Here is a 138,648-nt window from a genome sequence, read left to right as displayed (position 1 = left end):
GACTAACACCTAGCAACAAGTTCCTTTCTCTCCTGAATATAATAACAAGTTACTATGTGAAAATGCATTGAAAGTGCTTGACAGGAGGTGGTTTGACATTAAAGTAAGTCTGGTTCCAGCATGGTCTGCAATCATTGTATTAGTCACAGAGTGCATTACCGAAATTAAGTTGAAATATTTCTTTGAAAGAAAGTTCAATTAAAAGTCATCCACCGAAGATCGTTAACCACTGGTATACCGAAATAAAGCACTGAAAAAATGACACTTCAGAAAGCACTTTGGTTGATTTTTTTCTTTAAAAGGAGTTTGCACCACTAATATTTAGATGTACTATCTGTACCACTGTTGCTGACATCTCTAAGTCTGACAAAGCTGTTATGCCAGTTGATTTGACTGCAGCAGGATGCCTTTTGCGTCACTGGAGTGTTTTTAGAAACACGCAATGCAGATGGTAACATGCTAGTTGTCAGTCACCTATCAGGAGGAAACAAAAACATATCGTGTCATAAACACTGACAAAGAGCATTTGTTTGATGTTGGACGCGTCCCAAAGCTCAAAAAAAAAACACGGATGAATCAAAGATATTGACATGCAGAATGTCATGTAACTGCTAATGGATACAGTGAGTTTCACAAACCCAAGATTCATCTCTTACACAGCATGAGGAATGATTTTTTTTTTCTTCTTTTTTTCTGTAGGATGATTTGGCAGTCACAGCATACAGAAGGTACAACAGGTTTATGAAGTGTTGGAAATCTGGAACAACATCCTAGAGATATCAGAGCTCAGTAGAGCAATGTGGTGTCTGTCTTTTTTTTTTCTTTTTAATATTGACATGTTCAGTCAAGCAATTTGTATGCCATCATCCCTCAATGAAAGGGAAAATTCTCCAACTTTGCTTCCTCTCTAATGACCTGTAAGCATGTCAGGACTTCAGACGTTTGAAAGACAGCATTTCTGCGTGCTCTGTACAAGCTGACGAGATCAAATATCTCTTAATGCTTGTAATTCACTGTAAATCATGGTGACAAACGACTATTATCATGGATTTTGGGAAATGTGAAAACTCAGCATGCCAGGGGGAGCTGAGTCACTTTAACTCAAATAAACATACAGTTTATAGTGAGGGTGTTTCAAGTCCAAACTTGAATTACGTAGCCCTTCATCAGCAAAGAACAGACTGTTTACCCAGTAATGTTTAAATGAAAAACTCCTCAATGTCAGGTGTTTCAGTGGATGTCAGAGTGTTGTCACCTGAGACACCGCAGTGTGTCTCGTCTTGCTTGAGGCCTAATCATTTTACTCTAGACTGCTCATTTGTCAGATTAGTTTAAATAAAATACTGCATCCTTGAGTGATTTTCATGTTACATTCACAAGTATATTTCAGAAATGTCTTCTTGGTTGCGATGATGCATTTCATAACATATTCGGAGTTGCAGATAGTTATGATGACATAGCAATGTTACTACTGCTATTTATAATTGTCAGCAATTTACAGAGCATAATATGATTTTGTAATTAGGGCTGGCAACTAAGAATTGGTTCGCAAACACCATTATTCAGTCTACAGGGTGAAGCATTTGTTGTTTAGTATTGTTTGCTTAATATATTTAAAGGAATAGTTCGCCCAAAAATTTAAATTTGCTCACCTTCAGGCCATCCAATATCTAGATGAGTTTCTTTCTTCATCTGAAAAGATTTTGATAAATTATAGCAAGAAACAAATCCATCAAGGCGTATTTCCAAAATATGAGACCTCTGTCTAAAATATAAAATGTTTCAACTGCATCAGGAGAGAAATATGCACAGATCAAACAGTTTCAAACGAAACAGTTTCAAAACCGTTCCAAACAAATATGTGGGTGGATTTTGATGTGAGACGACAACAGAAGATGGACTTTTTCACTGGAGGAAGCATTATTATACATTATGAACTCAAATTTTATTCAGAAGTGACGGTTTAAATGATGGATTTGTTTATTACAAACATGAAGATTTTAATTTCACAAGATGTTAACTGATGGACTGGAGTGGTGTGGATTTCTTGTGGATTTTTGTGAGGTTTTTATCAGCTGTTTGGACTCTCATTCTGACGGCACCCATTCACTGCAGAGGATCCATTGGTGAGCAAGAGATGTAATGCTACATTTCTCCAAATCTGTTCTGATGAAGAAATAAACTCATCTACATCTTGGATGGCCTGAGGGTGAGAACATTTAAAGCAAATTTTCACTTTCAGTGAACTATCCCTTTACGGGAATACTCCACCCCAAAATGAAAATTTTGTCATTAATCACTTACCCCCATGTTGTTCCAAGCCCGTAAAAGCTCCGTTTGTCTTCGGAACACAATTTAAGATATTTTGGATGAAAACCGGGAGGTCTGTGACTGTCCCATAGACTGCTGAATAAATAACAGTGTCAAGGTCCAGGAAAGGTATGAAAGTCGTCGTCAGAATACTCCATCTGCCATCAGATGTGCAATCTTGGTTATATGAAGCGATGGGAACACTTTTTGTAAGCGAAGAAAACAAAAATAACAACTTTATTCAACAATTCCTTTGTCAACAGTCTCCTCTGTGTCTCTTCATATCACCTTATGCTACGTATGCTCTTCTGTATCATCCATGCCACAAGGATGTGCTGTTTCTACATGTATTTAGCTTTGATTTGAAAGAAAACAGTGCATCCTTTTGGAGCGAAAATTTTCAAAATTTTCATTTTGGGGTAGAGTATTCCTTTAAAGCACCTTAATGATGGATTTGTTTATTACGAACATTAAGATTTTAATTTCACAAGATGTTAATTGATGGACTGGAGTGGTGTGGATTATTGTGATGTTTTTATCAGCTGTTTGGACTCTCATTCTGACGGCACCCATTCACTACAGAGGATCCATTGGTGAGCAAGTGATGTAATGCTACATTTCTCCAAATCTGATGAAGAAACAAACTTATCTACATCTTGGATGGCCTGAGGGTGAGGACATTTAAAGCAAATTTTCACTTTCAGGGTTTTTTAGACCTATTTTTACCTTACTCAATCTTAGGTTACTCATCTATTATTTTCAGACAGGTGATGGGCAGAGCCCAGACATACGGGTTTATAGATTATAAATGTAACTGTATAATTAGACTTGAAAGAATCATTCAGTCTGTGCCTGAAGGGACACTGATGAGAAATTAATAGAATGCCATGTCTCTCACTCAAAGAACCCAGGTATATGTCACAACAGATAGACACTGCAAATTATCAAGAGACAAAAAGCCTTGGCCACATACCAAACTTTTTATGTAAAAAGCTTAAGCCACGCCTGTCAGTATCACAGAAACAGACAGGAAGTGGAAAATGACATGAAACATTTCCAGAACTCACAACTAATTTTTCTGATTTAACTTGCAGAGCATCTGTAGAAACTAACTGACATGCTGCTAAAACGTCATTTAGTGTCAGAGCAGTTTTCAGTGTTGTTCGGCTTTGGTAACAAACCACAACGCTAGTGAGTTACAGAGACTAATAACACCTCAATTTGTGGTTGCTTCTCTGGCTTCGTTGGAAACAGTGGCTGTGAGCGAAAACTCACCCCAAACAGCCACACGGGAAAACGGTTGAAGGATTAAGGCATCATTAAAGCATGTGAAAACTGACGCTGCCTTAAATAAAAGCCGTTCTGTCATCTCCCTTCACAAGAGTACACGTCAAATCCTCTGCTCAAGAACACAAAGAAAAAAAACTCCCTTGTTTTCTGAGCACCAAAAAAGAAAGTTCATGCACACTGAACAATAAGAGGGGTAGCTTGAAAATCAAATGTATGAATACGGTTAAATTCCCAATGGGTGGGGAGTGAGGTGAAGGCTTGAGTCAAAGTAAAGCCTTTGGCCGTTGGAGGTGAAGAAATGTTAATCCTGAATTAAACGATCTGGCACTTTACAAAATACGAGACAATTACACGGATAATTATACCAAGCCTTCACACAGTGCCTGTGGGTCACAATTAGCATAATTCAGGCTTCACACAAGGAGCACTCGAGCGTCTCCAGGTGTGCCTGCTACAGTGCACAGACCTACTGGGGAGGTGAGGAGTGTGTGTGTGTGTGTGTGTGTGTGTGTACAGGTGTGTGTGTGTGTGTGTGTGTGTGTGTGTGTGTGTGTGTGTGTGTGTGTGTGTGTGTGTGTGTTTGTAATGGGGGTGGGTTTGCATAAAGACTTATTTGCAGCAAGACAGATGACTGGCATTGTGATTTATGTCTTCATCATTATTAAATTTATCAGAATCAAAAATGTTCTGTCTTCCTGTGTTCTGTCTTATTATGCATGCTTCCATAAGTGCATGTAAAAAAAAGTATAATAATCAGTGTTGGGGTAAAGCATTAAAAGTAATGTAGTTACATAATTAGATTATTTCAAGTAACTAATTACGTTTTAATCAACAAGAAAATATCAGAGTTAATTTTTCAAATAAGTAATGCCAGTTACTTTGTTTTCCCATGTACTGACTGACAGCTCTGCTGTCCTCATGTTGAGAGAAATAGTAAGTGCAGAGGCGTTGTGTGCGCTGTGTCAATGTTACAGTAGTTACAGACTAAATGTGAACATGCATTTGCTCATCTCTCTTACACAAAAACAGATTCAATATTCCTTAAAGTGTCTGAAAACACTGAAATGCAAACTGCAGTAATTAAATTTTAAGTAACAGAAATATCCTTTATGTATTTAATACCATTTTACCTTTGCTGCTGACCTTCAGTGATCCAATTCAATCATATTAATAAGCAAAAATGACTTTAAATTTATATTTTCTTCAACCTGAGGCGCAATCTTTTTATTTTTGGTGTGACAGGGATATTACATTTGTCAAAAATAGAACTTTTCTTTTATTAAAAACAAACAAGCAGGCAAGCCCAACCCAGATGAAAAAAGCAACACAAAAGTAATGAAATGCATTACATTTTATAAAATTAACTAAGCAACAAAATTTGTTACTTTTTAGGGAGTAACACAATAGTGTAATGCACTACTTTTAAAATAACTTTCCCAACACTGATAATAACAAATGTAATTTAAATTAATTCATTTATTCATTCATTCATTCTAAACTTGAGATGATATTATCATTAATTTTCTAATATCAAATTTAATATTTTATTAAAATAGAATTACTTGAAATAAACCTACTTTTTCACTGATGTCAATTAGATGTTCACTGATGGATTATATTATTATCTTAGCTGTTCTGTGCCTTATTATGCACATTTGTTTAGTGCATGTTAAAACAAAAACCTTGAGTGAGCTGATGGATAATGTTAACCAATAATGTAAGCAGCAAATTCTGGTTTGTAACGCCCAGTTCTCAAGGTCCAATTCATTCCTGATGGATAAAATCAAGTCCTGACCTACATTTGTTCTCAATAACGTGTTGCACTTCATCACAGAGGCAAAATAGGTTGCAAACTGCAACTGACATGGACTTTAGTCATTTCTAAATTGTACTTCACAGTAAACACACTCATTATTTTTTTGCTTGGTCAGGAGGAGATTTGGTTATTAAATTAGAGCTCCACTAGGAAACCGATTCGTCTTCTGAGACACATTAGAATTGCAATAATGAACATCATTTGAATTGCCTTTAGATAATCTAAATGTACTAATTATGCAGTATTTTAGCATCATTTATTGGTGTTTAACTGCCACACTGTGTATACATATGTACCAGTGAGTTTCTAAATGGCGTTTAATTGTCTGATTCTTCTAATAGGGGCCTTGGAGGCAGATCTTATGACATCTTTCTTACTGGATGTTATAGCCACCTCAGGACGGCCATCTGTACAGCCAGCTTGGCTTCTCTCATTAGATCACCGTCATCTATTGTGGACGACGTGTTCACAGCCAAAACATCTGTCTTTACTGTACACCATGTTTGTTGGGGAACTATAATCCAAGCTGGTCTGTGGACACAAATAGAGTAAATTCACCAATACGGGAACTCGTTTGAAGTTGTATCCTCACCATTTAAAGGGATAGTTCACCATTTCACTCCAAACAATAAACTGATCCACCATTTTTAAAGCCATATAAATAGACTTACAAGACACTTAATATGTTAAGCAAACTATGGTATCTTTGTACTTTGAAAGTACAATCATCCTACTAAATGTTATATATAATGTTAACACCACAACAAAAAAACACACAAACATAAAAACAGTGCCAATCAGTAAGGGCAAAAAGATGAGTTCTTAGCATCACAACACAACAAATAACTAATAATAAATATATGTTGTAAGTGGTGAAGCTCATTGAAATATATTTTTTACATATTTAATTAAATATATTTAGTTTAAACCTTCATAAGCCAAAATATATTTCAGAATGTATTTCAGGAGCAAGAAAATACATTTCCAGTCTTACAGTAGACTGCTTTTAGGCTAAATGCAAATGTGGATGGAATAGCCTACTAGAGATCAAAATTAGATTCATAATGTTTAACAATGTTTAATTTTTAATATATTGTAATATATATATATATATATATTTAATATTGTTAAGCATTTTCAAATAAAGTTTTTTTTTAACTGTATGTGCATGTATTATCTTGGATTTAAATATATAGGTCAAATATATATTTTTAAATGTTTTTTTTTAAATATATATTTTTTAAAATATATAAATATATTTTAAAAAATATATATTTCCAAAAAAAAAATATTTATTTGAAAATATATTTGCATAAATATATTTTGAAACATTTTAGCAAATAATTTTTTTTGTCATTTTTAGTGTGAGTGAATATGTGTGTGTGTGTGTGTGTGTGCGTGCGTGTGTGCGTGCGTGTGTGTGTGTGCGTGTGTGTGTGTGTGTGTGTGTGTGTGTGTGTGTGTGCGTGTGCGTGCGTGTGTGCGTGCGTGTGTGTGTGTGCGTGCGTGCGTGCGTGCGTGTGTGTCTCAGTGGTAGAGCATTGCATTAGCAGCGCAAAAGGTCATATATAAAAGAAAAAAAAATGTTTTTTTGGCTGGATGGGAGCATTTGTGACTCATAAGTTTTTGTAAACTGTAAAGTATGTATTTGCTTTCTTTCAGTGCAGAAGAAAGTCAGTCATACAGGTTTGTAACGACATGTAGGTGAGTAGTTATTTTTGGGTGAAGTATTCCTTCAACACCTTCCATGCAAATCTAATCTAAAAGTTAGATTCTAGAAGATATCAACCTGCTTTAACTTTATCTGCCCTCTATGGCGTCTTCCCTCCACAGCTGACCCCTTCAGTGATTTAAGGTTGTAATTTAAGTACTGTGAAGTCATTGGTCCATCTGAGTGCTTGTCATTATGGACTCTCTGGCTCCAGTCCAGGCCCTGAGGGCTGCTGTCACGGACATCATCAGGACTTCCTCTTCTTGTGCAGCAGGGCCCCCTGCCAACACTACAGCCACAACAGGGGGGTTAAACCAACTAAAGACTACTCAGCTTGTCAGCTTTGAGCTTACAGACTCCTTCGGCATGACATTATGCAACCCTGCAATCATTAGAAATCTTCAAACTGACTCCATAGCATGTTTTCTGTGCGTCGCCAAAGCAATCAAGCTAATAAATCAAATCACCCGCTGCAATCACGCACACAATTCACTTCCATTGTTATGTCAAATAATTGCGCATGGACAACACAAAGTCCTGTGTAGGCATAAAAACAAGGCAGAGCAGTCTTTCTGCAGATAATAAACAATAGCAGCTCACATTTGTCTCACCAAACTGCCAGGCGTGATGCTGCGCCTCCTCGCTGTAATTTATGCAGGGCTGAAATCCATTCCAGCGTGGATCAGGCCTTCTGCTGGTTTCACTCATCCTGGTGCCCAGACCTACTCTCTTGTTCTTCCAAACAACTGTGACTGTTTTAATTCTGTTCACTGATTAGCCCGAATCAATTAAAATCACCATGCTGGGCCCAACAGCAGCACAGCATGGGGCACTTAGAAACACATTCATCAGCCCCGGCCTCTTAATCATGCTTTAATTACAGCGCGGCTCTAGAGAGATGAAGGGCTACATTAGTGCAGCGCTGCTTGTTCCCGCTACGCCAACGGTAAAGTTACCTCACTTGAGCAAAATAGTTCACTTCTAATGGCTGTAATTGGCAAATCGTAATTTTTCAGCCAGGTGATAAAGTTTGAAGTAGGAGCCATTAGACGAAACAACCTGGCATTTTCGCAAAACGCTACTTTGGATGTTGAACTAATTTCAGATACACGTACATGGATTTTGCTAAACACAATCAACCTTGTTTGACTAAACATGAGAAACTCAGGATCGCTTTCAGAACATGAATACAACACACTTTGTTTTCTCTGGATCTAAAGCTAGACGTTTATGTAGGGTATCAGCGAAGATAACGTTATTTGAAGGCAAATCGATAATGATTGTGGTTTGTCAATTAAAGCTGCTTTTACTCTAATCCCCCCCTCACTGTGGAAAGACTCCAGCATAAAGGGGAAAAAAGTGAATCGCTTTAATGCTATCTAATGACGTTACCTCCAAAATAGCCCCATACTGCTGGGAACAAGCTAATCCATGCCTGCTCCTTTTCTAGTGGTGGTTTTCAAACTAGCCGCCACTCCTCCCACTCCTAAACCTCTCCTGGAGAGCCAACACAATAGACACCTGCAGGAGCCGCCGTCATCCCAGGTTCCCAAAACAAGTCCCTCATTACGAGCGGCAGGACCGGAGCTCGCTGTATTATCAGCAGTGATTAGCACAGCGCTCACGATCGCTTCCTAGCCTTCAGCTCTGTAGCGAGGGGGAATTCTGGCGTTTGCGTGACCTTTCATCTGGTCATCGCTTTCATTGCATGGGGTGTGATATGAAAACATGCCTGCCCTGAAAGGCTAGTTAAAGGTGCACTTCATATGTATTGGGAAACGGATGTATCATCCTAAATTTAACACGTAAATAAATGAATGGTACTTTCTACAACTATTTTAAAATAATGTACATATGAGATCAACAATTCAGTCTTTGTAGCATAAGAAAACTTTATTTAATATAGATCGGGTTGCCTCCAGTGCTATCATATAATACTTTTATAGTTTTATTCATATTTTGAATCGATTGTAATTTTAGCGAGATTTTTTGTGATTTTGTTGTGTTTTTCATTTTTGGTAGTTTTAGTTTTACATATATACATACACATATATATTTACTTTTTTATTTTTTATTTGAGTTTTAGTTAAACAAAATAAAAATGAGAAATTAAAAATGTTTTTCATACTTTATTTCACTTAACAATTATTTTATTTTAAGCAGTGAAATTTTTTATGGTTTTAATTTTAGTTTTAATTTTAGTTTTAGTTGTAAAACTGTAATAACCCTGGTCACCTCATGACAGCGTTGTTATTGTTAATTAACACTAAAACTGCTAAAAATACATTTCAGGAACTAAAATAAGGTTGAAATAGAATAAAATAAACTGAAATAAAGTAAGCTGAAGTATTACATATTACTAAAATAGTACTAAAAAAACCCTAATAGAAAAGACAAAAGCACATTCAATTAAAATGACTGAAACAAACTAAAATGAAAAATAAAAATTTAAAATATAAAACTAAAATTAATATTCTTTTACTTTAAATAATACTAAAATAACACTTTCTCATGCCGAGATCACATGACCAGACAAATACGGCTCGCTTAATCTTTCTATTCTACACTATTGCTGAATAAATGAATCGTGGCTGACTGCTAATAGCTCATTACTTTTTTATTTACATTTTTTTCGAATTTTCAAAATGTCTAATTACCCAGAGAAACGGGTCAGTTTTTGACCATCCAATCCAATCTCATTCATGCATCCTATTGCCACAGGCCTCTTTAGCTCTCAACCATTCAGGACCTGAAAAGAAGACAGATTAAAGCTTTCCTTTAGTTGTCCCTACATAAGCCTGTCTTCCTCTGAAAGCCCCAGGGCTTTGATGACTCACTTTTGTGACAGGTGGAACAGACATAAAGGATTCAGGAAATGAAGATATTCTTAGAATTTTCTTCCTTTTTTTGCATCAAAAGCTGAAACAGATTGGGAGTTAATTGGTCACATGAATTTATGCCTGAGAAAATATTTACTTCAAGTCATATGTTGGCAGTTCACTTTGTGTGACATTTAGTGTGAGATCTATGCTTCTCCAAATACTTTCAGCGGATTCACACACACAGAACGTCCAATCACAGCCCATATCCCACCACTATTGGGAGTTGTCTGGAGAGAGTTATTTCAGAGTGTCGGCGGTGGAGGTAGAGCATCCCTGTGTGCCAAAAAAGCCCTCGCAAGGGAAGAGCGGAGGACAGATGGCCCTTCCATTTCAAAACAGTGTTTGGTGTGCTGCAAGAGAGACTCTGGAGATAGTTTGGACTTTTCAGCAAGTTAAGAGTCAGAGAAAGCAGATGCTTCTGCATATGGTTTCATTCAAATGATTTGTTTCATTAGTGGCATTAATGCCCTAAAAGTTATTAGGATTTATTTATTTACTTGATTAGCTCTTCCTGCCCTTCTCTCAGGGTGCGAGGATGTGTTTATCAATCAGAAAATCACACCACTAGTTAGTTGGCTAGCTAGCTGATTAGTCATGTGTGTTTACAATCATATCACTAGTTAGTATAGGGAAGTTAGCTTTGCACTGTTTTGATCTTTCTGTCAGGGCCATTATGTTTTAGCATGTTTTTATCAGTACACTTATGTATTTATTTAGTTAGTTAATTCATTTTTTTCTCTTTCTACACTTTTGTGAGGGTCCTTATATATGTTTTTTTGTATAGAATTGATATAATTTGTCTTTTTAGTTTTTTTTTTATATGGGTTTGCTCTGTTTTAATCCTTCTGTAGCTGATTAGTTCATTTTTTTTAGCTAGGTTGAAGAAAAAAAAGTGTGGTATCGGTGCATCCCTAGTTTTCAACACATTATACAGACAATCGTGTTACTACAAAACTTCAAGAAGCAGTTTCCTCCGTCTCATTAGCACGCCATTGGCACTATCTAAATCAACGAGATTAATAGGGGTAATTCGTACAGCAGCTGTTTTGCGGTCACACATTGGCTATTGTGAAAGTACTGACGTAATCATATAGCCATCATCATCCCGATTTAAATCCTAAATGTCAAACATGTTTGATATGATCGGGGCGGCCTCGATTTGTGTGCATCACATCAGGAGGTGCAAGATTCGATCGGTGAACGCCTCACATTACCAGATAATCCACGCCGAACATCGGGACCGATCGAGTTGCTCGACAAGACTTTTGCTCCGATTCTCGGGAGGGGAAAATCTGGCTAAAAATCCTGTAATGTGAGCCCGGCTTTAGTTAGTTGAGTTGTTTTTACACTTTTGTGAGGTTGGTTATGTGTTCATCATCTCACATATAGTGATTTAGTTATTTGCTTCTTATAGTGATTTAGTTATTTGATCTATGCTTCTTTAGTTAGTTTTTATAGTTAATTAGTTAGTAAGTTAATCTTTTCTCTTTCTGCCAGGGTCCATAAATGTTCACCTAATATCAGATTACTAGTTAATTATATAATTAGCTAGTTAAGTTAGCTCTGCTCTCTTTTAATCCTTCTGTCAGTGCCATCATGTTGTTATCAGGAATTGACCTCAGTACACTAATTTAGTTAGTTTTTGTCCTGTTGAGAGGTTGCTTAGCTATATGTTTATTGAGCACAGACATCATCTTAGAAGTTAGTTATTTAGCTATTTAGTCTCTGTTTTAATCCTTCTGTCAAGGTCTAGTTTTTATACTTAATTAGTTAGCTAGTTAGTCTTTCCTGTTTCTACCCTTCAGCCAGTCAGTATGTGTTTGCCTATGATCAGATCACTATTTAGTTAGTTAGTTAGTTAGCTGTGCTCTTGTACTCTTGTTTTAATTACTATGTATTTAATTACACTGAGAAAAAAAAATGGTGTAAAATTACATTGAAACAATTTTCACACAGAAACTGCAAGTACATTTCACAAATAATTACAAAGAAACAGCAAGTATCACACTAGATTAAAAATGGAATTATTATTTATTTATTTGTTGTTTTACTTATTTACTTTGTAAATCTACAATAATCTTTGTTTTACTTTTCCATTTCAAGACTATCAAGCAAAGATATCATCTCACTATTTGAAATCTTCTGTCATAGTCTATATATGTTTTATTAGTTTGATTTTAGAGTTAGTTAGTTTATAAAGTTAATTAGTTTCTATCCATCTGTAAGGATCATTATGCATTTAGAGAGCATAAAGATCAGATCACTTTGATCTGGATTGGCAGATTATACAGAATACAGCAAGTCAGAGACAAAGAGCACAATATCAGAGACAAGCAGGTAATGAATATGGCATTTAGTGCAGAGGAAGTGGGCGTCCCTCATCAAGTGGGCAAACTCTCATTAGAGGCAAATCCTTGACAGATTTCACAAAGCCCCCTTTTGAAGTCTTGGCTGACTCAGATACTGCCATTCAGAGGCTTCAGCTCTAAAGCTCCGCAGAGAGAGCGAGAAACCCCACATGAAACCATTTCAGAGTAAATCTAAATCTGCGACGGGAAAAAGAAATTAGTTTGATTTTACACACTCTTCAAAGTAAAATCTTTTGTGTGTGTGTGTGCTTACAGTTTATTAACACTGAGAGAGACCGAAAAACACGTGCGCTTCTACAAAATACACAGTCATTAGGCAAAATATTATCATTCAGAGTTAACATGGCTGCTCTGGGCAAGGAGTGCGGAAAGTTGCACGCCGGGTAAAAATACCTTCCTCTCCCCGGCAGAGGTGCCAAGCCCCGAGGCAGAGGGGGCGTGGAGTTTGGTGGAGCTCGCCGGCACCTCGGAAAGCCCAGAGCAAACAATCTGTCGTGACAAAAAGATGGTACCTTCATTATCGACTTCATCGCCCCACACATTCTCCTCATCAGCAGAGCGGGCTGACAGCTGAGGTGCCAAAGCTAGGCGGGCACTGCTGCGCGGCACTCTGGGAAAGAGACCGTTCCTGGAGTGCCTGATGTCCCAGGTGCTGCAGATCACACATGCGTGCGAAAAAAAAAAAAAAAAAAGTTAGCATGATCATACGCACACACACAAACAGACCAGTAGCTACAGATACTGTTATTCCAAAAACAACAATTAATCCCGTATAACCATCAAGCTCATTTGATACGGAGTGCAAAAACACTAAGGCGTTCATTGGGATTGTAGACTAAACATCATTCCCTTATTTTAAGTGTGGCACTGTAAATTAAATTCCTGCCAATTTGACTTGTTGATAATTGCCTGGAGATGACAGGTTTGGTTGGTGTTTAGATGGAGCGGTGGAACTGCAGCGACAGTGTTTTGTTACGGCCGGGTAATAACTCCACACTCTGTGATCTCTGAAAGGTTCCTCATGTCTAATTGTTCCTCGTTTCCTCGAAGTTAAGTGCGTCAGGGGTGTGGGGTCTGAGCCGCGCTCTTCCCCTGGGGCGCTGCAGGTGTGTAAGCCGGACAGACAGCGCTAGCAGATTCCTGACATGAAGAAAGAGGAAAATAAACAAAATATGACGCAAGAATGTCACATTAAAATGCTATGAAAGCCGAAGCTGTCAGGCCTCTTTGAGAAGCGAGGGCCCTGTAAATCCACATAGTGCTGATTCAGTGACTTTAGACGGAGTGAGAGATGCTTGGGGGAATATGTGTGAATCAGAAAGAATTCCCTTAAGCATGGCATCCGGTAAGAGAGGGCTGGGCCTCCTTGACTAATGCGCCCAGCTTCTCACAGCCCATATAACACCTTCACCAACGACACCTGAACTGGCAGCTGAACTGCGTGAGTAATAAGAGAAGCTCAAAGTGCATTGTGTGAATATTGAGTTTTAAGGAAATATGAATTCGCTCTAATACAAACAGAAGCCTCCTGACAGTCGCTTATGTGCAAGTGTGTGTCGTCACTGCCATAAAAACAGCTTGCGAAAGCAGCACGTGCACGAATGCTAATACATGCTGAGATGCATAAACAGGGCACATCACATTGTGTTTGTCATCCAAATCACATTCTCACACTGCAAGTTACCCATAAACCTCTGAGATATGTTGATAGGCCTGTCATCATCTTCGCACAATTTTCTTCGCAACTCCATGCAACCTAATTAGAGACCCAAATGTGCCATTGACAAATGCAGAGCGTCTCGCAATATTTGAGTACATGAACAATAAATTACCATAAACAATACACTAATAAAACACATTAAAGTATGCCATAATCTCAAGCTAATTATGTACAGTCAAAACTAAATAATCACATCAGCCTTTATGAATTCTGAAAAGATAAATAAATTACTTCTATTCCCACTAACAAGGCAGACATGCCACTCGCCGAACACAGGCTGTAAAAATCAAATGCATTCAAAGGTATGCGGGGAAAAAGACATTTCAGAATGTTAGTGTTCAATAGTTTGTGTAAATCTGACTAGTTTTAAAAAATGCCTAAGATGAGAATATTTTTTGTTTGTTTGTTTTTGTTTTTTTGTAAAAATTTAAAGATTCTGGCTATAATTTTTATGGGGCTCATAAATTAAAATAAATAAATAATTAAACATTTTATACAAAACGGCCACATTATACATTTAATATTTTAATAATATTATATTTTAATATATTGTTTTAATTATTAAGGCTTGTTGTTTACATATATTTTACTACATTTCTAACATATAATATATATTTGGCATATATTTGTAATATATTTTGGCCAGAAAAAAAAAAAGCCAAGTGTGAAATGTGCTCTCTAAAGACATCTATAAAAGTAAAATAAGTTATAAGATGTATACATTCATAAAAATTACATAACATATTGTTTTTATATATAATATGAAATATTAAGATGTTAATAAAAAGGTTGCTCAGTAGAGGTTTTCAAGGGTGTATAATAATCTCTCTAAATCCAACCGCAGAAAATGCCTATTTCTGACTATAATTTTGTGTGGGTTTGGGAAATGTTATCTGTGGATTAAACATTTAGTTCTTATTGAAAAAAAAAATAAAAAGATTAATATGATTAAGATGAATAAGAATTACGGTATTGAAGGTAATCCTCCTTTTAGCTCCTCAAAGTAAACTGTTTTGTAATTAAGTGTATCAAAAGTATCACGAGCCGGAATCAAAGCTGCGTGTCTTGACATCCCTCATAGGAGAAGGACAATAAGTCTGAAGGAAAAGACTTGTCTTTGCATGCCATCTGTCCTCAGCTCTGACGCTTGCTCTAATTACTGCTTCTCCCTTGGCTAATGCTCCCTCATTAGGCATCGGGAGCATGTGCAATCCACACAAGCACTGAGAAATTTGCACTAAAAATGCTAGCTGGAGCCATAATGGGATCAGAAAATCTGTCTGGTGCGAAAGGCAATTCACACTCGCGGCTAAACGCTCATTTTGCTTTTCTGTCTCTCTTAAATTTGTGCATCATCCACTACAACAACACTGCTCCAGTCTCAGATTTTTGCTCCAGCATTGAAGTTTCACTCATGTCCTCCCGGACAGCACAGTGCTTCCAAAGACATGAATATCGCATTGAAAGATAGAAAAGAGTTGGCAGATCTTATTTCTGGGGGGATTCTTTTTGTTTATTCACCATGCAACAGTGTTAATTGATCACTGCTTAAAACATCTGAGAAGTTCTCAATGGTTTATGAGAGCAATTATGAGTTTTATCTGGAAAGCAATCTGTGTTATTATCTTTAGGGTAGTAGGTGAGTTCTTGCAGTACTTTCTTGTCTTGTTTTTCTTATTGTGTTATATTTTTGTGGTTAATTTCTCCTGTTTTGAGTAACCAACAAAAACACACATACTGAATGTGTTGAAGTAATTAAAACAGATGCAAAGGCTGCCGTTGTTATGTAAAGCTCACGTTTGTCATTTCTGCACAGCAGGAATCTCAGTGCTGTTATCTTTATAGCAATCAACGCAATGGGAACGGTAACCGCACACGGCTTTAGTACTTTAATATCAATTGTCATCACTAAATCATTGCAACATCATCCTGTAATGTGAGCATGGCTCAAGGGTTTTCACTGCATTCCTCACAAAGCACTGTTGGCATCAGCTGCCAAGAAAAGTGTGATTTATATTCTATCAAAAAAGATATAGTAACCACAGATATGAAATCTCTCTACATAGTATTTCTGTATTGTGATGGATGTTGTATAGCATAAAACACAGGTTGCATCAATGAGGTTAAACACATCTGTCATTTTCACTTCAAGGTCATGAGGCCTATTTAAGTAACATCACATCATTTCACCAAAACATTCAAACAGAGGTATCATTTCATAATGCTAACACATATTAGCTTAGTGCAGCTCAATATTTAAACTCTGTTAGGTATATAAAATACTTCCTCTGGTATTTCTGCTGTAATTGCGGCAAAGAGGCTTGTTTTCAATTTGTATTAACAGAAACTGGGAGTGTTGAAATATAAAATTAATTAATCAGTGCTGCAGGGATGACATATTTTTGGAGGCTAAAAGACGGAAATGCATAAGCATTTTGATATATCCAGTTCCACTGTCCTGTGTTTTTTTAGGCTAAATGCCTGAAATGAAGTCAGTGGTTAACACAAACTTCATTTTACCACATGAAACCCAGCAGTAATAGCCCACTCATGATTTTCAAATCTTTTACATGTCTTGAAAAAGGGTTGCTCACAAGTGTCTAAATGGGACTATACAGAGGTCTTTACAGTGTTTATAATCATGCTACTGCAGTGCAAACTATTCTATTCGAAATATTTAAAACATGTAGATTTGAAATGAACACTGAATGAGTCTTTAGAAGCTAGTGACAGTGATGTTGAAGTTATGTGATCGTTGTAGGTGGGGGGGTGGGGTCGGAATGATTTCAATCTTGATTTTGTGTGTATTTAGCATTTTAATTAAGTTAAACTATTTTAATACGATTAATTTAATTACTGGAATTTTTCCTGCAGCACCCATGCAAATTTACTGAGGTTCCTTGTTGAGAACTACTGTAATAAAAGCAAAAATGCCAAATATTATGACAATTTCTGACTGAAATTGAGTGATACTACTAAAATTAAAATTATATTTCAAACATATTGTGTTGGGGTTGACATACTGAAACATTTTATGGTTAGTAAAATTAATATTTGTACTTTGCAAGCCCATAACCACACATTTAGTTGAGAGTTGGTGGTATAGAACCAGCTATTGGATAATGACACTAATTTTGCAACATTGACTGAGTTGAATCAACTGAATTGAGCTAAATAATGACACTATTGTCTTCTGTGGAGCTGCTTTGCAGCTGAAATTGACTTTGTTTCATAATTGATGAACTTTGGAACATTGACAGAGTTATTGAACTGAATTAACCCTTAGCAAAGACCCACCCCCCTTTGTAACTGTTGCTATGTCCATCAAGCCAAGGAGCTCTCACGCCACACATCATATTCTCGCCCAGTGAAAAATACTTTGTGGAGCAAAGAGGAAACTGACAACTAGCCCACACATAACACAGAGCAGGTTACTTTTGGTATGAAACAGTCTCAGCTTTCAAATTTTGTAATTTTTTAAGAAATTCAAACAATAAATAGCATTTTGTGCCTCTAATGTGTCATGACAGATTGCTATAGCGGCTCAGTTCAAGCGGCATGTGAAGTTACTAGTTATAGCACAAAATAAACATGAATGAACATCAGAAGGCATCTTGTTTCAACCGCGTTGAGGCGTCAATACACACCATTTTCCAAGTTCAAGCCCACTGACAGTAATCTACTCTCGTCTGGTTTGTGTGTCGGACAAAAATGCCAGATTCTGCTTTATGATTGGTCAGATCATCTGTCAATCAAACTCCCTGCGAAGGGTCTACTGAAACAACATTAAATTAAACTGACCAGAGAATGACACTATAGAGCTGCTTTACAGCTGAAATTGAATTGTTTCATCATTGATGAATTCTGCTACATTAAGACTGTAATTTCCCTAAGGTGAAACTGCTTTGATCTGTATTGCATAAAAGTGCTATATAAATAGGCTAAATGCAACTTGATTGAAAACTCATTTTGGTTTACCACTAATGGTATATTGGAACAGCCATGTCTTGCTAGGTTGGCCCCTCAATGTTTATGTTGGTAACCACTCTGGTACTTGGTGTCTGACTCGTGGGAAAATATGATTTCCTGAAAGTTAAACAAAATCTTTCATACGATTTGGGCTGTTATTTCCCAACACAGTGGTTTGCTCTTCCTTCAGAGGCACAGAGAAATCTTGAGAGTTGATCGAGGACTGAAGCACGTCTCCAGTTCTGTCCTGTTCCCAGCTCTCCTCTCTCCCACACAGAGACCCACACCCAGCCCCTGTCCATCTGCACCGGCAGGCACCTCAGCTGGGAGAGTCACACGCACCAGCCTCCCTCTTCTGTTCAGGTCAGAGTCCTTCACACGCAATGACATCATCATTGTCTGTCAGTCACAGAAAGCTGTGGGCCTCCTGTCTCAACACAGACTTCACCCATGCCAACAAAGTGCCTGCTGCACTTAAAGCCGAAGCATTACAGATGAACGCGGATCCGCCGTAGTGACACTGTGCATCAAGAGACCCGCTTTACGTGGGCTCCGTTTGTTCGCTGCATGGTGATGTGCTGAGTAGCTGGCTGTCTTTAACGTGTGCAGACGGCGATAGAGAGATGTGAGCCAATCCAGCCATCTTGTACTGAGGATTCAGGGCTGGACAAGCATTTGCCATCTGTAGCTGCGGCAAAGCGTGAGTCTGCAGCCAGCCCACATTGTGTCAGCAGCAGCCCCGGTACTGAGGGCTTTTGAAGAGAGCGTTTGAGATGTCGCAGCCCTTTCTGTTGTACACTATCACCCACTAATGGAGCATGAACTTTTAGGGGGTGACATCAATTACTTCAAAAGATTTAATGAGTGTAAATGATTTATCTTAAGTGCAAAAGGGGAACTGGGAAGGAGCTCATTATGTAGTCAGTGATTATCACCTGCATATTAAGTGTTGTTAATAGTTATGGAAATCCTTGTGTTACACTGCACTGGAAGTATCATAAATGGGGGCTCAGGATACTTAAACTTAAACAAGGCATTTACAAATTACGTTTCTAAAATTGCATGTTTAACATTGTATGTTTAACACCAAAACTGAAGAATGCAGTTTTGGACAAAATATGTAGAATTAATTAAGTATTAATATAAATACTAACTCTACAAGCCATTTATTTATTCTTAATTCCCTAAGAAATGTAACACTTTGTTTTAGCATTATAAAGAGCCTAACAAAGCAACATTGGCAGTCGAGTATCAGTTGCACGGGAAGCAGAACTCGGACATCTTTAGCCCTTTGCACACTTTTTTTCCTCGGTTTTGTTATTTTCTGTTTAAGGGGTCATATGATGTTGCTAAAAAGAACATTATTTTTTGTATTTGGTGTAATGAAATGTGTTTATGCGGTTTAAGGTTCAAAAAGCACATTATTTTCAACATTCTGTACATTATTGTTTCTCCTCTATGCCCCGCCTTTCTGAAACGCGTCGTTTTTTACAAAGCTCATAGTTCTGAAAAGTGAGGTGTGCTCTGACTGGCCAGCTCAAGCCTCAAGCGTGTGATGGAAATGTTACGCCTCTTACTATACTGTGATGCGTGTCCTGGTCAGAACACCGATGTGACAAGGCGAAAACAATAAAACCCATTTAAAACGAGCCATTTGTTGCATCCAGTGAGGACATAATTATGGATTATAATGACTTATACTGTCTTTTTACGCGTTTCATTGCGCCGCATAAACATAAAACCATGTCTGCATTTATAATCGGAGAAACGAGAAACAACAAGCGCTACTCTACACTGCTAAAAACTTGTGTTTGAATCATCAGTGGCAAATCCTTTACATATGTAAACAGACTTACAGGCTGTGAGTCAAAACAGCCATCACTGTAGTCTACTCCCACGATCAGGAAACAGTCCTCCATTTAATGTGCTGCACACATCTGAATATTTAGGTTGAATTGTTCTGGAACAGTGTTGTAAATACAGATTAACCACTGATTTCTAGTTGTGTCCTCTTTTGGAAGCCCGAACAAAGAATTTTCGCTTTCACAACAAAACAGCGACTCTACAACGTGGCGCTGGCGGCAACAGAGAGAATCAAACTTATACCTTCTTTCTTTGCGTGAACATTTGGGCAGCGTTATGCAAATCTTCCCACATCGTGACATAGACGTGGGGGCGTGTTTAAACCAGGCGTTTTAGGAGGGCGTGGATGAGGCTAAACTTTTATTAAGAATATCTCTTTGGTTTTGAGACTTTAGTCTTTGCAACTTTAGCGATCTTATCTATTCACGAACAGCTCTTAACACTTCAAAGATAAAGGAAAACATGAAATTGCATCATATGACCCTTTAATAAAAGCCTCTCCGAGGCCTGTGCCATAGAGAAACACTGGAAGATCCAAAACTCGCATTGATTTAATGGAGTTTATGATTCAAAAATGGAAAAACGATGTGCCTGGTGTACTTGTAACACTGATTCCATTGTTATATCGATAGGTAGCATTGGTTTAGTGGACGCGTGCAGCCACCGGACTCCGCCCCTTACCTGGACCCTTCCTTCCTGAAAACTGCCCCACCTTCTCGAACCCCGCAGCATGAGGAGGACACCAAATCCCCTGTTTATTTTGAATACCCCTTTTTTTTACACTTTTATTCTGTGTTTTTGTTATTTTCTGTAAATAAAAGTCTCTCTGAGGCCTGACGCCACACCCACTGTGTCTGTCATTTGCTCCTCCCGCCACAAGGGCAAAAACACATAAACAAAGGTCTACATTTTAGTATCGCTACATATTAAACTGGTTACATGTAAATTAATATAATCATACCCTGCGATACATGAACAGTGTTGATCCAGGATTTTTTCTTCTGCAATTGTGACAACGGTAATATGAGACTTCTCCCGCTTGCATTGTGATCTGTAAACCCTCGCTTCCAAATGAATACCCACAATATTTATTTTAAAATCTTTTATATATCCCTCAATGGCATATTTTAGTACCACTTGAAGGGTGTTCCTTCTGTGTCCAAAATTTACAAAAAAATATTATTTTTTACTGCCATTATTCACATACCCTACTACACAGCACAAATGATGGAGTCATAAAGAGCAGGTGTTTTACTGGCCGTTGTTTTAATTTATTTACGTCTAATGCAAAACACGTTTGTATGGCTGTATTCCATGCTTTTTCGGTGCCATAGAAATGGCATTCAATTCACATGGACCGACCATCACTCAGAGAACATGTGATCATGCTGGATAAAAATACACACTTACATGACTAAGTTTGCAAGGTTTGTGAAATTAAATGTTCATTAGTCATTCAAAGATTTGTTTAAATTATATAATGCTTATTTGCTTAATGCTGACGGCAAACGAGAAAGTATTATAATGTTTGCCTTTCTAATAATATAAAAGCAATCGTTATAATACTTTCTGTATACATTAATTCCTTTGTTTAACTGTTCTATATGATTATTAGACGGACTTCTATCCGTATTAAACAGAACTGTTAACAACGACAGTAAACAAGACGGAGAGTGTGAGCACTGTGTGCTCTGGCGCTGCCGCTCTCAGCGCCGTCAAAATAAAAGTCCTGCCTCGAACACATCGGCCAAGCAGAAAAATGTATCTTCCAATGCCGATATTTGAAAAATGCCGAATATCGGTCAACCACTACTAATCAGTTGCTCTGCAAGTTGGTAGCGCTGGCCCAGGCCACTATTTCACAGTAGAAATGAAAATAAACTTACAGAAAAACAACAACAACAAAATAGAGATGACTGCAATGACAACAGATGCCTGCTTTGACTAGTATTTGTGTGAGGAGGTTATGAGAGAGCAGCAACTTACATTTAAAAAAGTACAAAGACATTTTTATCAGTCATAACTTCAAGAGAAAAGCAGACGCTGGACATAGATGAAGCTTTCTTGAGCGCCTACATCGACCGCCTGAGCAACTGACGCTGTAGGTCACATGCCAACAACTACATGACGAATGTTTGGATTAAATTCATATTAAAGCCTGCAAACTATACCGCAGAACTTACACACTATAGGTGCTTTCCGATTGACAGGGTCCTTGGGAGTGTTCAATGCTCCCTACTCCCTAAGCACGGGATATCTATTGAAGTGGACTTCACTGACAATAAACACTCATTTGGAACACCCTGGAACATCGTCAAAGAAAGACAATGATGGGGTCACACAGATTATTATGAAACATAGATAAATATTGTAATTTATTTGATTTAAGACTTAAATACATATAAAATACATTTACAATTATGTATCTAATAAATATAGTCAAAATGTATATGTTTAGACTGTTAACAGAATGTGGTGGTCTCATCTCGTGCACTTTCTTTCCCACACACAGCCTCAAAGTTACCTCTCCTGAGGTAAATAAAGTAAAATAAAAAATTTCAGAGCCTGGGCTGTTTCTCGTCGGTTTTACTTAGTTTCACCAATTCATACAATACAATATGCAAATGTAACATTCATCGACATAACCATTCATAAATACTCCAATTTGTATAATAAAATCATTTATTACAACCGTTCCATTGCGTGAGTAAAGTGATGTATCGATGTTCCCTTATTCCATATGCTGTTAGCAGTGCCCTTCAAACTGAACATTTGGCGGAATACCCTGTAAAGTCAACTTCGCAGTCTACTTACAGTAGAATACAATGCACCTTATATAGATGCTTGTTTAACGGTCGTTTAAGTAATTATTTATTCAGAAGAAGTCGTACATTTAAACACCCTTTGTGCAAATCAAACAGATACAAGAATTCCTTTGTACCTGCTGCAATAATGTTTTTAAATGACTTATTATAAATGTGTTTTATATTTGTAGTGTTGCTGCTGAATGTGCATGTATACTGTTGTCTACATAAAAATTGCCTTTTAAGGACAATAAAGTTAAGTAAAGTGTTCGACCTCAGGTGTGGCTGGCCTTATCAATGAGATTTCAGGATCATCTGCTCAAGAACAAGTCCGCAGGTGTTACCATAGCGACCCAAACCTCCGTTCCTTTCCTCAGCGTTACCCTCAGGGTCTTCCAGCTGACAGTAAGGTGCCTTAAATCACAGCTCAGGCGAGAGAAACACATGCTAAACTTCTGAAGTTTACTCCTCTGAGTCATTCAGAGCATTCATTTCTGTTCCTCACCTAACAGTTCTGTCATGTCACATCATATCACAGCGACCGCCTCTGATCCACAAGACTTTTGCATGTTAAGCCTTATTTAGGATTGGAATGAAGTCTTCATATGATGACTAAATGCTCATTACGTGAGTTTGAGAAAATAGCTTTGAAGTATAAAAACATAGTAACTTTCAGAATTCAAAACTTCCTTTCCAGTCCAAGAAGTGCATTTACTGAAACTAAACAGCTAAAATGACTTACTCTATGATATGATATTGGCAGTGTCATTTTATTAGTAGTATTTTAGTAATATTTATTATTAGTATTTCTATACTAATTAATATTATATTTTCTGTTTTTATTTAAATTTTTATTTACTAATTTTATACTAATTAATATTATATTTTCTGTTTTTATTTAATTGAATTTATTTTTATTTCAGTTTTAGTTTTTATTTATTCGTAATTTTAGTTATTCAGCTTAAACTTATTTCAGTTAGCTGCCTAGGTAACATTCCTAATTTTCCTATAATTAACTCAATATTCAATTTTACATTTCAGTTTAATTTCAATGATTAGCAATGTTTTTAATCATACTTTTATTTATTTATAATAACCTTAGTTACTGGTTCATGAGAAACGTCCTTTAGTAGCATCTAAACTGAATACAGTGATTATGTTAATGTGATTATGCTCATAATTAAAGGTAGCAAACCTATTAAGCTCATTGACCGGTTTGAAAACATGACAGAACAGAATAAATCATATTTCTGGAGCTCATGCAACAGCTTTAAATAGACGTAGACATTAGGCATTATGTTTTTATTTTTATATATGTATAGAGGCGCATACTACCCACTGAGCCACATTTATTAATTTATTTATGCTTATTTATGCATTCATTCAGCATTCATGGAATTTATGCACAATGTCCAAGCAGTATAAATCTGTAAACGCCAATAAAACGAATCATACATGTACCAGCAATCCAATTCAAGTACTACACAACTCTTCCTGAATAACTAAAATAATAGCAGGTAGCATGTAAAACAGATTGAAGAGGTTTGTCCATATCATGCATACATCTTAATTTGCTGAATCCTTAAGCTGGTTATTAACAATAATCAGATGTATGCGTAAATGTATCCAGTGATCATTTCAATCTGATATTAACAGTTTGTGCAGCACATTTCAGCCTGGATTGTTTTATGAATCTGTCACAAATTTAATACAGGCTCTGCAAAGAGGGTGTTATTAAAGGATGGGGAGGTAAAATTGATATTTAACACGGAAGCAAACCCACAGTCATCGTGTGAGTGGAGCTGGAAGAAGGCGCTCGGCGCTGCTGCTCTTTATACATGCAAAGAGAGTGTCATAAAGACGTACAAGCAAAAAATGGTCTGTTTAACGACAGATGGTTGAAAATAAAAACTAAAATATATTCATTTTGATGTCATCTCATGGGACTGTACGTTTTTTTAATGAGGAAAACTGACTAAACTATGAATGTTCTTTCGCATCAAAGATGCATTTTAAGAAATCAGCAAGGCCTCAGTAAAAAGTTCTGTTCTTTGTCTCATCTTTGTTTTGAACCCAGTTTGTAATTGTAAGACACCTACCAAAATGGAAAGTGCCACAAACACGCAAGAAACAAAGACACATCAACACAAGCATTCGCACACAAAAGAAAGTCGACATCCTTCCCACACCTGAGGTGGTGAAGCTCTCACCTCCTGATTGCATACAGGTGTAAAAGCAAATACAATGGATCTTTATTCAGGTTGAATAACGTGAAGTCTCATCAAGCCCTAAGCAGGTGTGCAACAGACTTTCGGATCATCAGACACTTTAGAAGGTGGATATTTGATCTAATCACTCCATCAAGCAGCATGAGAAGGAAGATCCTAATCGTTCACTTCCAGAGAGCATCAACAAGGGTACACATCTGTAAGAGGCCTGTGAATTTGTGTCATTTCATTAGGGAAATCAGCGCCGTATTTAACCCCGCTTGGCGTGATGGAAAGAAGGCAGCAACACAAGCCGCTATATACGAGCCGCACAACCCCTACGTCTCATTTTATGCAGTGCTGCATCATAAGGGAAAAAGAGGATAGAGTGATGTTTACCTATTCACACCTCTGATGAGTGCAGGAGAATTGAATTCATGCTGAGAGTGGAATAATTGATTTGGACGGCAGCCGCGGCATGAACATCTGGGGTCGTTCTCACCCCGGCACACCTTCTGATGACATAATAAAAGAAGGATGAACTGCGAAGCGCAGTCATTTACACCAATATTTCCCCGCAAATGCATTAAAAGTGTTCCCCAATGAAGCGAATTAGCCTTTCTTTACAGTTGTGGTGTGACTTTGATAATCAGATCTTCAGATATATTATTTAAGTCATCTTTAATTATCCGACTACACCAAAGATCAGAGTCAACATCACATTTATTGGGATTATCACTTGAATGGAAGTGAACGCGATGTAAAACATCTAAACGGGGTGCACCGGCCGACGTTTGCACCCTAACTTGGGGCTCTTTCCTTTCTGGCATCTGGTTCACTGAGTAAATTGGCTGTACAGACACCCTTCCTCGCTCTGCTCGGTTCTGTGGCGCTCCCATTTAAAAAGTGAGAAATTATAATTATCAGAATTATGCTTTTAATGATGCGTTAATTAGACTCCTACAGTGAGATTAGCAAGTGCTTATGCATTATTAACTGTGAAGTCTTTCCAGAATTTTAACAGGCAGGACGCACTAAATTTGCTTTTTGGTGATTAGCGTGCTGGAAAATAACACAACAGACTGTGGTGCATATGCTTATGGTTACAACTTTAAGTGCATTTATTTAACTCTATCACACACCGGCAGTTTCGTGCCAAGATTCTGTGCAACCAACTTCTCGGGCAAAGAGCCTCGCGGATTCCTACATTCTCATTAACAGAAACATATGATGAATCATTCTCTGCCAAAAGTCTTTTTTAGCACGCGGCTGATATATATAGCACGCGCTCTTTCTGTTTGGTGTTTTCGCTTTGATGCTTTGACAAGGTCACTGTAATGATGTATGTGCTTTCTTTGCTAATGCAGTCGTCAAATCTTCTGCTCCACTCTGTCAACAGCAGTGAAAACAATGAGGATCGGTAGCACACCTTACCGAACCCCCTTCGAGCGAGCGCGGAAGACGTTAAATAAACAAGCCTCCCTGCAGCCAATCCCGGCCGGTGTTACATGAGCCAAACCTAACAGAGCATGGTAAAACTATTTGGGTAATCCCTAGTTGTAATAACTAAGTCAACTGTTTTGAATTGCGAGAGCAGACTCAGCCCCAACCGCAGTGGTCATGGCCGCCCTCTTTAGGCCCGCTTGCTACGCTTGGTCTGAGCTGTCCAAACTTTCCGATGGAAATAATTCTGCTAATTTGCAGGACATGGGTACCACACCCCACTTGGCATGCATGAGTGCACCGTGCACCCAGGAGACGTCGCACAAAAGACAATTTAAGGGGAAGGAAGAAGCCTGCTCTTTGCCCACAGTCCATTTTAAACAAATAACCAATAAATAACCCATGTCCAAATGGCCAATTTAGACAGCGCCAGTACCAATTGGTCTGAGGACTATTACAGTGAACAAAGGAGACGCCTGATTGATGCCTCAATCTGTGAAGCCATAGGGAATGATTGAGTTTTTGGACAGAGATGAACAAAAGAGATCTTACTCTTGTTAGTAATGCATAGGAGATTATCAGACTGCCAATTATTATGGCAAAATAAACCCAACACATGGGTCTTGTATCATTCTGAAAGGAGTTTTTACACCTGAAAAATAAGTAAATAAACTGACATGAAATATTGATTTGAGTGAACACTGAAGAAGATTGGTTGCCTGAGACAGTCGGCAAAAATAAATAGTTGTGAAATAATTTGCAATAAAATTAGTAATGAATCAGTGAATGGGCTTTTCAATTTTTTTAGCAACACAAACCAGCAGTCAGTCATCTACTGCTTTTTCAAGATCCTGGTTGTTGTTTTTTGGTAACAATTTCAATTTTGCATTGTTAAACATAAAATAATTAATAATATATTATGATGTAATAATAGTAATAATATAATAATATTATAAAATGAATAGTTATTATTTTGTAAAATATATAAATATTATTAAATATAATATATAAATATATATATATATATATATATATATAATGCTAAATATTTATTAGAAATAAAATATTTAATATTTATATAGTATTTAATATAGTTTTAAATATATTTTTATATTTATTTTTATAACTTTTTTTCATTCTATGAGTGGGTGGGTGTGTATGAGTGTAAAATTTAAACAATATATAACAATAATAAACAATAATCTTTTATGTAAATATAAATATCTAGAGTGGGTGGGTGTGTATGAGTGTAAAATTTAAACAATATATAACAATAATAAACAATAACCACGTAAAATTTAAACAATATATAACAATAATAAACAATAATATTTTGTTTTGGTATATGTTTCTTTTATTTTATGTTTTTAATTTTTTTTGTGTAAATATTTTTTCAGATTCCTGTAATTCAGACTCAGAGTCACCAGTAACATGCCTGTGGCAATAACGGATTAACGGCTTGTTGTGTGGTTATTAAGTACCTCCAAACATAATGCAGTGGATCACTGACAGTGCTCAAAAAAAAAAGGGGGTTCATCATATCAATTTCCTCTCTGACAAGGTGTGACTTATGAAGCGCATTTTAATGAACCATTGTTTCTTTGATATTTCCTGCTATGGGTGTTTGCTTGGTTTTTCTCCACATGGCATCGGTAAACGCAAAGTGGTCATATATCCAGTTAATGAAAGTCGGTAAAGAGGTACACGTTAGGGAAACCGCGTTAGTGGGCCAGGGGTATTCACAAAACTGAAAATAACACAATGTGATGTATTTTATGAAGAGACCTCCGACAATCGCACTGAGCAAATACTCATCGGCAGGTTTTGTTTTTGCACAGGTTATGCAAATCAGTCCTCGTTGACTCACTGACTCGTTATAACATTAATTAACACAGTGCTACCTTGCTCAATATTTGGTAACAGAGCCACCGTCTGCGGATGTAAAAATTTACAGGATTCCAATTTTAATGAGGGAGCAGAGCACAGGTGTGCTAATGAAGGGATTGGCTCATTTGAATAAAACCATCCTGTTTGGCTCTAAGAAAATTAATTAGCAACACTGGAGTAAACGCTGACACCTTTGAACAGAGATGGTGAAATTATACCATAATGCAAATTTGCCTTTGATGACAAAGGTGCTCCTGCCTTATTATATCTGTTTAGTAAAAGTTTGTTAATCAGCATTAATCACTGTGTTATTGTCTACATTAGAGAGGTTAGTTACTTCAGACGTTTCTAACTGTGGGGCTGAATTGCGCTAATAGTCACAAAGTCGAGTTCAAAAACCAACAGCTTTCCCTCTTCATGTTTAGTCTCCATTTGAGGCTAAATTTATGTGATGCGTGTCTCAATTTTCCTTCCTGGATTACCATGTTTAAGCCTTATTTTCAGCAGACAAGACAAGCTAACTGCAGCTTATTAAAACCTATGAGGTGGAATTTTACAGCGACATTCAAGACGGAGCAGATAACAGGGAAATACCGTGTGTTTTTATGAAGTGTAGAGGAACGTAGTCTTAACCCGAGGCCTGATATTAAACGTTCTTCTGCGCTTAAAGCAGCAATTAAGGAGCGTTGTGAAACAAGTGTTAGATACTCAAAAGTCTCTCACACGATACCTCCTAGTTTAACACTTTGAATACCCACTTGAGGCTAATGCTTTTCATAGCTGCTGTTTCATCCGCTCTATCTTGATGGGACCACACAGTTTCCACATCTACTGAAAACTGTAGAGCGGGCCTTTAGCCTCTGGCTAAATAGATATCATCCTGCACAACCTAAAATATATCAGTGACTGGGCTTTTCCGTACTTTTTGGCGACAAAGAAGAGCATTATTTAGTCTTCTTTTTTTTGATGATGGTTGTTGTTTTTTATTTTGAAGATTTTTATTTTTGTTGTTTTAAATATAGTGTTTTTTAATATAATAAATTAAATAGTATTATTTGTAAATAAATAAATATTGTATTATATCTATATTATAATTCTATTCTACATTCGCCATGTGGCATGATTAATGGTATTGATATTTCTCATACTAAACCCAACTGCAAAAAAAAAAAAAAAAAGGACTTGGTTATTGTTAATAATTTAACCTACATGGAGCAATGTTCTTGGTACTTATAGCACTTCCAATATATAGCTTTATTTAAAAAAAACATATAGCTAAAAATGAAAAAGTGAAAAAGTGAAAAATTTAAGCTAAAAATCTGTAAGATTATATATATATTGTATATATGTATATATATATATATTATATATATATATATATATATATATATAGATAGATAGATAGATAGATAGATAGATACATACATACATACAATATATATATACATACATATATATACATATACATACATATAATACTATATATACATATATATACATATACATACATATATATATATATATATATCTTACAGATTTTTAGCTTTCAGATCCTGTGACATAATGAGATAGGACAAAGGTTCTATCATGAATACTAGGTCTCTGGACAACTTATTCAACTGACATACTGATTTTTGCATACTTTATCATATGGAAATATGTATAGGCCTATTCAGAGACTGAAAATGTAATAGGAACGTCAAGTGTGAAACACATTTTTCAATACATTTAAATCAATATCACTTGTCACAGAACGCGCTCTGTAGTGCTCTGTTTTTATATTAATTTTTTAATAAAATGACTTGAATAATAGTAGCCTAGTGACTATAATAATATTAAAGCTACTAGACTTTTGGCCAAAAAATAACGACATTCTATTGTTGTGGAAGTTCAAAACATAGTGCTCAAATTTGTCAGATTTACTACGGTACATCTATTCATTTAAATATGGGTCTGTTGGGTCGGATTTCGCGGGACTTCCATGCCTACGTCATTCGTCTGGTCTTCAGGTCACGTCCATAAACACAGAAGTTTGGCGACTAGACTGTTGCTACAATAAACAGTTGTTTGAACTAGTCAACAGGACAGCCATTAACACGGACAGTCCTTAACGGCAGCTCTCGCGGATGACCTCTTGACAATCACCCTTTCAAAACAAACAAACAAACCTCGAACAGCGGAAAGCCTGTATTTAAAGAAAAATGGAAAGCTAAACCTGTGCCAAAAAATAAAACATGAACCACAACTACAGATATGATTGCCAACTTACTTGCTCTGATGAGGTCTTTTTTGTTTTATACGATTTATTGGAACATTTTCGCACAGTCTGGTGACAGATCCGCGCTGATATGGCGATTACTGGTAACTATGGAAACTCCGCAAACTATCGCAGAAACACAACTGACGTAAAATAACGTATTTTTATGTTTCAACCACAGATGGTGATAGAGGAAGTTTAAGTAGGCTATAACGCTAAATGCTAAATATCAAAGGTAATATTGATAACCAACGGTTAAAATGAGTGCTGCATTCCAAATTCAAAATTTTGGAAAGCATTGTTTCCCGCCCCCGCCCCCTCCTCCGCAGACTCGACGTTTACGCGGGTTGCCAGATTGAGGACAAGCACAAGAAGCAACTGGATTGAGGACAAGCAACTGGGACAAACCCAACTGACAAATAATGATTATTTATCTGCCTTATCTGGTCATAAAGCCTTTTAGAAATAAGCTTTTTTTATTGGTCGAGTAGAATATGAGGTCGTTTGCTGGATTTCATGGCTGCAATTTGCTGTATTTTCCACCGACTGGCAACCCGGGTGTTGAAATACTATTGGGTAAATTGGAAGTGGAAGGAAAGACATGGACAAAAACAGATATTCCGACACGGGAGGCACATTTCAAAGTGGAATTAATGGCTGTAAAAATGTTTTTTGAAGAACAAGTATGTGAACTAAGCATTTTTCCTAAATATTTGCAAACATATTGCGGTATTTTTATGCTTTAGTTAAGTCAAAAAGAAGAAAAAAATACATAAAACACCTTGAAGTTATAATAATTATAATAATCATCATCATCATCAAAAAAAAAATGAATTTACAGTATGTTTTCAGGGCCTTACATATGGCCCTGTGGGGGCACACAGCACATAATGAAATTTTTTTTTTATCTCACTAAATTTTTCAGCATATGATGACCTTCAGAGAGAAGTGTAAGCTGCTGACGTGGTGTAAATTTCTCATCTCACTCAGTCTGATGTGACTGTCAGTGGTCAGTCTCCTTACTGTCATCTGTAAATATGATAAATATAGTCACAGCAACCGGATGCCCGTGATGCTGATGCACCGCTTTTCATCATAATTCTGCTCCCAGAACCAGACTGGGCCCCTTAAATAGTTATGTGCTAGAACACAAATAGGGGATGCGTGATCACATTGGAGAAAACCTGCTGTCGGGTGTTGATTCGCGCTGTCTGGTGAGTGCCAATGGGGACGCGCGTCAGTTTTATAGCTGAGACGGGAGGAGAGGCGTTGGCAGGGAAAGAAATGCGCTCATCAATGTTTATTAATCATCGGCGTGATATAGCCTAATACTGTAGAATTGCGGTATTTTTACACACGTTGAGCATGCACAATCATCTTTGGCTACAAGTCGATTAACTTAATTAGTCACAGGTCTGTGTGAAAGCCATGCAAAACTGTTTCTGGTACAAGCAAAAAGCCGTAAGTGTCATTCTATCAGCTGTCAGTCAAAGTCATCTGCTGGGCCTGCTTTTTCTGTTTTTAACACACACGTCGGAGTGTCTCAAGCTGTTTGCAAGGAATCAAGCGTCAAATTTTCTACATGAACCGCATGAAACAAAGGAGCAACAGCTCACACATCAGAAAAACCCACTGTGTATCTATGAAAAGGACAAAAAAATGCAAGACGAGAGTGATGGGGCCAGGAAAAGCTATATAGCGTTATGAATAACTTGCTCACCAATGGATCCTCTGCAGTGAATGGGTGCCGTCCAAACAGCTGATAAAAACATCACAATAATGCACAAGTAATCCACACCACTCCAGTCAATCAGTTAACATCTTGTAAAGCAAAAATTTGCATGTTTAACAAATCCATCATGAAGATGTTTTAACATTAAACCATCACATCTGTGAAAAATATCATTCATATCGTTCATATCCCTCATAATGCTTTCTCCAATAAAAAAAGTCCATCCCTTGTTTTCCTCTCACATGAAAATCCACCAACATATTTGTTTAGAACTGATTTGGATTGTTTTCACTTTGATTAATTTGTGCATATTTCTCTCCTGATTCAGATGAGATGACTAAGACTCTTAGCCATATTTGAGCAGGAAGCAATCATTTTAAGTTAGAAGCCTTTTGTCAGCTGTATGGACTCTAATTCTCCCGGCACCCATTCACTGCAAAGGGATGCATTAGTGAACAAGTGATGTAATGCTACATTACTCCAAATCTGTTCTGATGAAGAAAAAAAACTCATCTACATCTTGGATGCCCTGAGGGTGAGTACGATTTCAGCATATTCTGGTTTAACTATTCTTTTAAACTACGTCTTGATTTAATATTACTTTTATACAATCTTTAATATACAGTTAATATTAAATGTTAAATAACACAAACAAGAGCTTTGAGTGATGAACAAAGGTGCTGCATGTGTCATCAGCTCTGACGTGAAAGACAAGGTAGATTTCTATCTGCAAAGAGGTATTGCACATGAATGATTGTTATGATTCTTTTAACTCCCTCGCTGTCTTTGTCCACTCAACATGCTATTAACTGATGTTTCTGTGTAATTACTCTGTCTGTGTGTTTTACAAACACGCAGACACTCACAAAAGAGGCTGGTATGTTTTCAAAGAAGCTAAGCGGCATGTCTGCAATAATTTAAATATTTGTAATCAAAACAGAAAACTCTCACTGACTGTTTTGGGTACACAAAAAAGCCTCGCCAATCAAAATATTGTTGCGAAAGCACAATGTCAAAAGCAATTTACTTTCGAAAGATCGATGGAACCGCTGATGTGCGTCTTCGGTTTAGCTCATGGATTTTGGATCGGCAACAGTCATTGTGTATTAATTAGAGCTGCTAACACTGATTCACAAAAACCAATCAATTACCTTCTAGACTTGACTGGCAGTACCCTATAATTGGGTGGCTGCTTTCCTTTTCTCAAGTGCCCCGCAGCCAATTGGTGCAGACCAAACAGGTGGCAGCAGAGGAAACAAGCTCTTCCAGTCCATAAAACTGGCTCCTGAAAGTTGCCAGCCTGCAATTATCATATCATTTGTGTTGTAAATCACACTGCTTCTTGTCATGGTTTCGTCACATGCAGCACATATAACCCCCCACCACCCAAAAAAGTTTGAGAAAAAAAGAGTAAACGCCATTTACAAAAAGTAGTTTGATGAAAAGTTTCATCACAAATATACCTAAGTAGCTGTGAAAACTGTTCATAAATCATACATATGTGTGACTTTGTCCCTCCCTACTGTACGTTGCACAATAGATTCAAACGCAGCTAGTATGTACTTCCTCCTTCTCAAGTCCAAACATCCCCAATTGACCCACCCACATACCAAATTATTATCTAGACACAAGGATGTACAACATTTTTATAATGCCTTTTGTCCATCATATCCCACATAATTCTGCTTTGGAAAAGTATAAAACCTTCCATCTGGTTTTTGTTTTTGATTTTATGTTATTGTCATGACATAAAATAATATATTAGTTGTGTTTAGTTTAGTCATTTGCGCAGTTATTGGATAATATTAGGAATACTTGTAATTAAAACACATACAACAGTGAACAGTGACACTGTTTATAGCCTCGCTGAGGTATGGTATGTTCTCACCCTCTAAACGCATGATAATTGCTCAGCTGCAGTTGAGGCAAATGAGTCACCAATAAAAAGCTGAGAAAACTTAAAAGTTAAAGGCAACCAGCTTCAGCAGATTTTTGAGTTTTCTCAACTCTTTGTTGTATAAACTGAAAACAACAAGTTGAGATGCAAGATTTTTTTAAATAAATAAATAAATAATACATTTTACCGTATAGATAAGTTTATTTTTTTTAACCAATGAAGATCATGATTTATATAAAACACCAACTTGAATAGAAATTGTTAAAAAATCAATAACATATTAAGTAAATGTCTATCAATTTTTATCTTTCACTCTGGAAAATAAAAAAGGGTGTAGAATCAGTTTTCGCTTAGAAATCGCTAGTGAATTTCACAAACATTTACAAAGAAACATCAAGTAACACACTGAATTAAATATGAAATTTTAAAGCAGAAAGACATAAAGCATACTCCAGTAATCTTTGTTTTATTCACAACTTTGAAAACTATTGTTATAAATACACTTTTTTAAATATTTTTGATTAATTTGTTTAGTATTATTTAATTAGCCTATTATTTAATGTCAATTTTTATATATTTATTTAATTTATTTGGTAATTTAAATAAGTATCACCAAACTGGAATAAAAATAAATTTCACTAAGAAATTGCTAGTAAATTTCCAAAAGAAATACAAAGTAACTGAATTATATGTTAAATTTTGAAGTATTAAAATTTAAATAGTATTTTTGTTGTAAAATGTACAATAATCTTTGGTTTATTTTGAAAAATATATTTTTTACAGTATATGAAGTATAAAACATCAAAATTAATAGACGTGCTGCAAAGTTAATAAAATATACCTGCTGTATATTTATTTCTCAAATGTATTATTTTAGTAATTGCACTCAATGACCAATTTTGCATTCAAAATGAATAGGAAAGAGAATTAAACACAATGACCAAAGTTTCAACAATGCATGTTTTTTCAAAGTTGTAAATAAATAAATAAAAATATTGAATTGTGTTTTTAAAGTAATTACTATTTCAGTCTTCGAACCTCAAAATTTCATGTTTAATTCAATACATTACTTGCCATTTCTTTCTAACTGTAAAAATTTGCAAGCATTTTCTGAATGAAAATTGTTTCTAGAAGACAAAGACCAATTATGCGAAAAGAATTGAGTTATCTCTATCATGGACAGACTCGGTTTGCTGGAGAAATAAGCGGCAGCACTAGTTTTGATTAACTCGATGAAGCCAAATCGGTGGCCCACTCCACGCTTGGCATCGTTCCAGATCAAATTACTGTAAGTTAGATGAATTATTTCACTTAACATAGTTGGGAAACATCACAGACTGCTCTCTACACCTACATGCTTTCAACCATCTGTTCTTTTGTTTACACCTCTTCATATCCATGGCAACAACATGGGGGCAGGTAGCTACTCGGAAATAATTGTAAGTATAGCCCTCATAAGATTAATGAGCGTTTGTGCGCTTTGACACAGAGGAATATTCTGAGACAGAATCGCTGATATACAGTGACTCCAGCATATTAGTCAGTCTAAACTATTTTACACACTTCATTTCTTCTTGCACTAGGTATTAGGCCATATGTTGCATCATATCGGTGTTGAAATCACTCTTGCTGTCTTCAAAGTTATCTCAAGCTACTATTTATCATCATGTGTTTTACAGCGATAACGTCCTGTCTATGCCATCATTACTCATGCAGACAGAGAGTGGTCATTTTGCATACACAAAATACTGTTTTTGTTCGTTTGTTTTGTTTAATTTGTGTTGTTTGAGTATGACTATTATTATTGTTTCATTGTCATTTAATTTATTTTTTTTTTTTTAATTTCGTTTCGCAGAACTAAATACCTGGCTATCTGAAACATAATGGGTATGATAGAAACAGCCTTTGTTTATACTAGAATGTTCAAGCGAGTGATGTTTTTCATGTAGTGGGTGTTTGAGTTTAAATTAAGCTTATTATATCTGTTTGAAGTGTTGCGGCGTATGTTTTTTACCCTGTGTCTTTCAGAAGTGTTGTTTCCTGGGGACTTTTCCATTAATTAAAGAGAATATGAATAGATTGTTCTTATATTACCTTTCACAGTTTATAGGCATTGCGATTGATAATGAGGCTTGTATTAACGTCTGTGTGTACCGAGGTGAAGCAGAGAAGCAAATTTAATTCATTTCTGTCACTATGGGCCTTAAGGATTAGCAGGTGTAAATTACAGCACATAAAGGTGACATGGATGCATTTCCAGCTGACTGAAATATATATGTGTATATATATGTACATTTAAATGAGCATGCAGAGAAGTTACATGATCAGATGCACATAAGTGAACAGTTAAATCTACATGCATATTAAATCAAAACACTTCAGAAACATGTTCAGAAGTGAAGGTGATGGTGCTTGATACTGTACTGTTTTGCTCCAGTTTCTGCGTGACGCTGACTGTTTGCACATGGAAATCCAAAGGTGGAGATGTTTGTGTTCACGTTCAAGCGCTTATAAGTTGTGTGAGCATGTAAATACATTATTATTGGGAGTAATTCTGAGTGACGAAACCCGTCTGCTTTATGTAACTGAACTAATTAAGCTGTGGTTGCTCAGGAATGCAAAAGCAACTTATTAAAACAAAAACACTTCTAAATAAAGCTCATGCACAAATCAGATCCATTCAATGTAATAAAATAGAAATAAAACAATAATGGAACAAAGGAATAAATCATTTCCAAACAGACATTAAGTTAAAGTTTTATTATCTATTCTTGTATTCTGCAGAAAAAAGTTTTAAAAAAAAAATTACAAAAAAGAGAATATTGTGTGTGCAATGAAGACAAACAGATGGGATTACAGTGCTTTTCACCTTAAAGGAAACCCAATAAAGAAACAATCTGCAATGAAGTGCTACAAACCATTCTGGGTCTTGGAGGTTAGACTGAGATTTATTTAATTTGTTCTATTTTAATTAAGCAAAGAAAGAAATTCAAGCATTTTCTAAGCTTCTCTAGTTCAAGAGCCATTAAAAAAGGAAAGAAAAATCATTCTCACGCAATACACGTCAAATCTTTTGTAAGCTTTAACCCGGATGTAAAACGCAAAATAAAATTTTGGGTTTGGAGCTCAAATGCATAGAAAAGTCAAATAAATAGAACCATTTCAGATGTGAAACTGCACTAGTGATTTTCTAGAAAGACCATGAGCGTATTTCACCACTTTAAATTTGCCCAATTCATAAAATAATGACATTTTGTCAAATACAAACATCCAGTTTTTCAGAAGTACATCTATGAGTGATACTTGATTCACACACTGGATCGACCTATGTGGCCGTTGAATGTCTAAAGCAATTTTAACACTACAAACATTTATCAATCTATTCATTAAGGTGGTTTTGCCCGTCCGATATACTACTCTATAATGGAAATGTTCTGACTGATAACAAAGGAGCAAGAGAGAAGTGTAACAAAAGAAAGCATACAAAAAGTCTTCATTGCTCTGAGATGGAACGCCATCCAAAACCAAGAGGTCCATGTGTATTGCATACAGAAGTCTTCCAGTCGAGTCTTTGTTCAGCTGTACACGATCAGCCGACTGTTCAATTTATGACAAAGTCTGAAGAATGTCTTGCTTTTTTTTCTGTGGCAGGGATCCATCAGCATGACTGATGTTTATTAGCATATCAGTCTTCTGAAATGACGTCAATGTCCTCGGGGCTGCCCTGCTGAGTGGCCACCCTCCAGCGGCTCACATGCTGAGTACCTTTCCTCTTCTGCTGCGAGTCCGGTGACTCTTCCTCCAGCTTCTGTCTCTTGTGTTTGGTCCTTCTGTTCTGGAACCAGACTTTCACTTAACAAGAATCACAAAGTGAGGCCATGTTAATATATCAGCTTAAAACAGTTACTTAGCAATATTTTTTAAATGCATGTTTTTAGTCTTTTCTGATTACAAAAAGATGCAATCCTATAGGCCTAGGCCTGATGAAGGTCAGTGGACCGAAACGTTGCTTGTGATAATAAACTGTGCGGGATTGCATCTCTACTGCACTATATGTGAAAATTATAGTGGTCAAAATTATAGATTTTTCTTTTAAAAATCATTAAGATATTAAGTAAAGATCATGTTCCATTAAGATATTTTGTAAATTTCCTACCATAAATATATCAAAACTTAATTTTTGATTAGTGATATGCATTGCTAAAGACTTCATTTGCACAACTTCAAAGGCGATTTCTCAATATTTAGATTTTTTTTTGCACCCTCAGATTCCAGATATTCAAATAGTTGTATCTCAAGGAAAAGCTTATTTATTCAGCTTTGTGATGTATTGAAAAATTGACACTTAAGACTGTTTTTGTGGTCCAGGGTCACATATATATTATGTGAGCTTTTAAAAGAGTATGTTAAAAAGCATTCAAACTAAAAGTTTCATTAAAAATGAACATTCTTAATTTAAAAGATGTATCAGAATACAGATAAAACTGTTAAAATCATCTAAAATAAGTAGATGTAAAAACAAAATAGCTCATTTAAAAGATTCACAGCAAAGTCTGAAACTACTAGTGAAGATTCTTTACAGTTTTGTAATTAAATAAAAATAATTACAGATTATATTATCAGCATGAAAATTTGAATGTAATGGTAAATTATAAATAATTTAAAAATGTAGCAAAATATAGATAAAACAGTATTTAAAAAAAAAATCCAAAATAAAAGAAGCTGTTGTGGTTGTTAAGATTTCTTTAAAGAAAGATTTTTATTTTTTTATTATTTAAAACCCCACTATAAAATCGCCCACTTCCTAATTAACATGTACTCTTTCTTTTTTTTTTTAAAGAAAATGTTTTTATTTAATTGTTAATAAGTTTTTATTTCAATGATTCACAACAGGTGTCCGAAACTCTAAAACCACCAGTACAGAATCTGACATATTTCTTATTTTATGTCATAACATTTATTTAGGTTTTTTTTTTTTTTTTTTTCATTTATTTCCAGGTTCAGATTTTAAATCCCAGGTTTCAAAAGTGACTCGGACGTTTGGACCCAGGGTATTGCTCAAGCCTAACAATCCAAATTTGTATGTACAGACGATTGTGTAAAATAGCCAATTTTGAGTGTTGTATACATGCTTTGGAATTTATATGGCCTATCCCAAGGCAAGGAATGATGAATTACTTCCGTCCTGTGAGGAAACTAGATGAGTAAATGTGTGTTCACGTCCCATGTGTGTGTTTGTGGTGGAATGCAGCCGTGTGCGCCGGAGGGATCGACCCTGACGCCTCTGCCTGCTCACCTGTGTCTCTGTCAGGCACAGCCCATTGGCTAACTGCTTCCGCTCAGCTCCCACCACGTAATGGTTCTTCTCAAAGGCACGTTCCAGCCGGAGCAGCTGAGAGGGGGGGAGAGAAGGCCTGTGCGGATGCGCTTGGCTTGCGAGAGAAAGGTCCGTGTAGCAGCAGGTTTTCCGGGCTACTGTCGTCACCTGGAGACAAACAATAAAGAGTACATGTTAATTAGGAAGTCGACAATTTTATAGTTGTATTTTAAACAAATAAATTAAAATCTAAAACTTTCTTTTAAAATAATCTAAAGAAATCCTAAAAAAAATAGCAAAAGTATTAGTAATAGTAAGAAGTAGAGAGTGCAAGTTAATTAGGAATTGGAATATTTCATAGTGTGTTTTTAAATAAATAAATAGACACAAATCTAAAAATAAAGAGAGCATGTTAATTAGGAAGTAGACAGTTTAATAGCAATTGTGAATAAATAAATAAACATTTAATGTGTTCTTTAAAAAAGAGAGAAATAAAGAGTATGAGTTAACTGGGATGTGTACAATTTTATAAAGTGGGATTTTAAATAAATATATAAAAAACTAAAAATGTCTTTAAAAATTAAAAATAGAAATAGAAAAAAAAGGCACATGTTGGAAGTGGACAATTTTATAGTGGGATTTTAAATAAATAATCATTTAAAATGTACTTTACAAAAAATACTTTAAAACTGAAAATATAATATAAAACAACTCTGAAAAAAAGAGAAATAGAGAAATCAATTATATGTAATAATTAGGAAGTGGACAAGTAGTGGGGTTTTGAAAAAACAGAATATGTAAAAAAAAAAAAAATTAAATAAATCTACAAAAAATAAGGATATTTATACATGCATACCTTTTAAAGATTTTTAATAGTGAATTAAGTGTCAAAATATGTTTTTTATATGTCTTCTGCTGACATCACTATGACATCATTGTATTGCTTTTGGAAAGTAACTATTTGAATTCCACACGTGTATGGCATTACATGCGCATTCATATAAATTATATTTTTAGAGTTAATTAGAATATGAACAGTATCTGTCTTACGGCGACCATTACACTGACATGTCTTCATTTAGCAGATGTATTATCCAAAGACTCTGTATGCTTTTATACAAAATGAGTGCTTTACATTTACATTTACAGTAGGCGCAGGATTGCATGTCTTAATTGAGCCACATGAGCCAATTTGAATGATTTCAGGTCTGTTCCAGACACGGCTGATGTAAAGTGTGTTCACACCGCATCATTCATACCAACCCAACGTCTCCGTGCATTCAGAGACGAGACTTTTTAACCTTCGGCCCTAATAAGGTGGCATTATCCTGATTTTTCATACAAATGCAAGGCTTTGAAATATTGCCTGCTAAAATATAAATAGACATCCCGTGGCTGTGAAACTATGTAAAGCAATTGTGATGAATATGTAATTGTCAGTTAAGCAAATCTAAATTCCTTACATTGGGGTTGATTATATTCAACATGAGGGGGAATAGTCAAAATTAGTCCCATCAGCGTCAGGGCAAGCGTGATGATTTTGCGCGACCCCAGACAACATCTGGAGGGCAGAGTCCCAATGCCGTTTATTGGCCCAAAACACACAAAGAGAGAAAAAACATTTTTCATACAACAAATGGATGTGTAATTTACGTGACCACTTTAGTGTTTGGAGAGCTATGCTTGAAAGAATTTTCAGAAAGACGATGACCGCAATCACGTATAAACAAAATATTCTCGCGGAGCGGTTACTGGGAGGATTGTGAAGCGCGCAGAAGTGACAGACCATGATCTTTTGTCAATGATAAAATAACCAAAATGTTTCAACGTTCGCAAGCAGGTGTGCAACCGCAAATGTACATCGGTAACCATGCAAAACGTCTCAAAAAAGATGTTTGCTCACAATAACGACTGTTTCTGAGCATCGGCTGGAGTCATGAATGCGGGTTGGGTAGGCCACAAAGGCCGTCAACAGCAATTGCTAGAAGTATATTAACATATCAAATGGAAGTTTTGAAATATATGGCAGTCATCCAGAAATACTTTCACAATTCCAAAAGGCGACCTAAATCCTCTAACCACAAATTTAGATTGATTCGATTTTAATTTAACCCAAATCTAAATAGTAAGCCATAAGAGTTAAGTTACACAGAAGCCATTCAATTTTAACATTGATCATCAAAGAATGCAGAGCCATGTACCAATTCTGAGCACAAAAGCTGACTAATGGCATCACCAGAAGATGAAAAGCGGATTAGCATGAGGCTGTTCAGACTTTAAGTCTCTTTAAAAACTCCGAAACCAACCCTTTATCTGCAGACAATAGCTTTGAACTGACTCCTTTCAGAGGAGCGCTAAGCCATCACACAGAAGCAACTTCAACTCTCAGCCTCAAACACAGCAGCTCCTGCTTTTAAGAGGACCCTTTATCTGCAGACAATAGCTTCAGCTGTACACGATTCAGCAGAATGGTCAATTCATGACAACTATGAAGAATGTCTTGCTTTTTTTCTGTGGCAGGGATCCATCAGCATGACTGATGTTTAATTAGCATATCAGTCTTCTGAAAATGACGTCAATGTCCTCGGGGGTCTGCCCTGCTGAGTGGGCCACCCTCCAGCGGCTCACATGCTGAGTACCTTTCCATCTTCTGCTGCGAGTCCGGTGACCGGTCTTCCTCCAGCTTCTGTCTCTTGTGTTGCGGGCCTTCTGTTCTGGAACCAGACTTTCAACACTTAACAAGAATCACACAAGTGAGGCCATGTTAATATATCAGCTTAAAAACAGGAGTTACCTTAGCAATATAGTTTTAAATGCATGTTTTTTAGGGTCTTTTCTGATTACAAAAAGATGCAATCCTATAGGCCTTAAGGGCTGAGAAGGTCAGTTGGACCGAAACGTTGCTTGTGATAATAAACTGTGCGGGAGTTGCATCTCTACTGCACTATATATGTAAAAACTAATAGTGGTCAAAATTATAGATTTTTCTTGGATTAAACATCATCTAAAGATCTTTAAGTAAAGCTCAGTTCCATTAAGATATTTTGTAAATTTCCTACCATAAATATATCAAAACTTAATTTTTGATTAGTGATATGCATTGCTAAAGACTTCATTTGCACAACTTCAAAGGCGATTTCTCAATATTTAGATTTTTTTGCACCCTCAGATTCCAGATATTCAAATAGTTGTATCTCAAGGAAAAGCTTATTTATTCAGCTTTGTGATGTATTGAAAAATTGACACTTTTGCACAAAAGAATAAAACTGGCCACTTAAGACTGTTTTTTGTGGTCCAGGGTCACATATTTATATAGTTATGTGAGCTTTTAAAAGAGTATGTTAAAAACCATTCAAACTAAAAGTTTCATTAAAAATGAACATTCTTAATTTAAAAGATGTATCAGAATACAGATAAAACTGTTAAAATCATCTAAAATAAGTAGATGTAAAAACAAAATAGCTCATTTAAAAGATTCACAGGAAAGTCTGAAACTACTAGTGAAGATTCTTTACAGTTTTGTAATTAAATAAAAATAATACAGATTATTTATCAGCATGAAAATTTGAATGTAATGGTAAATTATAAATAATTAAAAAATGTAGCACAATATAGATAAAAACAGTATTTAAAAAAAAAAAAAAATCCCGAAATAAAAGAAGCTGTTGGGTGGTTGTTAAGATTTCTTTAAAGAAAGATTTTTATTTTTTTATTATTTAAAACCCCCATTAAATCGCCCACTTCCTAATTAACATGTACTCTTTCTTTTTTTTTTTAAAGAAAATGTTTTTATTTAATTGTTAATAAGTTTTGATTTCAATTGATTCACGAACAGGTTTGGTCCGAAAACTCTAAAACCACCAGTACAGAATCTGACATATTTCTTATTTTATGTCATAACATTTATTTAGGTTTTTTTTTTTTTTTTCATTTATTTCCAGGTTCAGATTTTAAATCCCAGGTTTTCAAAAGTGACTCGGACGTTTGGACCCCAGGTATTGCTCAAGCCTAACAATCCAAATTTGTATGTACAGACGATTGTGTAAATAGCCAATTATTGAGTGTTGTATACATGCTTTGGAATTTATATGGCCTATCCCAAGGCAAGGAATGATGAATTACTTCCGTCCTGTGAGGAAACTAGATGAGTAAATGTGTGTTCACGTCCCATGTGTGTGGTTGTGTGGTGGAATGCAGCCGTGTGCGCCGGAGGGATCGACCCTGACGCCTCTGCCTGCTCACCTGTGTCTCTGTCAGGCACAGCCCATTGGCTAACTGCTTCCGCTCAGCTCCCACCACGTAATGGTTCTTCTCAAAGGCACGTTCCAGCCGGAGCAGCTGCGAGGGGGAGAAGGCCGTGCGGATGCGCTTGGGCTTGCGAGAGAAAGGTCCGTGTAGCAGCAGGTTTTCCGGGCTACTGTCGTCACCTGGAGACAAACAATAAAGAGTACATGTTAATTAGGAAGTCGACAATTTTTATAGTTGTATTTTAAAAACAAATAAATTAAAATCTAAAACTTTCTTTTAAAATAATCTAAAGAAATCCTAAAAAAAATAGCAAAAGTATTAGTAATAGTAAGAAGTAGAGAGTGCAAGTTAATTAGGAATTGGAATATTTCATAGTGTGTTTTTAAATAAATAATATAGACACAATCTAAAAATAAAGAGAGCATGTTAATTAGGAAGTAGACAGTTTAATAGCAATTGTGAATAAATAAATAAACATTTAATGTGTTCTTTAAAAAAGAGAGAAATAAAGAGTATGAGTTAACTGGGATGTGTACAATTTTATAAAGTGGGGATTTTAAATAAATATATAAAAAACTAAAAAATGTCTTTAAAAATTAAAAATATAAATAAAAAAAAAAAGCACATGTTGGAAGTGGACAATTTTATAGTGGGATTTTAAATAAATAATCAATTTAAAATGTACTTTACAAAAAATACTTTAAAAACTGAAAATAATAATATAAAACAACTCTGAAAAAAAGAGAAATAGAGAAATCAATTATATGTAATAATTAGGAAGTGGACAAGTAGTGGGTTTTTTTTTGAAAAATAAAATTTAAATGTAAAAAAAAAAATTATTTATATATATAAAAATAATGATGTTTTTTATTGATTAATTTTTTTTGATTTTTTTTAGTGGTTTATTTGTTGTAATATGTTTTTTATATGTCTTCTGCTGACATCACTATGACATCATTGTATTGCTTTTGGAAAGTAACTATTTGAATTCCACACGTGTATGGCATTACATGCGCATTCATAAAATGATTTTAGAGTTAATTAGAATATTGAAATATCTGTCTTACGGCGACCATTACACTGACATGTCTTCATTTAGCAGATGTATTATCCAAAGACTCTGTATGCTTTTATACAAAATGAGTGCTTTACATTTACATTTACAGTAGGTGCAGGATTGCATGTCTTAATTGAGCCACATGAGCCAATTTGAATAATTTCAGGTCTGTTCCAGACACGGCTGATGTAAAGTGTGTTCACACCACATCATTCATACCAACCCAACGTCTCCGTGCATTCAGAGACGAGACTTTAACCTTCGGCCCTCATAATGTGGCATTATCCTGATTTTCATACAAATGCAAGGCTTTGAAATATTGCTGCTAAAATATAAATAGACATCCGTGGCTGAAACTATGTAAAGCAATTGTGATGAATATGTTAATTGTCAGTTAAGCAAATCTAAATCCCTTACATTTGGGTTGATTATATTCAACATGAGGGAATAGTAAAATTTAGTCTCCATCAGCGTCAGGGCAAGCGTGATGTTTGCGCGACCCCAGACAACATCTGGAGGGCAGAGTCCCAATGCCGTTTATTGCAAACAGACAAAGAGAGAAAAACATTTTTCATAAACAAATGGATGTGTAATTTACGTGACCACTTTAGTGTTTGGAGAGCTATGCTTGAAAGAATTTTCAGAAAGACGATGACCGCAATCACGTATAAACAAAATATTCTCGCGGAGCGGTTACTGGGAGGATTGTGAAGCGCGCAGAAGTGACAGACCATGATCTTTTGTCAATGATAAAATAACCAAAATGTTTCAACGTTCGCATCAGGTGTGCAACCGCAAATGTACATCGGTAACATGCAAACGTCTCAAAAAGATGTTTGCTCCAATAACGACTGTTTCTGAGCATCGGCTGGAGTCATGAATGCGGTTGGTAGGCCACAAAGGCCGTCAACAGCAATTGCTAGAAGTATATTAACATATCAAATGGAAGTTTTGAAATATATGCAGTCATCCAGAAATACTTTCACAATTCCAAAGGGCGACTAAATCCTCTAACCACAAATTTAGATTGATTCGATTTTAATTTAACCCAAATCTAAATAGTAAGCCATAAGAGTTAAGTTTACACAGAAGCCATTCAATTTTAACACTGATCATCAAAGAATGCAGAGCCATGTACCAATTCTGAGCACAAAAGCTGACTAATGGCATCACCAGAAGATGAAAAGCGGATTAGCATGTAGGCTGTGTTCAGACTTTAAGTCTCTTTTAAACAACTCCGAAACCAGCCCTTTTATCTGCAGACAATAGCTTTGAACTGACTCCTTTCAGAGGAGCGCTAAGCCATCACACAGAAGCAACTTCAACTCTCAGCCTCAAACACAGCAGCTCCTGCTTAAAAGCACAAAGCACAAAAAAAAACACATTTTTGCCCATTTGCAACATATAGGGTGTTTGTTTCCATGCACAGAACGACGCAAGCCTTCATTAGCAGAGGTTTCCCAAAGGTCCTAATAATGTACGACCTTTACTTCTATTTTACTAAAAGGTGCATATTTTCTGTCTCTGCACTGTCATTGACGACTGCTTTCAGCTGGCGTGCTGAAAACGCTTTGAACACCACAGGCAAAAACAATGGAGACACCTCCGTGCAAAAATGAGGGGAGCCGGGTGCAAGAATGTAAATAATGAGTTCTCGGCGGTTTGAAGGTGTTGAAAAGCCCTCCTTAAACCTCCCTCAAGGTGCGCTGAGCGCCAACCAACCGAAACCGACCTCGGTGGCAACTTTTTGAAACTTTCGCAACAAAGTGTGCGCTCGGTGCTCTCGGTCTGGCATCATCAGCATGTGTGGCTTCACCTCGGCGTGGATCAGACTGGCAGGCCAGAACACTGACTGAGACTCGAGCCTCCTGAAGAGCTGGGAGACCCTCCGGGGCTTTGGACTCAAACACACACTGGCCTATCCACGGCAAGAAAGCCCCCAACATGAGGAAAAGGGAACCAGATGGCACCCAGATCAGCTTTTACTATCATTCCCTTGGCACAAACAAAGCTTGGGGTCTTGTCAGTGCTGTTCTCATTAGAGGCAGGGAGAAGGGTGGCCTATAGAGGGAAAGAAAGAGACTGGACCCTTTGGTCTCTCCTACAGAATGTGTGTTCCCTGTGACGCTGCCTCGCTCCAGTTTTTTGGTCTTGATAAAATAAAACACACACACACACGCGTATGTGACTTTATTACTATTTTGACTTTTATATTATTACATTGTTATATTATTTTATTACATTATACTTTTGCACAAGGCCTCTAAAAAAAATCACTGCTTAAAAGTCTTTTGATGACTTTGGTTTATTAATGTCTCTCGCTCCCTCCTTCTCTCTCTCTCTCCCCTTGCATATTTTTTCATTTACAATAAAATTTTTGAATAAATCACATATATGTGTGTGTGTGTGTGTGTGTGTGTGTGTGTGTGTATGTGTTGTGTATGTGTTTATATATATATATATATATATATTTACTATATTACATTATTTATTACATTTTGCTATGGTATGAAGCCCTATATATTTTTTTAAATCAAATTCATCTCAAAATAATCTTTTTGTTTTTTCTAAATTTTGAAGAAAATTACGTAAAATTACAAAATAATATGGATAATACATAAAAACTTACTTAACACTGTTAATTCATCTATAGTCTATATATGTCTACTCACACACACATCTATATACATATACGTCTATATATACATCTATACACACATGTGTATATAAATATAAATATATATGTGTCTCTGTGTGTGTTTGTATACACACACACATACACACACACACACACACACACACACATATATATATATATATATATATATATATATAATCAGTATATACATATACATACATTTATATACACCAAGTTTGATTACTTTTTTGAAGAAGAACATGTTTATTAAACCTATCAAATTATATTTTACAATTTGATTTTAAATAGAAATAAAAATGTTTTCAACAAATTTAAAGAAACAAATTAATCTCAATCAGTAATCCTTTTTTCATTATTTTTTTATCTTTTCAAAATACAGTTGTTATTATTAGGCCTATATAATTATATATAGCACATATATAGTTCTTAACTGATATGATCTGCTTTTATATTATTACATTGTTACATTATCTGATTACATTATGCGTTGGAATGAAGCCTCTAAAAATGTAAATCAGCAGCGTTAAGAGTCTGCTGATGACGGTGTTTATACCTCTGGAAGATTTGTATTGTAACCTGATCGCACACAAATCTCAGAAAAGTGCATCAGTGTGGCACTGTCACAGTCTGTGAAACGTACCCATAACACGATCCCCTGCTCATGTACAACAGCAGGCCGCTCTGAGATCCTGTTTACCTTGTCCCGCATGACGGACCCGAAGACACGGACACATCTCTTTTCCCATTCAGAGAGGGGCAGAGTTAAACCCCATGGACACATTAGGCCATCCTTTCCCACCCAATCCCCACGGCTGCATTTAGTCTTGTCTAAACAGTAGTTTTCTAGGTTATTGGACACCATCAGTGAGTGGATCGGCTCTGTGTGTAAACAAAGAGGCTCTATCTGAACCCCGGATCTGAGTAATAGTGACAACAACCTCTGACCAATTACCTGAGCAATGCCCTCGAGGACTGTGGAGCAGCTCAGGACCCTCACAGACCGGCCAGAGCTACTGATAGCTGCTTTAACAAACTGCCTGGTAAATAGGACCTCACAGTATCAATTACACTTTTTAACGACTCTGTAAACAGGACTATCAGATCTATCATATTATATACTGCAATTTAATTTTTAATAATAAAAAATGTTTTAAAGAAGTCTGAAGAAACAATCTCATCTCAAACATTAATCTCAGTGAGATTTTTCTACAGTTACCTAATAAATACATAAAAGTGCTTGTGTAAATAATTGTTTAAAAAGCTAACATATGCTCTTAACAGTATTATAAATGTTTGCATTTTATCATAGTTTAATTTTATGAGTTTTACATGTTTATGAGCATTATAATAACAAGAAGATATAATTAATAAAAATCATAAATATAGTGTATGTGTATAGAGAATTTTGACCTCATACCAATTTCCACATGTGATAATAATTACATTTTGTCCCTTAAAAAATGTAATTATTATAAGTTTATGTATATCCAATTTTTAAAAAGATGTAGAAATACAGTGCATAACAGTACAATGTCCTTCGTTAGCTTTTATATATAAAATAAGATCAGATGTTTACATGGTTCTGTTAAATGTAACATTTTTAACTAAAATAATCCTTACAGGCTGAACTAAGTTTAAGTAAAATCTTAATTGATTTAAGGCGGTACATTTAGGTACATTTTATGCTTAAAAATAATTACAACTGCGATAATGTTTTAACAATCAATTATTTATTATAATAATATCGTACATTGAGGACTGAGAATAATTCAAATAGAACAAAAACGATTTGTATCGAGCAATTATGTTCTTCTTTTATAATATTACCTAAATGTGTAATCAAAAATAAAGCAGCGGTCATTTAACGATTATTATTTTGCAAGTCGTGTTTATTGGTTAAAGAGGTAAAAAAAAGCGCTTCAAACAATTTACAGTCATTTTTTAATAACAGAAATCTCTATTGCACGGCTTAGTTTTCTCATGATTTTGAATATTTTCGATAAAATCGATAAATTTTCTATTATTATTTTAATATTTATTAAAGGGTTATTTTAGGGGTATTTTTGGGTTATTTAGTGCGCATCATTATATATAATATTTTTTAAATAATAGGCCTATGTAAATAAAACATTGAAATCAATACAGGCCTCGAAGTGCTGAAAACATCGACTATCTCATAGTCTACTTAAAATCTGTTTATTTTTGTTGCTTTATTTATGCATGAAGAAGAAGTCAGGCTGTTTTTAACTTCATAGGCCTCCACTGTTTTCAATATTTCGATATTTTCTCTGCATCCTCGCCGGCAGCATAACTGAACACTGATCCTCACCTTGGAATCGATGTCCCAGATATCTGTTCCTCAGCACCCACGGGTAGAAGTTCAAGGTGTCCCTCTGATGGGGACTGAAGAAGGGCTGTGTGGGGATCTGGAGGTGCCGCAGAGACAGGCCGGAGCTGCTGGAGTGAGTGGCCGGGTCTGTGAACATCATCTCCGGGCTGCTGCTGCTGTACAGTGTCCTGCCTGAGTTCTGGAAGCAGCTACCAAAGGGAGAAGGATGGATGGATTCAGTGAACCTCAGAGCAGTGGGTCTGATGGGCTCCTCCGCGGCGCCACTTGAGGAATTGGAGTCTTTACCAACGAGAGATTCAATGGTGAAGCACTTCTTATTGTACTGGAACATTGTGAGGGCTTATAAAAATTACTCAGTCAATTAAATAAAAAAATAAATAAAAAAAACAGTCAACAAGTATGTCACTCTGAAACCGATGCTGGGGTGAACCCACGTTTAAAAAAAGTCAAAAAGATAATATTTATAAAGTCCATCTAAAATCCATAACTTCATATGTTTGCGTTGGTTCCTTCAATTTCGTGGCTTGCAATACACTTCCAATAGCTGCAAACAGACGCGTGAGTTATGTTCAAATGAACTCAGATCTCATCTCACGCGCGTCCTTGTCAGAGCAACGCTCGTGCACCGTCAGCTGTGTCATCTGAAGCAGGCATCAGCTCCTCCGATGCAGATCGCTCCGAGTGCGAGCTCTGGTGATCGATGATCCGTCAGATTGTGCGCTGAGGATTGTCACGAGCCAACTTCAATACCTGCGCGCGGGGCTCCGACGGAGAGGTGCGGTGCGCACGCGCAGATCGGCGAGCGGCGCACTCGCATTCAATTACAGCCATTTTGTGTTTTTGTGTGTAAAGAAATTCAGCATTTGACCAGAAAGAGTTCAACAACACAACAGAATCTATGAAGGGTAGACCTAAATTAAAAATAAGACAGGCGACACCTCAGATCATGTCGTTGATTACGCGGTGCATTAGGCTGCAATTTCTTTAATTTTTTTGCATTATGATTACTATTTTTTTTCTTGCTTATATATATATATATATATATATATATATATATATATATATATATATATATATATATATATATATATGCGAAAATAGGCTGGACACGTGAAATGATTTCATAAAATGTGTTATTTTCGGCTAGTCTAAAAGAAAACACATTTAGTCTACTATCTCTGTAAATGAATGGTCGCATAATTCGTCACGATAGGCTATATATTACTTTTTTGTTGTCTTATATATGAAACGTAGACTGCCCATTCTAACAGAAATAGGCCTAGGTTTTTTTGCGTCCATAATTATTCACACACTGTAAAATGTTTTGTTCAAAATCATATTTTATTTTATTTTATTAGGCCTAACTATATTCGATAATTTAAAATATCCTGAAAGTGTTTATATGATGAAGCACATTCGAATGATCTTTTATTTATTTTGTGGCGTAGCCTATTAAAATAAAAGCGCTCACATCGTCACTCGTCACGACCAGTTAGAATTAAAACCTACAAATGACGAAATTCGCTTTAGTAAGCAACCAATAATAAGAAATGTCATTATAACTATCATTTGCAGCATTACTAGTTCTATTATTAACCCTCATTGTTGCTGTTGTTGCATCAAATGATTATCTTCTCCAGAAATATCCTTTAATTAGCTTCTATACCATATTATGTATAATATAGTATAGAAGCTAATTAAAGGATATTTCTGGAGAAGATAATAATCATTTGATGCAACAACAGCAATATATATATATATATATATATATATCTATATATATATATATATATATATATATATATATTACACAGTGAAGATAATAATAGAGAGAGAAAGGAATTGAAATTGTGTGATCATAAAGAACTTTCATTTGTCAGTGCAATCTTAAATTGACACATCCAGCACTCACTTCTGTTTTGCGGATAGAAAGAGGACTCAGGAATCTGAACTCGGTTCTGGAGTTTCTGAAGGTGTCTTAAAGAAGCAGACACAGAGCAAGGCAAGCGCGCACTGATCTCGAGTGCCTCTCCTTGCCTCGTTTGTCAGCTACAAACGCAAGAAGTTGTTGAGAGAGGATGGAGGCTAATGGGGTGGATCAGAGTCTCGGAAACCCTGGACAGATGTCACCCTTTTGAGAAGGAACAAGGAGCCACACAAAAGCCCCCCTGCTCAGGCCTTTCACAAGCCACCCGAGGGAAACCCATGTGAAGCACGCAGGGCACAGACCCCACTGAGCCCCGAAGCAGCCCGTCCCCAGCCCTCTTGTGCCTCCCTTCTCAGTCCCTCTGCATATAATTAATAGCTTTCTCTGGCCAATTTTGTCCCCTTTGCCTCGAATACAAATGGCCATTAACATCTATTAATTTCGCCTCTGGCAATTGATTGCAGATTGTGCAGAGCTGAAAGGCTATAACAGTGGGAGTTTTTGTAAGCACTCTGGGTGTGAAGGCGAGTTAAAATGTGATTATTGTTCCCCTGCCTGGAACTAACTGGTGTTAAACCCACGGAGAAGCCAAGATTGGTTATTTTACTACTCATTAGCTGACTCAGAGAGCCTAAATTAAATGGACGACCATCAATAGCCATTGACTTGAGGAACATGATAAAAATAAAAATAAAAAAAAACTAGCACGTTCTTGAATTCAGCTATTCACGATGAAAAATTCACAGGACAAAGATACATTACAAAAAGGCTGAATTCAACTGTAAAACTTCTTATTTATAATTTGCATGTTTAATTGATAGTCTTATTTAGGTTGTTTAATTATTGCTGAGGTACAGTTATGTATTTATTTGTTTTTTTTGTGATATGAAGAAATGTGTATTATTTCTGAACATGGAACAATGTAATTACTTTTGATGCAAGGTTTGGTTTAAAAAGAAAAAGTAGCCTAACAACTGATATATAAATATTACATGATGACAAAGAAAGCCGCACTGTAAGTTTTAATATAATCATATTAAAAAATAGCATGACTGAAAATTACATTCAACAATGTTTGCATGATGTAGGCTACAGCTAAATATGTAGCTAAATTAAAAGAGGCTACAAGGATGCAATCATTGTTTAATGTGGCACTTGTAATCGCGCATGCAGTCTGTTTTTTCGCAATACAAAATAACTGTATTACAGGTCTCAATATGATTTGATGCAGGCTTTTGTTAGTTACAGTCTTCAGTGACATGTTTCCAGAGCACAGCCTCATTCTATACAATAGCGTCCTCTAGTGTACCAACCTGTTAAAGACACAGAGCACGTTCAATTAATTAACCCAATAGTGACTGATTGCACCAGGCTCCTGAATGGATTTAGACATGTTTTTGAAATAGATGAATTGAAAGATATTGTTTCCGCACTTAAGTTTTGCTTAAAAATTCAATCAAATTAACATGGAGTGCTGTGCATGTCGATTATTATTACCTTTCTCCATCTGTTCAAGGTTTTCCAGAGCTCAGTGCGAATGTGTGCTGAATCCATAGCCTATAGACTCCAATCAGATACAACAATAATTCCTCAAATATTTATTGCAATATATACTGATAAATTTAACATTCACTTCAGTGGTAGGCCTATATGATGACTGGATGCTTCAACTTACTATTGAACTGTCACCAACTGAAGTTAAAGGGGTCAAACTATTTCAAATATAGGCTGGTGAATTAAGCAAACTAATCATAATGCTAATCTTTTATTATGTATTAATTTCAGAGGCACAGCTTGTCATATTAATGGTGTTTTCACTTAGTTAGCAGTAAACCTATGACATTTTGGAGGAAACTAGTATGGTTACCATAGTATTTTTTCCCCTAAAAGCTCTGAAAAAAGTAACATTATTTAATAAAGAAATCATGTACAGTTACCATGCAGATCACATAAAGACCTCTAATTTTAACATCTGGCACATCGGACAACTTAAAACTCGATGTAAACTGCCAACACACTAAAATACATATTCTGAATACCTGAACATATTATCTTCTAGTTAGACAGATGAACAGTCACTGACGAAGGAGGACAGATTGAGGTCTTATTCTTAAAGTGACCATTTACTAAACACTTTTAAATAGGTTTAAGAACTTCTTATAAAATTATTTCGGCATATTATTATTTCAGCATTTTAGAGTAAAAGTCATTTAAAAGCTATGGGGGAAAAAAACACAAAGCGTGAAAAAAAAAAAAAAAAAAAAAAAAAAAAAGTTCAAAATCAAAACTCCTATTTGAGCTTCTGGACTCCAGCTCTTCTTATCAAAAAAACAAAAAAAAAAAAAAAAAATCATACACAGCAAAAAATGTTTTAAATATGTTTAATTACTTAAAATTATAATAATTATTATTTAAAACATTTGAACATACAACTTTAGAAGGCTTATTAAATGCTTCTAAGAATATTTTATATTTATTTTGTTTATTTAATCTTAAACGCCCATTAAATCAATCAATAGCAATCAATAGCCATTCATTTAAACAGCTCATTAAAACCCAGCACCTTAAACTTCATAAACAATACAATGTCGTGGAGCTCAACAGCAGTGTCTACTGTATGATTGTAATGTATTGGTGTTCAATAAAAATGAATTTTTTTTAGAATGATTTTTTTGTTTGAATTTTCATTTGTGTAAATGGGAAGATGGTTATTGACATTGCTCTGCTGGTGAATGTGAAGAAGTACCCTGTCTTTAATAAAGACAGTAACTGCAATGGCATGGAGTCATATTCTCTTTATTTTTTGGCAAACGTTCTGTGCAGTTGTGCAGCAGTTTGATGCTACAGGCAAAATAACACTTTAGTTTGGACAGAGTACTGATTCAGTTTAATTTCAGGCATTGCCAATAAAAGTATGTAGAGTCTGAATTTTATTAACATTTGCACTGCAAGATGTTTTTTTGGATATAGCTTCATGCCTCCAGTTCATAACGAGTGGTGAGAACCAGAAGGGCGTAAGAGACATTTTGGGTGAAATAGATATACATTACAAATGAACCATGAGAAGAAACCAGTTTTTACTGCTGAAGATGTAATATTAACCTTATTTTGTGAGCTGGATGATGAGGGAGAAAATTAAATATCCAGAATTCATTGTCAGTGAGGTGTAGCCAGCTAGCGGGTAGTAACTTACATTCTGATAGTATGTCCCTAGTGAAAAATAAATATACTAACATCTATTTGAAATACATTTATTACACGCTAAGTACGCTACAAATACATTTACATATTTTTTTACATACATTTACATTTTATTCACTTTATTTATTGTCTATTTACTTACATATCACTCGATACTTACTGATATAAAAATTATAATTAAACTTTATTTGGAGTTCTACTTATGCACAATGCATATTTCTCAATATTAAGCCTAAAATGTGTTTTAATGTCACTATTGATGAGGTCTGTAAGATCTTCAAATAATATCGGCCTTTAAATGCATATTTAAATTGAGCCTGAAGTATACTTGCAATAGTTACATTTTCAGCACAATCAAATATACTTCAGTATATCTTTAGTTAGACTTCAGCACTTTCTTATTAATCAAATGCATTAATTACAAAATGAACTGTTCCAATTTAGCTAACTTTAAGTACACCAGTTTAGTGATACAATAATAATATGTAAATGTATTTCTAGTATAGCATGAAATAAATGTATTTCAAATACATTTTTGCATATTTATTTTTTTTCACTAGGGAAGTCATCTGTAAAGGCTTTCAATCAACCATTTGAACAAATTGTTAAGTGCCTGAGATTATTACGTATTTCAGTAAAATTAATCACATTCAGTAAACTCATTTGATGTAAGGGCTTTTTTAATGTGATATTTTATTCGATCACAATGGATTGTTATTTCTTTTAAACTCATTAATGTAATGTTTTGTTCATATTGTCAGCAGATGCGCCCATGTTTTTATACACAAAATTGAATAAAACATTGGTGCAAAAAAGGCGCAAGTGACTTTTTTTATTTAATTAAAAAATATTTTTTTATTTTTTTAATGTCACTTACGCCCTTCTGGCTCTCACCCCTCGATAAGATCTATATACAATCCTGTGAGTGTAAGTCGTAACAGCATTCCATGCACCTGAAACACGGGAGAAAAGTACAAAGACTGAAACTAGGAGACCTTTGCTTTTATATAAATACTGGATAATGTGCAAATACAATCCAAGTACCCTCGAAACCCTTTCTCATATATATGTATATATTCTTTTCAAGACATGATTTTGAATTCAAGCGAAAAGAAACCGAATTCTGTCAAGACATGGCTGAGCAAAATACTCACAATTGCACTAAGAGAAACAGTCCAAAACAGGCCACTGCTACAACTAAAATATTATAAAACTCATCTTTAAAAACCGGACATTTGGATGCTCATATTTGAAATGTAGACGATGCAAACTCAGCGCAGTACCTGACATTGGTCCATAGTTCAGTTCAAAAATGAGGCAGCGCTTCATCATAGATGAAGCCGACAACACTGTCCTATAAAAATAAAACTTAGAGAACGTTATTATCCCACAGTCACATATTCAAGTCCTTTTGGTTAGCCGATCAGGGGGATTTTTCAAGTGTGACTGGCACCAGTAATCTGAGAAAGCCTTCCGGCCGCCACGGAAGGAGAATGTGAATCATTCCAGCTTTACGGGTCCTGCTTGAGTATATTAGCTGGACTGGCACCACGGGGTCAGGCTGACGTCACACTCTAGAAAGGTGTTGATGACAGTACATGGAGCGCCGCTGATGGTCACTTCCTGTCTGGACTCCACCTTGTAGCGAAGGTTAGTCAGGCCACCCTCTGGGTCCACCTTAAACTGCTCCTGAAAACACAGACAGACACGAATCCAAACATTAGGACAGGGGTCTGCATGACGACAATGTGTCATGAGAGAGCAGAGATGCAAACCGGTACGTGGGGAAAAAAAAGTGAGAACACGGAGGCATGCTCCACACGGAGTTCCTTTTAAAGATATTTGCTTTGCATGCTCATTTGTAATTACTTTAAGGTGTTTTTTTTTTAAAAATGTATTACCTATATGTCCAAAACTGTCATTTTACACACACACACACACCTTGTTGCAACATTTTACAAAAATCAAGATTGAATATATTTGGTCAAAATCCCATGTTATAAAAGATGAAGTGTTATGCAGGCTATTTAAGACAATATTTGCTGATTAGATGGCAATTCTGACCTAAAATGCATAATGTTTGCCCTCTCTCTCTTCCCTGTTCCCACATCTCAGACATCTCAAATATATATTATATCACCCTTTAAACATAGTTTTTGAAGTAAAGAGTAAAATAGTACTATACAAAACGTATTGAAACAACCAGGGGCCAGATGCATAAACTTAGCCACCATGTTAAGACTGCCTTAAGAACTAGTTTGACCAACTAGCAGCTGCCAAGGAGTCTTATTTTTCCATTACAAATAAGGCCAATCTACCTTTTCATAACTGAATTTAAAGTTATGACCAGTCTTGAATAAAAAAAAATTTAGAAGACTAACTTAAGCCTAGTCTAAACAGTTTATGCAACCGGACCCAGTTCTTTATTTATCCTTGTTTGTATCTATAGAGAGATATCCATAGACTGAAACAAGAATAGAGTGATGTTTTTTAGTAAACTGAAATTTTCTAACTTATCAACTTCCAGTCTAAAGAGTGGAAACATCTACTCTTTTTTTTTTTTTAGTAGTATTTTCCACATTTTACAATAATTTCAAAACGACTAAATAAACCAAACTGAAGAATGGGAATTAAGTGTATACACTACCGTTAAAAAGTTTGTGATTGGTAAAATGTTTTTGAAAGAAGTCTCTTATGATTGAGTACACAGTAAACACAGAAACATTGTGAAATAATATTACAATTTGAAATAACTGTTGTCTATTTTAATACATTTAGAATTTTCAGCATCATTGCTCCAGTCTTCAGTGTCACATGATCCTTCAGAAATCATTCTAATATACTGATTTACTGCTCAAATCAAGAAACATTTATTATTTTTAATATTATCAGTTGAAAATGGTTGTATTGCTTTTTTTTTTAAGACACTTTAACACATTTTTTTTTTCAATATTGTTGAACAATATTTATTGATTAAGTTCAAAAGAAAGCATTTATTTGAGATAGAAATCTCTAGTTATGTACCTTGCTAAATATATTAATCTTACTAAACATCTAAACTTTGAAAGGTAGGTAAAACATATACTTACTAGACATTACTTACTGCTAAATGGCATCCAAAGATATCAAATAAACAAGGTAGGAAAATTTATCAGATGATTAATAGATAACCATAATGCTGAGGTATACATATTTTATATTCCAGATTTTTTGACCTGCTTTTGTGCAGCGATCCGCTTCTGATCTCTCTTCCTCCAGCCTGGATCGTGGATGTGGCGAAATGTTTTAGTTCCTGTAGTAATACCCGAGGGCCTAAAAAGCTGCAGATTTTGAATGGTAAATACAAAAAGAAATCAGAAATACAGTTAAAGAGAACATCTTTTCTTTATTTCTCAAACATTTTCAAGTACCTTCAGATCCGCTGTTTTAAGTCTCCTAAAAAACTCGTCATCTTCTCTTCCCCATCCCCAGAAGCGGTTTGACATCCCATTGCATTCAGACACACATGACAAGCGACTGTAACTTGAAATTTTCTTCATAAGCAGTATTCAAAACTCACAAGTGTTTGTGTTTCTTACCAGCTGATAATGCTTCTTGGTAAGCAGCAGGATTCCTCCAACATACGTCTTATAATGATATAAGGGATGAAGCTCTGGCGAGGCCACGTGGAAGGGACCCTCGTTCGGGAATCCATAGTCCAGATCCTCATTTTGAGGCAGCAAGTCCACATCATGCATTGCAATGTAGTCCGTGTCATTACCGCTTTCCATAAACCCGACGTTAATAAGAGAAGCCCGATTGAACCTGAAAAGCATGGATATAAATTGTAGTGCAATGGATACAAATACATACATATGAATTCAGCTCAGGGGAGCTAGACTATTCCTGCAATGAAAGGTACTCACCGGAAGTGATCCAGTTGGTTCACAATAAATATTTTATGTCGTATTTTCTTTTTGTTGAGGAAAGCATGCATATAAGGGACAAATATAAGCAGCTCTTCAAAGCGCTCTCTGAATGGCACGATGAGGGCCATCTTGTGAGGGCCCCAGGAAGGGTCCTCAGCAGGCGAGGACTGTCTCTCTACAGGACAGGGCTGGTGAGGGAGGTGTCCGTACCCAACCGGCTGGCTCATGTCACCTGAACAAGTCATCTGCACCCAGAGAAGAGAGCCCAAAACAAACAGCATGCAGAGCCCAAAGAGCTTCCAGACGGTGCATTTCCTCGACAGAAAGCTGGAAACATAAATACAAGATATTTGAGCTCAACCTGACATAACTGTGTTCAAGCACTAAATAAATGGACTGCAACAGTCCGTGCAAACAAAACAGCAGCAGTCAACACTTATTAAAGGCTTTAAAAACCCCAAATTAACGCATTTCACGGAATTAGAGCTCAAACACAAGTCAGAAGTCAAGTGCAGCCACATTTATCACTTGTTCTGCAAATTCTTGAGTGCAAATTCCAGTCATTTCGTGTGAGCACAAAATATTTCCCTAAGCAGATTTCACAACAGCTACATGTTGATTATTCTGTCCAACAGAAAGTTACTTTAGTTTCCATGTTAAGCTGTGCTTCACACATTGCTACAGTTGACAACAGGCCGCTTTTCCCCCATGAAATTTAACTCATGTGACTGTACCTTTAAGCAACATTAGCGGGAGGGACATTCACATTCTTCAGAGCATGTGATTGGACAAAACGAATGAATACAAGATGAGTCATCAATACTTTTTTGCTTAGTTTTCCGAAAAGAGAAATACTCTTTACAATTAATACACTGGTATTTATTCTAATTATTAAAATACTTATGTTTGCACGTGACTTAAAATCTAAAACAAATGGCATAAAAGTAATAAAACTCTAGTTATGATTTCATAGGGTCTTTGAAGTACATTACAATAAGAGTTTTAGTGAGCCAGTCGGTCAAAATTAATCAGCATAAGCAACTTACAAAATACAACTGCAAGCATTAGTTCCATTAGCTGTTGATCCTCATGCATCTTGCTCAAACAGACTTAACCCTATAAAGCCTAAGGTATCATATGCATGAATTTCTAAGGCCTATAAAGTACCAAAATGATTTCAAGATGAACATTTACTGGATTGACACAACTTACATTTACATGAATATCTAGAAAAAAAAAAATTAAAATACGAGTATCAAAAGCCTGATGTGTTATATTTGAAGGAACATCTAATTGTTAAGCTCTCAATCATCATAAGTTTGCATTGCATTTTAAGTGTTATGCATTATTGCATGTGTGTTAAAACTCTTCACACTTCTGAACACATGCCTCATACTCACTGAACCTCTCCACGTCGCTGCACCCTTTGACTTTCACTTCTTGAAATGATGAAACACATGAAACAACAGCTACTAGCAAGCTAAGATCTGTATTCATCCACACAGGAGCTTTTACAAGCGCACAGACCACCACTTGCTAATGACTGCAGCAAAGCATCTATCAGAATAAGATAATATGGAGATAAAACACACATTAGAGTGATCACACGTTCATGAATGAGGTGTTTACCTTCTGTCGTCTTTGAAATACAGCACAGGTTTTCTCCGTGAAGAGTACATCATCTTTGAGCTTTCAGAGCGTAATATCTTCACGAATATTTCACGAGCTTGAGCTCACGTCATCTACATGTTAAAATCAGATTCCTAGTTTGCAACAGTGCATTTCGTCTCTTTACATCACAAATGACTTGCAACGTTAAATCCCATTCTTCTTCCTAGCTGTCGGCTTGAATGGTTTCTTTCATAGTAAACACGACCCTAATCACTCTGTCAACCGTAAAGCACAATCATAAACCTATTTCATGCTTGTTGCGTACGATTATAAAATTTGGTGAGTTCAGTTCCACGTCGCTCGTGACGGTACGACAAAAAAACAAGCGCACGGCACGAGCTCGCGGTAATGTTTTTAGCTTAACACATTCGTCTGAATCGCTTAGACGTGTTTTACAAGCCTCAGAAATACTTTATGGTTACCGTTTGTTTTATTAAGCGCGTCATTGCCGGTAATCGTTTAAAAACTTAAGTGACAACTGCGACAAAAGAAAAAAATCACACGCTGGCTGCAGCCGTCCGTCTTTGAAACAGTCCTCTGGAAACAACGTACGGAATAAAGTTCCTATGATTTTCTAACCTGACCGGTACAATTAATTTAGAGGCATAATCAGAAATATTTGAATACAGCTATATGCATAAAGCGACGGTATTTAAAGGACAGTGGTGCAGTGATACAAAAAAATTACAGTTATGACTAACTAACCAGCAATTGTGATGGGAAATTCAACTCTTTTCCGAGAATCGGTTCTTTAGAACAGTTCATTTAAAACGATTCAGTGACTATTTTTCGCTTTCGCATGATTTGACATTTCAATAGAATATTACACGCTCCTTTAAAGCTTAATGGTTGGCACAAAGCACTGTTTATTATGTCTATTACGCAAGTGAAGATGTTTACTTTAATTATTCGTGTCCTGCGTGGTTTGTTGCAATCTTCATTTAGCTCAAAGAAGTTATTTAGAGCCTAGATGAACAATTTGTTTACATCAAACAAAATATTTACATTTATTACCTGAAACAAAATACGTTTTGCAGGTTTTAATAAAACGGGCTGAGCGAAACGGTTCAACCGATTCACTGAAAAGATCCGAACCAAAGAAAGATTCGAATCGGGCGTAGATAGTCTAGCTAGTAAATAAAATATCAAACATCCGATTAAATTTTTAAAGCTCTGAATAGTTTAGATAATTAAATCTTCTTGAAGTTGTTTTAACAAACAGTTATGAAGACAACTGAGCCAATGTTGGGGAGAGTGGGGAACTTTATTTCTGAGTGCAATTAATGGGTAGATTTCTCACCAACAAATTTTCCTTCCCCTGTCCCTACTTAAAAAAGTAAACCCATTTCCCAGTGGCTGTTCACAAACTAAAATGACCAAAAACAAAACAAAAGTGTTAAACCATACAAATGTGATGGCAAAGCAATTCAGTGAGCAGTAATCGATGCATAACAAAACATCATGCACTTTTTTTTTTGGTTTGTTTGTTTTTAAGAAAGCACAACATTATGACACCAGCTATGGCATCTGAAAAAATGAGCAAATCACAAATATGTTGTTTTTACAGTGTATCCTGGGCAGATCAATTTAAGAGTGAAAAAAAAAACACTGAAATCTCTACATCAACCTGAGGAGTTTACAATAGAAGATAAAGATGTGAAAAACATGATAATATTTGTGTGAGACGGTCAGACGGCTTTCGAAGGAAACAGAAAAACTCTGTCAGAGTAATAGACGAAAGCTAACGGGTATTCACGAAAAATATAAAACCTTTCGATATCATTTATTTCAATGCGTCATATACGTTTAGATTGTTCTCTATGGTAACTACATTTTGCCATTTATTTTTATTTCAATGCGTCAAACATGTACACGTTTATTCAAAATCACTGAGATCAGCAGCATCAAATCGTAGCTATCAAAAGAGAAGAAGGCCTAAATCTAGCATGATCCGAGTGCAAAAAATAAAATAGGGGTATAGGAAAGAAAAAAAAAACATCAACCAGCTGTATAAAGAATAAAAACTTAAACACCAAGAAACATTCACTCCGAGCAAAACTTTAAATATCATACTAATTACTGCATAACCAAACGACAGAACACATTTACACCTGCCACCAGGATAAACTCGGTTAGTTTTGTCTTGTAAATGTTTAAACAAGTAATCCAAGGTCATTTAGGAAAAACATCATACTCGCAGCCCGGTTAATAGTTAATGTCTTCATCAGCTTTCTGAAACAGCTTTCAAATACTATTTTATCAAGTTACAGGGCTATAACATAAAATGATAGCTATGCAATTTGTGTTTTGAATCCAGTTAAGTGTTTTGCTGAATGCCCATCACCTCCGCAGTGCAATGTGTTTCTGAACAGGATCTAGGTTCACATTACATGGGGGTGTGGCACTGAAACAAATCTCAAAAGAGGGCAATTTAGGAAGGGAACTAAAGAGCTGAGAGCATGTTGGCTTTTCAGCAGTCTTGACCACACACGAAGCAGCCAATCTTCAGAATGTTGTGTGTAATGTATCAACTGACAATCATCACAACTTTAAAAAAAAATCGGAATACAGTTCTATACTAATTTCTTGGCCTCAAAGAAGCTCTTCAGATGTCTCATTTGCCAAAACCCGATGGCCACCAGGATCAGCGTCTGGACGATAGACCACCACAGCACCCTCTGATTGGTGCTCTCGCTGGTCTGTCTGAAGCGCTCCTCACGATACTGGAAGGACAAGCAGATTCAGATCAGGATCATTCTTGTGCACATATGACAGAAATGCCTCGTTCTATCACTAGTTCTGTATGGAGCACTCACCCTCTGATAGTTCTGCTCTTTCTGGATCTGATCCACCTGCTCCATCAGCTGGCGCACCCTCAGCTGCAGCTCCGTCAGCTTGTCTTTGGCTGCGATTTCTGCATAGTTGTTTGTATGCTCACCAACTTGGATGTCCAGGTGAACACGCTGCATCAAAAAATTCAAAAGCAAAAGCTGTCTGAATAGGCAGCCACTGAACATTAGATGGTGCTCTCTACATCATAACAAAGAAAAAAAAGTATATATTTCTAATTGTGTGTGTGTGGGCAAAAATGTAAGCAAAAAATAATGACCATCATACACTTTACCATGATTTACAGAAGACACCTACTTAAATGTCATTCAGTGTAAATATAATTAAATGTACCAAAAAAATCTTGTCAGGGATATTTAGAGCAAGAATCATTGAAATCCTCTATTTAATGATCACCGTGCATCCCTAAAAACTAAATTATCATCATTTTAAATCATTATCGATCTATGACAGTCTCCTTAAAACTATTAGTTTTTACCTTTTTATCAGCAAGATTTTTTTAATCATTTAAAATGTAAAAAAAAAAAAAAAAAAAAAAAATCACCTTTTCTTCTATATTTTAACAAATACAGGTCGGTACTTATGTTGGTTTATTGTTAAATAAATACGTGTTTCGATGCATGAAAAGTAACATTATTTCACCCAAATTTTGTTTTCGCAAAAACTTTTTCAAACATTAAAGTCGACACTTTCCTCGCATTTAATATGCTAACATTTACTGAATAAAAATTGAAAATAAAATCTAAATTGAAATATTTTTTTTTTTTTTTTAATCATTCAAAAAGTTTTACGGATTTACATTTATTTCCTCACAACATTTTTTCAGTTCATGTGGCTCATATCTGCATTGTGTATTCTGCAATATAGTTTGAGGAGAGCAGAAGCAGCGGTGCACAACATAAACTCACAAGCATCCCTCCAGCAAAAAGAGCAAATTTGGAGGAATTTGAGTGCAAGCAGATCTGATGCTCTCCGGGTGTGTGGGAGGTGAAGATAAACCTGCCCTCAGATCCATACTGGCGGGACAGGATCACCTGAAACCCCAAAAAAAGATAAGCAAATGAGACCGACGGAACACAAACATGCTTGACTTTTATTACTCACAAGACCTTTAATCAGACACACCTTCTCATCGGGGTCTTTCACTTCCACAAACATCCCAAGTCCTTGAGTCGCAGGCAAATACTCTTCTCTCTGCTTGTCATAGAGCTGCGTCCGGTAGTTACCTGGTTAAAACAGTTGTACAATTAAGTCATTTAATTGTTTTCATAATAATCCACTGACAAAAATACCTGACTAAACACAGTAAGTCATCATCTTAAGAGTGAGAAGTTAGAAGAAGTGTCATATTCACTTGGTGCTGTGTCACTGCTGTCAGGATATTTCAACATCAGATTCTTGTCTCATAATTCATCTCTTCATATAACTTAGCGAAAGACCAGCAGGGCGGATCACTATGGCATTACCTTCATTCAATGTTTTAAAAAGCATATTAGTGAATACTGTTGGTTTTCTCGGTGCAGTATGCATCTACACCCGTCTATTTAAATGTCATTTTGTCTAAGTTACGGTAAAAACCTGCAAAACTAGCTCATATTTAACTTATTTTTTGTTTAGTTGAACTAGCTGAAGTCAAGCTGGTTGCCAAAGAATGAACTCTAGCTGAGAAAGCTGCTAGTTAGAGCTTTGATGTGCATTAAAGTGTTGGCTTATTCTGTTTTTCCTGCTTACCTATTATCATGGTTTCGTCCGGTATTTCTTCTATGAAGCATTTCTTTTCAGTCTCGCCGATATGAAAATACAACGCAGACACAAAACTGCTGTAAATGTTTAACAACAACACCAAATAAAGTGTAAACTGCATTCTGACTGCCGCCATCGTGACACTGCCGGGGAAACGCGCACTGCGCATGCGCAGCGACTCCAATGCCACGTAACCCATCGCCGGCCACCGTCCAATCACAAGCGGGAAGCTCATTCCCAGGTTGTTCATGGTAATTGTAGTTCTATTTAGTGATGGGGATTTTGATTCAACCGAGTGAATCAAATCTTTTGCAACTTGGAAAATTATTTATTTAGTTATAAATGGTCCTGTTACACCGTTACGACAGCAAAAAATGAGTATTATAATTTTTTCATGACTGTAACAAATCCATTTTTATCGGCCTTATGGGAAAACTAAGTTGAGTGCCATTACTCGCCATAAAAATTGTGTTTTATGTCATGGTTAAAGGTTATGAATGAATTTCACTAAGGTTAATCAGTGTTTTTCATATCACTAGTGTTTGTAAGAGGCTTTTCAGTAATGCATATGAATGAATTTCACTAAGGTTTAGGGCTGCGAAACGATTAATCGTGATTAATCGATTCAAAATAAAAGTTTATGTTTACATACTACATGTGTATATTTACTATGTATGTATAAATACACACACATATATATATATATATTTAAAAAAAATATGTATTTGTATGTAAACACTTGTATATAATTTATATATAAATATAAAAGAATATATATTTACATACATTATATTATATATACTTATATTTTTCCTTAATGTATACATGTATGTGTGTATTTATATATACATATTAAATATACACATATAGTATGTGAACATAATCTTTTATTTTGAATCGATTAATCACGATTAATCGTTTTGCGGCCCTGCTAAGGTTTATCAATGTTTTTAGTTTCACTAGTGTTTGCAAGAGGTTTTATGGCCTCATAAGAGCGGGCCAGTCTCGAGGCTATAGTTTGTGACCTTTGAACAGCACCATGAAGCAGAAAATGTGGCTCTGAATTTTTTGGAGGTCTTGGGCAAACCAATGTGCATCACATGGTCCCAGAACACGACTGTTAAGATCCTGGCAGGACACAGGGATAGGTTTGCCATTTATGATGCCGTCTTTGGGGAACTGCAGAAGGTTTGCCATTTATGATGCCGTCTTTGGGGAACTGCAGAGAGGTCTGTGACGACGGGAACAGCAGACTGAACCGAGAACAGCTCTGATGAACCAGGGTCACTTCTTGTGGGTATTCATCTGTGCTGTACAAGTGTGCAGAGACAGAAGAACCAACCTCTATGCTTTTGTGACCTTTGAATGCCTCCATGATGCAGAAAATGCCCTAGCGACTGAATTTTCCAGAGCTCATGGTCAAACTGATGTTTATCATGTTGGGCCAAGGCATGATCATTAAGGTCCTGGCAAAGCTCAGTGAAAACAGCTCTCATGACAGCTCGAGTGACAGGCAAGAAATAGCCCAGACTGAAGCTGTCACGGAGAAGAAGGGGTGAATACTGTAAAAAGTTATTTTATAACAGTCATGAGCAGCCCAGATGACTTGTTTGGCATCTGCCCGTTGGCTCTAGCATGCACTGAAAGCTTTATTAGAAGCCTATAGAATGATTATACAGCTCTAACACGGCCCTTTCAGCCTATCAGTAACAAGTCCTGCTAATGCTGGGAAAACAGCAGTCCAAAACAGTGAATCTAATCAACATTTAGGCAAGAAAGAAGAAAGGGGTGATTCTTCAGTCTACCTACATGGTGATTAGTGGCCTCTGTACATATACCGATCCATTCCCTTGTGCAAAATAAACAGATAGATAGATAGATAGATAGATAGATAGATAGATAGATGAAAACAAGGCGAGTGATACACTCCAGGATTTTTTTTTTTTTTTTTACAGCTGAGGATTTTTTCTGTCTGTTTTAACACCACTACATTGTTCTGGCTGAATCTGATGCTATCAAATTAGTAATGAATGCTTGGGTACAAGATATTTAAACAGTTTCATATTTCTGTGCACAAAAGCATTTTTTGGGATGAGACTCTGAAACGTCTTGAGATAAACATATGATGATGCAAAACTATATGAATTTGTACCTGTCCTGAATCCTGACGATATTGTTGTACAAAAATATTGTTAGTTATACATTTTTATTATTCATTATTTTTGAACACTAGTGGTTTATAATATGAATACGGCATAAATTGGGTCCTAATAATTAAGGGCAACATTGGAGAAAAAATTGAATAAAGGAAAAATATTTGACTCGTAAGTTGTAACTGCTTTATTTTCTCACCAAAAGCATCATTTTACAGTCACTGCCCATTTAAATGTGAACTTCTTTCAGAAACAAGTGTAAATCAGTGCATTGCAGTTCTTACAGAGGCGCAAAAAATAGCAAAATTAACAGAGAGATGTAAGACAAACAACTCAACTCACATAAGGCTGAACTCTTGTTACCCTGCAGCAATAAAACAACTGAAAATGTGTTTTTGGTTCAATATTTTCAAAACTCCCATGGTTAAAAAACAAGGCTCAATCAGTATGCCATAGAGACTACGGCAGCAATTTAAAATATTTACATTGATTTGAACAATTTAAGAGGACACTTTTCATCAGTCTGATTTCTTGTGCAGTCCATTAAAACCCTCTTAAGTAAATCACACAGGTTATAAAAAAAAAAAATCCGTAATCCAGAGCAGAACGAAGCAATGTGTGGATGCAAAGGAAACATGGATAAAGGGTTAAAACAATAAGAAAGTAAACCACCATGAATTTAGAGAATGAAGCTAAATCAAGTGTATAAAGGGTACACACAAAAATTAAAATGTATTCCTGTAGACCGCATTGAAAATGTGTAATTTACCTCGGCAGACCCAAATCAAGACCAACATGAAGAAACGTTTCTTTGAAGCCACAAATCCCCCTCTTTAGACTCAAACCATTTTTCCTTCCAGTGGAGCAGTTCAATAATACACAGCTGTTCAAAATTCACATTGTTTTTGTTTTTTTTTCCACCTACAATCTCCAGAGTTCTTTGAAATCCTTTTGTTTAGTAGAACCTCTTGTTCCTCTCTTGACGCTTCTGAAAGACCACGGCACCAACAACGGCGCAAACCACGATTCCCAGCAGAGCGCACAGCAGAAGCAGAAACACCTTCCAGCCAGTGAGGGGCGTGCTTCGGAAATTTCCCGTCGGATCATCAATATTGTCTGTTTTGGGAGAGGAGATGTGAACATGACAAGCGACTGAATGAAAACTCCTTCTGTCTATGATTACATATCAGCCGTGTTACCTTTCGGTGACTTGAGGAGACTGACACTAGGCTCGATCTTCGTCCAGTCCTGGTTGTCCTCTTCAGGAGTGTGTTCCACCATCAGCTGGTACATCTTCATTGAGATGATGTCATGATTGTCTGCACCGAGCAAACAGTATCAGTGAGGTCTGGCAAACGGCATCAGGATCGCTGTGGACATCTAGGGGAGATTTAGAAGAAACACTTACCAGAAAGATCTCCTGTGGCCGCAGAAGCCCCAAAATAGTATCCTGTAGGGAGGCGGACGCCTCCGATATCAATGCATTCTTTCCAGTCGTTCCTGTCATCCACATCTACCATAATCTGTGCAAACAGAACATAGATGTGATTATATATATATATATATATATATATATATATATATATATATATATATATATATATAATTTATGAATTAATAAAGTTTTTTTATTATCAAAAATGAAGGTAATTAAATGAATACATAACACAGTAATAATTCAATTAATCTTATATTTATATAAGATAGATAGATAGATAGATAGATAGTATATATCTCTTATCATGAGGAACACATCATGATGGTTTCAGTGCTAAAATGAAACTTCCGGTAGTCACTGGTATAAAACAATTTACAATACTGTTTAAGTTAAAAAATTTTTTTTAAAGAAATTAAGACTTTTATTCAGTAAGGATGCATTGAATTGATCAAAAATGACAGTAAAGATATTTAGAATGGTACAAAAGTGCTATTCTTTTGAACTTTTTTTATTCATCAAAGAAAGAATCCTGATCAAACTCTATTACGGTTTCCACAAAAATATTAAGCAGCTCAACTGTTTTTAGCACTGATAATAATAATAATAATAATAATAATAATAATAATAATAAGAAGAAGAAGAAGAAGAAGAATGAATAAGAAATATTGGTAACACTTTACAATTAGAAAACACTCCAGTTAATGCATTGATTAACAATTACTAACAATGAGCAATACTTTTGTCACAGTATTTATTAATCTTTGTTAATGCTATTTAATAAAAATACTAATGTAGTTTGTTTTAGCTCAAGTCCATTATATAATATTAACAATGCAACTTTTTATTAATGTATTAGTAAATGTTAAACTTAACATTAACTAGAATTAATACATGCTTTTAAAAATATTTTGTGTTAGCTCATGTGAATTTTAAGTTTATTTTAAGTTAAGTGGGGCCTAATTGTAAAGCTTTGATTAATTCATTCACTTATCACTTAACCCAATATCAGTAGCAAGACAATCTTCATGGCGAAAACAGAATAAACAACAACAGTCATACAATAAAAATAAAAACAAGGTTAATACTAGACAAAAAAATCTATTCATACATACATTCAGGTGATACTTTTTTAAAAATACATTAGTTAGTTAACACATTTCTGAATAAAATCATAGTCTACTTACATCAAAAACAGTGCATTTAAATGTAAAGTGTTACCGAAATGTTTTTTGAGCACCAAATCATATTAGAATAATCATGTGACACTGAAGACTAGAGTAATGGTTGCTTAAAAATTCAGTTTTTCCATCATAGAAACAAAGTGCATTTAAAAATATATTAAAATAGAAAACATTTACTTTAAATGGTAAAAATATTGCAGCAAAAATTTTGTTTTTACTGTATTTTTGACACTTTCCTATATATTTGAGACTTAAAAAAAATTTTTTTACTGACTCTTTATCACTGTATTTGCAGTATCTTACCGTGAGTCTGCCTTTTGAGTATCTAATGGCCAGGTATGTGTCATGATCTCTGTTTCTGACTTCCACAGAGCAACCTCCCAATTCAGTAGACCGGCCGTCTTTCCCGTGGTCGTATGGCAGGGAGCCGTTATTCACCATCGCAGAAATATAGGGAAATGAGCGCTGGAGGACCAAAGATTAGGAATTCGATTTATTACATTGATTTTTGCCTAATTGCTGACACAAAAAAGCAATGTAAATACTAAAGGATGGCACATTCTATCCAGCTTTTCATGAACCAGCTTGTTTAAAACAGAATGATCTAAATTCATAAAAGGTCACTGCATTCTACTAAAAACAAAACAATATGCACTGAAACTTTTTTTTTTTTATCAAACAAGTAATGAATGATGAGGGTAAAAAAAAAAAAAAAAAAAATGGACCACATTATGCAGGCAGAACAAAGAAAGCATGGATTATTTGTAGTGCTTGTCACAATTGTTGAAAGAAAAGAAATAGTTGCTATATGTTGATAATTCAAAACACATAGCAAATAAAAAAGTCAAGGGATAGTTTGAATAAAAGACATTCTTCTCCACTCAAAGGATTGTTTGATCTGAATGCAAACACCTGGCAAATAATCATATTCAAACTATCCCTTTTAAATCATTTTCCGTGTGAGGATCAAGCCGATGACCAGAAGCAGAACAAACACACACACAAAAAAAAATCCAGTATTCCCCCATAAAAACTAGCGTTTTTAGAAATAGATATCTTTGTATCTAATCTCAGGTTGATCCCATAATGATAAAGCAAAGCTTTCGTTCAAATGAAGGTACAAAGACACAAATATTTTACATCTCTCAACTCACATCCGGAGCCTCATCGTTAGGGTATGTGTCTATAAACATGGCCAACCCAAGGAAGTTGGCACTACTGCCAAACACGGTGCCTGCAGAGAAAGAAGCACCCGTGAGTACGGCACACTTACATCCATTCCTTGTAGATCATTACGGAAGGTATCCACAAAAATAGCCAGGCCTACAAAATGGTCATGGTTTCCAAAGACTGGGCCTAAATAAAAGTATGACACAATCAACTGCAGGGAAGAAAGAGCTGACTTGCAGATGGATCACAGACGTGTACGTGGACTACACACACACACACATACATATATACAGACAGCATTATAACTCATTACATTTAAAGGGGTCATCAGATGCCCATTTTCCAAGTTGATATGATTCTTTAGGGTCTTAATGAAAACCTGTACCATAGTTTGATTAAAATTTCTCAGTGGTAGTGTAAAACAACACCCTTTACCCTGTCAAAAACAGCTGTTTTCAGAGCAAGCCGTTTTGTAGCATTTTCCTTTAAATGTTAATGAGCTCTGCTGACTCCGCCCCTCTCCTCTGAGCTGCTCTCTGAGGGCCTGTTTACTTTAGCCGCATTCATCGTGAAACTTGCTATGTTTATTATTACATCCAACAACACAACACCACAATCTACTGATCCACCTCAAAACGCTACTGTCAATCAAACTATAGTGGGAGGGGCCTCACATAGTGACATCACAGAGACAGGCATCTGAGATCGGCTCGATTTGAGAAAGGGGTAAAGATTTTAGCAGAATAAAAAAAACAAAAAACACTGGGTGGATTTTTATTATTATAGGATGGCTGTGCACACACACTGCCGAAACACATTTCAGTTCAAACAACTCTTAAAAGTGCGTGTAGCATCCGATGACCCCTTTAAATTCATGAAATGAACGAGAAAGAGTTCGACGGGATCTAAACCTTCAGTTTTCCTTCACAGACATACCAGGATGTAGCCTCTCTTTCGTGTACCAAATGGCAAAACCATCTCCATGGAGATTCTTCTTTCCTGATCCGTGAATTTTAAACTGCACATGCATCTCCCAATCCTTCAGATAGCAGGGCTGCAGAGAGAGAAAAAATTAACATTACTCAACTTCATTTTGCATTAATAAAGTGCATCACATTAACCGATTTTCGTATTCGAAGTCATTTGCAGATCCCATGCAGATTTTGCATCTGGTTCAAGTTGGTCACATGACTTCACCGCGTTCACATCAACTAACTGGTTTGGTAGGTTTTAGTTGAGCTTTACTCACCACTGTATTCCAGATGGACCCCTGTTTGCTCCTCTCATCCGGAGTCAGACGCACATACTGGCTGGTTACTAAAGTACTTCCCCAAAAGTCCCACTGACTTGACGGACTTGTTCCAACACCTGACATACGATACATAAAGGATCATAGAATTTTTGCTGCATTTATTTACAGTGTATTGGTAATGTGGAGTGAAGCCTATATACACGTTATTATAAGCCACGAGAACATTAGCAGATAAAAATGAGTCTCATCACATACACTGGGGTTCAAACACAATGAAAATTTATGATTCAAAAATAATTAATACACTGTAAAAAAATTATAATACTTTAAAAATGCTACAGCAAAAAAGTTAATTGTAAGATATCGTACCATCCGTAGTGATGTTTTGTCTTTATAAGCAAAAACTATGAATTACCTATAATTTACAACGAAAAAAAGCTCCTGTGTGACACATGTATGATTTTTATTATTATTATTTAAATAGTTTATTTTTGTCATCAGTAATGTACATTAGGGGTTTTGCTTTACATATGTTATTTAATTAATATTTATTACATTAATAATGTGTGTCATGTGCTACTCTGATGGTGTTTTGTGTGTATGACCAATACTCCTAAAAGTATTGACCATTTTTTATTGACAGGGCACTTATAATGAACATTATATCACTTAATAAAATATTAATAGTAGCGTAGTATTACTAGTTGTAATTTATACTAAGTTTATACTTATTTTATTTATAATTTATATAAGTTATAAAATATACAAGCTGCCTAGCATTACTGGAAGCATTGTCAGTATTATTACAAACTCAGTTTTTAAAGTAAATGTAATTAGATATTTTTTTTAACAGTGCACCTGGAAATAAACTGAAAGCATAAGGATTAAATGTATTTTTTTTTTATAATATAAAACAAATACAAAATATTTTGTATGTGAAACTTTTTGGTCCTCTTTAGGTCTTCCTCACATAATGCTGGAGAACAAGATCATCAGGTTTGGCACAAACCTGTGGAGTAAACGTGTCATTTTTGTGCGCCTGATAATGTAATAATATAATTTTTCACTGCTTTTCAGATACTTGGACCCCAGTTTATGACAATACAAATACATCAAAGCAATACAAAGTCATCAAAGTCTTAACTATGAAATATCTTTTTTCTCTCTCTCAGTTAAACACTAAACTGACAGTTTGCATGCTCTCCCTGTGAAGGTGTATTGCTTTATAACCTGCACTTTAAATGCACGTCTGTTCAAATAAAGGCTGACTAGTTTTGTTTACATTGAGGTGTCACTGTTAAGACTCTGCTTATATCACCATGTTCCTAATGAAATGCATGATCCATGACATTACAAAATAACTTAGGTGGCGTCCTAATTTACGTAGTGAACATGACCTTAAGACACTTTAGTGACCGTGTGTCTACAGGACGTCAGCGAACACTAGCAGGACAGTGTTTGCTCGCACTAGCAGGCGGCTACAGCAGCTACTCACCCTGATACGGTTTAATGAGCGAGTGCTCCCGCTTTAAGTGCTCCGCGTTCCCGTCCGTTATATCGGAATAGACGGAAGAAAACTGGAGTAGCCATAAAAGTAAGAGTAACGTTATTCTGCGACACACCGGCAGTCTGCGAGTTACGCTTGTTTGAGGGTGAAGCCATGAAGCTGGACTTCTTTCGCGTGCCATTTTTAGCGTCTTCCTTCCTCCGCGCCTTCACTTCCTGCGAGGACACGCGGGCTGTGTTTCAATACCTAGCGAGCTGCCTGCCTAGACAGCATCAGTGGGCTTTATAGGCAGCATATTTGGGCATTATAGCCTTTACGAAAATTAACCATGGTTTAATTACAAATAATAGTAAAAAAAAGCGTGGTTGTTGTAGTTTAACTATGGTATTTGTAGTAAAACTGGTAAACAATCCGCCAAAACCAATGTTTACTACGCTTTTATTATATTTTTATGTGGTATTTGTAGATATATATATATATTTATATATATATATATTGAATAATATTATATATATATAAATATATTTTTTATGTTAATTTATGTTGAATAATAAAATGTCAAACATACACATTCATGGGAGACATTTTAAATGATTTTGTAATGTCGCTTTTTGTTGAAAATGTCATAAATTATCAGAACTAAATAAGTACCTGTGTCACCTGACTATATATATATATATATAAACATTAGTGGGAGAGCATTTTCTTACTGAAAAGGCAGTTTAATTTGACAACATTACAGTCATTAACAAACATTAGAGTCATTAAAGCCAAGGCACCTATTACAACAATACTTCATTTACATGCATGTTCAACATCAGAGATCAGTGCTTGCTCAAGGAACTTGTCCTTATTCTGGCAAATGTCACAATTATACATTAGATGCACTTGAAAAAAAAGAGAAAATAATTAATATATGCCATTTTTATAACAAACATTAAAAATGCACAGCATCCTTTTGGCAAATACATCCATCATAAATAAGTTATCAGTAGGCAGGAACGCCGCAGGGTTGAGTTTTTGGTGTCTGATGTTTTTATTTTTTTGAATCATAGTGCATAGCAACACAACGAATAAAGAGCGTGGTTTATTATGTAAGCTTTTTTCCGCTGCAGTGCTCCGCGTGAACATCAGTGAGGGTTTGAGCATATTCTGAACGCCAGTCCCTCTGGAAAATCTCCTGCATCTGGCTCTGAACGGTGTTCTGGTCCTGCCCTACTGCAGAACCTGTCTGGTTCACAACAAGCCCAACCCCTGCCGTCTGGGTGAAGTAATTCTCAGACCAGTTGGAAGTCCCTGTAAAAAACAATGTAACAATCAGCCACAGCAGGATTACGAAACTGACATACGCTTTATTCCAAAACTCATATTCACAGCGATTCGATAGCAAATGTAAACATTGACTGTTTCTGTTGGCAGGGTTTTTACGATGCAGCGCCAAACCTGCCGTCAGGTTGCTGGAATATGGAAAAGCATGCAAGTGAGATCATGCTGTGAAATTAATACATGTCGAGAGGAGACAGCGAACATACCGATGTAAACAACTCGATCTGTCACCATGTACTTGGCATGGTTGACGCGTGCAAACGGGATCCTCTGCTGCTCTCGTGTTGAAGGCACCTCAAAAACTTTCTGTGAAATGAAACATTTTAAACATTAAATCACCAGGTGGATGAAAAACAATACACGTAGAAGATGTAAAGAGCTCACAGAAACATACAGCATGAATGTTGCAGCTCAGAGGGGGCATGTTGAGGACCGATAAAGACTGGAGGAAAACAAACATGGCACCAGGAGAATGATTCCAACAACTGACCAGCAGCTTCACCTCAACACCTCTCGTGCAAGCTGCTTCCCGGAGGGCCGAGTCGATGACAGGCCAAAACCTAAAGACATCAAAGTCAATCAGATTCATTGAAAACATCACAATAATCTTCCATATGCAAATGTATTGAATTTTCAAAATTACCACCTAGTGTTTTTTTAATATCACTGAAATACTTCTATATATTTTTCTATATCTATTCTATATTTTAATTATTTTTCATATTTTTGTTTTTCCTTATTTTTTACATTTTAGTTTGTAATTTTTTTGAAAATGCCTGTATAGTTTTTATTCTTTTTGATTTCCATTTTAGTTTTAGTTATCTTAGTACATGAAAACATTTTAAATCATTGAAAACATATACACACATGCACAATAATATTTCACATGCTGTTTAAACTAGTCAATAAAAATATTTTCTATTTTTAGTTTAATTTCAGTAATTTTTTTTGTCACTTTGTGACAACACACACTTGTGTTTTGTCCATTTTTAAAATGTCTATATAATTTAATTCATTTTTGATTAAGTTTTAGTTATCTTACTACATCAAAAAAAAAAGCTGCTTTGGCAACTAGCTGAAATAAAATACATTAATTTTTTTTTTTATATATTTTATTTTATTTTATTTTAGTAACTAAAATAAAGTACAAAAGTGAAAGTTGCTTTTAGTTTTAGTTAACTTTAATAACCCTGACTCAGTATCAACTGGTAAATATTACCGGATGGGCTCCGTGAACTGGGACATGGGAAGGTAGTCCATCACAGACACATAGATGAACCGCTCAGCATCAGCGATTACTGACAGGATGCTTGAGAGATCGTCAGAACGGCCATGTGATGATAAAGGAGGGGGAGAACTCTACAAGAACAAGTTAAACACTGTCATGTAAACTCACAATAAAAACGCATGTCACATTCAGAAATCAATAAAAAAGAAACAAGATGGTATAGGCCATATATTTTTTCTGCAATGAAAAAGGTGGTAATATGACAAAAAGACAACATTTCTACATTAAAGGGGTCATATGATGCGATTTCAGAATTTTCCTTTCTCTTTGGAGTGTTAAGCTCTTGGTGCATGAAGAAGATCTGTAAAGTTGCAAAGACTAAAGTCTCAAATCCAAAGAGATATTCTTTATAAAAGTTAAGACTCGTTCACGCCCCCTAAAATGGCTCATTCAAACACGCCCCCACATGTCTACGTCACTACGTGGAAATATTTGCATAACACCACCCAAATGTTCAGCAAAGAAAGGCGTGGTTTCAGTAACTGCAGTTAGTGTTGAAATAGTCATGTCAGAGAGATGCTGTGTGTATCTAGGAGAAAGCAAAAGCACTTTATTTGGCCTTCTGAAAGTAGATGCAATTAGGAATCTTTAAGATTACTTACAACAGAACAGAAACTCATTTTATGGACGACCGATTCATGAACCTAGGATAGGAGGTAATTCTGATTTTGCTACGACAATCTGGCGCTTCTGAATCAGCTACTGTAAGCATGTTTTGTTATTAGTTTAAGTATTTGCTATTGACTGTTCAAATGTGTAGTTTTGCGCATTGTGTATGTGTGTGTGTGAGAGAGAGAGAGGCGGTCACACAGTGGAGTCAGCTGTCTTAACCGTCTGTGGCTTGTGTACTGCATACACATACGAGCTTCCTCACTGTGTCTGTCACGTGACTCTGTTCCTTTTCAGGCTTGAACTGATGATAAAACTAAGGACATTATTAACTGTCTTTACATTTATTTATTTATTTTCAATTTATTTTGAAAGATGAAGCTTGTGATTATGGAAAGGGGCGTTACATTTCCGACGAGTGCTTGCGGTGTTAGGCTAATCACAATGCACTGGGTCAGTTGTCCAATCAGAACAGACTGCTCTTGTCAGAAGCAGGGACTTTTTAGAAAACAAGGTGTTTGAGAGAGGCGGGCATAGAGGACCTACAATAATGTACAGTATTTGAAAAAGAATGTGTTTTTTGAACATTAAAGCATGTCAACATATTCTGTTACACCAAATACACAAAATAATGATCTTTAAAAAAGCATCATATGACCCCTTTAAATGAAAAATAGACAGATGGAATACATGAAAATAACCCAGGACAAAAGCCAGAGAATAAGCGGAAATGTGAACAGGTTGAATAAAATTATTACAAAACATGCAGTGAAAACATATTATGAATGTGGTAAACAAAAACCAGACCAAACAAATGAAGTCAACTTGTGAGAGAAACATAACTCACAGACAAATAGACACGTGCAGGGACACCGTTGAATTTAACAGCTAATGGGTACTTAGAACTGGAGAGGGCGGAGAAACGGCCCGGCCAGAAAGGAGGTAGAGATCCATTACTCTGAGCTCCAACGTCCCAGTACACGTCAAATATCCGTGAGGCGTCCTGTGCTAGACAGCTGCAGTCTTCCACAGACACTCCAACCTCTTTCACCTATTAGAAACATTTATATCACTGCATATGCATATTTTCAAAAATTCATTATTTGGGTTAATAGCCATTTTGACATTACAGTCTAATAAATTACCCTGGATAATGAAAACAAACAAATAAAAAAAAAAATTATATATATACACAGGCACATTTACATGCATGCACACTGACCATGCATATTTGCATGTCAACAGACAACTTTCGTCCAGTCAGATTATGACACACAATGTTGCTTGGTTTAGACGTACCTGGGTAAGGGAACGCCAATCCATGTTTGCGCTCCCTAAATACATGTGTTTCTTATCCACAACCCATAGTTTGGTGTGCAAAATGCCTCCAGTGATGCTCTGCAGGTCAACTCCCCTGACCTCAGCCCCTGAGAGAAAGCACAAAGCAAGAAAGCTTAGCTAAAAGAAAAAAGCTGCATAACATCCATTCCAAACCCTTCGCCATTCTCAATGTATGCATTTTCTCGTGCTGCATGTGCAATAGGCACGCGGTTGTACCTGTTGCTACCAGTTCGTCTGTGTCTGCGATGTAAGTCTGAGGGGCATTTACAGCGATCTTCAACTTCACTCCTTTTGGTTCCAGCTGTTTCAGCCGGTCGAACACTTTTTTGCCCTATAGAAAAGATTTAAATGAAACGCCTTATAACAATCAAAATTAATATTATCCTGCAGGTAACAAATGTTCTAGAGCCTTCAGAGTGAGTAAGATGTCCACAATACAACGTACCAGCACAGACGAGGGCTCCGTAAGGCCTAAATCTGAATCTTGGAGTGTGAAATAGAAAGCACCAATGTGGACAGAGCGGTTTGCTTTGTTAAGCAGATTAATCCAAGTGTCTGAAATGCTCGGCAGGTGTGGCGAGCCGGAAGGGAAGACGAGACCCTCAGGGACACTCTCAACAAGAGTAAGTCTGATAAGGAGAGTTTAGAAACACTTTAACATCTCAAACTCGCCGTTTAATTCTTGAAAATATGAAAAGGACCGGTTTCCTCACCTACAGTCAGAGATGCATGTCTCTTGAGGCATCCAGAAACTTTCCAACCAGTGCAGCTCCAGTTGTGACATCAGGTGTGACACAGATTTAGGGACTCCATACTGCCAGACGTGCGATGCAAATCCACCCAAAAGGAGGAGGATGGTGGGCAAGAGACAGAAAAGGGAAAAGCTCCTTCCTTTTGTCTGCTAAAACAATAGAAAATCAGTGCTAATAAATTAAAACAACTAAAGACTTTCTTTTTACTCATGCAGACATCTTTCCAACAACATATACTGTATGTTTATGTCTGTTAGTAATGAAAGGACTGTCTTGTGGCTGTTTATTTTCTGTCGTGATTTGATGGCGAAACAAATACTTGTCAAAGCAACAAGTCTCAACAATTTGTATATGTATGCAAATCAAAGAGGACAAATCAGACCAGAGAAAAACATTCTGCTCTGTACATACGGCTTGGACCGCAGTATTTTACTTTCTTACTTATTAGTTTCGTCTAATAAAATTATCTAAGCAAGCGAAATGACTCAAAATATTTTTATTCTGAAAAATGTATTAAAATTGTGAAGGTTAATGCCTAAATCTAGAAAAATGCATTGGGTATGATGGGGTAAAAAAATTTTTTCTAAACAAGATTATTTCTCGTATCCCATTTTCTTGTTTTAAGCCAAAATAAATAAATAAAGTAACATTTATTTTGATCAATTTTGTCAGAAAACAAGACTTATATATCTTTTAGATATCTGTACTAGAAATCTTTTTTTTTTTTGCAGTGTGATTCCTTTTTTTAAAGTAAACGCAAGGGATTTTAAAAAAATCCATTTTATTGTCCACCAGGAGAAAATTGTATGTCTGTTCCCTTAAAACAGTAATAACACGTCTCTACTCAACAAAACAGTGCTTGATGAAGTTTACTATTTAGGATTAGAGGTGTGCTAAAATCCCTAGACCTTAGTACGAACAATAACAGTACTCTTGCTTTAGCAAACACCATTCATTTTGTACATTGCATGTTACAAAATATGGTTCACCTCACCTTGGAGGGTGTACACGTTTTGGTCTCGGCATGTTTTGTCTGAGTAGTATTGGCAGTTTTGCTTCTCTGTTGTGTTTCTTTAAAGCATATTTTACTATCTGTCTTAGTAGTTTCATCCTGACCACTAAGTATGGATCCATCATCCTTATCTGGAACACATTCCTCACATTTCACATCATTCCCTGTGACACTATTTTCTTCTGTCCAATGTGATTGGGCTACACTTCCATCATCATTATCGTCTCTCAAGGTATCTTCACAAGCTTGATCAGATCCCTCACGCTGATCAACAGAAGAGCATGAGCTCAGATCCTCTTCGACGCTATCCCGCGCCGACGTCTGCTCATCTTCTGAGATGGTCTCTCCGCTTGCGGTCTCAAATTCAGAAACCGGCTCTATGACAAGATCAGAGGCCTCGTAGACATTCCTGAGTGGGGGTCGCTTTAGTGACATATCAACCTGATCAGAGTCTTTGGTAATCTCAGGTGTTTGATCAAGAGATTGATTGATCTTCGGAGCCAAAAGAGTGGAGGCGTGACCCGAGATATCACCTTGAGAGAGAACATCAGCGAGGCTTGTGTGTAAACGAGCCGATGCAACAGGCACTGCTGTTTCTCTCCCTCCAGATCCTGACGTTTTCACCCGTCCCGCCTCTGTAGGGCCAGCTCTCTCTTTGTGGCCCTGCCGGACAGATCCATCCGTTTTCGGTGATGACTCTGCACTCTGGACGGTGACTCGCTTGCGGCCCACGGAGCTCTGAAAGGTAGGGATGCGGGACAGCGGTGCTCTCCCTGCTTTACGGTGCTCCTCTCCATCCTCCTTCCTCTCGAATGTCGCTTTCTCATTCTCTTCCTCACCAATCAAATGTTCTGCTGACCTGAAATGTACATCCTCCGGCTCCTATAGCATTAGTCGAATGCAAAAACATTATATAATGGGTGTATACACGTGTAACATATATGTAGTTTATGCATAACCTTTACACTTTGGTACAAAGAGTGTATTTAAGGTGCAAAGTCTGTAGATAGATAGTACATACATATATATTGTATTAAGGTATGTGTAAATGTAATTTGTTGTTTGTATACACACTATATTTTGGTACAAATACATATATGTTATTATCAATTATATTGTATTTAAAGGGCAAAGACTGTACACATAGATAGATAGATAGAAAATACTACAAACTGTAACCTTTTTTAAACACTAAGCCAGCAAGTTTGAGACATAAGTTAGCAAGCAGGCCATACTCACCATGACTACAGCGGAGACCTGCTCTGAACGAGGGACTGTTTTAACAATAAAAATGTGTAAACACGCTCTCTGACGAACTGTACGAGGAGATAAAGTTGTTGTGGGTCCAGTTGGGCGGCTGCAGTTGAAGAAAATGAGGTTTGTAAGGGCGATGATGTCTCTGTCTGCGACGTGGCTGCAGAACTACTGCACACAGTGCGGTATAATGAAGAAAAAGAGAGAGAGAGAGAGAGAGAGAGAGAGAGAGAGAGAGAGAGAGAGAGAGAGAGAGAGAGAGAGAGAGAGAGAGAGAGAGAACCTCGCCTACTAACACGCTATGAGTTACATTACAAACCACTTCTGACTCACAGCCTGTCCATATGTACGTACTGCTGCAAAACATAACACATAACAAATAAAGTTATGAAATGATGAGCTCATCTGTTACGCTGGAGTACATGCGTAACCTATAATCTTGTTATTTGAACCATATTGTTGGTTCTCCGTCGGGTCGTGTAGTGAAATACAGGTATAAATGATGATGACAGACAGAAATGACAGTTGACGTAACGGTTATTGATGGTGTAAAATTGAAATAACCGCCGTTTCCTGTTCTCAGTACAGCGCGGTAAAGCAATGGGCGTTTTTGGTTTTTTTTCATGATAGGTCTGCTTCCTGCATGATTGCAAACCACGCCCATGCAACAGACAAACCACGCCCACAAAGCCCGCCCACTCGATAAAGCCATCGGTTTTCGAGAGGGCGGAGCTGTCTCTGTTCCTCTTTCTACTTATTTTTTTTAAAACGTTGCTATTTTTAAAAGTCTTCTGTACTTCTAAAAATTTTAAGGTAGGAAGTGTGCGGTGGGCGTTGTCTCGCAGGAAGAGGAAGACGCCTTTGTTTACGTTTTTCTTTACCGGCATGCACCGCTAGATGTCGCCAACAGCGATGAGTTGGTTTGAGAACGCAGCGCGTAAACACGACCCGGACTTCAGTGATGAAGGAAAGGATTTATCGCATTTGTAACGTCGATTACAAGGTCTTAGTTGTAAGGTAATTCTGGATTTAATTTAGTAGTATTTAAAGCAGTTTTATATCAAAACCGGTCTGACCTGTGACCTAGCAAGTCGATTCTAGCAAGGTTAGCCACTCAGCTAGCTGCTTTAGATCAGTCTAAAGTCAGTTTAATACTGTTAGAACTAGTTTAAAAGTATTCTAATTTGTGCGGTACAGTATATCCGGTAGATGTAACGCACAACAGGTCTAACGAATAAACAAAGTCTGGCTGTCAGATCAGTTTAGTGACAAAACATGCGTTTGTTTTCGATGAGGGAGATTGTGTTATTGATATCAGTGTGCATGTTTTGAGCTGTTGTTGTTGTGTAAAGCTTGGCTGTGTTTACTTAAGCTCCATTTGATACTTTCACTTTTATTTCGCAGGTGCACATCACTGGTCGACAGATGCGGGGAATTCTGAGAAATGTTTGATCCTGGCTTCATCATATGACAGAATATTACATAGAAAATTAGACTAATGATAATCCAGGCTTGCCTGACGTTTGTTTGTCCTTTTTGTTAAAATGATTAATCTTGGCATTTTGCACCAGTTTTGATTTATTTTATTTTAAAGCTTTGGTCTATGCATTGTGTTATATAATTTGAATCTTTTTTTTTTTTATCATAATGCACATCCCAGTTCCTCCTTCCCCCATGAAACCAGCCGTGGCCCCTTCAGTAGAGCTGGGTGTCACGGTTCTTTACACTTGTCTTTACGGGGGTCTGTTTTTAGTCGTATATGTTCAGCTTTGGCTGCTGTTGCTCTACCGGCACAAGCGATGGAGTTACCAGAGTATTTTTCTTTTTCTTTGCCTGCTCTGGGCAGCGCTTCGCACAACGCTCTTCTCTTTTTATTTTCGTAATGCCCTTGCGGCAAACCTCCTGCCCGCTCCGGTCTACTGGCTCCTTTACTGCTTCCCAGTGTGCTTGCAGTTCTTCACCCTGAGTCTCTTCAACATTTACTTCACTCAGGTACGACAGCTTCTAATGAAAGATTCATAAGAGTACGTTTTCGTGTAGTTGAGAAATAACAATGTTTCATTTTGACAGGAGCTGCTCAGAGTTCGAAGCCTGTTCCGAGTTGAGCCCAGGAGAGGACTGTGAGTGGATTTCCATGTTAGTGGATACCATCTGATTATGTGTGTTAAAAGCCTTAATGTGTTTGTGTGTCACCTTTGATTTCTAGGTGGGCGGCTCGGTGGGTGTATGCCACCATGAGCGTCATCTTCCTGTGTGTCAATATAGTTTGCGCAAGCCTCGGACAGCACGGCTCTTCCGGTGGAGCTGGAGACAGTACTTGGAGGCTGGTTCTGGTTCGAGTGCTGGTTAATGACCTGCTGTTCATTCTGGAAGCTGTGTGTCTGGCCACGTCTCTGCTCCTCTTAACTCGATCCTCGCACACTAGCACCCCTTATCTACGCAGTAAGGTACATGCTTTGCAAGTGCTTAAAGAAATAGTATCCAGTCCTCTAAACCTCTGTAGTGAATGGGTGCCATCTGAATGAGAGTTCGAACAGCTGATAAAAGCGTCACAATAATCCACACCACTCCAGTGCATCAATTATCATCTTGTGAAGTGAAAAGCTGTGTGTTTCTGAGTTCGTGATCCATAAGTCCATCTCCTGTTGTCCTCTTACATCAGAATCCACCAACATATTTATTTAGAACTATTTTTTTTTTTTTGCTTGTAAATGGTGCATATTTCTCTCCTGAGTCACCGGGACACTGGGAATATTATGGGACTCGAATTTTACCAAGTACCAAAAAGGTTATTTCCAGCTATTTATGAAGTCTTCTGCTTGCAGGGGTTTTGTCGGACTGCGGTGCTGGGGGCGGGTGTCATCTTGCTCTTCTCTAGCAGGGCATGCTACAATCTTGCTGTGCTGTTTTTGTCTCAGAGTCATAAAGTCGAGGCCTTTGACTTTGACTGGTATAACATCTCTGATCAGGTGGGCAGTTGCACTACACTGGTTGCTAATGAAAAGGTGTTCCTGTCACTGGTCGGTGTGTGATGCTCGCTGTTGTTTTCAAAGGCTGACCTTCAGAGTGAGCTTGGAGACAGAGGCTACATTATCTTCGGAGCTGTTCTCTTCATTTGGGAGCTGCTTCCTACCAGCCTGCTCATTCTCATCTTCAGAGTTCGCCAGCCTCCTCAAGAAAAGGTCTGCTGATTATGCATTTTTCCATGCCTAGTGCATGTGATTTTAGTTTGTTAATACACTACCGTTCAAATGTTTTGGGTCAGTTTTTTTAAGAAATTATAATTTTTTTTAAATCAAGTTGATTATAGTAGATTATATAGTTACAAAAAATAATATTTTAAATAAATGCAGTTGTATTCATAAAATAATCCTGAATGAAATGTATTAAGGTTTTCACAAAAATATTAAGCAACAATATTGTTTTCAACATTAATAATAATAAATGTTTCTTGAGCAGCAGATCAGCATATAAGACTGATTTCTGAAGGATCATGTGACACTGAAGACTGGAGTAATGATGCTGAAAATTCAGCTTTACATCACAGGAATAAATTACATTTTAAAATATATATATTTAAATGTAGAATTTTTTAGATTTAAATATTTCACAATATTTTACTGTATTTGTGATCAAATAAATGTAGCCTTGGTGAGCATAAAGAATTTTGAATTGTAGTGTACATTTTTGCATTTAGGTCACTGACAAAAAAAATACTTGAGATGATGGAAAGAAACAATTAAGTTTTGCATCTGCCAAATGTTTAATGTATATACCCAAAAATGAGTGTTCCATCATCGAGCCGTTTGCTTTGTTTATTTCAGAACTGCAGCCCAGCGATGTGCAACACACGAGGATCACGCTCATATTTCTTTGACGACCCTCGTGGAAATGATGACGACACGGGTTCTCTCTGGAGTCACAGTAGCAGGTGTCAGGCTTTATCACAGCTCAGGTATTTAACATTAAAACAGCTTGTGGGATCAGTTATGATATAACCAAAACTCTGCACCAACAGCTGGTTTGGATCCAGTGAGACGACTCCACTCCTCTTCAACCGGACTCAGCAGAGCAACCAGCACCACTCTCTTTACTCCACTCCACAGACCTGACCGCTATGCAGAGCTGTAGAAATCTTCTCAGGCGATAGTTCAGCATTACCTCTTCCTGTTGAGTAGCTCAATAGGTTCATTTGCACTAATATTCAGCAGAAGCATCTGTACTTCTGAAGTTGCACCTTGACTTTTTAAAGCAGACCACAGTAGACTATATGCTTGTGATAAAAAAAAGGGACCAGTTAATGATTTTCTATAAGGAGTAAAGGAGTTATTACCACATTTGTCTTTTCTTCATTTGTAAGGCTATCCTTGAAATGTATTAACAGATGTTATTTTTGTGTGGAGTGTGACCTTCCATTTTAAATGGTGCATAAGAAAGCAATAATTTTGGTACTAACCGTGTGCTGATATTTGGCAATGTATTTTAATAAAAAACTAATTTAAACAGTTTGTAATTTGCTGTTTAAGAAAGCAATAATTTTGGTACTAACCGTGTGCTGATATTTGGCAAATACAAAAAATTAGAATTTAGAAACTCAATTTAGGATTAAAAAAAAAAAATCACATTTCACCATGTGGTCATAAAAATCTGTGATTAAAATATATATTCCTAGGTGTTCATTATAGTAAAGCAATTAATTTTCAGTTTAGGGTAGGTATGATTAAAACTTTTCAAGTCTCTATTCTCACCAAGGATGCATTTATTAAAAATAATAATATCTTTTAATTTTTCTTCCTTAAGCTGGTTTAATATATGTGCAATTTATAATATTTTTCTATTTTTTCCTGTGATCAAAGCTGAATTCTCAGTATCATTACTTCAGTCTAACATTATTAATTTATTTTTTTTAAGGTTGTGTATAGTTGATAAACTCACAAGAGAATGTCTGTTTTGAACAATTTATTGTGCAGTATGTACAGATCCTCCTATTAAAACACTTTATACATTATGTACAGTAAGTTTATTTAGATATTTGGTTCATGGATATCTTTTAGCCACAACCAAAGTTGATATAGGAAATGAATCTATGATGTAGCACTAGAAATAATGAAAATACACAAATAATGGGAAAACATGAAATTTTAAGGGCACACAAGAAATCAACGGACCGTGTTCCTCAGAGACTAATCACGTTCAGAGAAGAAAGTTGGGTCAGACGTCACAGTGGACTTTCAAGGTGCAAGGCTTTTTATTCTTTATCTTCACGCATGGTTTCCATGGTATCTTCCGTACAATCGAAATATCCTCCACACAGCGGGAAGTGCTTAATGTGCCTCATTTAAATTAACATCTAAGAACTCATGAACTTTCCTCAGATAATCTGACATCTCAACATGCCAAGTGCCCAAGAGTCCGTAAGAAGCATTTCTACTGTCAGAAATCAATTCAGGATTTAAATGGATCACATCAGTGGTCAGGAGTATTAGTAGTCTCCAGTTTACGCAGGCGACGTCGTCTCAGCTCAGCGGCATTTGGCTCACCAACATCATCCTCATCTTCATCTCCCTCCTTCCTGTCTTTATCCACTCCTGTGGTTGAGTCTGGTAGAGAAAAGCCTGTAGCTCCATTTACAGATCCATCTATGAGCAAGAGAATACAATGACTCTGATATTAACATACTTATATATATTTATTTAGAATGGTAATGCATCATGGTTTTTATAAAAATATTAAGCAGCACAACTATTTTCAACATTTATAATAATAGGAAGTGTTTCTTGAACAGCAAATCTGCATATTAGAATGATTTCTGAACAATCATGTGACACTAAAGACACAATCATGCACATATTAGGCTAGTCATTTGAGAAGTTGTGGCATCATTCTACTCACCGCTCTGAGCCTCGTTCTCCTGACTGGGAGTTTCCGTGTTGCCCGTGGAGGAAGAGGACTCTGCATTCACTGATGTACTCGTCTCACCAGCATGGTTTTCTGATCTTGGAGGACTAAACAGAAAGTAAAAAAGAAAGAAAATACGGGGATTTCCGAAGTAGGAACTGGATGTGCCACTTTTTAATCACACCTCAGACCATGTTTGCATACCTTAACGTAGCCACCGTGCTGAGGTAGTGGTGAATGTTGAGCATGGCGGCGTCCAGCAATGTGTGGATGTTGTGAAGGCACTGCAACCTGGCTTCCAAACCTCGCCTGCCCTCCTGCTCCAGTTCTCTGAGCTCGGCCTCTGACATGGTGGACAGAGTCGATGGAGGCGGCGGCATGGATGACACTAATAAACAAAGGGGTCACAGATTACTCAAATATATCGTTTTTCAATGATGTCAAACATTTAGTGCTGTCCAACGATTAATCGCATACAAAATATAAGTTTTTGTATGCATAATATATGTGTGTGTTCTGTGTATATTTATTATGTATATATAAATACACACACACACAGTATATATTTTGAAAATATTTACGTCTATATTTATTTTTATATTATATATATATATATATATATATATATATATATATATATATATATATATATATATATATATATATATATATATAAATATACACATACATATACATGCATGTGTGTATTTATACATACATAATAAATATACACAGCACACATACATATATTATGTAAACAATTTTTTTTTGGGATGCGATTAATCACACTAATTTTTATAATGTTGCAATCTGACCGCTCTAACATACTAAAGGGTGGAGGTGGAGGCATCGGCAGCCATGGAGCTGATGGGAAAGGTGGAGGCATGGAGAAGGGGAATCCAGGCATTGCTCCGGGAGCAGCAGAGGCACTGTCTGCATTCGGGTGGGTCGAGCTGCTGGCTCCTGATTCTATGACACAACATGAAAATTATGATGAGAATCATGGGTATTCTAGCTTTTCACAGTGAGGCAGAACAGATAAGAGCTGCTGACCTGCTCCCTGTGCCTGTGTTGCAGCAGCGCTGGTCTGTGGAGCGTCAGTAGCTGTCTGTGCACCTGGGGCGGGAGGAGGCAGCGGTGCGCCTGGGAAGGGACCCCAAAAGGGAAACAAACCTGGAGGAAACTGAGGCATCATACCTGGAGCGACTGCACAGAAAAGAAAGCATGGTTTACGGTGCACAAACAGCCAGATATCAGCAGCTTTGATCGGCCTGGTCTTGGTGTTTTTACCATTGACCGGTGGAGGTACGGGGGCATTAGCAGCAGCAGCAGGTGCTTGTGCAGGAGCTGGGGCAGGAGTCTGGTTTGGCTGGGACGCTCGGAGGACATCCATACGACAGGTCGGACACGTCTGCTGTCTTTGGAACCATGAGCGAAGGCAACTACAATGAGAGGAACAAACTATTCAGAATATGTATGCGGACGTCAACACCAAAGAGACTGATTTTTTCCATAAACAGTGGAACTGAACCTTGAGTGAAAGATGTGGTTGCACGGCAGTTTCTTGGCTCCAGTCACCATCTCTTCTCTGCAAATGATGCACACATTGTCGGTGGCTTGCAAGTCTTCAGGGGTGGCATCTGGATAGCTGTAACAGCATGGCAGACAGTGATAAAGAATTTAAAAGTATTACTAAAACATATACTAAACATTAAAAACGTTAAATATACAACAGAAATAGATAAAAACGTTGTAAGAATAATTAAACAAAAAAAAAAAAAAAAAAACAATACAATTCTTCTAAAAAATAATTAAAAATTGAGAAAAATAAGAAAAGAAAATACAGACTACAGATATTAAACGGCCCAATATTAAGAATAATTCAAATGCACAAAATAAACAGATTTTGGTAACACTTTATTTTAAAGTGTCCTTGTTACATGTACTTGCTATTACAGTATCAATTATGCATAATTACATGCAAGTAGTCCTAAGCCAAACCCTAATCATATAGTAAGTACATGTAATTAATTAATATTACTCAGTGCTTAAATATATAATTACACTGTAACAAGGACACCTTAAAATAAAGTTCAACCACAATTTTAAACTGAAAAAAAAAAAAAAACTTTCAGATAAAAATACAAAAAAAAAAATTACACTGCATTGTTAATAAAACATAAATATATATTATTTAAATTTTAAACTGTAAAAGCAAATTATTAAATACTGAACATATTAAACATATTAACATCATTAAATGCACAATAAAATAAAGAAATACAACTAAAAACTATTAAAAAAAAATCACTAATTAAAAAAAATAGTAAACATATTAAACTGCACTATATTAACCAAAAAAAAAAAAAAAAAAAAAATAGTAAAAGGTTTTTAAAATGACTTCAGAGAGATACTCACAGAGTATTCATATTACGAATGGCTCGTCGAGACATGATGGCATCGGTTACTGCCTTCTTGAATTGCCTAAAAAAAGACAAACATTGCACACGGCAAAAGAATAAGACAAACTGTTCTAATTGTTGACAAAACATCTGATGATTCATCACTCACCTCATTGCGAGATACATGGGTCGAATGGCAAACAGAGGGAAGGTGTGCACTTTTATCATTATGGTCATGAATGCCATATACAAAAGCACCTTGATGAAACCTGAAGGATAAATGTAACATCAGTCAATCTGTGAATAGGCAATATTGAAACAAAACCATCCAAGCTACGGCTCTCTAATATGTACCTGTGAAGAGCTCTGTGTAGAGCATGTAGACAGCCTTATTGTCCCACGGATTCTCACTCTGCAAGTCAATTGTATGTAAGGTGTACTTGATGAAGGTGGTGAGGACCACAGTCATCAGAATTGCATACTGAAAGACAAGCAGAAAGCGTTTACAGTAAATCCATTCACATTTTAAAACTCTAGTGGTATAAAATATGTTCTGATTTCTACACGGCTCAACTGCTAACATGACAGATGACGAACTGTACTTCAACAAGTTATGGGATATGTGATAAGGTTTAGGTCAGTAGTCCTTTCATTAATGAAATGTGTTTTGCAGGATCTCACTCAAACTAAAAAACGCTGCTCACCTCAAATCCAAAAACCAGCTGCACTGACGCTCCTCTTGTTATAATGCTGTGACACGCATGATTGACAAACAGAAAGTCCAACACTGCCAGCAACACCATTAGAGCTGCAGCAGAGAGACAAGAACATCAGTGATGCAAGAACCACAACGATGAGTGCAAATAAAGCAGTCTAATCTCAAATGCCATCAAATTCAAGATACAGGTGCAGCTCAAACATTTGCATGTCCGAAAAATGAGTTAGCAAAGTAGTTTCATATGTAAAAGGGAAGTAAGAGATACATTTGGTGCTGCAGCACACAGGCTGAAATTACTCACAGAGAACTCTAAAGTGGAAGACCCATGAGATATTTGGACTCCTTTCCATCTAAAAAAAAAAAAAACAATGAAAACCTTTAAAAAAAAAAATTATAATAATAATTTTTTTTTTTTTTTTAGACATAACCTCTCAACACTCAAAAATAAAAATAAAATATGAAAACATACTCAAAAATGAAATAAATTTTCTAATGAAATATAAATATTAAGTGTAATCTCTCTCTCTCTCTCTATATATATAAAATTAGATGTAACCTCACATTTAACAACAAAATATGATTTATTAAAAAAAAAAAATAATAAATTAGATGTGTTAAGCTTGCATATCATTGCTCTTTTGATGATTTTGATTGCTTCCATTGTCCTCATTTGTAAGTTGCTTTGGATAAAAGCGTCTGCTAAATGACTAAATGTAATATATATATATATATATATATATAAAAAAATACAGATATAAACTGTAATAAATACTATTTTTTTCCAAATGAGATGTAACTTCCCAATGATCTAATAATAAAATATGAAAACATTGTATTCAAGAACAAAAGATTAAATCTTTATAATAAAATAAATCTATAAAATACAATAAATAACAGATTTTTTTTTAACAATCTCAGTGTTCACTCACAAAGTCCACCCTGTCTTCTGCCAGCCAGTGGAAGCACTTGAGGAAAAGCAGCAAAGTGAAAAGGGCGACGAAGCGAGGAGAGAAATCATCCCTGAAGACTGTAAAGGCTAAACAGGTCTCAGTCACCGCGTACCAGGAGCGTTCAATCAGATGCTAAAAACATAAACAATATACAAATGAGAATGACAATTTATTTATATTTTCTGCCTTTCCACACTTTGCGAATTTAGTCACCAACCTCCATTTCAGCAGCTCTCAGTTGCCCAAAAAAAACTTTCCGCATTAATTTCCCCAAAAGGAAAACCAAAACGAAAGCCTGGATGTATATAACCTGCCGAAGAAATAGTAAACAAGTCAAATCGCGAACTTTACAGTCCCTTTCCATAAAGAGCTGACATTAAATAAACTGATGACAACTTACTGCCATGCTAGGGCTGCTTTTAGTGAGGTACACCACAGTGGGGTAGAACTGGTGTTTGAGGAAGTAGGCATGAGCAACCACTGCGCCAGTCAGCACCAAACTGGTGCCGGTCACTAGAGTGGCTCGCACCATCGTGAACTACAGAGGAGAGAGAACAACTATAAAACACATTGTTCCGGTCCTTGATTCTGATTGGTTGAGCTGCATTCGAAGCTGTTGTAAAGTACACAACAGATATACACCATTGTTTACTTCTGTGTGTTGCTCGGCAACCACTTTATTGGAATCACAACTGTTTCTGAGGAAATACATTGTTTGATGGAAGAATACTGTTTTGATGTATATCATTACACTTTATTTGCTCTGTTTTATTCTGTTAAACCTTTCTATGTATGATATGGAATAACCATTTTATAAAAGCAATAATCCCCGTGAAGCTGTGGTTTACAGTGAATTTATAACAGATAAAAGGGCTTCGCCTGGTGCCTAACAACGCCCCTTAGCTGTTATAAATCCACCGTAAACCACAGCTTCACAGGGATTATTGCATTAAAAATGGGCTGTATTCAAATTAAGGGTTCAGAATGAATCAATGATGAGGGCAAAAACATTTCATGACACCCTAACAGGCCAGTATTATAACACCTGTAAAAATTAATGCTATTTATTTACATGTTTGGGAAAGACATTTCCAGTAAACTGAAGTGAAAGTAAGGGCCTAAATTTCAGTATGCATATGTATTAAACAACTAGGCCTATCGTACACATTCCTAAGAGCACAAATTAGCTTTTGTTACACTGTATTATGTATAAATTTTGTCTTTTATATGGTTGGCTACATAACGTTAAACGGTTTCAAAGCTGCACAGTTGAAGACAGTATGACAGCTGTTATTAATCTACGATACAGATAATAAACACTAACTAAATCCGCCACAGCATGGTTTAATAACCTAGCATATGCTGATATGTATGAAGTCGGGAGTGGACTGACATGACACGCAGCGTGTCTCACCTTCAGCCGCGGGAATCCGCTGTTTCTGCTTTAGAGAGACGGCCTGTGTTGAGTCTTGCTTCTAATAACTGCGTCTTGTGTCTATCCGTCCATCCAAAGCAACCGCGTCACTTCCAATCTCTTGTAGTCGCGGCCGTTCGACGGTTACGTGTTTATTTTTCGCTTGCTCTCGAGAAAGGCCACCTCACTTCCGGTGAGCGTTCTTTTAGAGGGAAGGCAGCGCAGCAGCTGTGAGATGACGGACCCATCCCAGTTTCGCTTTCAAAATAAAAGCTTAGCGAGACGTTAAATACATCAATCCGACTAGACAAGTTTGTTCGTTTACATAAACAGGTTCTTTCGTTTTCAAAGAAATATTTTTTTTCATTGTTTTTTAAATATATACAGCTTTACATTAAGATAATCAAATAAAAAATAAGTAGGTAATTAAATAATATGAAGCGTTTTTAATTTAATTAATTTCCAAATTAACATATTTTACAGCTTTCTTTTTTTAAATATCATTTTTTATGCATTGGTGAATTTCTGCCTTTAAAACAAAGACTTATTCCCCCATATTTACATTTATTATATTTATTATACTAAATTTAGCTAATAGAAGTAACAGATTCCTTTATGATAAGACTTGACCTAAGTGACTATTTTATAACACTTATTTTGTTTTATTTTTTTGCTTGAAAAGTAAATACATTAATTAAACGACCCAGTCCATCCGGACGTTATTGCATTTTTAATGGTTAAGTTATTATTATGGATAACCTGTCTGGTAACACTCCTCAAATTCACACTGATGTCTACACTTCTCACTTCTGTATTTAGAAACATTTTGGTCTGATGGTTCTCATGTGAACAGACAGAGATAGACAGCATGGTCACAAATCTGACAAGCAAAGTCTATTCTATTCTATTTTAAACTGAATCTCTTTAATGTGGTCTAAATTCACGTTTGATGTCTAAACTCCTCTGTTTTGTATCCTAGAAAGCATATCGTTTTGATATGGACAGAAACATACATGAATGACAGTAAGATGAGACGAGGGTCAAGAAAGGTAAGGAAATGTACAAAACTATTGGGTTACAGATTTTCACAGGAATTTGTACTAAAAATACTCCATGCCTTGTCCAGTAGAGGGAACCAAATAACAGACATCAATGTCCAGTTTAGTCTCCATGAGCACTGATTCCACTTTTAGAATCTGTTTGTATAAAACAAGTACAATCATGCAACACTAATGAAATCTACTACACTATGCACTTTTGTGTTTTCTATGTTGGAGTAAACTGAGACACACAGAAGGACATAATGTGCTAGCCAACAGCTGTCACATGTAGAGCAACAGCTTTCATTTGTCATCATAAAACATGAAATGAGCACAATTTTTTCAGATAAAAGAACTTTATTTAAAAGCAGTAACTTTGATTTGCCTTAAGGCAACAGATGCTATAAAAAGGAAACATTTGTAATGAGCTTTGAGTCTAACAGTAAACATATAAAGGAAAATATGCTTTGAGAATAACAGGGATTAGACAACATAGCAATTAAAAAGATTCGCATAGAACTAGGAAATTGCCATTTTCAACTGGTGTAAAGTGAAGTAGAGATACATGAAAGCATGTCAGTTTCATCTACTAGATTACCTACAGTTAGAGAAAATCATTCATACAAGCATCATTTTAAAACAACTGTATGCAAAAAAACAAACAAACAAACAAACAGGAAGGTAATTGCTAAAGCAGTAGTTAGTCCTTTTTGTGTCACTGCCTAGAATTTTCCTCGGCTAGATGTGCTTGTAGCCCCAGTTCATTCTTCTCGTTCTGACTGCCACAGGATCCGGTCACCCTTCTGCAGGTAGTGTAAACAGTTCAGCCCTTAAGATCTCCTTTTTTTTCAAAAACGAAGGAAAAAAAAAGAAAAACCAAAAAAAAAAAAACAAAAAAAAAAAAACAAAGATTCTCCCAGCCCAGCAGGGCCCTTCATTATGAGACAGAAGAGATGGGGTTCAGAGGAGAACCCATTTGTGTTAGGACTTTATCCAGCCATTGGAGGGGACCGTGAAGATGCACTTCTATCCAACAAGGGGTGCTCGTCACATCTTGTCTGTGATACTCCGCGCCCCAGCCCTAAAAAAAAAAAAAATATACAAATAGAGTTAATGCAAGAAGTTGGTGAATAACCATCTGAGAACTGCTCAGCAGTGGTGATACTCGTACCTTTACAAAGCTCATGCGGATGGTGCACATCTTGGTGAGCTCGTAGACGGCCTCGAATCCGTGGTTGACCGACTGAGCGAGCAGCTGAGCGAATTCTTGGTTGTTGAAGATCTTGAGGCTGCAGCCGCTGGGGATTTTGCAGACAGTTGTTGGGTGGAAGCCATGATGGTAGTTACAGTTTCGACTCTGGACGAAAATGCTGGTGTCACTCAGACACTCTGCATACACTTCTCCTCCAACATAATACAGGTGGACACCTGAGCGAGAGGAGATCGTCGTAAATGTACTTCTGAAATATTCTATTACAGAGTAAAATGCTAAATAATTAACATTTGGCTTTATAAAATTCTGCACATTCTGTCTTCCTGTGATTTATTTCAATAGTGAATCATAATACAGTCCAACAATGATTCACCATTGTAACCAAACATGTTCACTTTGAGAACATTTAACTTTTCAGGTGTGGAGATGATTAATTGTTAATCATTGTAATATTAACACAATTGTGTCTGTTACTAAACCAGATCATGCCAACATGAATCATCTAAAAACTGATGGAAAAAAGTCTTGCTTTTAAAGGCCCATGCACACCAAGGACAAAAACTATAACGTTTATTATAAAACGTAATAATCAATCAATCTAGTTTTATGAGAATAGGGAAGGCTACATCAGTTATAACCAGAGGAACGATATAATTCAAATCACTTTCAAAAAATTTTTTATCCAGCTGAACGATAAAAAAAAAAATCAGAATCCACCCGAATTTAAAAATCACAAGCATTTAAATTGGCAAAAACACACACAAAAAAAGCAAAAAAATAAATAAATAAAATAACAGCACATACTTATAATAAACCATTAGACCATTATTGTCAGTTGTGTGCATGCCATATAATTATCAGTAGAGTCATCTTTTTTGGTGTGATCATGCCTTAAACAGGGTAAAGGTTGTCATTATTTGTCCATGTGCTAAAAAACCTTTGCCACTGTATTATTTTAGTATTATTTGTACACTATTATAGTTTTTATTCATATTCTGAATTACTTCACTACTTTTTTTTAGTTTACTTTTTTGTAATTTTATGTGCTTTGGCCATTTCATTAGTTTGAATATATTTTTTAAGTTTAAAAAACATTAGTTGTTTGACAAGGCAACATTTCTAATGTTTGTTTAGTTTAAGTTTTTCACCTAATATTTAACCTAATATATAGCTATATTTAAATTAACAAAAAAAATAAAAATTAATACCTTTAGTTAATGATAACATCACTGCTTTGCAGAAGGTTAAAGTCACGTCCCACTGGGGTTCCAGGACTGAGTGACAACAGTTGTTGTGTACAAGATCTTCGTGCATAATAATCACATGCATACCTTTGCCAATGTGGCGACGAGTGTTCTCAATAGTGGAGTTGCGATTGACGTTGGAGAGCAGGCCCAGGCAGAAGCGGTTCTTGTTGTTGGATGGGTCAGTGAATCCATCAACCAGTACACTAGTGGAGGAAGCGTGGTAAGCCTCTCCCACACGATTATTCAGCTCATAGTACACAATAGAGCACCAGTGACTGGGCTCCTCATACTCCACGGGCTGCACATCTGAAAGAGGAGAATAAAACAAGACCTTGAGCTGAAGCCATCTATTGTTTCAACTTGCTCAGATACTTCACCACATCAGCTAGATAAACATTCTGGAGAGATTAGAGGGGGATGCCGGGCCAAAAGGATTTAAAGATTACAACAGGCAAACGGTGTTAGAAATTCAGGCTCAGTCATGATGACCATGTTTTTAACTACAGAGAGTGTTAGTGTGACTTTGCTTTAAAAAAACAAAAAAACAAAAATACAATATGGCAAAAGCTTTCTCAATAGCCATGCACAGGTTTTACTTTGGTCTGCCGCAAAACAAACTTGTGTTTCCAAAGTACCAGGTTGCTACAATGAAAGCTTCTGAGGAAAAACTAGTCATTTTATTTGATTTGTACAAAAAGTGAACTGTTGTTGGTCATTTTACTACAGTGATTTCTAGGCCTGGGTTGACAAAATAGATTTTTTGACTTTACACCTGATTCTCATTTTGATTAAACCAATATCAATTATTTAATCTTAAGAGCGATATTTTAGTCAGTGCTGTTTTCTGTTAATATATGAAGAAAACTTAACACTAAACATCATTTGTAGCATGCCTGCCATGGACTAGTTGCAATAAGCTTTGCATTGTTTTACTTTTATATCAAGCTTTCAAATTCTTTTAATTTAAGTCACAAAATTCATGTAATATGCTGTGAAAAATCACTCCACAGAAAAACGTTAATTACTATATTTAAAAATAAAAATCACAATTTGATTTTGAACAGTTGTGAATTTTAACCTCTTATATTTCATTCCCTGTTTAACTGGTTGGCTCTGTGTAAGAATGGCCCAAATATTTTTACTTTTATGTCTGTAGTCAAAGGTCTGTTTCTGCAAGGCCATTGGCAATATAGGCCAATATTTCATCTATGAAACATGCCATAGACAGACATACCCTCATACTTCTGTGATGAACAAGCTACATGACAATACTCACATTTGAGGGAGTTTTTTTTTTTTTTTCTCTACATATTCTTTGACATCACACCTGGTTCACTTCTGAATAGGACGTTAATAGTTTCTTACCCCCTCTGGGCATGTTCTGAGGAACCATGCTGCTGCCAGTCTCCATGGACTGAGACCCGTCCTGTCCCATCTGTTCATCTGGAGGCATGTAGGCAGGAGGAGGGGTATCAGCTAGTAAAGAGACACCACAGAGAGACAGCGGTCAGACAGTGAGGCCTGCTGCAAACAAATGGGCTTCCACTGCAATCCCCTGGAGCCTGAATTCTGATGATTCTTTACAGGAAGCCGCTTCGCATCTTATGGAAACCTTTTAGTGTCAGATTTCACAAGTCCCTTACATCCAACTCCCACCTCTGTACATTAATACAGATATTCATAATGTGGAAACAACAGCTATTTAAAACAGGCTTTTTTTTGTTGAAGTATAATCTGGGCTAGTTTAAATATGTGGCAGGGATGATTATTATTTGGACACATATATTGTTTGAAAATATCTGTTTTACCACTAAAAAGCAAACAGAACAGCAAAATATATTTGAATGCAATCTCTTCCAGAAACGGTTTATGGCTATAATAAAAAAAAAAAAAAAAAGCACCTCTGGCTCTAAAAAAAAATCCTTGGAAGACATTATCTAATGCAAGAAGTATTTTAAAAAGGCTCAATAAGTTAAATTTCCAGACAAATTCAATGAAGCCAAAAGAGAAGAGCGTTGTCAGATTGCTTGTCTGGTGGATCAGTAATATCAGATGAGTTATTTATTTTTTATTGGATTTTCACTGCAGAAAAACGGATCCATCTGAATAAATCATTATCACCACTGAATGTTTGGGGTTGGTAAGATTTCATGTTTTTGAAAAAGTCTCTTATGCTTACCAAGGCTGCAGTTATTTGATCAAAAAGTAGTATTTTGTAACATAAATATTACATTATATTAGCACAACTTAAAATGCATTGTTTTTATGAACACATTATAAATTGTAATTTTCTGTGATGGCAACACTGAATTTCTATCAGTACTTAATCCAGTGTTGATTTGGTGCTCAAGAAGCATTTCTAATTATTTAATTATCAATGTTGAAAACAGTTGTGCTGCTTTATATTTACATTTACTCATTTACCAGACACTTTTTCCAAAGCGACTTAAAAATTAGGACAAATTGTTGTGGAAACTGCAGTACATTTTTTCAGGATTGTTTGATGACTAAAAAGGAAACGGAAATCTCTTGTAACATTATAAACATCTTTACTGTCATTTTTGATTAATTTAATTCATTCTTGCTGAATAACAGTATAAATTTATTTAGATGCCAGACTTTTTCATGGTAGTGTTTAAATATTGTATTGTTCATGCTGTTGGGACTGTACTAGTGATTAGCCGACACAAAAAAGCAGCTCATATTGTAAAAGAGTTATTCATTCACGATGTATATGTCAAAGCTTCAGGTGCTTCCATCACTTTAATCTCTGAGGCAGATCTGAAGCTGTGATGAATCAAGCAATTTCTATGAATAAAACCAGCTTTAGTTCTAACCCACAGCGGTATAAAACATTTGCAGTCCTTCTGCCTGAGTGCACCCAGCCTACGGATGCAGGCATCAGCAAATCACTCGATACAGAATAAAGGGAGCGCGGGCCGGTGCCAAGTGTTGGGCACCCAGCAGCAGGACTGAAGTCACCGGGCTTTAGTGTGCTGCTTAGCTGGCATTTCCATTGTTTACTACAGCAATCGACACGGCACAACTCACCGTCATATCACAGGTTTATCATTCAGCGTCACACATCCGTTTGCAATTGCAGCAGCAAAGAAAATCAACACATCAGTTTGCCACTGGCAAAAACATCCCAAAAAATCTATCAATATCATAAGCGGCAGAGCTGCACGATTCTGGATAAACTGAGAATCAAAATTTTTTTGTCTCTCTCAAACAGAGATCACGATTCTCCCAAGATACTGAATTAAACAATGTATAACAAAATGTTATTGCTGCAGTCTATTTAAAAGTGCTTAATAAATTTGAATGAATTATTAAACAATTTTATATGCATTTACAATATAATATTCAATACACTAATTTTTGATATAAAAATTATGAAAAAAAAAACTGTATGAATCAGTGTTTTTAAACAAACCTCTCGAATGAATGATTCAATGACAAATACATTTTTAAAAGTCACTTTTTGCAAGTAGCGAAATAATGTAATCGACACAAACGTTATTCGAAGCGCCAGTTACTTTCAAAATGGCATTTGCTCTATTTTGATTGCTATCATTGACATCAAAGTTTATATCTGAACTATAAACTTTCATCCCAGTATTTCTGTGATAATATGAATGACTGCAAGACAAAAACAATACTGTGTAGTTGAAAAGATTGCTTGTGAAGCTGTTTTTTACATAAACATGTTCTGTCTGTGTCAACGGCAGCGCGAACGCAGATTTGAATTTTCCTGTACGATTTTTTCAAAGGTTTAATAGACACGGGCGAGTCGTTATCATTTGAAAAAGGGATGGCATGGGTGTTTGAATCGAGGTCGTGATCTTTTAATGATTAATCATGCAGCTCTAGCGAGAGGTGTTGTGTGTACCTGGCAGCTGGAAGGGGCTGGATGGCCCAGAGCTTGCAGGAGAGTTGGGGTAGGTGCCGCTGCTGGCGGGAGACGGAGGGTAGGGCGAGTTTGGAGAGATGGGGAAGGAGCTTCCTCCGCTGTGCTGCTGGAAGGACTCTGGGAAGGTGGCGTTGAGAGGCATGTGAGGCTCATTGTGACTCAGGTTGCGGAACTGCACCAGCAGACTGTGCTGAGGGTTGAACTCGCTGTGTCGTGGCACCAACACCGGAGGAAGCACTGAGAAGAGATAACAGCATTTTAAACATCATTCTGATTTAAATATTTATGGCAAAAAAAAAAAAAGCCCTACATCCTTGACATCTGTGTGCTGATTGGCCGAATCTAGCTCCAAGGTAATAGCTAAGGCACAACAGATCAGTTTTCTGGCTTCAACAGAAATGTGTTTTCTCTCCTGAGTGACATGTGATATCTGCCCTTGAAAATCTCAATACGGTGCACATCTCAATCTAAGCAGAGGGCAACAGAGGTTACAGAGATCAGAAGGCCTCTGGGGGCAAAGGATATCTGATAGTCAACACGGTCTATACTGCTGGATATGCAGAGGAAATAACAGGCCACATATCCTCGCAGGGGACATATATGTTGACCAATCCACTGTTATTTGTCTGTTTTTTGTTTGCTGGCCATCAACGACAGCTTATCGGAAGAACACTGTGCTGGCGGAGAGATGAAATCAGCTGATTAGTATTCAATGATGTGTGATTGATCAAATGAGTTTTAACATGGTTCAACAAAAATATTAAACTGCTAAGACTGGTGATATACTGGTTGAAAAAAAAACACTACACATTCGAAAGTTTGGGGATTTAGAGATTTATTTATTTTTTTAAGAAATTAATACTGTTTTAGTCAAGAATAAATTACATTTTAAAATATATTATTAAACATTTAAACATTTTACTATATTACTGTTTTAACTGTAGTTTTGATCAAATAAATGCAGCTTTAGTGAACATAAGATTGTTTATTTCTTTGTTATTATTATTTTTTTTAATTATGTCTATATTTTCATTATTTTTCATTTCCGTTTTAGTTTGAATTATTTCAGTAATTTTAGTACACCAAGTAAACAAATGATCAAATGAAAATGAAAGTAAATAAAATGAGAAATGTTGCTATGGCAACTAGCTGAAATAAAAAAATATATATGTTTTTTATTCCTGGTCACGTTTATTTCATTTCAAGTAACAAAAATGCTTTTATGGTATTAGCTAACTATAATTATCCTGTAGTGATCTTTTATCACTTTTCCGTAAATGTGCCAAGAAAATTCTTAATATGAAAAACGTGCTGTAAAAACATCTGTCATGAGAAGTAATATAAACACATCAGTCTTGACTTACCAGGACTTTCAACTCGTTTGTAGTGATATGGGTTGATACACACTTCTTTCTGTTTGGAACCGAACGGATACTCGCACACCTCGAGCGGTTTGAGCTCATGATGGGACTGCAGGTCAGGCCAGCGCCACACGCGGCAGTAGATGACGTGAGGCAGGCCCTTCCTGTGGGACACCTGCAGCCGCCCGTCCAGCGACCGGGGGATGGTCACACATTTGCTGGGCTGTCCGGGGCTGCTGAGGGCCTTCTCCAAGTCCTCCATGGCACCCTTTTTCTTCTTCAGCTTCTTCACCAGGGCGTCCACAGCCTTTTCCGCCCATTTTTCCTCCTCGTCGCCCTGCTTCCAGCCCAGCAACCGCTTCACCGCCGGGCTGGTGAAGGAGAACAGACTGGACATGGAGGTCATAGTGCTGGGCTGCACCAGGAAGCGGGATCTGAAGCGCTCTCGGCCTGCAGTGTGCCAGGAAGATGATTATGTGTGTGTTTGTGTATGTGGGGGGGTAGGGGAGTGGACGAGCTTAGCCTTGCACGACCAAGGACAGGAAGTCGAGGCAGGACGCAGCTGCTGGTGCTCAGGGCTCAGGAAGACCTGCAGCGAAGGGACTGGAACTGGGTCACAACCACTCCAAGAATTAGTGTAAAGGGCAATTGAGAAATGAAAACAACGATGAGACGACTATTAGATATTAGAGACTAATCCATGCCAGAAACTAGCTGCGGTCAGAGCCTGACACATCGAGAAGGGGCACCTGCAACAAAAAAACAAAAAAAAGAGAGAGACTGACATCAGTTTGGAAATAAAATGCATGTATACGATTCATAATGGTGACAAAGATCACATGGACTGTGTATATCCTATACTATATACTTTTTGTAAACCATTTACAAAATTTTTAAAATACTTTTTATTTTATTTTTTTTGCGTGTAACATTCATGACCTTTATGTGTGACCCTGGACCACAAATTTTTTGAAATTGAGATTTATACAGCATCTGAAAGATGAATAAATAAGCATTGATGTGTGGTTTGTTAGGATAGGACAATATTTGGCCGAGATACAACTATTTGAAAATCTGGAATCTGAGGGAGGAAAAAAATCTAAATATTGAAAAAAAATCGCCTTTAAAGTTGTCCAAATGAAGTTCTTAGCAATGCATATTACTAATCAAAAATATAGCTGATATTTACGATAGTAAAATTGACAAAATATCTTCATTGAACATGACCTTTACTAAAAAGAAAAAAATTATCATTTTGACACATACAATGTATTGTTGGCTATTGCTGCAAATATACCTATGCGATTTATGACTGGTTTTGTGGGCCAGGGTCACATTATCATCTGACAAGATACATGGAATATTTGCACTTCATTTAAAACTTAAAATTAATTAAGTGGAAAAAGATTATTAAAAATGGTTTCCAGTAAACAGTTCCAATATATTCCAGTAAGACAGTGTTTCCCCACCAGAAGGTAATGGCCATTTTTCCAAAGGCAGCCTCAAGATGTTAAAATAAGACATTTCTTATTTTAATTCACCCCATTAATATATGTTTCCTTTGAAGAACCTATGAGGTAGCCTAATTTTAAAAGTTTAGTTTCTAGACCTAAAAAAAATAATATCTTAAAACATTTTTATACTGAATACACATACTTCATTTTTTTTTATACTTATCGCTATAAAATAAAACAAACAACTGGAAAAGTCATGTAAATTCACTTCAAAATTCTTAAAACTTTTGGAATTCTAAAATTTAATTTAAATTTAAATTATGATTACTTTTTCTACTTATTTTAATCTATGAACAATGAGAACAAAACTGACATTACAGCAGATGAGAAAACCAATTAGCCTATACGACAGGGTGTGGATAATGGGAAGCATGAGAGTCAAAAAGGTTGGGAAGCACTTATGTAAAATATATACTATTCCTCATGCATTCACACACACACAAAAAAAACAAACAAACAAACAAACAAAAAAAAACGCAAAATTGGTGTGGACAGAAAAAAAAAAAAGTCCATAGCCATTATGGGTGACAAACAGTTACGCTACAGCTATTCAGTATTCAGCTCTTCACAGTGCTGAAAAACAGGCTAAAATTTTATTCCTACCGAGTCTTTGAATAGTATAGTTAGACTACTTACAAGTTTTGTAACAAGTGACCAATCATTTAAACCAGTATATCAGTGCACACAATGACAATTTCAGACATCAGATACATAAAGACACTGTCTAAAGGAAGTGCGCAAAAAACACTACCGCCTATTCAGTTATAAAAACCACACACACTTACGCACACATCTGAGGTCTTGCAGATAACTGTTAGGATGTACCCATCTGCCATGTGTTATGGTGAACTACAAGAGACTCATTGTGTTGGATCTGTAAGCAACAGCCTCCCGCTGCCCCACCCAGGGAGCTCCCAGAGCGAGACGAGCGGAGCACAGCACAGCTGCTGAAAAAGTTGCAAGTGTAACCAGGACAGAAAGGATATAAGACCTCTGAGAGGCACTTCCTGTAGCCACATCCCTTCCCCTTGACCTCTTCAGCTGCCAAACATCAGCCCATTGGCTCTTCTGGACAAAATGTTACTATTCAAAGCACTTCCCACACCCAGACCACTACGGTGTTTGTCCTGTCAAACCACACCATGCTTTATGTAAAATGAGAATGATGGATCAGTAATCAAGTCAAAGGTAGGGGTGTGCCTGACTAAGGATTTTCATAGTTGAATAGGAATTTTCAAATCTTGCCGATATTTGACAGATAGTCTAATCATATGTTCTGGGGGCGGGGCAAAGTCAGACATTCGACAGCCATAATTACGTTAACACACAGAGAAAATGTGTAACGGATGCCTTGCAGATACAAACGGGGGAAATAATGTTTTATGTTTTGATTAAAAGATAGTTAACATTAAACGTCTGCAAAATTATAATGTTATGTGTATAACAGTCCCAGTCATAGTTATTAATATTCTGCATTGTTGTTTGTCCTGCTCGCGCTGTGCGCTGAAGAGATAATCACCGTAGTACTACAATGACTACTGTAGCACAACTCAACCAAATGCATCTTATATGAGATAAATATTATACACACAATATATATAAACCGGCTGAAATGTTTTGAAATCACTTGTACCCTAGCTGATTGAAAAAATCCAGTCTGTCACTCTGTCTGTGTCAGTCTGAGTCTTGTTAAAGTTTTAAATCCCTGCCAAGATGCTCCTCTGTCAGTCACAGACTATAGAAAGTAGAACTTAAATCTATAGGGGTGGTTGGATTTATTCACGCACGCTAAAACATTTATTTGAAGCTTCTTTCTTTTCAGATTCTTATTCACAGCATTATTTTAATAGGCTGTATATTAACTTATTGGGAGAAAACCAGTAGTTCTGTGTGAAATCAGACATTTGAGCACCCACATACAGCCAAAATGGCATGATCATAACACCCCGTGAATATTCGACTGAGAGATTGGGAGTCGAATCAGGCTCCTCCTATCGAAGCATCGAATCGTAGACTATTCGGGGTCACCCCTAATCAAAGGTGCAGTAAAGACGGGCAAACAGTAAGTAAAGTAGGTCATCTAGTCTCTCTCCACTGTCAGTACAACAGAGCTTTCCCGATATTGTTCAGACCCTGTGTGTGTACAGGCACAGATATACAACGGAAGCAGGAGCAAATCAATCCAGCCCTGACATTAATAGCACAAGCTGCAATTGACATCGTCTTCCACCAGGAGTACAGATCTAATTTTGCAGTTCATCATATGCATTAAAGGTAATGTTAGGAGTTCAATATACACTACTGTTCAAAATGTCTGGGGTTGTTAAGATATTCTGCCCCCTTTTTTTAAGAAATTTCTTATGCTCACCAAGGATGCATTTGATCAAAAATACAATGAAATCAGTAATATGAAATATTATTTACAATTTTAAAATAAGTTTTCTATTTTAATATACTTTAAAAATTAATTTATTCATGTGATGCAAAGCTGAATTTTCAGCATCATTACTCCATCCTTCAGAAATCCTTCTAATTTGCAGATTTTATTATAATTATTAATGCTGAAAATAGTTGTGCTGCCTAATATTTTTGTGGAAATGAATCTTTTTTTTTGGTTTCTTTGATTAAAGATTCAAAAGAACAGCATTTATTTGAAATATAAGTCGGTGTAATGTAATTACTGATCCATTTAAGGAATGATAGTGTAAGTTTAGCTCTGTTGACAGCTCCGGTTGGAAAAATCTACTAGTCCTTCAAAAATGGCAGTAATATTAAACAAACAGTTTATGGAGATATGCACTTGAACTGTTTAAAATGCAAAAAGCATTAAATGTATTTAGTAATTTTTCTTTTAAATGTGTATTATGTGAGCTATGAAGTTTGCATTTAAAAAAACCTGTATGTGTCAAACGTCTTTCAGACTGGAGAAGTCACCTGTCACGGTCACTGCTCCAAAAACAAAAAAGAAAACTATTTACTGTGGAAAAAGTACATTTGTGCCCCAGTGCATTTCACTGGGGGCGGGTGTCAACTTCATACAGTTTGTCACTGAAGAAATTCCTGTTTTCTGATATTGTATGTAAAAAGTCCTGTTCTTGGATCCTCACGCATCGCATGCCAAAGTTACATGATTATGATAGAAGCTGTAATATTGACAAAATAAGAAAGCATCGAATCAATATGCTCAGTACGTTTCAAAAAACTGAGTGACAAGTATTTTATGTGCTACTCAACACTACGCCACCAATAGTGTCAATAGAGCAGAACTTGAATTGAAACTCATTACTTTAAACACCTCTATTCTGAACAGTGACTAACACTGTGAATGGTAAAAATCAAGCCAGAGATTAATTTCCGGAAATCTTCCTGCGATTATGTTCGGCACACACCAAAACGCCTTGCTTATCAGCAGAAGCAAGTAATCAGCTTGTAACCAGCACACTCTGCCTTGATTGCTGAGGGACCGATGATAGCGAAGCTTTAACAATAGGAAGTACAGGACCCAGATCAGCAATATAGAAGTGCAATACACAAACACACACTTCCCTGCTCCCTATCTCCATCCAGCCTCTACACTCAGCTGCTCCATTTGCAAAATGAGAAGCACAGAAAGCATTACCCATATTGATTTTTCTAGGACTCACAAAAGCCTCCCACTTATAGCTTTTACTCTTTCTATGCTCTTATTTCATGGGGAGAGAGACATTTTGCTTTGAAAGTGTAGAAGAAATGTTTGACGTGAGGCTAATATGCCCATAAAATAAAAATTGACAGTCATCGGTTTCGTCCCAAATAATGAAAATAACATTAAGATGCTGACCACAACCGCAACGTGATTATCAGAAGATGTGCATCTTGATGCTGCTTTATAATTATGATATACATTCAAGAGCAGTGCCATTTGCAAAATTACACATGAAATCAGCTTTCTAAATCATAATGGAGTCACATTTTGACACTAATATAGAGTCCCAGACCAAGGAAGAGGTGCTTTTATTCCTTGCTGGATCAGTTGATTTATTACAAGGACTGTCATGCAGTCGCAATGCCTCTAGTGGGCTTCAACCCATGCATTATCCTTAAAATCAAATTACGCATACAATTAGGCATAATAGCCAGATTGAAAGAGCCATCTAACATTTCAGTGACATTTAAGAGCATGGCAGATGCAAGACAGTCTTACAATTTTATCAGTTTGAATTGGATCAGAAAAATATGGCTTTCTTACAAGCACAGAACAAGATCTCTTTTTCTAAATAAGGAGGGGAGCCGTCACACCCATCCGAGACAAAGATGCAGTCGTTCAGAGGGGGGCTGTTTAATTGCTTGACACCATCCAGTCTCTCCATCCCTGGAGCCTTACATCATCGACACAAATAGAGATAGATCCTCTTTATGCTGCACATAAACAATTACCACCCCATTGTTCTCCAAGCCTGAAATACTACAAAGAAAAATGGGTCTCTGAAGGTATACATCTGCAACATTCATTTTAATCGATATTATTCAGGATCAGATCATAGCTCAAGATTGAAAACAGATGTGAACGCTCACATGAACATCTATGTGACAGATGTTACACGTTGGCAGATATTCAGAGGCTCTTAATGGAAACGAATTCGGCTATTGCAAAAATGCAAAGAAGAAACTTGAAAACAACCAGTGCAGAAGCCAAATATGACTTACTGCCCTATTGCAACAAATATTAAACGAATACAGCTCCACCCATGAAAAAATGTGTTTATTTGGAAAAAAATAAAATAAAAAATCTTTTAACATCTCATCAATATGTTAAAGATCAAGCTCGTGCAATCAACCAAATTTTGTGTGTATCAACCCATTTTTAATTACAATGTTAGATCCACTATGTGAAACAATTTTTTTTCATGTTAAGTAGCTATTGAAAATCAAGTGGCATACTCATATTTCCTGTTATGTATATCTTGTTTATAATCCTTACCAATCCAGACTTTTTTAATTTCTGTTCTGCTTAAAAGAAAGTGTACGTCTTGTACATCGAAGTGAGCTATGAATATGAATCATAATGCATATGGTGTTTCGATTTACAGAAAATTTTGAAATCTCAAATAGAAGGCTCCTGAAAAAGAGCAGCGAGTTCAGTCGTACTGACAAGCAATCATTTATGCATCACCGTCAGAGAAATAAAGCAATGCTACTCTTTGATAACCCAGAATCTTACTATGCGCTGAATGAAAGCCAGTAACATGGTGATGCTGCTCTTTGAAGGCACTAACATGTTACAAGCTGACCGTATCTAAACCTCCCCTTGGTCAAGGTCAAAAACAAGCCGATGTCTTTCAAATGTGTTTCTACAAAGAACTGCTATTATGATACTTAGGAGAATGCCATTCAATGTGCAGCATTTATCTCTGCGCACCAAAGCCAAGGAAAATGATGATTTTGAAGCTCTTTAAAACTCTCCACAATAAAAAACAGCAATAAACAAGTCTCAGACCACACAAACAATCTGTAAACAAATCCAAACCTAAATCTATTTACATCTTCACAACATCTTTCTCCAAATGTTTCAAGAATGATCACAGCTCACAACAATTTGAGAAGGACACTATGGATATTTCCAAAGATTGCACACAGAGATGGCTGATATCAGCTCATCACATCAGCTCAAATTCCCCATGATTACCATCAAAAAGATGCTAAAATATAAACTTTACCCATCCCATAGACAATTCAGTCAGTAAACCATAAGCAGACATCTGTGTTTCTGAGAGATTTAAACCAATATTACTGAAGAAAAACTCGCTGACTGTCTAAAACCAAGTGAGCTGCCCATCTAGACCGCATTTTGGGCATCACAGGCACGTTTAGAAAGCCCGAGCCAAGGCAGAACACCAGTTCTTAGAGACTATAATGGCCACAAATGCTGTCTGAGTGGGCAGCACACTACTTTTTGAGACACAGCCAGTGAGACACGCCACGACACGCACATCTTTCCTCACAAGAATGTGAACACTCACTTTCTTTGACTATACACTAATTATTATTAAAGTACGCCGTTGTTTATTTAATCCTCGTGGGGTTTTGTATGTAAATACGCGCGACTTCGAGTGAAATCATAAATATGTATTAGCTGAATAAACGAGGAGTGACGCTAAGCTACGTTAGCCGCAACTTTGTGGGATTGAGTTCAAAACATGAGTATTCGGTTTAAATTAAAACCGCTTTTACTATAAAATGACCCCTTTCAAAAATTACAATTACATATTTTTGGATACATTCTTGTTACATTTGTTTTTATGTGTTGTGTGGAAACTTACAGCTAGCCGAGTTGCTACGTAGCCAGTTAGCCGTTTCGATTTGCAGTTTGTGGTTTAACGTTAATTAAACCCAAATAACCATTCCAGCGTCAAAACAACGGTTTATAATCCGTTTTAAATACTCCATTTATATAATATAAATATACTTAGTTCACGTGTTTTCCTCACCTCACTCGCACAAAAAGGAAAGAAAAAACAGCAAGGAAACTTTTTCAATCACTTCTCAACACCCCCCTGCGGAAAAGCCACCATCCCTGTTGGAATAAAGTTGATAAGTGACCACTGAACCGTCTTTATCGGCTAGATGTATTATCATTAGATTGCATACCTTTTATGAAGTGGTGTAGCGTCTGTCGACCTTTGCTCTGTTTTACAGACACCGACATGAAGGAGGTTTTTTTCCTTTTTTCCTGCCTCTCTTTCCCTCGTCTCTCACCAGTCCTGGCGTCAAACAGACTGGGGCGAATCACATTAGAGCATATCCATCCGCACATTTGACAACCTACTGCTCTTCTGTGCCTGCGGATGCACTTGAGATAATCTAAAGATGTCTTATAGTATTGTATTATTATGTGAGTATTATGGTTTCTCTATAGTGGTTTTAAGATGGACAACATTAGAAGGCATTTACTAACAGTCAAATACTTGTCCTAATGAGATCAGAGGGCTCTATATGGAAGTGAATGTAACTGTAAGTGATTAAATTAACTCTATATAATTTATTCCATTACAATGTGTCCTATTATGTTATTAGTGTTCATTCTTTATAACTCGCTATATCTTGCCCTGATTTTATCGCTAATTATTATTATTTAGTTGTTTGTTTATGTATTGCCTTTATTGAGATTTATGGATATTTTGCCACTGTGATTTCACTGAAAAACATAGTACCGGAGCACATATAGATCGATATGAATATTTGTGCATACATACAAACAACAGTTTCCAACAGACATAAATCATTATTACATCTGATAACAAATAATAATAATAATAATAATAATAATAATAATAATAATAATAATAACATTGTGTCCTAAATAATTAATCTAATAATAACATTTATCCAAAATGTCCAACATTAAAATTGGGTAATATGTAATTGATTTAATTGTGTATTTTTTTTAATATGTCAGTCTTTGTTGTTTATTTCATTAGGTGCTATGCTTATTTTTTTATACGGTATCTATTTATGTGAATATTATCTGGAAAACAAACAGCTTAATTTGTGAACAGCACACACTCGGACTTGACACAATGAGCAACCACAAAATACACTTAGAACTACAGTCTATGTAAAGGCGGAAGGATATAGCTCGTTGCCATGTTATACAAGCGCGGTCCTGAAGTTGTGCTACGGTCACGTGACGTCACGAAAGTTGGCTCCACTCTGTCTGGCTTTTAAAACTTCAGCAGTGCAACAACCAATAGAGAGTGAGTTACGCGGTGCTTGCTCGCGCATACACACGAGGTCATATTCAAATTAATTAGTTCGCCCATCTATCTATCTATCTATCTATCTATCTATCTATCTATCTATCTATCTATCTATCTATCTATCTATCTTCTAGTGGATGTATAAACCTATCTTTACTATTAATACACAAGCATACCATTAATTTATTTTTTAAGAAAATTAACAGTATGTTTAATCTAGTACGTAACACTTGGAGAAAGTTTTTAGATGAATATGTTTTAACAGTAAGTTTCAGACTATGATGGATTTTAAGTTGCATTGGATCGACTGTGCAGATGTGAAAACATCTTCATTCAGAGTTTTTCTCAAGGTTTTCTCTAATGTCTTTCAATAAGTGAATAAATGAAGAATCTTATGATGTTGTCATGAATGAGCCAAGGGGTAAGTGTGGATTCAAAGTTTTATAATTCATCTTTTTCTGAACATTATGTTCATGCTACATAACACCTAGATTTAAATCATAAGTTATATATATAGATATATATATATATATATATAATATGATATAACTGGTTATGGATTTAAATCTATATATATATATATATATATGATATATATATATAGATATATATAATATATCTAGAATATATATATATATAGATTTAAACACAGTTATATATATATATATATTATCTATATATAATACTATATATATATATACACTATAATATATATATATATATATAACTTATGATTTAAATCTAGGTGTTATACACACACACACACACATACACACACACACACACACACACACACACACACTGTATAAAAACGCAGACACATCCTAAAGTAATCACCAGGGGTCAGTCTTTCTCTTAAAAAAAGCAGGTTTTTATCTATTCTGTTAAATTCTTTAAAAAAATCTTTTAAATTTATGTTAACAACTCTTTAATCAGTTCCTAAAATTTGGGTTATAATCTACACATAAAAATGCATATACAAGATAGAATACTTTTTCACATTTACTTTGGACAATGTTTTTGAACAGCTGAAGACACCTGAAGTAACAAACAACAATGTCAGAGGCCAACAAGTTTCTTAAGTAGTATTAAATGAACCATTACTCTTCCTGAGTGGAGTGAGGTGTTTTTTGTGCAGTTTAAGGTGATTAAGTTTAATTTCTGTTCCTGTTTTACTTTGTCTCCAGCTTGATTTTCAAGACATCTTCACAGATTTTGTTCATAGAAAGGGTCAGACTTTCACAAGCTGTGAGTTTTATGGATACTGGAAACCTGGTTCTACAATCTGTTCTCACTGGGTGTCCTGCATGTGATATAAGAGAGCTATTGTGGGTCAAGCCCACACAGCAAAAGGCCAAATCAGAGGGCAGCATATAGAGCAGGTCATGTGTGTTGTCAAAGTCATCCATCCAGATCCCAAAACATCTGTGTCTGTCTATAAGGACAGAAGAAGGACTTATTCTTTTCAGTTTCAGAAATCTAAGCAGTTTGTCTCTTTTATGTCTCCACCTTTTTTGAAACGAACACTGAAGCTTGGCTTGGTTTTGTTACTGTAAGCCTTTCCATCAATGAAAACTCGCTCTGTCATTCTAGCTTAAAGAGAACAGCTGCATGCAATACAAAGATTTAATTTGAAGCTTATGACTAGCATGGAATGACTGCCCTAAATTCCATTTATGTTTGAATCTAGCTCTGACTTCATTGTGCATTGTCCAAGCAAGTTTCAAGTTGCCAAACACTGATATTTTTGCTCTGCTGGAAAGTCTCAGTGAAGACCAATATACTGTAAAAAGTGAACAGTGTGTATAGTTGTTACATTATAATACTTGATCTTCCCCTTAAAGAAATAGTTCACCCAAAAAAAGAAAATGAATCAGGACAGATTTGGAGAATTTAGCATAATTGGTTCACCAATGGATCCTCTGTAGTGAATGGGTGCCGTCAGAATTAGAGTCCAAACAGCTGATAAAAAATCACAATAATCCACACCACTCCAGTTCATCAATTATCATCTAGAAAAACAAAAAGATGTGTGTTTGTTATAAACAAATACATTATTAAATTGTTTTTAACTTTAAACCATCTCTTCTAGCCATAATCCATAATCCTCAATAACACTTCTTCCAGTGAAAAAGTCCATCCTCTGTTGTCCTCTAACATCAACAATACAGTGACATATTTGTTTAGAGCTGTTTTGGACTGATTTTGCTTGTAAACAGTGCTTGATCTGTGCACATTTCTCTCCTGATTCAGAGAAGACAACTTCTTTTTTTATTGGAGAAAGAAATATTATGGATAGAGGAAGCAAGTTAAGGATGTCTTAACGATAGATTTGTTTTGAAACACACAGTTTTTCACTTCACAACATGTTAACTGATGGACTGGAGCAGTGTGGATTATTGTGATGTTTTTATCAGCTGTTTGCACTCTCATTCTGACGGCACCATTCACTGCAGAGGATCAAGAGATGAAATGCTACATTTCTCCAAATCTGTTCTGATGAAAAAATAAACTCATCTACATCTTGGATCACCTGATGATGAGTTTCATCATTATTTCATCATACATTTCATCATCATTTTTAATTTTGGGGTGAACTATTCCTTTAGAAATGGTGTAACCTAATGAAGTCAGGTTCGATCAGACAAATTATATACTTTGTCTTGAATAGATACAGTAAATGTAGATGTAGAACCACATTTTTGATATACAGAAAGTGAAAAACCACCTTATATTGAGCCATTAATGGCCGCACGTGTTTCCCATTAGAAAGGTCCTTCACAGACAAAGATATCGTACAGTAGCCATGTGTAGGTGTGTTTGAGGCCGTACAGGAGACTGCTTACAATAAAATGTAAGGCTTATGGATTTTGGTCCGAGGCAGATTGTAAATCACCACTAATAATGCCAGATATAATAATAATTTGCCAAAACTGATAATCGGATATAAATTTGGAAGGTCAAAATAGTGGACAAGATAAAAAAGAAAAACCATCTGATTACCCTGGATTGACACTAAAGAGAAACAGACATCAAATTATTTATAAATGTCTCAGGCATCCTACAACGTAACTCTGAATGTAATACAGATGTAGACTTATTAGACTTGACATTTGTTTCCATGCAGTGCTGTAATGATTATAACAGTGTGGATAAACATGGTTTAGCAAGAAGAGATGAGAGTATCAGCACATTGACCTTTGGTTGCTACATGCCTACTGTAATAATAACTTAAATAGCGTGTTTGCCAGCAGGTTCCAGTAGCACTGAACCCCACTGCCCTCCGAGACACAAAACAGGCTGCCAGTGTCTTGCTCTAGGAGCAAAATGCAACTGGAATGTTTCGTTTGGGCTGCCAGCTGAGAAAGGGTACTGTGCACATATGTTTCCTACTCCAGCTCTGTTGGGCAGCTTTGAGACATCCCATCCCATCCCAGGACCACTGCTGGGTACAGAAGCTCTGTTTACCATCCTCAAATGTTTCCAGAGTGTATGCGGTGATATAACAAGCACAGTAAAGCAAAATGGCAGAGGCATCTTTCCATTTAAAGTCATTACGGAAGCTCCAGCAGTCTCGTTTTGATTCCAGTGGTGGGTTGGGATCCAAAAATGGCAAGTCTGTTCTGATAGGCTCATGCATGGGGGAAAAAAACCCAATGCTAAATGTAAATAATAAAATGCAATGAACCAAATAATTGTGAGTTTAGGATAACAAATTAAATAGGTTTTACAACTTTTAAAGACCCCATGAAATTAAAATACAAATTTCATTGCTTTTAGTACACGTGTGCTATAGCTTAAGGTCATCTGCTGTACATGTTAGTGTACCTTTAAACAGAAAAGAGCAAAATTCACCTTTAGCAGATATATGCTATCCAAATTAGCAAGACCATCATTCATCTTAATTGAGATACACTCTTAAGTGCTTCACGATGCCATAGAAGAACCTTTTTTGTCTAAATAGTTACATAAAGAACCTTTAACATCTGAAGAACCTTTCTGTTTCACTAAAAGTTCTTTGTGGTGAAAGAAGGTTCTTCAGATTATATAAAGGTAAGAAAGAGATGGTTCTTTAAAGAACCTTTGACTGAATGGTTCTTTATGGAACCAAAAGTGGTTCCTCTATGGCATCGCTTGAAGAACCTTTTGAAGCACCTTTATTTTTAAGAGTGTACTTTTGATCAAATCTGAGAGCTCTCTGACCCTTCGTAGACAGCAATGCAACTGCAGTGTTCCAAGGTCCAGAAACATAGCAAGGACATCATTAAAACAGCCCATGTGACATCAAATGTATTAGAGTGGTAGTCAATGTAAAAAGAGCAAATGGGAGAAGCAGATGAACACAAAACAGGTGAAATATTTTGACAAAATTCAATCAGAATAATTCCTTTAGACTGTTGTGTTCATGCTGTTTTTTTGCTTTGTTTTGTTTTTAGAAATGCAGCTTCAAAAAAATCTTTTGGTATGAATTATTTTATATTTTATTTACTTGTATATAATCTCACTTTTAATATGTTTATTAATTCATTTATACCTATTTTTTCAATTGATTTTAACCTGTTCTTCCCATGATAATAGACACATTTTTACATCTATTTTATTTTTCAATATATAAATGAATGATCCTATTTGGATCATAATCATCATTCTATACAGATACATTAATAAAACATTAATTTAATAACATTATTTATGCAATTTGTAAGTGCAGTGTAAATGCATGTACTAGTGCTAGAAATATGAATATAAAACAAACAAAAAAATGTGTAGAACCCTGTATGTCTAATTAGGCCTATGCTTTTTTATTTTATTTTTTAAATGGAATGGCATGAAAAAATAATTTCATGGGGAAAATGTTTAAATATGTAATTTTCTTGAGTTAAGATGAGTTTTAAGGGATACAATTAGTGACTGCAGGGGGACTTCAAGAAGAAACAGGGAATGTAGAGAAATTATTTATGAATAATGGGAACAAGCAGACTTTTAAATTATTTTCTGAGTGAGACTTTTAATTGCCACGCATTAATCGCCAATCCACCACATTGTGAATTCAACTCAGTGAACTGACAAATTGGCTTGTAACAGACAGAGCAAACTACATTCAAGGGCTAGTATATGTAAACTATAACTCTGTGGCTACAAAATGGTCATTTTTATTAAGAAATTTGCAGACAGTGATCTTTGGTTCTTCACAAAACATCTTTGGTATAATATAAGAAATAAGCTGCACAAGTTTACATTATAGACCATGCATGGGAAATGAAGACATAAAGTTGGTCTGTGTTTTTTTTATGTGCCCAAATAGCATTTGTTTAAGCATAAACCATGCAAACATGCTACAGGTATATCAAATACAACAACCAGATCATTACAAAACAATAAAAAGAAATACAAAATGTTAAAAAAAAGTCTTAAACCAACACCTTATTCAAATAATTCAGACTGAAATTCCAAAACAGAAGTCGAATGAAAATACAAAACATATGAAGTGCCATATGTCATGAATTTGTGATAGTTAGAAACCACAGCTCTTCATCCAAGGGTCTTTGGCGCATGAAAAAAGTCACAATCTTGCAATGCTGAACAGTTTTCCATTTTCAGCATGATGTACTTTGTTGCCTGGATTTTCTTAACCTTTAATTATCTCTCCACTGTGTGTTTCCATCCTTTTGAAGTGGTGGAGGTTAAAATGAAGTACAGTTTTACTTTGTAGAGCTACGTTTACTGGACACGAGACATTGTTCTGCTGCTATGACTTCTCAGGACCTTCTGGAAGAGATCATCTGTAATGTGGCAAGAAATATATTAAGATTCATTTTACTTTTCTCTTTGATTTTTTTCAGTGCCATCATATGCAAATTTGAAGAGACAGTTTGTTAACTGCATTTATGTGGGAAAAAGTTAGTGAACAATGCATACACACCATTTTTCATTACTTGAGTCCCAGCCTGGGATCAAAAATCGAGAAGAAGATATATTTTATTTATTTTGACAATTCAAGCACAAAAATACATACAGAAAGCTAGCAAGCGAAGAAGAAAGCAATTAAATATCAACACTGATCCACTAGTAAATAATAGTTGATGATATACTAACCCTCACATCAGATGTGCGTCTGATTGTTGAGCCTTCAGCCTGGTCACTCACAATTTTAGGAGCTACAACAAAGTGGCATTCTCTGAAATAAGACTGCTTTTATTATAATGTTTAAGAAAAACTGGTTTATGACTTACGCAGTGGCTTTATGATTACATCAACAGCATGTACTACTCCATTGGTAGCCATCAGATCAGTCTCGACTACAGGCACCCTGTTCACGTATACAGTGGAGTTAAGCTAAAAAAAGAGATTGAAAGATCAGAATGAAATGTAAGATTAAAGAAAGATTGATCATTTATTAACACTTACATCATTCTTATAAAATTTGACATCATTTCTTATAAAACAAATTCAAAAGAAACTCATGTTGTTTTTTCTTTTGAAAACAAAAGATGAATTTTGAAGAAGCCTTAAATGGACCTTTTCCACAGAATGACTGTTAAAAGTGATGAATCTATGAGATGTTTCTACATAAACAATTTTGTGTGTGTGTGTCGGTTCCGCAAAATAACAGCATATATATTTGAAATGACACGAGAGTGAGCAAATAATTAAAGAAATGTAAATCTTTGGGTGAACCGAGCTGTGCTGCCATTCAAAGGTTTGGGGTTAGTACGATTTTTTTAAAAAAAAGAAGAAGAAACGAATGCTATTAATAGTATCAGTGTTACAAATCGTTTCTATTTTCAAATAAATACAGATCTTTTGAACTTTCTGTTTATCAGAAAATTCAGAAAAAACAAATATCAAGCAACACAACTGTTTCCAACACTGATTATAAATCAGCATATTAGAATGATTTCTGAAGGATCATGTGACACTGAAGACTGGAGAAATGATGCTGAAAATTCTGGATTAAATGAAATTATTTTATCAGTTATTTTAGAATGTAATATTGTTTCACAATATTACTGATTTTAGATCAAATAAATGCAGACTTGGTGAACAATAGAGACTTCTTTTAAAAAAACGTACCAACCCCAGACTTTTAAACATCGGTGCACCAATATGTTGGCTTAGATTTCACTTCTATTAAAGATACAGAATCTAAAAAGCATTTCTGGACTCAATAATAAGATGAAATTGATTGTTGAGTACTGACAGTGCCTAACTCCAGTTTATCTCCTGTCAGGGGCGTCACTCTGGTATGTGAGGTCACAGCGCCACTGACCAGGAACTCTTCACCAATGTGGTATCTCAGAAGGTTTGCCAGCTCCTTGGGGTCTCCTATGTACAAAATAGAAAGGAAACAAAAGATGTAGGTGTATTCTGCACATACACAAACACTTAAACTGATTGCAGAGTTCCCATAGAAACAAATAAGACTAGTTAGTGTGTAATGATGCACTGAACATCTGCTTTTCTAACACATATGGTAACACAGGAGACATTACTCATGAGTTTGTTGAGGTCGGCGCGGGGCATTGCATTGAAGGCAGCATTGGTGGGGGCGAAGAAGGTGTAGGTCCCTTTTTTGTTCAGGAGCTCAGACAGGCCTGCTCTCTGAATGATGCCAACCAAAGTGCTGTACAGATGAGAGTTCATTAATGCACATTATTGTAAGTGTATCTTTAGGCGATAGAAGACTGACAGTTCAGATTCCACCCAGTTTATTAGAAATCTGAAGAAATTACAGCATCGAGTTTGAACACGCAAGTACCTGATCATTACGAAAAACGTTTTGAGAGGCCGACACTGAATGTGGGGGAGAAACAGCAGCTGCAAATTCCCTTTCAATAAGACGCTCTTAATGGTGGAAAATATTTTCTTCTAGGTTTTTATAGGGTATTTTGGTTAAATCACCACTGATGTGAGGTTAAATCTTTATTACTCTCAAATACCTCTAGAATGGCTTAAATAGCCATAATCACCTTTTTTAAAGTAAAAAATAAAATGAAAATTTAATTAAAAATCTTGTCATTCTAAACCAAGGTTATTTTTAACTAAAACTGAAACCATAAAAAATAATTATTTACTTGAAATAAAATAAACACTAACTGAAATAATATATAATGAAATAATAATAATTTAGAATGAAATATTAATATAATTTCAATTTAATTGAAATTTAGTTTGCACTAAAATAAAAAAAAATCACTAAAATAACAAAAGCTAAAACTGATAAAATAATAATAGAATAGTAATATAGAATAAGATATATAGACATGTTTAAAAAAAGGTAAAAATACACAACAAAATTACTAAAACTTTAACTAAAAATAAAAAAACTGAAAATATAAAAATCTAAAAAAAAGTGAATCAAAATATTAATAAAAACTATAATAGTATCTCAGTGATAATAAAATAACATATAGCTATGTGTCTTGTGTGGAATACAAAAGGGGAATTTAAAAATGTTAAAATATGAAAAGCATGTGGCATTTGGGCTGTCAAGCTCCAAAAAGCACTGTAAAAACATCATAAAATTAGACTACACTACATTTAATAGCTTTGGTTTGCTGGTGCCTTTTGACACCAAATGCAGTTTGTTTCCAACTGTCTTCTGACTAAATGCCATTCACATCAGTGGGGCCACATTAGATTCAACTTCAAGATGTACTTATGTCCTGGTACTGAATATACGGTAGAAAGCCATACTGGTTTGAAATGACATTGATACCAGAATATATTTAACTATCCCTTTAAAACATCACTGTGAGGATTATCGCCAACGTGCTTACCTGAAACGATCATCTGCCTTCAGGACGTCCATGACAGTTCCCATGGGGGGTGCTAGGATCTGGTCAACGATGAACATATTTGCATAGCGGCCATTTTTGTCATGTGCAGCAATGCAGGCGTTCTCAATGCACAGGCTCTGCAAAGTGAAACGGTTAAGGTTATTGTTTATACAGATCAGCACATTTGTTTCAAAGCTGTCTTTTCTCACAAGACAGATGATGCATGAAGTGGGCTGTGGAAAACGTTAAGGTGATCCAAAGGAGAGGTTTCCGGTGGTCTGTGAATTCCATTACAAAGCAGAAATGTGAGAGCCCAGACTGAACTATACCAGCCTCGCTGCCAGCTACAACATGGCTAGAAAGACAAAACGTGGCTCTTATGTGTTTTTGATGGATTGAGATGGGAAATGGGGAGTTTCATGATGCAAGATATAGTCAAGAAGGATTTATTTCCTTCACCGTCGTCATGAAAATGAGAAGTATTGATATGTTGTTATAAGATTTTGTTCAGTATAGATAGATATTAATGGTTCATTTAAAAATAGCTGCCTGGATTTGGGTTACTGTTGAATTATTCCTTCATGTAGTGTATAATTCAAGACTTACATTTCTGAACACAAACACTCTAAGTTTCAATCCACCAAGGGTCTCCAACTCCTGCCCATGGTAAAGGCTCTTGGAGGAAAACTTCTCCTTGAGAATGTGGTTTCTCAGCAGTTTCTTCATGTCGGGTGTCATGGCCAAACTCTTGTCTGCATGCAAATTACACAATTACAGTTATTTCAGAGTTTCGTAAGGCTCAGTTGCTACGGTAGCTCAAAGAAAATGGAGTGATCCAACCTTTAAAAGCATCGTTCAGTGGAGCTAATAAAGTCACAGCCTCAGAGCCAATGAGATGATCAGTAAGACCGGCATCTTTAAAAAGCCTGGAGGCTGTAGTAACAACGGATTCCTCTACAAGCTCCAGGAGGGTCTTGGCTAAAAATAAATAAATAAATAAAAAACAGTACAGTATTAAAAATATAAAAAATGATATGTATAATATGCATTAATTCCATTTTCAGCAAAAAAAAAAAAAAAAAAAAAAAAAAAAAAGATTTTAATATTTAAATATACAAATATCATGTAATGCTAATTCATTACATTTGAATATTTAAATGTACAAATAACATCATCATATTGCTAATTCATAAATATCATTATGTTATTTTTGTGTCTTCCTAAATTATTAGAACATAATCAAAAGTTCCTATTATCTGATTTTATGCCCTCAAAATAAATCAATAAATAAATCAGCATGAATTAATTTCAAAATTATTACATAGAAATATATATAATAGAATATGTGTAATCAAATTATTGTATGTATCAATTACATTTTTGACACATTTATAATTTTTTAATAAATTCACATTAAAAACAGTGTCATGACATTGACATTTAGGCTAGATTTACTAACAGCTTGCACCAGTGCAAACCCACTTTGGCACCTTGGCATTAAAAAACTACTGTCAAGATTTATTAAAGGCATGCAGTGAAAAATTAGCAGCGAAAAGGCATGGACAGTTATTTTTTATCCAGACCTTATTTGCATATGCATTTGTTGGAGTTTCCCTCTCAGAAGCAACATTTATGGTAGGAGAGTATTTAAATGAAGACAGAGGTTATTTGCACTAAGTGAAAATAGCAGCATTTTTTAGTGATATGCTATTTACACTAAGTGCAAATAGCTACAGATTCTATTTACACTATGTTAAAAATAGCAGGATTTTCTGCTATTTATACTACTTATTGCAAATAATGGCAATTGTCTGCACCTCAGTATTGTAACACATTATAAATCAGTATACAATAATAATTTATTGAGTGTAAATTTTAATTTTAATTCAAATGATTAAATGCATGCCACCTTATTGGCACAATAAAGACCTCACTACACCTACCTAACCATACCTGATACTTTAATTTCAACTTTTTGATTATTTCCTTAATTTTCATTGAAAATAAATGCTTTTCTGATGTGATTTGAAATTTGAAAAGGGAGAAAAAAAGTTTGCCAAAAGGCGGATTCTATCCCGGGTTGATCGCGTCAAGTGAGTACAACACACATTTCAGCATCTGCGACACTGGAACTGATGATATGCGACTGTCTTTTGTTATCTTGACTAGCAGATTCACACGTTGGTGGGCAGAGCTAGTGTAAACAGCCTCAGCCAACAAGGCGGGCTATTTGCACTTAGTGTAAATAGACACTCCGTTAAATGAATCATGCAAGTTTTACTAAGGTTTGAGCTAGTCTCTCTGCGCTGTTCTTGGTAGATTGGGTTGGTCATTATGGAAATGATCCAGCTTTGTCTGTGTTCTTCATTTCAAGCACTGAACTTTCCACTCCCATCTGCGCTTTTATGGGATTGTGCTCTCACACTGATTTGCCCTGTTTAGTAAATCTGGCCCTAAGATCTTCTAAAGATCAAACCTGAGTCAGGGATAAGAAGTTCATTGACGTAGTGAATGACTCCATTGGTTCCAATCTTGTCTCTCTGCGTGACGATGGCTTTGCCGTTGATGGTCATCTCTTCGCCATCGCAGCCAACTTCCAGCACGGTGCCCTGCAGGGTCTCCAGAGGTGTTCCAGCCACAATGGACTCAGAGCAGTGCAGGTTCTTCAGAATGTGGTAATTCAGCAGATCTAAAGTGGACGGAGACCAAAAAAAAAATTCTAAGTAGATGACAACATCAGCACAATTGTGAAACCGTGACAACTGTTCTGGAAACACAAAAAATAAAACCAATGTTGCAACATCTGGGAAGTTTCATTTCATTTTCTACATGTTTCTGCTCTTATTATACATAAATCACAAGTGTACATTATTCCTAACCAAACGTTTGTCTTCAGAATCTTTTAGTACAGTCTAATAGCTTGCTTGGATACTGAAACTATTTTCCTGCTTGGCTGACATTACGAACAAATCCCTCTTACTTCCAACCACCTGGCTCTATTCTGCTATAGACAAAACACCTACTTTTCACAATCCAATCAATTCCCAATGGATAAAATTAAATCCCACACCCTTTTTTCTCACTGAATATCCAGTTTCCCTCAGAAATGCATCATATTTGAAAGTAAAATGAAAATTGCTTCATGCTGAAAAAGAGCAAAAGCAAACCTTTGAGAGCAACAGGGTCTCCCAAAATTCTGGTCAGCGTTTCTGGAGGAATCTTCTCAAAGGCTTCGTTGGTTGGAGCAAAGATGGTGTAGGAACCCTCATTCTCCAACAGACTGGTGAGGCCAGCGGCAGCAACCGCAGTCTAAATGTAAAGCAAAGGAGGTGGTTCAATGGACTTTGCACTATTTATACTACTGAATGCCTACTAAACCAGCAAATTCCCTCAATAATGATATAAGATCTACCCGTAGAGTGTCCAGGTCATCATCAGTGTCAATCAAAGAGTTGACATTATTGGTAATGGCTGTGATGACCCTGTCAACAACATGCACAATTCCATTGGTGGCATGCTGGTCTGTCTTCACAAGCCTTGCACAGTTCACTGTAACAACCTGCAACAAAACATATGACTGGTAAAGTACACAAAACCTCACAGCAAATCATTTGGAATATACACCAGTTGACACAAATCTTAACAGCATTACATAACCATAGAGAAAGTAAACAACATATTTCCATTCAGAAAATCTAAACAAGACTCTTGTTGGTTCAAGCCGCACTGATGGTTTCAGCCAAAGTGGACTTACTCCATTAGAATAATGCTGGATATGAACATCAAAGTCCTGATACATGGAGGGGAACAAAGCACCATGCTTAAGATCGTCAGAAGTCAAGCGTTTGTTGATCATGTGGTAGTGCAGAGCGTTGAGGAGTTCAATGTTGACGTTGCTCACCAGGGCATCCAGAATTTCCTACAGCACATTTTGAAATGACATTGAGCTTATCTTAATAATTTTGCTGCTTTTAGAGTTATAATGGTTTTTGGGAACTCTGCCTTGCCTAAAATGACAGGAAACTCTTTATTTCTTCTACATGATCTATGGAGATGCACTAGTGGGAACTCACAGTGGGAAGTGCAGCCCAAGCCTCATTGCTTGGAGCAAAGAATGTAAAGCTGCCGGGACCTTCGATCTCCTCCTGCAAATTCGCTCTTTCAGAGTACATCTTGGTAGTAGTGGCTCCAATCACACCCAAGGTTTTATAGATGTTCACCAGAGGTAGAGCTTTGAAAAATAAATCCATTTTTTATTGTTATATCATCATAACAAACCTCTTTTTATGCACACAATATATAATTACGTACCTGCTGGACAGCCCTTTTCTCCAATCACCTTCTCATAACCAGGACAGCACTCATAGGTGACCTCCCTACAAAGAAATGTTAAAAACATCACTTCATTGGGTTTCATATAAGATTCTGTACAGATCTCATCAGAAATGGGAGTTCTTCAGGAACTTCTGCAGGAAATCAGGTCTATATTTCTCTCTTTATTACTGTGAGGGCTGTGACCAACTCACTCCTCAATGCGTTTTAAAGTGCATGGCTTAAGCTATACTGTACTTCTTCTTTTTATTTTGTGCCAGGTATTTCCATAATAAATAAGGTCTGTGCTCGAGTTGGTCTTAGAGGGTCATAAAATCTAATTTCCTTTGGAAGCTGAAGAATCCAGAGGTAGGGTATGGGCCAGGGAAACTCCTGGGAGGAAACTCTAACCTGCCAATAAAAGCAATGGGAAATTCCTAGGAACCACCATGCAAAGGTGCAATAATTGGGATATTAAAGATTGACATGTATAGCTTTCCTTAGACGTTTCCTTTTCTGAAAAATGTTATGATTTCTTACTAATGCATTTAATATTTATATGCATAATCACTTTTTACCAGTTCACTATTACTAACTCACTACTGAAAAAGGTTTGTTTTTCCAAGAAATAAACGTTGCATTATTTCATGAGGGTAAAATGGGGTTTTACAAAGACACAGTGCTTGTATTGAGACTACTAAGTCTATTTCAGAGCCATTATAGACTTGAATGAAAAATATATTTCTGCTTATTTTAACTTTATACTCATGTAACATAAGAATTTGCTTTTGCATAATTCTTCCCATATCATGACTTACAGTTGTTTGACAAGATATTTTGGCGAGGAACGCTTGAGGATACTCTGATGATATATTCCATGGTATGTGCATTTAGAGACGGAGGAATTTGAGTTATATTTTTTAAAGGTTGCTGACATACCAATCTCAACAGATTGTTAGCATACTATCTTGAGCGACCCACAGCATCTTAGATGGTGACAGAGTGAAAAACTAGAAGGCAAATCTAAATAAAGGCAACAATCCTTACATTCAGGCATGGGACAGACTTTTAAAACACACGGAAGAAGAAAGCAGATTGAACTGATTATCAAAACAGATGGTAACTCAACTTCTGTTTGTCCTCTGCCAACATAAGCAAAGATGGTAGCCATGGATTTCTGACTAAATAAACAGCTTGGCCACAGAAGTTACATATTGTGCACTTTCAAGTGGTTCCAAGAAGCTTTGTGAAAACTGTATTATGTTGAAATCGATATTTAACGTGGGTGGTCATCTGATTCATCATTTTTCATTTTCTAAAACGTCTCACTTCCTTATATCAGAAGTGACAATATAATTTTCCATACAACTTCTTCTTAAACAGAAGATGAGGCATAAATGTTTATCATTTTTAATAGGTTTGCTAAAATCATCCAATCATATCATCACGATTACAGTATATATCAATATAACCAAAAAATGTTTCTTTGAAAATAAAGTGCCTGAACCAGGTGGCTAGCAAAAAGAGAGCACTGGGGAGTAATTTGTGAAAAAAGTTATTGGTCTCTCCTCAAGTGACCTGGAAACATTCTGTTCCATGGCACTGACCTTTATGGACCAACCAGACAAAGAGTGCAATTCTTCCCACAAAATTCCTCCAACCCCAAACTTCCAAACCCCAAAGAAACTCTATAAATCAAATGAACTTAAGTGTCACAGAACCCAACCTTGGGCTTTCCAGAGCAAGGTACATCCTTTCACCGCAAGGCTCAGCATTTTTTTCTCACAGACATCGGAGTGAATGGAAAACTCCTTGAGACCTGGTCTCAATGATTTGTGTGTGTTTGGGGATATAAGACTTTCAGGAGTCCCAACTGAAGTCATTTCCTAAAAGCATCCAAGCACCCACAGCAACTCTGACTTCCTTCTTGTTTCTTGAGAACGGCTATGAAAGAAACTCTGTTTAAACATGGGCAGATGATTAAAACAAGTCCTTCTGTGTCTCAAGATTTTCCAGTGCAATTTTAAATCTTGTTCTTGAGCAGAATTGCCAAACAGACAGCACTTGAATGAAAAAATAACTAAATGTTTGACTAATAACAGGCAAAATTAACTAATTAAAAGTCCAAATGGGGCAAAAAATCATTGTCATTCTCCCACAACATTATTATTATTATTATTTTTAATGTACACTACTGTTTAAAAGTTTGGGGTCAGTAAGGCTAAAACTCTTATTCAGTAGGATGCATTAAATTGATCAAAGGAGGTACCCACAAACAAAGTTTCAAGAAAAATATAATGCAGCACAGCTGTTTCCAACACTATTAATATTAATCAGAAAAGTTTCTTTAGCAGCAAATCAGCATGTAGAGTGATTTCTGAAGGATCATGGGACACTGAAGACTGGAGAAATCATTTATCTTTGCACCACAGGAATAAAGTACATTTCAAAATACATCAAATGGAAAAGTGTTATTTTAAATTGCAATAATATTTCACAACTTTAATATGTATAGTGTATTTTTAATCTTTTGGACGGCGGTGTAAATATCCTGATATAGGGTATCACCTAACCAGAATACACTGGGATATTCAAAAACTTCTGCACACTAAACAACCCCCCACACTTGTTGGTGTACCTTATGTAAGCAACATTAATCTGTTACATAATGTCTCCATGCAAATAAACATTCCAGACTCCATTCCAGCATTCTTAATAAGCATCCATCATGTCCTGTGCCAAAACATCAGCTTCATTTACACCCGCGATTTTATTTAAATTTTAAAGTTTAATTTCTGCATTGTAGACACTAATATATTTGTCTGTGGTATGTCCGTGTAACCAATAACACCCTTTCCCCCTGTGGGGACATCAAGTGGATGTCAGTCAAACAGCGTTGCTACAAGTTGTAATTGTGATCCAAGTCTTAGTGCACTGAAGAGCTTTCAGACAGAAAGGCACTCAGATTTGTCAGCCTCGTATTAAGCCACTATTCAGGATGTTAGGCAATTTAACCCCACGAAAACTGTAGCCAATTACCAAGAGACATATGGTTACCATTACTACACAACGCTCTTCTGTATCTACTGTCAACTTGAACTCAAATACCCTGTTCACTGTTCCATTATACAGATGCTTCATGTGTCCACTATGTAAATTTATAACTAGTTGTTAACATTTTAACAAGAAATTTCCTATTCAGGTCTTCAAAAGTTTTTTATTTTAGAATATGCTTCACCAAAGTTGTCCAACCCTATAAATATATATGATAATTGCCCCTGCATAGTATAATAATAATCATTTATGACAACCTGTCCTGCTCTTCAAAGCGCATAGATGATGCATTTTAAATTCCTTACAGCTAGAAAGGTGATAACAATCTTTTATTTTTCGATATAAGTTTATTCACATATATATATCTCAGCACATTCAGGTAGTTTAGATGAAAAAGTCTGTAATAAACATAAATCTAGTTGCATAAATGTGGGAAAAAGACTCTTGCATGACAACTGGGGAAACATTTTCCATCTAGTTATGTCCTGAGAGAGTATTTTTCCTCTGCAACCCTAACCACAACCCTGAAAAGACAATAGTATTTTATCTAAGAAATATTCACTGAATCCAATACACTGGTTCATACTTTTAGCAGTAAAATAATATATTTTCAAAATGCTGTTATCCTGCTAGACAGACAGACAGACAGACAGACAGACAGACAGACAGACAGATAGATAGATAGATAGATAGATAGATAGATAGATAGATAGATAGATAGATAGATTTTCAGTTTCTGTATTAAGATATCTGTGGTAACTCACGTTGGTTTGCCACATATTTTGCGGTGATACCATTGCTTGCAGTTGGTGAAGTACTTCTTGTCCGTTCCTGGAATCTTCTGCATAGCACAAACATTGGGGCTGCAACACAAATCAAATCAACACAGCTTTCTTTAAATGTTCCTAACATGCACCAAATGCTCAATGCATGCTGCAGGACTGAAGAAGAAAAAGTTTTTCAGTGATGATGGGAAAATTATCAGCAGGGTTGCATATAAACCAGAGGCCCTTTATTTGTGTTTCAAATCAAATTTAGTGCACACAATAGTTATCTGCCTTTATAATAATCAATGAAAGAATCAAGAGTATGATCCCTGCGGAACAGCTCTTACCCACGAGCTCTTCCTCTTATCCTGCTGTGCTGAAGAACCGCTTGATATGGGGTTTTCGCGGCGAAAACTGTCGCGATTAAGGTGATAGCCAGGGCAAGCAAAGTTAAGCGCTTCATCTCGCGTCCCTGCAAGCGCACTCCAGAGCGGCGCCGCGTGCGGCAGAGTCCGGCTTAAATACCGAGACCCCGGTGCTCAGGGAGGAGCTTGAGACGAACAGAAACACGACACTTTCATTCACACCATGACAGCTCTGATGCATGTTATTGGATTATAACACTCAAACTCACTGTTAAAGTTTTTATTTGTAATAGGCTAATATACTTTAAACATGTTATACTGCTATAATTATTTAATAGCCTATAGTTAAACCGACAACTGTGCATAAAGTAATTGAATGCAAAATGGAAGTAAAATGAAGTAAATATAGACTATAGCTTATATATAGCCTTTTCAATAGCCTATTCGTGTGTAGCCTATGTAAAAGTACAGTAGTAACCTATCATTAAAATAGTCTTGAAAATGCGTATTGTAAATATGGCCATAATAGGCCTACGTGTAAATTAGTATCCTATCATTAAAATAGTCGTGAAAATGCGTATTTTTTTTTTTTTTTTTTTATGATTTTATTGAATTTGTGTTTTTTTGTTGAAAAAACAAATTGCAATATCAGATAAATGAAATTAATTCTCTCTATATATTTTTCTATTTCACTATTTTTTTGATTTTTAAGGTTTTACTTTAAGTAAAAATAAATGTAATAACCATGAGGTAAAATTTGTTTATCAACATTCAGTGAATTAATTTTAGTAAAAATGAGTTTAATTTTGTTTATGTAAATTTTGTTTATCAACATTCAGTGAATTTGAGCACAAAAAACAAAAACACACACACACAAAAAAAAAAAAAAAAAACACCCATTGGGTTGTTTTATAATTCACCATATTTTAATTGCCCTATTAGAATTCCTAATTAGAATTGGGAATTGTAGCAATTGTTAAAATATCTTGGTTTGCATGCTTGCTGTATGTAATTGACCTCAGTTCTGACCTCTAAATACTAAACAATGAATAACAATAAAGAAACACACCTATTCTGGAGCTATATTACCTGATAAACTTCAGCAAAACCTCACTTGAACAGTCATATGTTTGGAACATCAAATTACTTCAAAAGCACGCTTACTTTCAGCATTAATAAAACACCTATGTCTGGTTTAGGTGTGCTTAGACTTTTCAAAACATCGCCACTCACTTTCAGCCCCAACAATGACTTTTTTATATTTTATTAAACTGGCATTTAAATCCCAAAAAGACAGAAAACTCTTTATCTTTTCTTCTATTTCCCCTACAAAAGCAGCACAAATGGCATTTGTACACCAAATCCATTACAGAATGCCTTACTGCTACACTTTTCTTTCAAATTTGTTTCCAATAAGCATTTAATTGTACAATAAATAGGTAAAGTTTCCAATCCAGCTGAAGAAATAGGATGATTAAACACTTAATATTTCTCTTGGATGTTTAAAAATAACATTTAATTCCATCAGTTAAATTTTTTTGGCATTTTTAATTGAGTGTGGGAGCTATGTGGCTAGTTACATAATCGAATCCATTACTGTAAACTAATAAATAAGTGAGAAACTCATAATTAAATAATGTTGATTTAAATGATGATCTAAAATAAACATTGTGCCAATGGGAGGAGATGGTATGTTTGGACAGGCTATTCTTATTTTCTTTTACAGTAGGGTTGGCATGTGGTCTATTTTGGGGTTACCCTATAAATCTAGCAGCAGTGGTTAATGACCGCTCCTCATATCCTCTAGACCGGTTGATGCTCCATTAGCTGTGTGGTATTTAGAGAGGTGATTCCTCCTGAGTGGCTTTTGGAGGGATTTTCCCTTGTTGTGCTGTATGTGCATTAAAGCCTTACTTTTATGTTACGACTTTGTTTTTGAAGTTTATTGAATAACAGGAACGTCTACTGAGTTCTACCTGAACCATAATGGGGTTATTTTCTGATCTTGATTTTCTTTCCTTGTATAAAAGCAGCAGGGATCCAGGATGCTGCATGTTATGGTAGACCTTTATGATGCAGATACCTGCCACGTCAAATATCATATCATACAGCCTGGCAAACATGGACATGAAAGCCATCGGTCTCTAAACCATGGGTTTAAATTCATCTTTTGCACTTTGTTTTGCAATTAAGTTGATGAATTATTTCTGAATGTTCTATGAAACTTCAAAACATTCACTATTTAAATTTTAAAAACTTTTTTTCTTGGTTATGTGGACATTAAAGACAACATTAAGGGGAACATTCCATTATATTATTTTGAAAACATAATGTAATGTTACTTTTGAATATTCTGTAAAGCATCAATATTTCATAAATTTTTTTTTTTGTTTCAATAACATTGAAGACCAGGGCAGTTGCGTAAGCTGCTTAGACTAGTCTTAAAAAGTTAGTCATCTGATTTGTTTTCTTCAAGACTGGTCATAATTTTTTAATGTCAGTTACAAAAAGGTTGGCCCAATCTAGAGCAGAAAAGGAAGACTCTCGGCTAACTGCTAGTTGGTCAAACATAGTGACTATATTTATGCAGCTGGCCCCTGATAACTTTTAATGAATGGTCTATTAATGTTACTGAGAGAATCTTTCCAAATGTCAGCCAAAGTTGCCTGATAGATGTGAATAACTTACCTGCTATAGTCGCATGTTGAGAAACTCATTTCGATTTGATTCTAAGAACAAAAAGGAAAACATCAAAAATTTTGATCACAGACATCCTCTAGAGTACCATTTGAAACCCTTTGCAACAAACCTCCCAATCTGTTACTTCAATCTCCCTTTTCATACATAATAAACATAAATCTTCCTTGTTTCTACAGGTTTTGAAATTGTACACAATACAAATCCAGTCTCCAATTCTTATCTGATGTTAATGGCATTTCAGTGAATGACATCTGTTTAATGTGTTGTCAACAAACAAGAAAAAGGTGTTTCATCTTCAGTAAAAAAAAAAAAAAAAAAAAAAGACTCAACTTTGATTGACAGTGTAATTTACTCACTATTTTGTATTTGTTATTTCATGTCAGAAAAGAAATACAGCACATTACCTCGCTGAAGTCTGTTTCTTCTATTACTTTTTATGGCCATGTCCAGGAGTTGCCATGGGGCCTAGTGTTTAATGTTCAGCTGGGATCATCCAGGGACGAGCACATTCCTTTGCTCTGAAACCTCCAGAGGGTGAAGGAATACCCATTTGCCCTTTGAATTTTGATACCTCAATGCTTCAGATGCCCAGTAAAAAAAAAAAAGGGTGAAAGTGGAATTTTTACATTCCATTTGATATCTTGAATTTTTATGATTCAATGTTTAAGATGAAAAAAAAATTGGGCGTATGGTCCTTTCAATTTTACGGTCTCACATCTTCACGTTTTTTAAAGTCGAACGTTAGCCGAAAAAAAATTGGGCGTTATGGTCGTTGCACGAATGCGTAAACTACGATGGGATTCAGTCATCGATCAAATGCACCTGCAGCGCTTCTATGAAAGGAAACAGAAATAATAAATAAAAGAATCTAAAAGGAACAAAATAAATAGGATCACACAAAATATATAACATGCTATAATGTTTTTCAAAAGATTAAAAAAAAAAACTGTGCAACAAGTATAGGCTACACTCGTTTTTGTGACACTGCGTACATGCATTTTATTTCTTTTCTTTATATCTTTATTTTATTGAATCTATCTGATCGCACAGGCGCCTCGTGCACAGACAAACTTTACTACCCTTGCCTGACATTTTAGCCATTCATCATCAAACTAAAATGCAGTCAACCAAACATGAAAGTTACAGTTTATATTAAAAGTGTAATTTTATTTTAAAAGTAATTTTATTTTATAGTTATTTTAAAATCGTGCAGCGCCCAAACAAATATTTTTGCACGTGTGAAGGATTTTACATGGATATTAGGCTAGAACATGACATGATTGAAGTATAAAGCCATGTTTAGGCTACAAAATGAATAGCCTAATAGTTATGCAAACAAATGTTACAAATATGGCAAAAGTGGAAACATTTGGATTCTTGTGGTAGGCCTATGAGACAAGCTCATGAGCCCAATACTGTTTCAGTTTTGCTTGACATTTGTATGCTGTTTGTAATGAATGTTCTATAGCCTAAATTGTGGTTTATTTTATAGTTTATTATATCATTTTATAACTACTTATTTTTCATTCTTGTTCTGTTCTGAATACCGTTCAATTTTAAATATTTGTTGTAGAGTGAGGGGAACTAAATAGGTTGTTTATATTTACCAGTATTTTAATATACATATAAATGACATAAATTCAATGTACAATGTTAACGGGTGTTTTTGGAGTAAGATCAGTTTCCTCTTTCATGAGATTACTTCCTTATTTTGGCCGGGTTTCGTTTCTCTGTGTCGTAAACTCTAGGGGCCAGGATTCTAAACTGGAGTGTTTTTAGGGGCGTGATATTCAAATGACGATTGTTTTCTGCCGCCACATTTATCAGCGTGGGATCATTCGTACGATGAGATTGGCAGCATACTAGTGTTTTCATGAATCACACGTGAACTCTGTCGTAAATTGATTTGTGCGCACGTGTCTTAGGTTTTTTTTTGGTTAGGTAGATGAGTTAGTTTCATTGTGTGAGCTCTCCTTTGAAGTTTCTCAGTGCCCTTTTTCACACTTTATCTTTTCGTTTTGAATTATTTGTTCTTTCTATTGTTGATTCAACACTCGGATGTCAACAGAATCAATGCAGCATGTATCACTGCAGCTTTCCATATCAAGCCACGGGAATGGGGAATGGGTTACCTTAAGGGGAAACAATTAAGTGTGTTTTTCCACTCTCCTCGGGGTACCAGTGGTCTCCTTACTGTCTGGCATTACTTCCTGCTTCCAAGAGCAGGTTAACTAAAGCCAGAAAACAATTTAGCAAACAGACGATGTTGACTCTAAAATAATATTTAAAAAGAAATCTAATGGACTGGGTTACAGTATCTTTTGCACCACTGGAAAGATATAACAGGTGGCTTTGTGTATAAGAGCAAATTTTCATGGTTACCCATAAGTTGCATGGAATCCCTTTTATAAACAATCCGAGAGCATCTTTCCGGTCAAGGTGATGAATCAGATGTGCGGAAATCTGCTGAAATATTTCAAAGTGTAGGCTACTTTGTTATTTTATTTTTAGATGTTGTTGGACTTCATCATCCCATGCTGTCTATTATGCCAGCGTCAGAGAAAAATGGCTTTTAGTCATTTATAGTCCTTCATATATATATATGTATATATAGTCATAATATATATATATATATATATATATATATATTATATATAGATAGTATATATATATATATATATATATATATATATATATATATATATATATACAGTACAGAAAAGTTTGGAAACATTACTATTTTTAATGTTTTTGAAAGAAGTCTCTTCTGCTCATCAAGTCTGCATTTATTTGATCAAAAATACAGAAAATACAGTAATATTGTGAAATATTATTACAACTTAAAATAATAGTTTTCTATTTGAATATACTTTAAAAAAAATAATTTATTCCTGTGATGCAAAGCTGATTTTTCAGCATCATTACTCCAGCCTTCAGTGTCACATGTAACATCCAGTCTATCACATGATCATTTAGATATCATTCTAATATTCTGATTTATTATGAGTGTTGGAAACAGTTCTGCTGTCTAATATATTTGATGAATAAAAGGTTAAAAAAAACTGCATTTATTCAAAATAATAAAAAAATTCTAATAATATATATTCTAATAATATATTTTCTTTACTATCACTTTTTTATCAATTTAAACACATCCTTGCTGAATAAAAGTATTGATTTTATTAAAAAAAAAGAAAGAAAAAAAAATTACTGACCCCAAATTACTGACCAGTAGTGTATATTGTTATTACAAAATATTTATATTTTAAAAACATAGCTTCTTTTTTTTATTTTTTTATTTTTTTTTTACTTTTTATTCATCAAAGTATCCTAAAAAAGTATCACATGTTCTGAAAAAAAATTAAGCAGCAGAACTGTTTCCAACTTTGATAATGAATCATCATATTAGAATGATTTCTAAAGGATCATGTGATAATGATCCTAAAAATTCAGCTTTGCATCACAGAAATAAATGATAATTTAAAGTATAATAAATTTAAAAACAATTATTTTAAATTGTAATAATATATCACAATATTACATTTTTTTCTGTATTTTTGATCAAATAAATGCAGGCTTGATGAGCAGAAGAAACTTCTTTCAAAAACATTAAAAATAGTAATGTTTCCAAACTTTTGGTCTGTACTGTATATATATATATATATATATATATATATATATATATATATATATATATATATATTTTTTTTTTTATATATTTTTTTTTTTTTGCCGTGCAGTGTTTGATATTATAGTAGTTTTACAGAATGCATATGTGCAGGAGACATATTGGCTGCTTTACTGACAATTTTTTTTGCAGGTTTTATTAACTTTTCAGCAGTTTTTTTTTTTTTTTTTTTTTTTGCATATTTTGAAAAGACATCACAAGCATGAAGGACTTTCAAAGCTGTCTTCATTCACTGTAAGTAAACTAAATTAAACAAAATGTTTTCAAAACTTTTAGGTTGCAATTAAGTGAAATTAAGTTGTAAAAAGCCAAAAAATTATATAATGATATTTTACGTTAAGTTCAATAACATTGAAGACATGAAGTTGTATTTGATTTTACTGTTTGTTCTATTACAGGGTTAGTTGGTTAGTCATCTGATTTGTTTTCTTCAAGAATGGTCATAATTATTTAAAGTTAGATTGGCACAATCTGAAGCAGAAAAGGAAATTAAATTATGTGAATGAGATTTTATTTTAATTTTTTAGGGATATTTTTTTATTTTATTATTAGTTTTATGTTTGATATTAAAATGATTTATTTTTGGTTGAGCCAAAAAATTATATAATGATATTTTACCTACATTAAAGGGATACTCCATCCCAAAATGAAAATTTTGTCATTAATCACTTACTCCCATGTCGTTCCAAACCCGTAAAAGCTTCGTTCGTCTTCGGAACACAATTTAAGATATTTTGGATGAAAACCGGTAGGCTTGAGACTGTCCCATAGACTGCCAAATAAATAACAGTGTCAAGGTCCAGGAAAGTATGAAAAGCATCGTCAGAATAGTCCATCTGCCATCAGTGGTTCAACATTAATGTTATGAAGCAACAAGAATACTTTTTGTACACGAAGAAAACAAAAATAATGACTTTATTCAACAATTCCTCTCCTCTGTGTCTCTCCAAATCAATTTTACAGATATTTCCATTAACTCAAAAACAATGCAATGCAGTGTAAAATTCTGAATACTGGTAAAATACCTTTAAAAAATAAATATAAGTATTTTTATATAATAAAAAAATTTATCAAATTATACAGTACATTTTTACAGATTTTTTGACAAATTAATGTTTCTTTCAAAATTGGTCCAAAGTATTGGTGCAAATTGGTAATGAGGATACTGATTGGAGATGTATCTACAAAAGCAGAAATATCAGCCATAACAGTGTTTTTTAAAGTGGGGAAATGACTGAGAGTATATGTTTTAATAACATAAGAGGGACTCTATTTGTGCAGCTTTGTATCTGAAACAGGATCAGTTTACTGAGGCTGATGCCTCAAGGGAAAGGGTCAACATAACATAACATACCCTCGCTTTGAGTATTAGGTTTATATTTGTTTGTGTTTTTGCCAGTAAGGAAAAGTTCAGTCAGTCATATACTTCCACTAGAAAAAAGTCCAGCTGAACCTCTAAGTGCTTAATGCACTCCACAACCACTTAAACTTCAACCACAATATATTTCAGTGGCAGCGGTGTTTAGACATGTGTGAGACGTGAACTGAATGCCCTGGTTTGACCCTGATGGAATGAATCAGTCTACAGTGAACCCTTGTTAGGCCACATTACAGGACAGGGAAAGAGAGAGCCTGTGTGATGTCATGACCCTGCCACACGGAGGAGGAGGAGGAGGAGGAGGAGGCTGAGATCATCAAAAATATTCCAGCAACACACACAGCAAAGCCTTTCTGGACAGCTGGACTGCGCAAACATTATGAGGATAAATGTAAAATATGGATGTGGAGGTGGTCAGCCTAAAGATAACCGTCATCTAACAGTGGTACAAAACCACATCTAAAGACATAATTTAATGTGCCTTCACCTCAATGAAAACAGAGTGATGAAGGCCACATGAGTATTGGTGCAGTACGTTTTTTTTTTTTTCATAATGCAGTGGCTCTCAGTCTTTTTGACCTCTTTTTGTCTTCCCTATGTCCACAACAATATTCAAAGGACCCCCATGTAATATGTTTATAAGAGTGTTGATAGATTAAAATAAAATGATTCTAACTTAAATTCAAATAAGTTTTAGAATTACAAAAATTTCTCCAGGCATCCTTCTCCTTTTAACCAATGAATTTACTTGACTTCTCCAGTTTTTTTGAGATATACTAAATAAATATTTTCTGACAACATATTTTTTTTAGGATGGCATCAAAAACATATATTCTAATAAAAATGCCCATGGATTTATAAAATGTTATTTACATGAATTTTCACATCTAGAAGCTATACTTTTAAAATCACGTTTTTCAAGACAGTGGGAATACTATTTCTTAAATGAAAAAAATAAATCAATATCTTGATTTTCAGTTGTTTTAGCTTATTTTAAAACTTGTTTTATCTTATTTGAAGTCTTCTTTGCCCTCAGTGGAGAACCACTGTCCTAGGGGTTCATTAGTGCCATCTTATGGTTATACACAAACTCCTTGTGTGACTTATGGGCAATATTTGGATATAAGCAAAATGATTTCATTAAGGGTACAATGGTGCTAAATCTGCCCAAGATAAGAGACATTTCATTTAATTTTTTCACAAAACAGTAAACGTAGACAAACTCCAACAGTTACACAATAAGTGAAATGTAATAACATGTTGTTTAAGGGGGCTTTAGCATTCTGCTGTATACTCCGCAATAATTTGTAAAGCTGCAGGCGGTTTACTTCATTGCTGAAGCTCAAGAAAGCAGCAGACTGGAAGCGTGTATTATTTGGCACCTGCAAGAGATTCTTTAAGACTGACGCTGCGACTGACACATGCATCTGGCCTAACTGAGAATGGGCAATGTTTCATATGGATGATTCAGCTACTCAAGTTATGATAAACCACCCAGTACATCATTTCAGTGTACACAAAAAGCCCATTTTATTATTATTCTGAGCTCCAGAGTTTACGGAGGTATCCCAAATCTAAATTCCAAATATATTATAAAAATTCCCTTAACGTCCAAACAACACAACTTTAATTTTATATCAAATGCACATTTCAGATTGACTTTTACGGTTCATGTGATATTTAATAGCTTATATTTTTTTATTAAGAATAGTTTTTTTTTTTTTTTTGGTTGCTAGTTCTCTGAATGGTCTGACAAAGCAAGAACACAAAATAGTTCTTCTAGACTTAATTTGGGACATGCTTCCCTACCAATCTGTACAAAGCAGTGAGGCTGAAGGAAGGCATAGGAAACAGTAGATGCTGGATTCAGGCTACACACCTGCACAGGTTAAACAAAACAGTCACCGAAAAGAAATCCTTTGAAATGACAAACATGACACCTGATTCGAGGTTCATCAGTCATTCTGACTAAATGAGCTCTTGACTGCTCCACCTGAAAAACGACATGGCAGTAACGTGATGCCTTGCTTATATAATGCTTCTCTCCAGTATGGCACTGGTACAGGACTGAAGAGGATGCTCAAATACATTGTTTGGCAGGATATTGTTGTTTTTGCTGTGGCTTCAGTCTCTCCAGTATTGGAATGGTACCCCCCCTGGTGGGGGGCTGTGTGACTAACCTAATATTGTACTTAAAAACCCCCCGTGAAAAAAATAAAAATAAAAAAATAAAAAACAGACATAACATGTGTTTAATGTGGCATTAAGATTATAGTGTATAAGATATAAACTAATGATTAATTTTTTAATATTTCGTTGATAAAAGACTAACCTAGCCTCCTCAGGAATGCTTCCGTCACCGTCAGAATATTGGCTTCCGTCAGAATAATGGGCGTTTACTAGCCGCTCCTCAAGCGCACGACCGCATGCATAATTTTGCCACAAAGAACCGGCTGAAGAAATGATTATGAATTTGTCGAGAAAATAATAACAAGGAGACATTTAATTGTTTATTAATAAAATGGTGTTTTTCTGTGTGTCGCTGGCTGTCAAAGACGATGCGGGACTCGCCATGAACGCCAGAGAGAAATGCACATTTCATATGGATTAGGCCTACATATTCAGAGAGTAGCCTTTTTATTTTCGTTTTGAATATTTTCGTTTAAAAGTAGACATTTTTAAGCTTTCTATAATAGATAGCCTATATTTCTCAAAACTGTCTGTGAGGCACAAGCTGAGTTTCTGCGCCCTCCAGGTCACGTGCAATACAAGTGATGTGCCGGCACCTTATTACTTGTCTGCTAATATATTTGCTTGTTTATTAAATA

General features: G+C 35.9%; 9 protein-coding genes across 15 annotated transcripts; 1 reads left to right on the top strand and 8 right to left on the bottom strand.

The window, feature by feature from the left end:
• Positions 1-36,994: 36,994 nt before the first annotated feature.
• LOC109095985 (homeobox protein EMX1-like) lies at positions 36,995-50,561 on the bottom strand. The gene is made up of 3 exons (XM_042738581.1): positions 49,768-50,561; positions 43,701-43,901; positions 36,995-38,009 (listed from the first exon to the last, which is right to left on the bottom strand). Exons 1-3 carry the CDS (start codon positions 50,117-50,119, stop codon positions 37,843-37,845), a joined length of 720 nt encoding a protein of 239 aa, XP_042594515.1. The 5' UTR covers positions 50,120-50,561; the 3' UTR covers positions 36,995-37,842.
• Positions 50,562-54,495: 3,934 nt separating this feature from the next.
• Positions 54,496-61,154, bottom strand: LOC109095987 (beta-1,4-galactosyltransferase 7-like). Its single transcript, XM_019109650.2, has 6 exons — positions 60,454-61,154; positions 58,822-59,151; positions 58,495-58,720; positions 58,327-58,410; positions 58,132-58,236; positions 54,496-56,605 (listed from the first exon to the last, which is right to left on the bottom strand). Exons 1-6 carry the CDS (start codon positions 60,504-60,506, stop codon positions 56,450-56,452), a joined length of 954 nt encoding a protein of 317 aa, XP_018965195.1. The 5' UTR covers positions 60,507-61,154; the 3' UTR covers positions 54,496-56,449.
• Positions 61,155-63,048: 1,894 nt separating this feature from the next.
• On the bottom strand, positions 63,049-65,353 carry LOC109095989 (transmembrane emp24 domain-containing protein 9-like). The gene is made up of 5 exons (XM_042738579.1): positions 65,077-65,353; positions 64,471-64,571; positions 64,254-64,379; positions 63,312-63,458; positions 63,049-63,218 (listed from the first exon to the last, which is right to left on the bottom strand). Exons 1-5 carry the CDS (start codon positions 65,336-65,338, stop codon positions 63,069-63,071), a joined length of 786 nt encoding a protein of 261 aa, XP_042594513.1. The 5' UTR covers positions 65,339-65,353; the 3' UTR covers positions 63,049-63,068.
• Positions 65,354-67,413: 2,060 nt separating this feature from the next.
• On the bottom strand, positions 67,414-74,047 carry LOC109095988 (vesicular integral-membrane protein VIP36). 2 transcript variants are annotated; one of them, XM_019109651.2, is made up of 8 exons: positions 73,778-74,047; positions 72,280-72,398; positions 71,967-72,084; positions 71,134-71,216; positions 70,164-70,325; positions 68,650-68,764; positions 68,441-68,560; positions 67,414-68,357 (listed from the first exon to the last, which is right to left on the bottom strand). In XM_019109651.2, exons 1-8 carry the CDS (start codon positions 73,968-73,970, stop codon positions 68,197-68,199), a joined length of 1,071 nt encoding a protein of 356 aa, XP_018965196.1. In that variant the 5' UTR covers positions 73,971-74,047; the 3' UTR covers positions 67,414-68,196. The 2 variants fall into 2 exon arrangements, with proteins under 2 accessions (XP_018965196.1, XP_018965198.1); XM_019109653.2 differs by lacking the exon at positions 71,134-71,216 and adding an exon at positions 71,015-71,094.
• A 443-nt stretch (positions 74,048-74,490) lies between these two features.
• On the bottom strand, positions 74,491-81,977 carry LOC109069921 (5'-3' exonuclease PLD3-like). 2 transcript variants are annotated; one of them, XM_042738577.1, is made up of 12 exons: positions 81,705-81,977; positions 81,357-81,474; positions 80,100-80,999; positions 79,067-79,251; positions 78,799-78,982; positions 78,570-78,684; positions 78,312-78,439; positions 77,860-78,063; positions 76,335-76,474; positions 75,510-75,675; positions 75,322-75,421; positions 74,491-75,085 (listed from the first exon to the last, which is right to left on the bottom strand). In XM_042738577.1, exons 1-12 carry the CDS (start codon positions 81,743-81,745, stop codon positions 74,880-74,882), a joined length of 2,487 nt encoding a protein of 828 aa, XP_042594511.1. In that variant the 5' UTR covers positions 81,746-81,977; the 3' UTR covers positions 74,491-74,879. The 2 variants fall into 2 exon arrangements, with proteins under 2 accessions (XP_042594511.1, XP_042594510.1); XM_042738576.1 differs by having other exon boundaries at positions 79,067-79,254; positions 81,705-81,976.
• On the top strand, positions 80,726-85,879 carry LOC109069924 (integral membrane protein GPR137-like). 2 transcript variants are annotated; one of them, XM_042738578.1, is made up of 8 exons: positions 80,726-80,862; positions 82,776-83,363; positions 83,442-83,491; positions 83,578-83,818; positions 84,197-84,340; positions 84,425-84,553; positions 85,196-85,302; positions 85,390-85,879. In XM_042738578.1, the coding sequence occupies exons 2-8, from the start codon at positions 83,019-83,021 to the stop codon at positions 85,481-85,483; spliced, it is 1,110 nt and encodes a 369-aa protein (XP_042594512.1). In that variant the 5' UTR covers positions 80,726-80,862; positions 82,776-83,018; the 3' UTR covers positions 85,484-85,879. The 2 variants fall into 2 exon arrangements, with proteins under 2 accessions (XP_042594512.1, XP_018942066.2); XM_019086521.2 differs by lacking the exon at positions 80,726-80,862 and adding an exon at positions 82,078-82,388.
• A 436-nt stretch (positions 85,880-86,315) lies between these two features.
• On the bottom strand, positions 86,316-92,965 carry LOC109069925 (E3 ubiquitin-protein ligase synoviolin). Of its 2 annotated transcripts, none has more exons than XM_042738574.1 (16): positions 92,754-92,965; positions 91,740-91,877; positions 91,557-91,649; positions 91,319-91,471; positions 90,691-90,739; positions 90,376-90,479; positions 90,026-90,152; positions 89,841-89,940; positions 89,688-89,753; positions 88,801-88,917; positions 88,560-88,711; positions 88,323-88,475; positions 88,098-88,232; positions 87,474-87,657; positions 87,264-87,376; positions 86,316-87,010 (listed from the first exon to the last, which is right to left on the bottom strand). In XM_042738574.1, the coding sequence occupies exons 2-16, from the start codon at positions 91,869-91,871 to the stop codon at positions 86,838-86,840; spliced, it is 1,851 nt and encodes a 616-aa protein (XP_042594508.1). In that variant the 5' UTR covers positions 91,872-91,877; positions 92,754-92,965; the 3' UTR covers positions 86,316-86,837. The 2 variants fall into 2 exon arrangements, with proteins under 2 accessions (XP_042594508.1, XP_042594507.1); XM_042738573.1 differs by having other exon boundaries at positions 88,098-88,238; positions 92,754-92,964.
• A 1,165-nt stretch (positions 92,966-94,130) lies between these two features.
• Positions 94,131-109,824, bottom strand: LOC109069927 (mothers against decapentaplegic homolog 5). Of its 2 annotated transcripts, XM_042738572.1 has the most exons (8): positions 109,669-109,818; positions 109,509-109,594; positions 101,531-102,276; positions 100,146-100,403; positions 97,619-97,729; positions 96,338-96,559; positions 94,965-95,221; positions 94,131-94,874 (listed from the first exon to the last, which is right to left on the bottom strand). In XM_042738572.1, exons 3-8 carry the CDS (start codon positions 101,931-101,933, stop codon positions 94,731-94,733), a joined length of 1,395 nt encoding a protein of 464 aa, XP_042594506.1. In that variant the 5' UTR covers positions 101,934-102,276; positions 109,509-109,594; positions 109,669-109,818; the 3' UTR covers positions 94,131-94,730. The 2 variants fall into 2 exon arrangements, with proteins under 2 accessions (XP_042594506.1, XP_042594505.1); XM_042738571.1 differs by lacking the exon at positions 109,509-109,594 and having other exon boundaries at positions 109,669-109,824.
• Positions 109,825-115,765: 5,941 nt separating this feature from the next.
• LOC109069928 (transforming growth factor-beta-induced protein ig-h3) lies at positions 115,766-128,197 on the bottom strand. Of its 2 annotated transcripts, XM_042738569.1 has the most exons (17): positions 128,037-128,197; positions 127,687-127,785; positions 123,869-123,933; positions 123,631-123,788; positions 123,312-123,476; positions 122,970-123,116; positions 122,725-122,866; positions 122,034-122,246; positions 120,398-120,535; positions 120,164-120,309; positions 119,558-119,694; positions 118,271-118,401; positions 117,979-118,103; positions 117,011-117,113; positions 116,874-116,935; positions 116,701-116,725; positions 115,766-116,560 (listed from the first exon to the last, which is right to left on the bottom strand). In XM_042738569.1, the coding sequence occupies exons 1-17, from the start codon at positions 128,150-128,152 to the stop codon at positions 116,499-116,501; spliced, it is 2,034 nt and encodes a 677-aa protein (XP_042594503.1). In that variant the 5' UTR covers positions 128,153-128,197; the 3' UTR covers positions 115,766-116,498. The 2 variants fall into 2 exon arrangements, with proteins under 2 accessions (XP_042594503.1, XP_042594504.1); XM_042738570.1 differs by lacking the exon at positions 116,701-116,725.
• Positions 128,198-138,648: the final 10,451 nt, after the last annotated feature.

This window comes from Cyprinus carpio, chromosome B14, assembly GCF_018340385.1.
Source record: "Cyprinus carpio isolate SPL01 chromosome B14, ASM1834038v1, whole genome shotgun sequence".
Taxonomy (NCBI): Eukaryota; Metazoa; Chordata; class Actinopteri; order Cypriniformes; family Cyprinidae; genus Cyprinus; species Cyprinus carpio.
Note: the sequence above shows the minus strand (reverse complement) of the source record. Positions and strands in the feature narration are given on the sequence as shown.

Coding starts and splice junctions, on each gene's coding strand:
- LOC109095985 (XM_042738581.1), bottom strand. CDS start 50,119: ATGTTCCAGTACAATAAGAAGTGCTTCACCATTGAATCTCTCGTTGGT. Junction 43,902..49,767: donor TCTGGGACATCGATTCCAAG/GTGAGGATCAGT, acceptor GTTTGTCTCCAG/GTGACGACAGTAGCCCGGAA. Junction 38,010..43,700: donor ACAGGTGAGCAGGCAGAGGC/GTCAGGGTCGAT, acceptor ATTCTTGTTAAG/TGAAAGTCTGGTTCCAGAAC.
- LOC109095987 (XM_019109650.2), bottom strand. CDS start 60,506: ATGATGTACTCTTCACGGAGAAAACCTGTGCTGTATTTCAAAGACGAC. Junction 58,721..58,821: donor AACCAACTGGATCACTTCCG/GTGAGTACCTTT, acceptor CATGCTTTTCAG/GTTCAATCGGGCTTCTCTTA. Junction 56,606..58,131: donor GGATCGCTGCACAAAAGCAG/GTCAAAAAATCT, acceptor CTGTGTTTTCAG/GAGCAGTTTAAGGTGGACCC.
- LOC109095989 (XM_042738579.1), bottom strand. CDS start 65,338: ATGAACAACCTGGGAATGAGCTTCCCGCTTGTGATTGGACGGTGGCCG. Junction 63,459..64,253: donor TTTTTGCTGGAGGGATGCTT/GTGAGTTTATGT, acceptor TTTTTGATGCAG/CGTGTTCACCTGGACATCCA. Junction 63,219..63,311: donor AAGAGCAGAACTATCAGAGG/GTGAGTGCTCCA, acceptor TTGTCCTTCCAG/TATCGTGAGGAGCGCTTCAG.
- LOC109095988 (XM_019109651.2), bottom strand. CDS start 73,970: ATGGCACGCGAAAGAAGTCCAGCTTCATGGCTTCACCCTCAAACAAGC. Junction 71,217..71,966: donor GAAAGAGAGGCTACATCCTG/GTATGTCTGTGA, acceptor ACTTTTATTTAG/GCCCAGTCTTTGGAAACCAT. Junction 70,326..71,133: donor ATGATCTACAAGGAATGGAT/GTAAGTGTGCCG, acceptor TTGGTCCTCCAG/CGCTCATTTCCCTATATTTC.
- LOC109069921 (XM_042738576.1), bottom strand. CDS start 81,745: ATGTGTTATGTTTTGCAGCAGTACGTACATATGGACAGGCT. Junction 75,422..75,509: donor TGAGCTGCAACATTCATGCT/GTATGTTTCTGT, acceptor TTCATTTCACAG/AAAGTTTTTGAGGTGCCTTC. Junction 75,086..75,321: donor AGATCGAGTTGTTTACATCG/GTATGTTCGCTG, acceptor TGTTTTTTACAG/GGACTTCCAACTGGTCTGAG.
- LOC109069924 (XM_042738578.1), top strand. CDS start 83,019: ATGCACATCCCAGTTCCTCCTTCCCCCATGAAACCAGCCGTGGCCCCT. Junction 84,554..85,195: donor GCCAGCCTCCTCAAGAAAAG/GTCTGCTGATTA, acceptor TGTTTATTTCAG/AACTGCAGCCCAGCGATGTG. Junction 85,303..85,389: donor CTCTGGAGTCACAGTAGCAG/GTGTCAGGCTTT, acceptor CTGCACCAACAG/CTGGTTTGGATCCAGTGAGA.
- LOC109069925 (XM_042738573.1), bottom strand. CDS start 91,871: ATGGTGCGAGCCACTCTAGTGACCGGCACCAGTTTGGTGCTGACTGGC. Junction 91,472..91,556: donor TGAGAGCTGCTGAAATGGAG/GTTGGTGACTAA, acceptor TTATGTTTTTAG/CATCTGATTGAACGCTCCTG. Junction 90,480..90,690: donor CTTCCACTTTAGAGTTCTCT/GTGAGTAATTTC, acceptor TCTCTGCTGCAG/CTCTAATGGTGTTGCTGGCA.
- LOC109069927 (XM_042738571.1), bottom strand. CDS start 101,933: ATGACCTCCATGTCCAGTCTGTTCTCCTTCACCAGCCCGGCGGTGAAG. Junction 100,404..101,530: donor CAAACGAGTTGAAAGTCCTG/GTAAGTCAAGAC, acceptor ATCTCTTCTCAG/TGCTTCCTCCGGTGTTGGTG. Junction 95,222..96,337: donor TCGTCGCCACATTGGCAAAG/GTATGCATGTGA, acceptor CCTCTCGCTCAG/GTGTCCACCTGTATTATGTT.
- LOC109069928 (XM_042738569.1), bottom strand. CDS start 128,152: ATGAAGCGCTTAACTTTGCTTGCCCTGGCTATCACCTTAATCGCGACA. Junction 118,104..118,270: donor CGACCTCAACAAACTCATGA/GTAATGTCTCCT, acceptor TTTTGTACATAG/GAGACCCCAAGGAGCTGGCA. Junction 116,726..116,873: donor GACGCACATCTGATGTGAGG/GTTAGTATATCA, acceptor TTTTGATCCCAG/GCTGGGACTCAAGTAATGAA.